The sequence below is a fragment of the Stylophora pistillata genome, chromosome 8 (genome assembly GCF_964205215.1).
Source record: "Stylophora pistillata chromosome 8, jaStyPist1.2, whole genome shotgun sequence".
Lineage (NCBI taxonomy): Eukaryota > Metazoa > Cnidaria > Anthozoa > Scleractinia > Pocilloporidae > Stylophora > Stylophora pistillata.
The window spans coordinates 1,700,986-1,843,970 of NC_142526.1; the positions used below are offsets into that span (position 1 = coordinate 1,700,986).

At 39.1% G+C, this 142,985-nt stretch overlaps 8 protein-coding genes, 1 long non-coding RNA gene and 3 pseudogenes across 15 annotated transcripts in view; 8 read left to right on the forward strand and 4 right to left on the reverse strand.

Annotated features, from left to right (window-relative positions):
- Positions 1-4,604: 4,604 nt before the first annotated feature.
- Positions 4,605-10,504, forward strand: LOC111347027 (uncharacterized). The gene is made up of 6 exons (XM_088729924.1): positions 4,605-4,884; positions 5,942-6,040; positions 6,434-6,690; positions 7,517-7,631; positions 7,733-8,055; positions 8,873-10,504. Exons 2-6 carry the CDS (start codon positions 5,947-5,949, stop codon positions 9,059-9,061), a joined length of 978 nt encoding a protein of 325 aa, XP_088586050.1. The 5' UTR covers positions 4,605-4,884; positions 5,942-5,946; the 3' UTR covers positions 9,062-10,504.
- On the reverse strand, positions 10,413-15,059 carry LOC148724401 (uncharacterized). The gene is made up of 5 exons (XM_088730318.1): positions 14,704-15,059; positions 14,157-14,481; positions 13,000-13,958; positions 10,983-12,345; positions 10,413-10,838 (listed from the first exon to the last, which is right to left on the reverse strand). The coding sequence occupies exons 1-5, from the start codon at positions 15,057-15,059 to the stop codon at positions 10,413-10,415; spliced, it is 3,429 nt and encodes a 1,142-aa protein (XP_088586444.1).
- Positions 15,060-18,459: 3,400 nt separating this feature from the next.
- Positions 18,460-19,764, reverse strand: LOC148724402 (uncharacterized). 2 transcript variants are annotated; one of them, XR_015990499.1, is made up of 2 exons: positions 19,388-19,764; positions 18,460-19,239 (listed from the first exon to the last, which is right to left on the reverse strand). It is a non-coding gene; the product is annotated as an uncharacterized LOC148724402 (long non-coding RNA). The 2 variants fall into 2 exon arrangements; XR_015990498.1 differs by having other exon boundaries at positions 18,460-19,244.
- A 1,728-nt stretch (positions 19,765-21,492) lies between these two features.
- On the forward strand, positions 21,493-27,432 carry LOC148724403 (uncharacterized). 2 transcript variants are annotated; one of them, XM_088729925.1, is made up of 6 exons: positions 21,493-23,928; positions 24,406-24,504; positions 24,903-25,159; positions 25,926-26,040; positions 26,130-26,449; positions 26,949-27,432. In XM_088729925.1, the coding sequence occupies exons 2-6, from the start codon at positions 24,411-24,413 to the stop codon at positions 27,135-27,137; spliced, it is 975 nt and encodes a 324-aa protein (XP_088586051.1). In that variant the 5' UTR covers positions 21,493-23,928; positions 24,406-24,410; the 3' UTR covers positions 27,138-27,432. The 2 variants fall into 2 exon arrangements, with proteins under 2 accessions (XP_088586051.1, XP_088586052.1); XM_088729926.1 differs by having other exon boundaries at positions 21,493-23,460.
- Positions 27,433-39,559: 12,127 nt separating this feature from the next.
- Positions 39,560-52,609, forward strand: LOC111319906 (uncharacterized). Its single transcript, XM_088730319.1, has 9 exons — positions 39,560-39,755; positions 41,116-43,135; positions 43,695-43,957; positions 44,165-44,279; positions 44,412-44,734; positions 45,229-45,396; positions 50,833-51,133; positions 51,471-51,793; positions 52,268-52,609. Exons 2-9 carry the CDS (start codon positions 43,036-43,038, stop codon positions 52,475-52,477), a joined length of 1,803 nt encoding a protein of 600 aa, XP_088586445.1. The 5' UTR covers positions 39,560-39,755; positions 41,116-43,035; the 3' UTR covers positions 52,478-52,609.
- A 22-nt stretch (positions 52,610-52,631) lies between these two features.
- LOC148724404 (histamine H2 receptor-like) lies at positions 52,632-53,652 on the reverse strand (annotated as a pseudogene).
- Positions 53,653-55,158: 1,506 nt separating this feature from the next.
- LOC111339173 (beta-4C adrenergic receptor-like) lies at positions 55,159-56,845 on the forward strand (annotated as a pseudogene).
- Positions 56,846-62,477: 5,632 nt separating this feature from the next.
- LOC111339174 (uncharacterized) lies at positions 62,478-69,543 on the forward strand. The gene is made up of 5 exons (XM_022945767.2): positions 62,478-62,808; positions 63,313-63,369; positions 68,131-68,245; positions 68,351-68,673; positions 69,049-69,543. Exons 1-5 carry the CDS (start codon positions 62,527-62,529, stop codon positions 69,235-69,237), a joined length of 966 nt encoding a protein of 321 aa, XP_022801502.2. The 5' UTR covers positions 62,478-62,526; the 3' UTR covers positions 69,238-69,543.
- An 11,218-nt stretch (positions 69,544-80,761) lies between these two features.
- Positions 80,762-86,471, forward strand: LOC111339178 (uncharacterized). Of its 4 annotated transcripts, none has more exons than XM_022945770.2 (5): positions 80,762-81,109; positions 83,291-83,556; positions 84,349-84,463; positions 84,575-84,897; positions 85,454-86,471. In XM_022945770.2, the coding sequence occupies exons 1-5, from the start codon at positions 81,001-81,003 to the stop codon at positions 85,640-85,642; spliced, it is 1,002 nt and encodes a 333-aa protein (XP_022801505.2). In that variant the 5' UTR covers positions 80,762-81,000; the 3' UTR covers positions 85,643-86,471. The 4 variants fall into 4 exon arrangements, with proteins under 4 accessions (XP_022801505.2, XP_088585375.1, XP_088585374.1 ...); XM_088729249.1 differs by having other exon boundaries at positions 80,797-80,891; XM_088729248.1 differs by lacking the exon at positions 80,762-81,109 and adding an exon at positions 82,040-82,260.
- A 772-nt stretch (positions 86,472-87,243) lies between these two features.
- Positions 87,244-90,954, forward strand: LOC111339175 (uncharacterized). The gene is made up of 4 exons (XM_088729284.1): positions 87,244-87,727; positions 89,631-89,744; positions 89,828-90,150; positions 90,518-90,954. The coding sequence occupies exons 1-4, from the start codon at positions 87,628-87,630 to the stop codon at positions 90,704-90,706; spliced, it is 726 nt and encodes a 241-aa protein (XP_088585410.1). The 5' UTR covers positions 87,244-87,627; the 3' UTR covers positions 90,707-90,954.
- Positions 90,955-120,283: 29,329 nt separating this feature from the next.
- Positions 120,284-142,985, reverse strand: part of LOC148724405 (uncharacterized) — a 45,761-nt pseudogene continuing 23,059 nt past the window's right edge.
- The window catches only part of LOC111319075 (uncharacterized), a 7,694-nt gene continuing 4,654 nt past the window's right edge, over positions 139,946-142,985 (forward strand). Inside the window, exons 1-2 of one of the 2 annotated variants that reach the window (XM_088729258.1) lie at positions 139,946-140,284; positions 140,944-141,099. In XM_088729258.1, coding sequence (XP_088585384.1) covers positions 139,978-140,284; positions 140,944-141,099 — 463 coding nt within the window. In that variant the 5' untranslated portion in view covers positions 139,946-139,977. Of the gene's footprint in view, positions 140,285-140,943; positions 141,100-141,456; positions 141,579-142,985 lie in introns of those variants that run through there. The other variant, XM_022921910.2, reaches the window with a different exon arrangement.

Below are 142,985 nucleotides of genomic sequence, written 5' to 3' on the forward strand. Positions count from 1 at the left end.
TCCAAAGATTTTTTAGGATAGTCAAGCTTGCTCTTGATTGCATTGCGATAAAACACACTCTTCGCGCTGCGTATCATATGAACTACTTTGTTTCTGGCGTCCCGGTAGGCATCCCAGTTCAAAGAGTTGTTATGAGCTAAGGCTAATTTATGCAAGCGGTTACGTTCCTATATAGCAACACCTATTTCAGCACCAAACCAATCAGGTGGCCGAGGTCGTTTGACACGACGAGACTTCACAGGTGCGTGTGTGTTCAGGACATCGTTAAACAAAAGATACCATTGTTCAATAGCTTCACTTGGATCGTTAAACACCTCAAGTGTACTCCAGGGAGCACAAGAAAGGTCGTCTATGAAAGCGTCAATAGAGAGCGATTTGCGTGAGCGAGTGTGCAGAGTTTTATGGCCGGACTGTTTAAAAATATTACTCCTGGAATTTAAAGATACAAAAATATGAAGGTAATCACTCAATGACAGCGGTAGAGTTCCAGAGTCTGTAACAAAGTCTGTCTGGGAAACAAATATGTGGTCCAAAAGAAAATTAGAAATAGGTATGGTTGCTTTTGTTATTAATTGTTCAAAGCCCAGAGTTTTAAATATGATTAAATAGTTTTTACTTGCACTTGGTCTTGGCATTTCCAGCAGGTCAAAATTAAAATCACCGAGTACGACTGTAAATTTTTGCAGTCAGAGTGAGACAGCATTTCTTCCAGAAGACCCGTAAAAGCAACATTTGCGGAGAGGAGTCTGTAAAAAAAAACACACACACACACAAAAAAAAACATGCGTGACCTCGAACGGGGGAATTGAAGTTCGAGCCAAATGGTCTCGACACCTTAAATTTCCAAATCACTCCGTCTCTTTACAAAAAGATGTGATGGAACATAGATCAATCAGCCACCACCAGCACCAGTGTGGCGATCTTCGCGAAACAAATTATAATCATCGATAGTCAAGGCAGCACTGGACCAGGAGTCATCAAGAAACGACTCACTGATGCCCAATATGAGATTTGGTTTACCATACCGATGACGCGCTACAGATGACAGTAGTAATTTGATTTCATCTAACTTGTTCGACAGATGGCATATATTTAAGTGACAGATAGTCAAACCTTTTTTCGGGTGATCAGATACAAAATCGTCAGGAATTGCAGGTATTTCAATGTGTTGCTCAGTGGCTTGTACGGCTGAGAATGATAGATCAACCAAACCAAGACGTGACTCGCCCATGGCAGCGGATGTAAGATGGCTCATATAGCTCCGATAAGTAGTTACACAAGCAGGACAGGACCAGGTTATGCGGGTGGCCTCTGAGCTCTTTTTATATCCTTCGGCTTAACTTCACTGCATTTGATATGGTAATTGCAGGAACAAATACCACATTTCAAAGTTCGATGATTACATGCAATCGTTCGGCAGCAAAGCTTGCACTTGATCGGGCCTGGATTGACTTGGACATCTCCACTGATGAAAAGATCTGCGAGTTGGAAGGATGAGATGGATGTTGGTGTATGGCTGAGCCGAGCAGAGAAGAAACGTCTACACCTAAATCTCCAACAAAGATGGCGGCTGTCGACGAGATAGGAAACCTTTGATGACGGACTTTCAGCAGCTTCAGAATTCGCAGGATCAAAAACAGCATAACGTAGGAATGCTGGCTTAATTAGATAAGTGTTTAAGTCCAGATATTCACAGCAGGTAGAAAACAGCAAGAAATAGACGAATATAGCTGGAGAGCGAGAGCAAGCATTTAAGATGGAATTGCGAGTTGAAAAAGGGGCTAAGTGATAGTGTTTCGCATCTACGTAAACAAATGACCTACCATCAAATTGTAATACTACGACCACAAAAAAGATTTTTCCACAATTTCATTTTAAAATGTTTTTGAAACGATTGTGACGTTTTGAAGAGCCAAATACAAACAAAAGCGATTTTCAAGGTAAGTTAATACTTAATTAGTAAATGAAGCACTGGATACCCCTTAGAGATGGGGTGGAAAGCGGAAGACAGTAGTATAAAATAAGAACAAAACGGTTTCCCGAAAATTTCCTTGGTTGACCAGCACAAGCAGGTTGGGAACGAAAGAAATCTATTACTCTTTCCGTGACTCGATTTCCCAAGGGAAATACCAAATATTGGATATTCTTAGGAATAAACAGCGTGCTGGGTTAGTCATGTATTTAACTCTGTTTATCTAGATGTGATCAGGTGCTGTTTCAAAGTACAGTTTATTATTTTCTTCGAACATGGTCATAGTTTTAGCCTAAAAACCACAGTAGTACGAGCAAATCTAAAATTGCTAGAGGTCTGTTAACTACTTTTCCTTGAGCTCAAACTAGGTATCTCTTATTTGTGATCTGAATTCCACCTGTTCCTAGTTAAAGAAGTTCTATATTTAGGTTTCTACATGTGCGCACCATCTGAATGCAATTGTTTTAAATAAGTCATAGCAGAAGAAAACAGTTTTTGAAACTCATTTACAATCTTTTAAAGATTTAAAAGGTTTTTTAAAGATTTAAAAATGGTTAACTATTTGCCAATCGGAGTAATTTATATACAACTTCTAGCTAGACGAGGTCTCGGCGCCAATGAAATGTTGCTCCAGGGCAGATATTATGCACGTCCCGCTGTGCTCCCAAAATGCTGGAAAGTTGCCCACCAGAATTCCCAAAAGATTGCCAAGAGTGCCAAAATCCAAAACGTTGCTATCCAAATTTTAAAAGCTTCTACCTAAGTTTCTTGATTTTTTTTGGAATGAAAGGTAATCAAAGTTTTTGTTGTTCGTTCTCCACAATAATCACCAACTTTACTCAAGAAAAATATTTTGAAATTTTCCTTTAAAGAAATACACGTAAACATGGGAAAAATTTAAGGATATTCATGACTTAAGTCGAACTGACGAGTTGCTCGTAAATGCCAGCGAAATTTAAGGATATTCATGACTTAAGTCCAACAGAAAGAAACACATGCTTCATCTAGTGTCTTGTCGAACCAAACGATGTCAAATGACAGGTTATGTGTTCAAAAGGTTGCGAAACATTCGAGAAATTTGCATTAATTGAAGTTTCATATGAAATCGTTGACATGTTTCTGCTCAATTGACATGTGCTCTAAACTTTATTTTGCGAAAAAATTTCTCAAATATACAAATGCGAAAAATTCTCGCTGTTACCAGAATCGCAAAAAGTTCCTCCAACGCCAAAATTGCTTAAAAGTTGCCGAGCACAATAGGGACGGGTATTGCATTTTTTTAATGAAGACGCTAAGAAAGGTCGTGGTCGTTAATTGATATTTATTAAGGATTTCTTGGGAAAAGAGATCTTTAACTTTTACTGTGGATGTAGAATAGCTAAAGTTAATAGTGTTTTCGATTTCCAAAGGGGCTTAATGTGGACGTTTTAGACGCCTGTTAACAGTGTGTCATTGGTGTCCTGGTATTACCCGGTCAATCTAAACTGATCACGGACGATCTGGTTACAAAGAATCATGTAACTTAAAGACAGATGGCAGGATTTGGAGAATTCTAGCCAAGGCAATGATATTGCCAAAAAGTTAAACACGAAGGCGCGCTATATAAGGAGCCTTAGGTCCCACTGGACCATTTGTCAATCAACCGTCGTGTGATGTAGAACTCTTAAAGTCAAGTCAGCTTGAGCTACAGCTACTCCAAAGCAGTGAACAGCGGGCGCATTCCTCAAAATTGTTTTATTTCTTCGTCACAATACAAGAATTTTTGAGATTTGTAATTCCTTTCTCCAATGGAAACTGTCTTTGTTTGTGGCGGTAAATTTGAGATCGAAGTAGGTGGTTCGCACGTTACCTCATTCCACCATGCTGGTAGAAGTAAACAATAGATATCTCATTACCTCCTTTTGTTCGTCTACCAGCATTTAGATTTGACCCGCACACGTCAACGGTGAGTGACAAATGAGCCCAAGTCTTCGCAGAGAAGACTTCCTTATATAGTGGGCCTTCGTGTTTAAGGACTCCCACTTTAGCTTCTACTGTTGAGCGAGCTTATGTAAATTATTCATCATCAGGTTATTAATCCATTTAGTATTGTTCCACACATTCTAGAAAAATTGTGTGAATATGCAAATGCAAGACCGATGTTTTTGTAGCCATTCCTGTCAACCTGGAGAAGAATAGAAAATGAAAAAACAAAGTTTATGCATCAAACAGATGTTTATAATTATTTAAGGAGGCCTTCATCAGGTGTTCATCATTTTCGATCCATATCTCTGAATAAAATAGAAATGGGAAGGGGCGTTCTGTTCATTAAAGTTCACCGAAAAGGAGTACGTAGTTCAAATTGTCGTGCTAAAAATTTATCACAAAAGATAAAGTTGGAATTGACAAAGCTACAGCCAAAGACGTCGGTTATTAACTGCTTTCCTTTTTCTATATTTCTAAAATCAATTTCTCTTTGTTTTGAAACGATAGATGAAGTTGTGTGCGAGGAATGCGCTAACAAAACATTTATGCGAGTGCGTCCCAAGAGTAGTAAAGAACAAAGCCTCGTGAACAAAAATAATGTTTTGTATTGTCAATAACGATTAGGCCGAGATGTCGAACACGGTCGCGGGGTTTCGGGTTCCTGTGAAATTGACATTCACCTGCTGTTACGTTTTGTAATTAAAATTGTTAATTGAGGCTATTTTATATTCATTACCGTTTACCAAATAGCAGTGGCTCAATCCGTCAAACTAATCTTCATTAAGGCAGGAGAGGGAATTCAGGCGAAGGTTCGGAGTTGTTTTAGATTTAAAATATAGCTTCACAACATCAACCAACGACTGCGAAATAGAAACTTACCGGGTGGTGGTCAGCATAAAACAACCAAACAAACAAAAAAAAGGCTAAGTGGTTTTATACTTTTAAAGGTAAGAGACCTTACTCGTCATCAGTTTTGAAGTGAAGTCGAGGAGAAATGATGGAAACCCGTTTTTATTTTAAGCCATAAAAATACTTAAATCTCACGACAATCTCTGCGCAACAATCGCTCGAATAGTTCAACATGTTAAAAATAGACAAAAATAAAAAGAGAAAAACCACATTAAAGTATATTCTCTTAATCCGTGACACCCTTATTTTGTTACTGAATATTTAACAGTTGGTTCATATGTCAGCGTGCACTCATCGAGATATGAAGCACGCGGGAAGTTTGGACAACACGAAAGATGTGTAAGAGTTGCTCGAGGCGTAGCCTCGCGTAACTCTAGCTTCTTGAGTGCTCTCTAAACTTCCCAAGTGCTTCATATCTCGATGAACTCACAGCTGACGAATGAAACAATTGTTTTATAACATTTTCAACGCTCTAGTTTATGCATAAAAGGGAGAAATTCCCTCTCCTACGCTTCAATGCGTTGTTTATTTTGTTCCGAAAAGTATTTCGCCATGCTTCAATGATCTTGCCTCAAGTTGCTCAAAAACTGACAGGTGAATTCATGCATGGAAATGAAGTTAGAAACCGTTGATTGTTTTGTTTTCCCTTTCTTTGGGTTCTTTTTCGGGAGTTAAAAAATCCATTCCCAAAGAAAAAGTAGGCAGATCTTTATCGGCTTGTTCGCTTGTTGTCATTTCTAGTTCGACTTGTTCGCGGAAGTTTTTCCCGTTTTTTAGTGAAAAATGGTGAAGTTACTCGCGAGAAAAATTTTTTTTCGCGAGGCATTTGTTTGCTGACGTCAGCAGCGCGCACCATGGAAAATGAAAGCACGCTCTCGCTATTGAATTTGATTGTACGATTTTTCAAGCTATGTTATAATGTTTGTTAGAGCTTCTGGCATAAAACATTACCAATTTTCATGTAATGCAACAGGGAGGCAAGAAGCTTTTTGCCAAAGTGCTCTCTGATCCATCTTGTGCTTTCTCTAAACTCACCGGAAGCTTGATGTCGTTATAAGATTATACTGACGGATATACCAAATATTATTCTTACAGGAGAGATGTTAAGGCCAAGCTTTTGTCTCTTCATCCTGGCTTTTATCGAGGACTCTGTATCTCCTAATGTACAGTGCAGGAAGGAGATCAACATTCAAGGCATGGGACTGTGGGGGCCTGTTTGTCGTTTTCAATAGTTCTTTTTAGTATGACATGATGACTTAAAAATGGATGGAAATTAATTTCTTCCTCTTTGACCCGTAACTTGCCTCTGGCTCTCACAACTTCATCCAGTGCACATTCAAAATCTAACGGTAAAATCACAGAGACTGCTGAGACAAGTTCTTTCTTCGGTGAAAAACTAACAAGCAGGAGCTTGAGTCTCCTAGGATACCGTGTCAGGGAAAACTCCTAGAGTTCAAAAAGGCAGCGACAAACCATTATCCAGAGTCTCTCGAGGCAAATTAATTTGTTAAGGATATTACCCTGACATTATCTTATTCTAAACCAAAACTGTGCATGAACTTGTTTTATTATTTGCAAACCAAATAGGTGAAGAATGCCGATCCATTATTTTCAAAGAACCCATACAGGACAGAGTCTTGAAAGGCCATTTAATCAGGCTTGAAGAGGTGCCCCATCAAGGCAGTTGTAATTTGCTGTGTTATAGGGAGCCCAATTGTGTGTCCATAAATGTTGGGCCTTCACAAGGAGGGAACTACACTTGTGAGTTGAACAACGCATCGGACGAAAGTCCAGGCTCGTCCAACCTTCAGAGTAAACAAGACTACACTCATCTCAGTATCGAGGTAAAGTGACTTATTTTAAAAGGTGAACAATTATTCTTAGCGATCAGTTTGTTTGATTACTTCTTAAGCTAGCCTTGCAATTGCACATGAATTGAATTGAAGTGACTCCTCAGTAATGCATTGCGCATCCTGAGGAAAGTTTTGACCTGATTTCGATGGTATGAAATTGAGAGATTTTTCCATATGTTATATAACATTGTTACTAACGCTAGAGACGCTTTTTTTTATCTGATAAACGTTTTTTTTCTCAAGTGTTAGTTTATATAGACTATCGAGAAATGTGCTGTGAAACGATGAAATAGCCTTCATGATTAGTACTAGTTCGGGACTAAATAGGGTAAGAATGGCCTATCTATCTCCTTGCTGACCATCCTTCGTATGGTAGTTCTAGAAACAGAGATTGGCGACGAATCGAACTTTCGAGGAAAATGTCGATAAAAGAATCCTTCGACAACTTTCATTATTAATTAATGAGGAATCACTTGAATAGGACAGAGCACTAAAGCTAAGGTTCACCAGTGGTGTTACCTCTACAATATTGAAACAAAGGCAACAACAAGGTACTTGTGGCTAAAATAAAGGGACCCATTCAAAATAAATCAGCCGCTACTCGATCAGCAAACAAATTATCGACTACCGCGATTGATAGATTTTCTAGTTTAACGACTGATAAAGTGTAATTAATTCTTGTCTGCACTTACGTTATCAAATGGCCTCAAGAGATTATCGTTCAAGCAAGAATGTGCTCTTTTGAGACTACATGATAACCCGGGAAAGTAAACTAAAGATGGATGTTTATGATACTTAGTCATTTTGTCTTGAATAGAATCCCTGCAGCGGCAGTCCCTGTTTCAACAATGGCACACGTCAAGCTGGGTACACTGATAAAGGATTTCGTTGTAAATGTCCTTTAGGATTCACTGGCGTATACTGCAAAAAAGGTGATTAAACACAAACTTTAATGAGTGAAATAAATACCGAATGATTATCATATAGTATTCAGGGGGATCAAACATTTATTTTTGTTGTTTTCTTAATGTAGCATGCAGCTTTGACTTTGAGGATGGAATCGGCGGGTGGGAAAAGACAGGCAGAGCTTTCATCTACCAGCCAACATTTGGTGACAATCCAGCAGCTCGGGAAAGAGAAAGCGCCCAGCAGCAAGGGGACTGGTGGATAGGGGGAGCTGAGAAACGGTCTAATGAGAGCGATCCCGCAGGAAAGCTGCATCCAGATGGAGCCGACAAACCCAAAGGAACTCTCACTTCACCTTGTTTTCGTATCGTCGGCAAGAAGATCTCGTTTCTTATCGGTGGGGGATGTACCATGGCTGAGGCTCGCGCGGAGCTTATTGTCAACAACGAGGTGAGGTTATTCACTTTGACTATTATTTGTCCTTTAATTCTTTTAAAACATCTTAGGTAGTTTCATCAAGGTATCAGGAATTTAATTTTGCGAAACCATGCTGAGCTTCGTGATATCGATAAGGTTCGCTTCGGTTTAAAATGAGATACTCATAGGGAAAAATTTATTTAAAAAGTAAAATCTAAACATTTTCGACCCTTTGTCATCATCTGGGTAACTGATGATGATCCTGATAACAACCAAGTGTCGAAAACGTTTGGTTTTACTTTTGAAATATTTTTTGACTTAGAAATGGCTTATTTTGAGCTTACTTATGGGAGAGTCCGTGAGATAACCAACTTGGCTTCTGCCACACTCTACTTCACTGTTTTAGTCTTTTGCTTACTTTTCTTGGAAAGGACAGGTTTTTTACCTCTAAGTTTAAAGCGTTGCAAGTAAGTTGATGCATGATATAGTCATGTTAGGGCCATCCCTAAATTTTGGAAGGATATTCCAGGCTCTATCAGAAATACCCAATCTTTAAGCAAGTTTAAGAAAGCCCTTAAGACATTTTTTATCTGCAAAAGCTTTCTTATTCTTTGTATGTAATTTTTTTATATGTCTACATCTTCTTAGTGAACATTTTGATTTTTTAGTTTTTACTATCTATGTAGAGTTGATTTTTTAGCATGTAATTGTAATGCGCAATTGAAAATTCCTATATTGATAACTGTGCAATCATGAAGTCAGTAAATCATTATTCTTATTATTATTGTTAGTTATGTCAGCAAGCATCGTAACAAAGCATTCAAAACTGTTTGTTTTTGGTTGCGTTCAGGTCGTCAGAAATGAGACAGGAAACTGTTCAGAGACAATGTACAGTAAGAGCTGGGACCTAGTGGAGTTTATTGGTCAATATGCGCAAGTCAGACTTGTAGATGAGAGTTCTGGTGGTTGGGGTCACATCAACTTTGATGACCTTAAAGGAGATATCATTTGTCCTCACCATTTTGACGAGAAAAACTGAACAGATAGCGCCTCTTGAAACTGACATATTATCTCAAGTTTGGTTTTTTGCAGATAGTCATCGTGAAAGTATGGTGAAACAGCTTTTGACGTAGTATAGTACGAGAATGATTTGTCTTCCGAGTGGGCCATGAATTCGTCATTTGCAGAAAGAAGTGAATACGCACGAGTACAAAGTCCCTATAAATTTACGTACTTGAGAAAACTTAACATTCCTTTGTTTTCCTCCCAGTGTCAGTGTTAGTTAGCTTAACAAACTTTCTTACGTACAGAAATATTTAATTATTTTTTTTTTCCATATTGTGACGAATCCGCGCCACAAAGGTGGGTGCCCCCTAACACAAACAAAACACAGAACATAAACGAGTCCGAGAACACACGCCACAATACAACTAAACGTAGGCCTAGAGATATTTATTATGCTAATAAAACAATAAAGCGACTAACAATAACGATAATACAATGATCTAATTAATTTACAGGAATACGCTAACTTAAACTACAGTACACTAAAACTATTTACAAGATTATTACTATTAAGATAAAAAAAAAGGTTTTTTTTTTTTTAGTTCAGTTCGGTTGGGTTTCACCTTACGCCCGCGTCCGTGTTCTTCTCTTGTCCACAAATCACCACGCTCCACCAACAAACAGTGCCCTGACAAACCAAACTCCCGTTTCTCCAACCAGGTTCCTGTCTCACCAGTTCTCAACTTTGCTCGTTTCCTTCGTTTCAACTTTGCTTCGTCTTCTGACAACTTTGCAGTTTTCAACTTTTTACTTCTCGTAACTTGACTCGCTCAGACTTGTTATTGAATTAGTTACTATCTCTTCTTCCTTTAGCTCACAGTCTGGTAGATTCTTTGCACACCCGTTCCCCCGCAAATGGTTTTCTACCGTGAAATGGAACGATTGTTCTGAATGAATTTCTCAGAAATGATACTGTGCCGAGTCTCCGTCGACTCAAATTTTTCCACGCTCTTCGCTCGTAACTCACAAACCTTCACCTCACTTCTTCAAAAAAAACCACACCGTACCAAACCACCCAAATCCTTAAATACACATGGACGCAAGGTGTCCGAAAAGAATGAAGAAAACTATTTGATATACACAATAAAGGTTAATTACACAACAGTTTACACAAGTGAAGAATAAAAATTACGTAACAGATACAAATAATCACGAACTACACTGATCCTAAGAGAATAAAAAAAATAATTTACATTAAATAAATAAATTCCTAACACTTCCATGACACCTCCCCCCTTAAATAGCTATTTTTTGGGGACATGGAAACACAAAAATAGTGCTTAATTAAAGATTACATTAATATACTGTAGAGCAATATGAGGTATTTACGCCCTACTAAGGGCATCTACGTTACAATGTTGCTTACCACTCTTATGTTCTATTTTTATGTCGTACTCCTGTAAGGTAATACTCCACCTTAATAGTTTCCTACTCTTGTCGCGAACCTGATTTAACCACACAAGGGGATTGTGATCCGTTTGCAGCTTAAAAGTGCGGCCATATAAATAATAGCGAAATAGCTCTACAGCCCAAACAATTCCTAAACATTCTTTTTCTGTGGTAGACAACTTTTCCTCTCTAGGCTGTAACTTTCTACTAGCATATGCTATGGGGTGTTCCTCCCCGTCCTGATCTTTCTGACTTAAGATGGCCCCAAGACCTCTATTTGACGCATCTACTTGCAAAATGAACTCGTCATTCCAGTGTGGTGGCCTCAAAACAGGGGGAGTCTGCATTGCAACTTTCAAATCCTGAAAAGCTGATTCATGATTAGTACTCCATTGAACCTTAGAGGGATTTTTACCCTTAGTGAGGTCGGTAAGGACAGCAGCCCGTTCCGAAAAATTTGGGATAAATTTCCTGTAATACCCGATTAAGCCAAGAAAAGATCTTACCTGCTTCTTAGTTTCTGGTCTGGGATATTCTTTAATGGCTTGAACCAAAGCTGTGCGGGGCTGAATTCTATCACCTCCAACTCTGTGACCAACAAAATCGACCGTTGACATCGCGATCTTACATTTGGACGGCCTAGCATTCAGTTTGCACTCTCGTAAACGTTGTAAAACCTGTTGGAGCTCAAAAAGGTGTTGGGGAAAAGATGTTGACGTGTCAACCTCGACATCATCAATGTAGGCATCTGCAAAATCTAACCCCTGCAAGACTTTCTCAGACATCATCCTCTGAAAGGATGCTGGAGCTGTTTTCATACCAAATGGCATAACTAAGAACTCATACAAGCCTTTGGTAGTAATAAATGCGGACTTTTCGATGGTAGAGGTCTCCAAGGGAATCTGCCAGTAACCTTTTGTGAGATCAATTGTACTAATGTACTTAGCAGAGGCAATCTTCTCAATCATACGTTCCATGGAGGGAATAGGATACGCATCCATCTTTGTGACAGAATTCATTTTTCTGTAATCAACACACAGTCGTATTGTACCATCTGGTTTGGGAACAATGACAACAGGGGCCGCCCATGGACTAGTAGAATGGCGTATTATGCCCATTTCCAGCATATTTTCAATCTCTTTGTTAACCTCCTCCTCAAGTTTTTGAGGGACCTTATAAGGGGCGCACCTAATGGGTGGGGAATCACCCGTGTCGATTTTATGCACCGCTACATTGGTTAAATTTGGTTTTCCTGAAAATACATCAGAATACTCATGTAGCAAGTTTTTTACCTGTCGTCTTTGATCTTCCGTCAAATTATCAGAGATCACTACATCTTTACAAGTCTCATCGTGACCAAATGGGAAAACGTTGCTTTCGTGCGGCAGTGGCATCTCTGGGGACTCCGCCATTACTAAAGCAGCCATTTCATCACGGCTCTGCCATTTGCTAAGCAAATTAATGTGATAAGTGCGATGCTGTTTGTACATCTTGCCTGTATCAAGCTCATAATTCAATCCGTCCTCTAGTGCTCTAGTGACTTTGAAGGGTCCTTGCCATCTCATTTCTAATTTACTCCCAGGGGTGGGAAGCAAAACTAAGGCTTTGTCTCCAACTTCTAAGTGTCGTTTTGAACTATGAATATCATACAACCGTTTCTGCTTACCTTGGGCTTGCTTCAAGTTTTCTTGAACAACTTGTTGCATCGTTGCAAGTCTTCTTCGGATCTCAAGGACATGAGTTATCAGATTGTCTTCTAAAGATGATCCTTCCGACCAAGTCTCCTTGATAACGGCGAGGGGTCCTCTCACCGTATGTCCATAAAGTAATTCAAAGGGCGAGTAACCAGTGGACTCACAAGGAATCTCTCTATAAGCAAAGAGTAAGTATGGGAGATACTTGTCCCAGGTTTGAACCCGCTCTCGAACAAACTTCCTCAGCATACTCTTTAAAGTGCCGTTGAAACGCTCCACTAACCCATTTGCCTGGGGGTGGTACACTGATGTCTTAATCTTAGTTATGCCTAATTGCTCATACAGCTGGGCCATAAACTTACTCATGAAATTGGAGCCCTGGTCAGACACTATCTTATCGGGGATACCCACCCTAGAGAAATACTGAATCAATGCATCTGCGACCGCTTTTGAGCTCGTTGACCGTAAAGGAATGGCCTCTGGGTATCGTGTAGCATAATCTACGATTGTTAAAATGTACCTGTAACCCGTTGTTGTCCTGGGTAATTCTCCTACAATGTCGATGGCAATTTTCTTAAAGGGTTCAGTAACAATATCTACAGGCCTCAAGGGTGCCCTTTTTGACTTCAGCTTCCTGGCTACCACCTGACATTGCGGGCAAGTTGCGCAATATTTGCGAACATCAAAGCTTAGACCAGGCCAGAAAAAATGTGCGGTTATGCGTTCAACTGTCTTCTTGCTACCCATATGACCTGACAAGGGGATTGTGTGACCAACACGCAGGATTTCATTCCTATAGGATTCTGGTACTACAATTCGATCAACAAACCTTGTTCCATTATGTTCTTCGGGAAGATATTTACGGTGCATCAGGAGGTCGTTAGTGAAGAAGTACCCATCCGATTCTTGTGGTGCCATTTTGGATGATTTCTTGCGTACTTTCTCGAGAGTCACGTCTGACTTCTGATCCGCTATCAGCTGGTTTCTGTCTCTATCTAGGATGTTTACTGGAGGTTTAACTTTACTAGGTTCTATTATCAAAGTATCACTCTCAGGATTCTTCTTACTTGTCTCTTCCTGTACCATGCCCTCAAATAACCTTTGCAAATCTCCTTCCTCTGGAGCTTCAGGCTTTATTTCTTTCTTCGCTAAACTCTTGACGGCGAGTGAATTTTCCCTGTCAATTAGCTCGTCTGCTTTCAATTGGGCTTCTTGTAATGCTTTCTGTCTCCTCGTCATCACGAAGGCCTCATCTCCACCAATGTCATCAGCTAGAACATTTCTCTCCCATTGGTCCAAAACATTTTGTCTCGACAGTGTTCTTCCAAAAGACGACCTGCCAAGTAAGCAATCTACGGGTAGCCTCTCCAACACTCCTACTAATTCTACGTGTTTACCTTCTTTGCTGTCAAATTCAACGTTTGCAAGTGGGACTGTAAGACGTTCTCCCGCAGCTGTTAATACTGTGATATTCTCCCCTGTGAAGGCTGTATTGTTTACATATCTTTTCTGGACTAGAGTCCTAGTACAACCAGAATCAATGACCATTTCTGCAAATTTCCCGTTTATTTTACCTCTAAGATTGCAAGGAGGGAACTGAGATTGTTCTGACGTTAGGGGTGTCATACACAGGAGGTATCCCTGTGAAGGCTTCCCACGGCCCTTTCCACAGTTGAACGACATGTGACCTGGTTTACCACATTTGTAACATTTAATTTCAGGCCTCGTGGTTCTACGGGCTGGAGGGGAGGATGGTTTGGAGGGTCTTACATGGTATTGGTCTTGTTTCTGTTCAGACAATAAGTTATCCGCCTTAACATCTGGCCTCTTTTTTTTCCCAAATTTCTCATAACTAGCGGTTGACATATACTTACCATCAACAAGTGGCCCTTTCCTAGATTGAACATGTAAATTAGCAAGGTTGCCAAGTTCTTCAGCAGTTTTGGGCTTTTGCTCCTTTAACCAAGCTCTAAGCTCAGGACTTACCGCATCAAGAAGTCGCTCCATCAATACCTGTTCAATTATCTTATCCGCATCACCAGTAGCCTCGGCAACAGCTATCCAGCGGCTGAGATACCTTCGGGTTCTGTTTCCCCACTGGACGAAGTCCTCGTCGGGCTTTTTCTCTGAGGTTCGAAACCTATATCTATAGTGATCTGCGGTTAACTGGTAGGCTTTAATAATGCTTGCCTTACTCTCGTGGTAATCCTGGCATGCAGGGTCTGGGATTTCTAAATAAATAGACTTAGCCTTTTCAGTGAGCTTGGGTACTAAATTACCAACCCATTCCCCCTCGGGTAAGGATTGCGCCCTTGCAGTCATTTCAAAAATCCGGAAAAAATCATCTATATCTTCACTCTCCCTCATTTCCCTGATTTTGATAAACTTGGGCCTTTTAACCTCATTGTCACTTACCTGTTTCCTTTCAAACTCCCTTACAGCAAATTCTTCCTTTTCAGCTCTAAGGTTTCTGAGTCTCTCCTCCTCTCGTACCAAACGCCTTTCTTCTTCTTGGGCTTTTTGAGTTTCAAACTCCCTTCTCTCCCTCTCTAATTCCCTTTCAGCCTGACGCCTTTCTCTCTCCACCTCCCTTTCTAACTCCCTCATTTCTCTGTGTTCCTGACTAATTCTCTTCCGCAGTTCTAACATCTGCAGCTCACGCTCTTGTAACTGTAATTTCTGCTCAAAACTAAGACCAGTCTCCAAAGTTTCCTCCGCAAGGTTTCCTTCTGGTGCATCGAAACTCTGACCTATGCGATCTGAAGTTCTGAGTTTGCTCGCTAAAGTCTTAACACCATCCTTAGGAGAAAAATGAATACCTCGTTTGATAGCCTCAGCTCTAAGATCTTTAAGGACCCAGGAATCATAGCCGATCGCTGCAGTAGCCATATTAAATAATCGTATACTATTACCTTGCGTGTCTCCTGTTGAGCTGTTTATGTAAACTGTTAAGGAGCGATCCCACTCCTGACACCAAAATATGTGACGAATCCGCGCCACAAAGGTGGGTGCCCCCTAACACAAACAAAACACAGAACATAAACGAGTCCGAGAACACACGCCACAATACAACTAAACGTAGGCCTAGAGATATTTATTATGCTAATAAAACAATAAAGCGACTAACAATAACGATAATACAATGATCTAATTAATTTACAGGAATACGCTAACTTAAACTACAGTACACTAAAACTATTTACAAGATTATTACTATTAAGATAAAAAAAAAGGTTTTTTTTTTTTTTAGTTCAGTTCGGTTGGGTTTCACCTTACGCCCGCGTCCGTGTTCTTCTCTTGTCCACAAATCACCACGCTCCACCAACAAACAGTGCCCTGACAAACCAAACTCCCGTTTCTCCAACCAGGTTCCTGTCTCACCAGTTCTCAACTTTGCTCGTTTCCTTCGTTTCAACTTTGCTTCGTCTTCTGACAACTTTGCAGTTTTCAACTTTTTACTTCTCGTAACTTGACTCGCTCAGACTTGTTATTGAATTAGTTACTATCTCTTCTTCCTTTAGCTCACAGTCTGGTAGATTCTTTGCACACCCGTTCCCCCGCAAATGGTTTTCTACCGTGAAATGGAACGATTGTTCTGAATGAATTTCTCAGAAATGATACTGTGCCGAGTCTCCGTCGACTCAAATTTTTCCACGCTCTTCGCTCGTAACTCACAAACCTTCACCTCACTTCTTCAAAAAAAAACCACACCGTACCAAACCACCCAAATCCTTAAATACACATGGACGCAAGGTGTCCGAAAAGAATGAAGAAAACTATTTGATATACACAATAAAGGTTAATTACACAACAGTTTACACAAGTGAAGAATAAAAATTACGTAACAGATACAAATAATCACGAACTACACTGATCCTAAGAGAATAAAAAAAATAATTTACATTAAATAAATAAATTCCTAACACTTCCATGACACATATAATTTTCCTTTCACATTCTGGACAAAATAGTTTGGCTTTAACCCTCAAAACAGCACATTAAAATTGCATTTTGCATTCTTCAGGAATGTTTACTTGGTACTCCTATGCATAGAGTGTGTTAGGAGTGAATTAGGGCTCATGAGAATAGAGAAAATCACACACGAGACCATGGATATCGTAAACTTAATTTCTTTACTGAATTTTCCCTTTCGGTATTGTTAGGAAGTTCTTTGCTTATTAATCAGATGAAGTAGGTAATCTCTGAAAGGCGTACAAAAATTGGGAAACTGTCAAAATGGTTCCTTAATGATAATAAGAGAGAATTCCGCGGAAACCAAAGAATCTATCGAGATAATAAAATGTCTCCATTGCTTCTATCACCAGGCAAACACAAACACTTGACTGAGTAGTATAAATTGCACAAATTCACTTTCGGTTTTAAAGTAAAATAAGTGATGAAGTGTGAGCTCTTCCCTATAAAATCTTACAGTAAATAGTGAATTGTATTGATGTAAGAGGCTAGCTGTGGCAGGCTGAAGATTTTTTGCGTAACCGTTGACTTTTGCGTAGAAGTGCGAGGTTTGCAAAACATTTTGGATATTTTTCTTTGCTCGAAAGGTCACTTTGAATTGAAAATTTATGTTTGCACGAATAAAGGCAGTTCACCTCCAATGAAAAATAGAATTCCAAAAAATAGATTCTGAAGCTTTGCTCAACCTCTTGGTGACCGATAGAAGAGAAAATTAATTATAACATAACCAAAGTAAAGCGCGCGCTCTGATTGGTTAATTTAGCGTCCCCCATTTGCCCATGGGTGTACGCAGCTGACGTGAGCAAATGCAAAGACTATTTTTCCGCGCGCGCTTGTTTTCTCTGGTCACGTAAGATTTGTTAAATAAAAGGGAACTCTTTAGCTACAATGTATCAATGTTATGTTATAAAACAAATGGTAAACACCACAGCGTACACTATTGAGTTATGGATGCACGCGGGAGGTTTTGCTAAGCACTCAAGAAGCTAGAGTCGCTCTCGGCTATCGCCTCAAGCGACTCTTACGCTTCTTTCGTGCTTAGCAACCTCCCGCGTGCATCCATAACTCAATAGTGTACGCTGTGGTGTTTACCATTTGTTAAATAGTGATTGTTTAAAAAATGTAATGAAGCACTCGATACGAAAAGTCATAGAGGTGAGGTGGCAAAAGGAGGACAGTTGTTATAAATAATTTCTGAATTCTAGCTTTTCGCAAAGTAGCTCTGTATTTAGATTTATAAGTGTGCCCACCACCTGAATGTAAATATTTCAAAGAAGTCAAAACAGAAGAAAACCGTTTACAAAGCTCATTTTCAATCTTTGAAAGCTTCTATCTAAATTTCTATTCTAAATTTTCAAATATAAGTTAATCAAAAGTTTAATTTTTCGTTCTTCGCAATAACAACCAACATCACTCGAGAAAAATAGCATGCAACTTAGCTTGATAGATTTTCACGCAGATTTGGGCAAAATTGTAGGATATTCATGACTTAAGTCTAACGGAACAAAGCCCGGGCTTCACCTGGCGTCTTTCCGAGCGAAACGATGTCAAATGACAGGTTATGCGTTCAAAAGGCTGATAGACATTCAAGAAATTTGCATAAATGAAATCGTTGACTTGTTTGCGCTTGATTGATATGTGCTCTAAACCTTTATTTTGCAAAAACATTTGTCAGATCTACAAATGCAAAAGTTTCTCGATGTTGCCAGACTTACAAAAAATTCCTCTAAACGCCAAAAGTTGCTTTAAACTTGTCTAGCACCATCGGGACAGGCCTCGCAGGTATTAAATTTAAATAATGAAGACGCCAATAAAGGTCGTTAATTGATATTTATTGTAGATGCAGAATAATTAAAGCTAATAGTGTTTTCGATTTCTAAAGGAGCTTACGGTAACCTTTTTATTAGCCTGTTAAAAATTATGGTGTACTAGTATTATCGTCAATCTAAACTGATCACGAGCGTTCTGGGTACAAAGAATCAGGGAACTTAAACAAAGGTGCCTAGATTCGGAGAGTTCTAGCCAAGACAATAGGGAGCTTAAGCAACCACGACGAAAGGGACGACGACGACGTCAAGTAATCGCGGAGGGTCTGCAACGAGGACGTCGTTTTTAGCGGGAAAATGAAACTTAAGCAGTGAATTTGCTCAAGGACGACGACGTCTGAAATTATTGTTTATTCTCGCTTCGTCAGTTTACGAAATGACATCGTTCAGAGACCTCCAAAACCCTCCTCTCGGTCATGGATCAAAATTTTCACCTTTATCGAAAGTTCGAGAGTACGTTATTCAATTCTTGAACATCAAAAGTCCAAGGAATTATTAAGCTTTAGCTTTATTTACAATAATTTACGCATGATAAAAGTTAAAAATATAAATTTTACGGAAGTTATTCGAGATTAAAATTCAGTTCTAAGTGTTGCTGGTATAAACAAACCTATTTTGCCCAAGGCTTGGCTGATTTTCAACGTGCTTTAGCCTGATATGTTCTACCTTTGATGCTCCTTCCTTTGGCGAGCAAACGACTCAAGTCTGTCAATTTTAATCAATGCTAGCTAGCGATCGGCACAGATCAGTCGTCGCGCTTCAAACAAGAATACTATTTTTTCCCGCGTGATTTTGTCGGAATAATTTTTATCGCTGTAAATCTAGATCTTTATCAAACATTTCGAAAATAGATTCGCAAAACCTGAGAGGTATTCACGCACGCTCATGTTGACACACCGATCTAAAGAATTCTTTGCTGTTTAAGGGCCTGATTACATGAGCCGGGCTGGCCCGGTTGGCCGGGCTGATTTCTTTTGTTTTGGTGTTCGCCAAAGCGTGAAAACAAAAGAAATCAGCCCGGCTAACCGGGCCAGCTCGGCTCATGTAATCAGGCCCTAAAGCGTCTCGACGGAAGAACAGCAACACGCAAAATGTTTTAGTAGCAATAAACCGACAGTTCCATACACACAGCTTTTGACCGAAAGCAGTGGTGTATTGCACTGCCATTTAAACCTTTTCTTTCAATAAAAATGATAAACAGCACTCTTTCATAAAATATACTCAAATAAATTTAAACCTAACGTGGTCGCTTTCACCGCTTGACTTGACATCTGTTCTGCGAAGGAAGGAAAATGAGTTAGTGGGTTTTCGAATTTTATTTGTTTAGAAAACTGAACAGGGAGGTTTAAATCAACCGAAGAAGCGAATACAAACTCCAACCGGCCATAGACTGTCAAAAAAACGACAATAAAGCCGCACCTTTTGATGAGAAAAACTGCTTTGAAGTTCGGAAGTTCACGACGACTTGAAACTGGTCCATCTCAAGTCGTCGACGATAAGACGACGACGGAATTCTTGGTTCGCGCTTGCGCAGTGACGTTCTCGCTACTTCCGGTCGTCGTCCTCCGTTCGTCGTCGTGGTTGCTTAAGCTCCCTAATGATATTTCTCTAAAACTTGAGAAATCCCATGGGAAGTGTAAAAAGGCTGGCAAGTTTAGTGTCTATTGTTGAGCGGGCGTCCGTAAATTATTGATCATCCAGTTATTAATCGGTTTAGTATTGTCCCACACATTCAAGAAAAATTGTGTGAATACGCAATTACAAAACCGTTGTTTTGTCAGCCATTTCTGCCAACTTCTAGAAGACTAAAAAAATAAAAAACAGATTTTATGCATCAAATAGGTATTCCTAATTATTTAAGGAGGCCTTAACCCAGTGCTTATCATTTTTTATCGATTTTTTGCGTAAAATAGAAATACAAATGGACGTTCTGTCCATTAAAGGTTACTGAAAAGGAGTAGTTCAAATTGTCCTGTTAAAAATATGATCACGAAAGATAACGTTGGAGTTCCCAAGCTGTAGCCAAAGACATCGGTTATTTACTGTTTCACTTTTTCCATATTTCCGTATTTATAGTGATAGAAACATTGGAGCTCACCAAGCTATGGTAAAAGAGATCAGTTATCTACCGTACTCCTTGTTTTATATTTCTAATCTCAATTTCGCTTTGTTTTTAAACGATAGATGTATTTGGTGTGTGAGCAATGCAATGACAAAACACTTTTGCGGGTGCGTCATAAGAGTAGAAAAAATAAAGCCTAATGAACAAAAAGCATAATATTTCACGTTTGCGGGGTTTCGAGCTTCTGTCATATTATTATTCACCTGGTGTTATCTTTTACAATTCCTGACAATCATAAAACTATTTATCGAGGCTATTTTGTATCATTACGGTTTACCAAAAGCAGTGGCTCTAATAGTCAGGATAGTCTTTCATTAGGGTAGGGGAGAGAATTCGGGTGTAGTTTCGGAGCTTCTTTCAGATTTAAACTATAGTTTCATAAAATTAACCAACAAATTCGAAATACAAACTTACCGGGTGGTGGTCAGCATCAAAAAACACCGCAAAAAGCTGAGTGCTTATGTACTTTTAAAGGTAAGGGACCTTTCTTGTCATTAGTTTTGATATGAAGTCGAAGAAAACTGGTGGAGACCCGGATATGATTTTATTATCAGCCATTAAAATACTTAAATCTCACGACAATCTCTGGACAACGATCGCTCGAACAGTTAAAATGTTAACAACAGACAAGCAAAGATAAAACACGTATAAAAGTAGTCTCTTAATCTGTGCCATCTTTTTTTTTTTTTTTACCGGAAATTGCTTGTTAGTTTAGAGTTGCTTGCAAAGAAAATTCCCAATTCCAAATCTAAAATTTCTAGAGGTCTGTTAACTGCTTTTCCTTGAGCTCAAATTAGGTATTTCTTATTTGTGATCTGAATTCCACCTGTTCCTAATTAAAGAAGCTCTATATCTAGGTTTCTACCTGTGCACACCATCTAAATGCAATTGTTTTAAATAAGTCATAGCAGAAGAAAACAGTTTTTGAAACTCATTTACAATCTTTTAAAAATTTAAAAGGTTTTTTAAAGATTTAAAAATGGTTAACTATTTGCCAATCGAAGTAATTTATATACAACCTCTAGACGAGGTCTTGGCGCCAACGAAATGTTGCTCCGGGGCAGATATTATGCGCGTCCCGCTGTGTTCGCAAATTTCTGTAAAGTTGCCTACCAGAATTCCCAAAAGACTGCCAAAAGAGTGCCAAAATCCAAAACGTTGCTACCCAAATTTTAAAAGCTTCTACCTAAATTTCTTGATTTTTTTGGAATAAAAGGTAATCAAAGTTTTTATTGTTCGTTCTCCGCCATAATCACCAACTTTACTCAAGAAAAATAGTTTGAAAGTTCCTTTAAAGAAATACACGTAAACATGGGAAAAATTTAAGGATATTTATGACTTCAGTCGAACTGACGAGTTGCGCGTAAATGCGGGCGAAATTTAAGGATATTCATGACTTAAGTCCAACAGAACAAAACACATGCTTCATCTAGTGTCTTGTCGAACCAAACGATGTCCAATGACAGGTTAGGTGTTCAAAAGGTTGAGAAACATTCGAAAAATTTGCATTAATTGAAGTTTCATATGAAATCTTTGACATGTTTCTGCTCAATTGACATGTGCTCTAAACTTTAATTTGCGAAAACATTTCTCGAATATACAAATGCAAAAAATTCTCGCTGTTACCAGAATCGCAAAAAGTTCCTCCAACGCCAAAAGTTGCTTAAAAGTTGCCGAGCACAATAGGGACAGGTATTACATTTTTTTTAATGAAGACGCTAAGAAAGGTCGTGGTCGTTAATTGATATTTATTAAGGATTTCTTGGGGAATGAGATCTTGAACTTTTACTGTGGATGTAGAATAGCTAAAGTTAATAGTGTTTTCGATTTCCAAAGGGGCTTAATGTGGACTTTTTATACGCCTGTTAACGGTGTGTCATTGGTGTCCTGGTATTACCCGGTCAATCTAAACTGATCACGGACGATCTGGGTACAAAGAATCATGTAACTTAAAGACAGGTGGCAGGATTTGGAGAATTCTAGCCAAGGCAATGATATTGCCAAAAAGTTAAACACGAAGGCGCGCTATATAAGGAGCCTTAGGTCCCACTGGACCATTTGTCAATCAACTGTCGTGTGATGTAGAACTCTTAAAGTCAAGTCAGCTTGAGCTACAGCTACTCCAAAGCAGTGAACAGCGGGCGCATTCCTCAAAATTGTTTTATTTCTTCGTCACAATACAAGAATTTTTGAGATTTGTATTTTTTTTCTCCAATAGAAACTGTTTTTATTTGTGGCGGTAGATTTGAGATCGAAGTAGGTGGTTCGCACGTTACCTCATTCTACCATGCTGGTAGAAGTAAACAATAAATATCTCATTACCTCCTTTTGTCCGTCTACCAGCATTTAGATTTGACCCGCACACGTCAACGGTGAGTGACAATGAGCCCAGGTCTTCCCAGGGAAGACTTCCTTATATAGTGCGCCTTGGTGTTTAAGGACTCCCACTTTAGCCTCTACAGTTGAGCGAGCTTATGTCAATTATTCATCATCAGGTTATTAATCAATTTCGTATTGTTCCACACATTCTAGAAAAATTGTGTGAATATGCAAATGCAAGACCGTTGTGTTTGTAGCCATTCCTGTCAACCTGAAGAAGAATAGAAAATGAAAAAACAAAGTTTATGCATCAAACAGATGTTTATAATTATTTAAGGAGGCCTTCATCAGGTGTTCATCAGATTCGATCCATTTTTCTGAATAAAATAGAAATGGGAAGGGGCGTTCTGTTCATTAAAGTTCACCGAAAAGGAGTACGTAGTTCAAATTGTCGTGTTAAAAATATATCACAAAAGATAAAGTTGGAATTGACAAAGCTACAGCCAAAGACGTCGGTTATTAACTGCTTTCCTTTTTCTACATTTCTAAAATCAATTTCTCTTTGTTTTGCAACGATAGATGAAGTTGTGTGTGAGGAATACGCTAAGAAAACATTTTTGCGAGTGCGTCCCAAGAGTACTAAAAAATAAAGCCTCGTGAACAAAAATAATGTTTTGTATTGTCAATAACAATTAGGTCGAGATGTCGAACACGTTCGCGGGGTTTCGGGCTCCTGTCAAATTGTCATTCACCTTCTGTTACCTTCGGTAATTAAAATTGTTAATTGAGGCTATTTTGTATTCATTAACGTTTACCAAATAGCAGTGGCTCAATCTGTCAAACTAATCTTCATCAACTAATCTTCAATCATTCATCAACTAATCTTCAGGCAGGAGAGGGAATTCAGGCGAAGGTTCGGAGTTTTTTTAGATTTAAATTATTGCTTCACAACATCAACCAACGACTTCGAAATAGAAACTTACCGGGTGGTGGTCAGCATAAAACAACCAAACAAACAAAAAAAAGGCTGAGTGGTTCTATACTTTTAAAGGTAAGAGACCTTACTTGTCATCAGTTTTGAAGTGAAGTCGTGGAGAAATGATGGAAACCCGTTTTTATTTTAAGCACAACAATCGCTCGAATAGTTAAGCATGTTAAAAACAGATAAAAAAAAAGAGAAAAACCACATAAAAGTAGATTCTCTTAATCCGTGACACCCTTATTTCGTTACCGAAAATTTAACATATGGTTCATACGTCAGCGTGCATTCATCGAGATATGAAGCACGCGGGAAGTTTGGACAGCACGAAAGATGCGTAAGAGTTGCTCGAGGCGTAGCCGAGAGCAACTTTGTTTTATAACATTTTCAACGCTGTAGTTCATGTATAAAGGGCAGAAATTCCCTCTCCTACGCTTCAATGCGTTGTTTATTTTGTTCAGAAAAGTATTTCGCCATGCTTCAATGATCTTGTCTCAAATTGGTCAAAAACTGACAGGTGAATTCATGCGTGGAAATGAGGTTAGAAACCGTTGATTGTTTTGTTTTCCCTTTCTCTGGGTTCTTTCTCGGGAGTTAAAAAATCTATTCCCAAAGAAAAAGTAGGCAGATCTTTATCGGCTTGTTCGCTTGTTGCCATGTCTAGTTTGAATTTTTTACGGAAGTTTTTCCCGTTTTTTTTAATGAAAAATGCTGAAGTCACTCGTGAGAAAAAAATTTTTTTCGCGAGAAATTTGTTTGTTGACGTCAGCAGAGTGCACCATGGAAAATTGAAGCACGCTCTCGCTATTGAATTTGATTGCACGAATTTACAAGCTATGTTATGTTTGTTAGAGTTGCTGGCATAAAACATTCCCAATTTTCATGCAATGCAACAGGGAGGCAAGAAGCTTGTGCCAAAGTGCTCTCTGATCCATCTTGTGCTTTCTCTAAACTCACCGTAAGCATGATATCTTTATAAAATTATACTGACGGATATACCAAATATTATTCTTACAGGAAAGATGTTTAGGCTAAGCTTTTGTCTCTTCATCCTGGTTTTTTTCGTGGACTGCGTATCTACTAAGGAAGAGTGCAGGAAGGAGATCAACATTCAAGGCATGGGACTGGGGGGGGGAGGGGAGCCTGTTTGTCGCTTTCAATAGTTCTTTTTAGTATGAATGACTTAAAAAGAGATGGGAATTAATTGCTTCCTCTTTGACCAGTAACTTGCCTTTGGTTCTCACAACTTCATCCAGTGCACATTCAAAATCTAACGGTAAAATCACAGAGACTGCTGAGACAAGTTCTTTCTTCGGTGAAAAACTAACAAGCAGGAGTTTGAGTCTCTTAGGATACCGTGTCAGGGAAAATTCCTAGATTTCAAAAAGGCAGCGACAAACCATTATCCAGTGTCTCTAGAGGCAAATTAATTTGTTAAGGATACTACCCTGACATTATCTTATTCTAAACCAAAACTGTGCATGAAATTGTTTTGTTATTTGCAAACCAAATAGGTGAAGAATGCCGATCCATTATTTTCAAAGAACCCATACAGGAAAGAGTCTTGAAGGGCCATTTAATCAGGCTTTTAGAGGTGCCCCATCAAGGCAGTTGTAATGTGCTGTGTTATATGGAGCCCAATTGTGTGTCCATAAATGTTGGGCCATCACAAGGAGGGAACTACATTTGTGAGTTGAACAACGCTTCGGATGAAAGTCCAGGCTCGTCCAACCTTCAGAGTAAACAGGATTACACTCATCTCAGTATCGAGGTAAAGTGACTTATTTTAGACGATGAACAATTATTCTGGGCGATCAGTTTGATAGATTACCTCTTAAACTACTCTTGCAATTCGTGTGCATGTATTGAATTGAAATGATTCCTTAGTACTGCATTGTGTACCCTGAGGAACGTTTTGACCTGATTTCGATGGTATGAGATTGAGAGATTTTTCCATATATTATATTAATATCACATTGTTACGAACATTAGAGAACTTTTACTTATCTATAAAATGATTTCTTTTTCAAGTGTTACTTTATAAAACTATCGAGAAATACTTTGTGAAGCTATGAAATAACCCACATAAATACGGCAAGATTGACTAACTATCTCTTTAGTAAGTTTTCCTTTGTATGGTAGTTCTAGAAACAGAGATTGATGGAGACCTTTCAAAGCAAACTTCACTAAAAAAATCCTTCGATAACTTTTATTTACTTATGAGGAGTCACCTGAAGGGAGAATGCCAACGCTAAGATACACCAGTGGTGTCATCTCTACTGACAATAATAAAACTGATAGAACAACAAGATACCCGTGGCTAAAATAAAGGGACCCATTGAAATCCAGTACCGCGATTGATATATTTTACTGGTTTAATGACTGATAAAGTGTAATTAATTCTTGTCTTCTCTTAACTTATAAAAAAGCTTCAAGAAGGTATCGTTCCAGCAAGAATGTGCTTATTTGAGATTACATAATATCCCGGGAAAGTAAACTAAGCGATGATTTTGTCTTCAACATTTTGTCTTGAACAGAATCCTTGCAGAAGCAGTCCCTGTTTCAACAATGGCACATGTCAAGCTGGATACACTGATGAAGGATTTCGTTGTAAATGTCCTTTAGGATTTACTGGTGTAAACTGCAAGAAGGGTAATTAAATACAAAACTGTAGAGTGGAATTAATACCAAATGAGAATCAGGGAAATAAAATATTTCGATTTTTCTTTTTATTAATGTAGCCTGCAGCTTTGACTTTGAAGATGGAATCGGCGGGTGGGAAATGACAGGCAGTGCTTTCATTTACCAGCCAACATTTGGTGACAATCCAGTCGCGCGCAATAAAAGCGCCCAGCCTCAAGGGTACTGGTGGGTGGGGGGAGCTGAGAAACGGCCCAAGGAGAGCGATCCCGCAGGATTGCAGCATCCAGATGGAGCCGACGTACCCAAGGGAACTCTCATCTCACCTTGTTTTCGTATCGTTGGCAAGAATATCTTGTTTCTCATTGGTGGGGGATGTGAAGTAAATAAAATTCGTGCGGAGCTTATTGTCAACAACCAGGTGAGATTATTCACTTTGACTATTATCTTCTGATTCTTTTAAAACAACTTGCTTGATTGATCAAGTTATCACAGATTTGGCTTTCAAAATTGCGAAACCATTTTGAGCTTCGTGATATCCATAAAGCTCGCTTCGGTCTAAAATGACATATTTACAGGGAAAAATAAATTCAAAAAGTAAAACCTAAGCATTTTCGACCCTTAGTCATCATCTGTGGAGGTGATGATGACCCTGATGATAACCAGGTGTCGAAAACGTTTGGTTTTACTTTTGTTGAGCTTACTTAAGGGAGAGTCCGCGAGATAACCAACTTCGCGTCTGGCACACTGTTTCACTTTTTTAGTCTTTAGCTTACCCTCCTTCGAAACAATAGTTTTTTTTTTTTCCCCTAAGTTTAAAGCATTGCAAGTGAATTAATGTGCGATATAGTCATGTTAGATATGTCAGCAATCGTCGATACAAAGGTTTAAAAACTGTTTATGTTTGTCTTTACGTTCAGATCGTTAGAACTGAGACAGGAAACTGTAAGGAGAAAATGTACCGTAAGAGCTGGGACGTGGAGGAGTTTAGTGGTCAATATGCGCAAGTCAGACTAATAGATGAGTCTTCTGATGGTTGGGGTCACATCAACTTTGATGACCTTAAAGGAGATATCATTTGTCCTCACGATTTTGACGGGAAAAACTGAAGAGACACTGACTTTAAAAGTTTAACTTATCAGCTCAAGCCACCTTGAAAGTATGGTGAAGCAGCCCTTGACGTAGTATAGTACTTTCATTGTGCTAGCATAGATAGGCACAATCACTGTGTTTTTGGTCAACAGTAGAATAGCATTATAAAACAACTTTATGATCGTGATTGAGAAGGCTATAAATAGTCGGACGACCGACTATAGGTTTACCACCGGATTTCTCCACAAAACTCCGTCACGTGCAATGGGCAATACCGCAGACACGTAATAATAAAGGCGATACAACAAATAATCATTGGTACAAGCTATTTCTAACATTGTTACAAAGAAACTTAAAACAGGTATTATTCACTGCGAAAAGCAATTTTTGTCTTGCACATCTAACATGGACCTTCATCAAATCAGACACATGCAAAAACACAGACGAAAATATAGTTATGGTAATTTGGAACCCACTCCAAAAATGAAAAGACTGCAACAGATATATTTTAGAAAAATAATCAAATTCAAAGTTAGACAACAGCAAAAGAGTGAGACAATCCCAACTATTGATATATCTGCATTAATTAATTCAAAGAGAAAATCAGGGAAGGTCCTTACTGGTATGCTGCGTATACAATGTTTTCACGATGAAATATACTTCCTTGCTTTCAGACCATTACGATTACAATTTCATAATATATCTTTTTCAACACACGCATCAATTGGAATGTACTAATCACCCTTGGGAAGGGGGACTCCTTAAATAAAAAGGACTGGGGTGCTTGTTATACCCTTTAGGGGTTAAAAAAAGTGAGCTTGGTATCCCCTTGGCTGTTTAGCTTCAAAAAGTCCCCAGCAGCAGCTCCTATGTAACATTTTAGGGTATTGCACCAAAAATATGTGACAGGGCGTTATTGTAGAATTGGTGTCTTTCAGGGATGAAAAAAAAAATTTTGCTACGCCCACAAACCAGGGCTCTGGTACCTCTTAGTATTTCTTTTAGAACCTCTGCGCATCACGAATGGTCAACACTCATAACAGCACGTCGACATCTACTTGTAGCCCGACTTACGATCTTGGATCATCTTGTTATACAATACAATCGTTACATCGCGTTACTACTATAACGAGGATAGTCGATTGCTTTAGATGCCAGCAATCGCATCATATTTACTTTTCTTAATATTTGCTTTACAAAATCCATATCTGTAAAAGATCTTCGCAGATTTTGCTCAAGATTAGGTATTGAAGTCATTTGTGAGTAACGGCATCCAAAACAGGTTCCAAAATAGCGGAATATTGGTGTTTTATTTGACTCTGGCAATGCTTAATCTTCGGTTATTATGCAGAAGCACCTTAAATTTATTAATACATATTACTTAGCTTAATAAACCCTCTCTCGTACTGAGAGATATCCAATAACTCTCTTTTGATATAAAAATCATTTTACATTGTGGACAAAATAGTTTGATTTTAACCCTCAAATACCACATTAAAATTTGCAATTTAAATGGTCTTCAGAAATATTTACTCTGAACCTGTGGACACAGTGTCTGTTGTAAGAGAGAAAAGGTTCATTAGAATAGAGAAAATCACACACGACACCATTCACAAATTAAACTTAATTTATTTTCATTCGTGAAGTAATGCCTCATTCATTTTCCTTCTGCCGCGTGTTAGCAAGCATTTTTTCTTGAGCTCGAAATTTGAAATTCTCATATTTGTAATCTGAATTCCAGCTGTTCGTAAAGTAGCTCTATATTTAGTTTCTACGTGTGCACACCATCTGAATGCGATTATTTCAAATTTTGAAGCTCATTTTTTTATCTTTTTAAAGAGTTAAAAAGCTTTTTTTAAAGTTTTAAAATAGCTACCTATCGCCCAATCAGAGGAATTTATAAACAACCTTTAGACGTGGTCTTGGCGCCAACAAAATGTTGCTCCGGGATACATTCAAGAACAATAGCTTGAAACTTAACTTCGAAGAGTTTTACGTAAATATGGGCTAAATTAAAAAATATTTATAACTTCAATCTAACGGAACAAAACATGCGACTTGCCGCACGAAACGATGTCAAATGACAGGTTATGTGTTAATAAGGTTGATAGACATTCAAGAGGTTTATGTAAATTGAAGTTGTCTATGAAATCTTTGGCTTGTTCCTCCATGATATGTGCTCTTAGCCTTTATATTGCGCCAAAATTTCTCAGATATACAAAACTTTCTCGATGTTTCTGAAATAGAACAAAGTACTTCTAAACGCCAAAAGTTGGTTAAAAGTTGCCGAGCACAATCGGGACGGACCTTGCAGGCATTAAATTTTACAAATGAACGTGCTAATAAAGGTCATGGGAAAAAAAAAGAAATCTATTACTCTTCTACAAATGTGACTCGATCTCCTAGAGGAAATGCCAAATATAAGAATATGTTATTTTTTGCGCACATCTCTCAGATATATAATAATTTCACGATATTGGTAGACTCACAAAAATTTCTTAAAAGTTGCCGGCACAGTCAGGAAAGGTAAAAATTTTACTAATGAAGACGCCCATAAAGGTCGTGGTCGTTCATTGATATTTTTTAAGGGTTCCTTGGAAAAACAGATCTCGAACTCCTATTGTAAATGCAGAATAGTGAAAGCTAATATTGTTTTCGGTTTACAAAGGGGCTTCAGGTGATCTTTTTATGAGCCTGTTAACAGCTTATGATGTCATAGTATTACATTATCGTCAATCTAAACTGATCACGAGCGAATCATGCAACTAACTAAGAATCATTTAGCTTAAATATTTGGAGGATTGTAGCCAAGACAGCGATATTGTCCTGAGAAGTTAAGAAATTCCAGTGGAAGTGTAACAGGGCTGGCAAGTTTAGCGTCTACTGTTGAGCGGGTTTATGTAAATTGTTCATCATCTTGTCATTAATCGAGGCAGTATTGTCCTACACATTCTAGAAAAAATTGTATGAATATGCAAAATTGCAATCATGCTGGATTAAAGCCATTTCTGCCAACTTCTAAGGGAATAAACAATGACAAAACAAAGTTTATGCATCACACTGATAATCGTAAACTATTTAAGGAGGCCTTAACCGAGTGTTCATCATTTTCGCTCCGTATTTTTGCCGAAGCACAAAAAAATATCAGAGTAAGTTCTGTAAATTAAAATACAGTCAAGGAAAAGTAATGATAATTTGTAGCGAGAAAAACGTTGGAGTTAACCAAACCTTAGTGAAGGAAATATTTATTAACTGTTCTAAATTTCTCAATGAATTTCTCTTTGAATTGAAACTATAACGCAGTACGTCTGTGAAGAATGAAGTAACAAAAAATGTTTCCAGATGCGTCCCAAGAGTAGAAAAAAATAAAGCCTCTTGAAAAGAAACATCTTTTTTTGCTGTCTAAAGTCATAAGGGATGTCAAATATCTAGTGGAAAGGCATGATATTTCAGGTTCGCGGGGTTCCGGGCTTCTGTCAAATTGTCATTCACCTAATGTTATCTTTTACAATTAATTCACAATCATATTAGTATTAATCGAAGCTATATTGTATTCATTACACTTTCCCAAAAAGCAGAGGCTCAAGCTATCAGTCTAGCCTTTTAATAAAGCAGAGGGAAATAATTCAAATATAGGTTCGTAGTTCTTTTAGATTTAAACCATAGCTGTATAACGACAGCCAACAACTTTGAGATACAAACTTACCGGATGGTAGTCAACATTGAAGAACACCTCAAAAGGCTGAGTGTTAGTATCCTCTTTAAAGGTAGGAGACCTCTCTTGTCTTCAGTTTTGATGTGAAGTCGAGGAAAAACTCTGGGAAACCCGGACATGATTTTATTATGAGCCATTCATGTGCTTCAATCTCACGACAATCTCTGCACAACAATGGATTCGAATAATTAAAAATGTTAACAACCGACAAATAAAGAGAAAAAGTAGACTCTCCTAATCTGTGACACCCATTTTTTGTTTTACCAGTAATTGTTTTGTAGTGTAGCAATTACTTGCATAGAACATTCTTAATTTTTCATACAATGCAACAGCTAGACAAGAAGCTTGAGCCAAAGGGCACTCTGATCTATCTTTCGTTTTCTCTAAACTCACAGTATGCTTGATCTCTTAATAGACGTATACTGACGCACGAAGCAATTATTATTCTTACAAGAAAGATGCTACGGCCCAATTTTTGTTTCTTCATCTTACTTTTTGTCGTGGACTGCGTATCTGCTAATGAACAGTGCAGGATAGAGATCAACATTCAAGGGAGGATACTTGAAAAGTTCCTTTTAAAAAGGATGTAAGCATCAACTCCCCATATCTGTGATATCTAATGTAAACATTAAATCATCTGCCAAAGCTACAACTACAATAGAAAAGAAGATCTGCGAACTGAACAACCGCACCAAAGAGGCGAGGCCTGAAAACTTTCGCTCTGCCCCCAGTTGGTTTTATATCAAGCGTTTGAACGGAAGAGGTATGATTTTATTTGGAAAAATGTTGAAAAGAGGGATTTACGGACATTGTATTTTTCAGAGCGTTGTATCTAGTTAATGATGTAGTGAGAAGGCCTTACTTGTGCTACATATTTTTTCGTCGAAAGCCCTCAAATGGGAATTTCTTGGAAGAAAATAGCACGCGGGACTTATATACTCGGAAGTTTATGTACTGTCATAGGGAGCAACTTTGACAGCAGCATCTTTACGTAGTCCAGAGTTTTTTTTGGAAAACTTCCATATTCAAGTTACCTCATATGTGAGAATTTTTTTAATAAACCTAAGGTTAGGGTTACGGTTAGGGTTTCTCGGTGATATTATATAGAGTATTCTTTCAATGTTTTTCATAATGATATAATTACCACTTTACCTTTAGCTATCCAAGGAAGGTAATGGAAGAATTCAAAAGGAAATAGTCCACCATATTTAAGCTGATCCTCTTAAGTTTCTCACCTTTTCCGAGTAAAGATTTTAGGAAATTAACGAAGTAGTCGTCCTCAGAATTTATTCTTTAACCCACTATCTACTGCAGCACCCTTAAATTCCATTCTGCAATTACCAGTACTTTCTTGCTAAGGAATAAAGGCAAGTGAGGGAACAGATGCTATTAGCAACAAGTACTGGCTAAATCCAACTGGTTATGGAAAGACACAGTCGATGTATTGTGATATGATTTTTGGAGCTGGAGATAAGCCTACCTCATTTGATCTCCTATTTCCATCAAATAAATAAAGGCTGAAAGTTTCTAAAGAAACTGTGGTGCTGCGTCGGTGGGGGTAACAAGGTAATTTGATTGCATCAACTAAGTTGAAATTGTAAATTGGCCACCGTAAAGAATAAAAAAGCTGACGCTTCGAGCGTTAGCCCTTCGTCAGACCGAATGTTTGAAGTGGTTACATCCTTTTTCAAACACGATCGGCCGTCGAGGAAATGAGAGATTAGGCAAAGTGAAACGAACGATTTCAAACGATACTAACCTACGAGCACCTGTGAATACAACAAAAGTAAAAATATATTCCAATGGTCATTTGTAATTACAATTATTTTGGACTTTGGCGAACTGATATATAAACGTTGGCGGACTGACATTAGACGTGAACGAATCGACCTCATACGTTGGCGACCTGACGTTTGTGAACTGACACGTTGGCGAAACGACTGTCATTCCTTTCAATAGTTCTTTCCATTGGGATCGGCTTTAAAAGGATGTAAATTAATCGCTTTGCTCTTTGACGGGTAGCTCACCACTGGTTTTCACAACTTGATTCAGTGCACATTCAAAATCTAACCGTAAAATCACAGAGATACCTGCTAAGACAAGTTCTTTCTTTGGCAAGAAAAACTGACCAGCAGAAGTTTCAATCTCCTGGGATACCTTAGCAGGGAAAACTCTCAGAGTACAGAACGGCAGCAACAAAACATTATCCAAAGTCTCTAGAGGCAAATCAATTTCTTAGGGATATTACCCTGCCATTTTCTTATTCTAAACCAAAACTGTGCATGAACTTGTTTTGTTATTCGAAAACCCAAAAGGTGAATAACGCCGAACCCATACAGGACAAAGTCATGAAAGGCCACCTGATCAGGCCTGGTGAGGTACCTCATGAAGGCACCTGTAATGTGCTGTGTTATATGGAGTCCAATTGTGTGTCCATAAATGTTGGGCTTTCACAAAAATGGAACTACATTTCTGAGTTGAACAATGCTTCGGATGAAAGTCCAGGCTCGTCCGAGCTTCAGAGTAAACAAGATTACACTGATCTCAGTATCGAAGTAAAGTGACCTATCTGAAACGATGAGCAATTATTCTTGGCGATCAGTTTGACAGATTACTTCTTAAACTAGCCTTAAAATTCTTGTACAAGTATTGAATTGAAGTGATCTCTCAGTATTGCATTGCGCATGCTAAGGAACACTTTGACCTGTTTTCCAAAATCAAGTCAAAACGTTCCTCAGGATGTTCCTCATACTGTATGAGATGTTCTGAGCACCATTTCCGTTCTAGATTTTTTACTAATCTACCAAATGTTTTTCATTTTTAAGTATTATACAATGTACCAGATAAAACTATCGAGAAGTACGCTGTGAAACGATGAAATAACCTTCATGACTAGTATTAGTATGGGCATAAATAGGGATAGATTGGCCTATCTCTTTGGTGACCTTTCCTTTGTATGATAGTTCTAGAAACAGAGATTGGTGGAAATGATTAAGATGAAGGGACCCATTCACTACTGAACAAACCTAATATTGAGTACCGCGATTGGTAGATTTTCCGGTTTAATGACAGATAAAGTGTGATTATTTCTTGTCTGCTCTTACTTTATCAAAAAGCCTCGAGGAGTTATCGTTCCAGCAAGAATGTGTGTCTTTGAGATTACACGATAACCCGGAAGAGTAAACTAACCATGGATGCTTATGATACGCAGTCATCTTGTCTTAAACAGATTTCTTACGGCAGCAGTCCCTGTTTCAACATTGGCATATGTCGAGTTGGATACACCGATAAAGGATTTCGTTGTAAATGTCCTCTAGGATTCACTGGCGTATACTGCGAGGAAGGTACTCGAAGACAAAACTGTAAAGTGGAATCCATACCGAAGGACAATCAAAGAGCATTCAGGGGGATGAAAACTTGTGTGGTTTGTTTTTTCTTTTTTTAATGTAGCCTGCAGCTTTGACTTTAAAGATGGAATCGGTAGGTGGGAAAAGACAGGAAGAGCTTTCGTTTACCAACAAACATTTGGTGACAATCCGGTCGTGCGCAAAAGAGAAAGCGCCCAGCTGCAAGGGTACTGGTGGGTGTGGGGAGCTGAAAAACGGCCCAAAGAGAGCGATCTCGCAGGATGGCAGCATCCCGATAGAGCCGACGTACCCCTAAGAACTCTCACCTCACCTTGATTTGGTATCGTCGGGAAGAATATTTCGTTTCTCATTGGTGGGGGATGTAAAGTGAATGAAGGTCGTGCAGAGCTTATTGTCAACACCAGGTGAGGTTATACGGCACTTTGACCATTATGTTTCCTTTAACTCTTGTAAAACAGCTCAAGTAGATTGATCGGAGTATCAGAGATTTGTTCTTTCAAACTTGCGAAACGATTTTGAGCTTCGTGATGTCCATAAAGTTTGCTTATTTTGAGCTTCCCGGCAATGGAGGGTTCAACTATGCTTCTGCCACACTAAATTTATTTTACTTTATTTGTGTTTGGCTTACCCTCGTTCGAAACGACAGTTTTTTTTTCCTAAGTTCAAAGCATTGCCAGTCAATTAATGTATGATATAGTCATGTTAGATACGTCGTCGAAACAAAGGTTTAAAAACTTTTTGTGTCTGTTGTTATGTTAAGGTCGTCAGAAAAGAGACAGGAAACTGTTATGAGACAATGTACCCCAAGAGCTGGGACGTAGAGGAGTTTATTGGTGAATACGCCCAAGTCAGACTCGTTCACGAGAAGAGCTGTTGTTGGGGTCACATCAACTTTGATGACCTAAAAGGAGAAATGATTTGTTCTCACGATTTGGACGAGAAAAACTGATGAAACAGCGGATTTTGAAAGTCGCTTACCACCTCAAGTCAGGTTTTTTTCAAATAGTCACCTTGAAATTAGGATTAAACAGCTTTTGACGTAGTGTAGTACTTGCTTTGTGCTGGTATAAAAAGGCACAGTTCACTCTGTTTTCGTAAACAGCAGCAAAGCATTTTTAAATTTTACGCACATGTCTGTGAAGGCTTTGGTCATATCATCCAACCGCTATATCGGTTTACTGCGATAGTAAGGAGGGTCTATTGCTTAAGATGCCCGCCATCACATATTAAAGTGCTTTTTTTCGCTGAAACGTCTGTTGAAGGCATTAAAGGACACACGATATTTACTTTTTAAAATCCATATCTTTAAAAGCTTCTACAAGATTCTGTCCAGGATCAGATCGGTTGAATTAGGTCATTTGACGGTTGACGGTAAATTTTTTGCAGTGTCGTTTATAAAGTGAACTAAACGCGCGAATTTGGCAGCAATTTTGCATAACCGGTTACAATTTTCCAATAATCTAATAGTCGGGTTAATCCTATAATTTGCGCGTTAAATACTACGCTTTTGGTCTTCAGTTATGTGTCTTATTAGCGCAATTACATCATATTTGCTACCGCTGGACGCATTAATAGCCTGCTCAATCAAGTGGTGTACTTGTGTAAGGAGTCGCATGAGAGTCTCAAACTCCATGCTTATCAGAGATCAAATCTCATCGATGCTTTTATCGGTCTCCCCGATCTTGTTATGGAACTTTTTCATTCTTGTACACCGGCTGACGGAAGAGCGCCTGCTTTGTCTTTCGTAGTCTTGCTTCGAACGGTTCTCTGCCTCCCTGGTCTGTAATTTTTTACCCATTCTTTCCGATTTCCACCTCTGTTGTAATATTCTCTACTGTCAAAGAGGTCAATAGTTTTGCGGCACTGAATGGCATACTAGAGGAACAGGGTAGTACGCCACAGGCTGTCCACTTTGTAATCCGTTTAAAGGAGTCCTATGAGATAGTTTGAAAGTCCATAGCATACTGAAGTACACTAAACATCTTATGTTTGAAAATTCTGGATTTATGGTATTGATGTTTGCTATGAGACGATTAACGTCTCTAAAAAGAAGCTGAACAGACTGTTGCGTCTTTTGTGACACTATCCCCTGAGGACCATTTGTGTTTGCCATTTCTTTAGATTGTACTTCTTTGGAAACTGTTGATTTGAAATTTCTTTTTTTTTTACTCATATTTTCCCGAATTTCTGTGCTCAGCAATGCGTTGATTGAGGTGTCGGGCTGTGTATCTGACATAATCTGCATCATAGAGATCACATTAAAGAGACAAACAACACACTGCTTATTAACAATTTACGGCTTATTAATTTCTTTGGGTTTAAGATCTTGCCCCAATTTCTTGCTCACGAAAACTGGCTGCAAAGTAGGGCCAATCTTATAGCTAAGATCGCGTAACTGCTTCCGAACCGCATTAGCGGCCGCTTGATCTTTAAATGAAAGACTAGTTTTTGATACGCTACTTTCGTCGCTGAAGTCTACATCTACATATGCTTTATTACTCCTCAACGCTACTACACATCAAGAAGAGATAACAGAATAAAAATATAAACTTAGCAAATAAAAATAATAAATAAATAAATAAATAAAATATGTATATAAGAACGATCCTTCGCAGTAAAGCACTATTTGAGCAATAGTGGAAATCAGACCTGAAAAAAATTTTAGGCCTGTACGGGATTCGAACCACTGACCTCTGCGATACTAGTGCAGCGCTCTACCAATTGAGCTAACAAGCCAACTGGGAGCAGGCCATCAAATTAATTCGATATAAACCCGTAGATGATAAATCGAACAACAACAAGCGCTGCACTAGTATCGCAGAGGTCAGTGGTTCGAATCCCGTACAGGCCTGAAATTTTTTTCAGGTCTGATTTCCACTATTGCTCAAATAGTGCTTTACTGCGAAGGATCGTTCTTATATACGTCTCATAACCTCAGTTCACTCATATGTTTCATATGTTTGTTGTTAAATAAAATATGTAATTAACAATATAGCTATACTCAGAAATAAAAACTTAAAAAAATTTTCTAGTGCAAAAAGATGAATAATTAAGTGATCTAGTTCCAGGTGATAAACAGTTCCAGTCTCTTATAGTTCTCGGAAAGAAACTATACTTGTAGTAATCATGATGTACAGGTGGTTGAATAAATGAATTTATCGCGTAATTTCTAGTTTTCCTAATAGGCAATTGATAATAAGACGGGATAGGCAAAGCAATACTATTGTTCACAGACTTATGGAAAATTTGTACACGATGGGATTTTCTTCTCTCGCTTGGTCGATCCAAAGATAGGGATTTCTTCAAATTGGACAGGCTGGTGTTACAACTATAATCATGTTTCATAAATCTCGCTGCGCGATTTTGGATAGCTTCTAGTTTCTCCAGTTGATTTTGTCTTTAAGGATCCCATACTCTCAGACGCATACTCCTAGTGTGGCCTGACAAGTGATACATAAGCTGAACGTTTAGTTTCCTCAGAGCAGGCATACAAATTCCTTTTCACAAACGCAAGTGAAGAGTTCCCCTTTTCAGCAATCTTGTCCACACGAGAGTTCCACCGCAGATCACTAGACAGCAAAACACCTAAATAAGGATGTTGTCGAACAGATACCAGGGTTTGGTGGTAAAGGGTGTAATCTTTAACTATCGGGGATTTACTACGGAAAACAGACATTCTGTAGCATTTAGAAGGATTGAACAGCATCTGCCACCTATTAGCCCATTGGCCTAGCTTGTCTAGGTCACGCTGTAAAGCCAAGGTGTCATCATGATGAGAGATTTTATGATACAATAAAGCATCACCAGAAAACAATCTTAGTGTACATCCTAGCCCATTTTGCATATCATTAATGAATAATGAAAACAATAATGGACCAAGTACTGAGCCTTGAGGTACCTATTAAGTCACATCGACATATTTTGAACACACGCCATCAATTATGACACTCTGAGATCTACTAGTGAGCCAAGGTTTAATCCAAGTAAGAGTACCTCCTTGAATGCCATACAACTGCAATTTCTGATGAGGCGTTGATGGAGAACTTTGTCAAAAGCTTTACTGAAATCCAAAATGATCATGTCCATTTGATCTCCATGATCTAAGTTCTTGGCCAGGTCTTCGACAGTCAGAATCAATTGAGATTCACATGAATGATTTTTTCGAGATCCATGTTGGTTCACAAATAAGATGTCATTGTCCTCGAGATGGTGCATAATGTGCCTACAAATAATTTGTTCATGATTTTACATAATACAGCAGTAAGGGAAAAGGTCTATAATTAAATGGGTCATGTTTTTCACCTTTCTTAAAAACTGGTACTACATGAGCATTTTTCCAGTCATTGAAGATTTGACCTGACTCATATGACTGGAAGAAAAGGAAAGAAACAACTTCAGCTATTTCTGATACAGTTATCTTAAGGAGAGTAGTAGGCGATTTATCTGGGCCATTGGCTTTCTTGCTAACTATGTTCCTAATAAGATTAATTATACCCTCTCTGTTGAAAATCATGCACTCCATAGCTGGAATGTCATTGCAGCCTATGTTCAGCGTGGACGAAGAATCCTCTTCAGTGAAAATCTGTTAAAAATGATTGATTAAAGCTTCAGCTTTACTTGTACTGTCAGTCAACACCTTACCATTAGCATATAATGGGGGAATGCCAATTTGATCTTGTTTTTTAGATTTAATATAGGACCAATATTTCTTTGGTTTCTCCTTCATGACACTATCAAAAGTATTTGCTATGTATTGATCTTGTGCTGGTCTAAATTTTGTTTTTAATGGTTTATGGAGACTCCGATACTTCAGCTTATCACTAGCTTTCCCTGATTTCTTATAGATGTTATAAAGCCTCCTCTTTTTTCTCAATAGTTTCTTGAGATCCCTAGTCATCCAAGAGAAATCATTTCATTATCCGATCTTTTTTTTTGGGACTCTACTATGAAGAATTGACAACAATCCTGACTTGAAGAACTGCCAGTTATCCTCAATGTTTATATTCTCTGGGTCTATTTGGAAGAAGTTCTAACTGAGGGTTTCTGCATCATGGTGTATATCCTCAAGATTTGCCTTAACAAACTTGTATACTGTTCTAGGTTTCTTCTTGCCAATTTTGACTGTAAGATTCAACTCAAAGGTCACAGCGATGTGATCATTAATACCACTGATGCCATCAGAAATCATGAAGTTGCCCACCAGATCTGGATGGCTGGTAACCACTAAGTCAAGCGCTGATGCCTGCCTTGTAGGAAAGGGCACAAGTTGAGTGAGACCATGATCGTCAATAATGTTGAGGAATGTCTGATTCACTAAAACACCATATTGTGGATCATGACTTACAGTACTTGTAATGAACGCTAAATTTAAGCCTTTGTTTTCAGTGATTAGCCTCTACTCTTTCTGATTCGCTAATTCGTTGCTTAGCAATACGTCACTAGCCCTTACACGTGCACGGTAGAGTTAAAGTTCATCGTGCACAGTATATGTGTCAAGTAAATTTAAGCTTAAGCTACCCTTCGCTATTTAGAGTGCAATCGGGAACCGATCTGTGAGTATAAACCGTTTTCGTTTGTCTTAGTGTTAAACTGTATAGTTATACCTCTCTAGCTTAGATTTTTGCCTAGCGATTTCCTACAAGAATATCTGGTAATGTAATGTAAGTTGTTTTCTTGCTCAATTGTTCCCTAATCGCTTGCAATTGCGCTCATACAAACACGTTTTATAACATCGTGCAATTTTATTTCCTTCAAGATCTTAGCGTTTATCGTAACTAGGAGTGTTAGCAGTATCTACACCTGTCTAGAATCATTCATGTTCTTGATCGTTAATCATTCAAAAGCTGGTTTTATAAACGTTGTCACACAGTAATAATGATTGGAATGTTTATAACTATTGACTCGTGACTTGCAGTCTTCAGCGAAATCCCTTATTACCAAGAATTAGTTTGCTGCATTGTATTTCAGTTTACGTTTGATTATTGCCAATAAATTCAACGTTAACTACAGTTGGTTTTCCGTGATCTCAGGCACAGTTCAATCAGTAAAGCATCCCCTCACACACGCTCTATTCACCGCGACACGTTGTCTCGCAAGTGACCTTCGGTCTTTCAGCAATCGCCGTGAATCTGGCGTTACAGTATTATTGGACCAATCTATGTCAAGAACATTCATGTCACCAGCAATGATAATTCTAGGAAAGGATCCATTAGCATGCAAACAATCCAATGGATGGTTGAGAGCATGAAGTTGTTGTACGTCGCTTCCTGGTGGACGATAAAAAGAAGCTATATACAAGGGCTTCTGATTAGCCATTTCAATCTTGATCCATTGAGCTTCACTTGACAATCAAGTTGGGCTTGACGTATTGCAATAATAAGATCATGCACAGCGATAAAAACCCCACCTCCAGGATTGGCATCGATTCGATATTTACGAAATACATCGTAGTCGCAGGGGAAGACCTCAGAGTTTTTGATTGACTCATCAAGTTTAGACTCAGTTCCTAAAATGATATGAGGTTTCTCGTCCTCGACCTTAGCTTTGAAGAGGCCACTTTTTGTTGACTCTTGATACTGCTGCAATTGAGATTTAAAACTTTCAGTTTTCTCAAGTTTTGTTTTCTCCCTCGTCGAGAAGAGATATAATCACATTTCGAGTTGGGAGTGAAATGATCTAACAGGTTTGAGTCAATGGATGAAAGCGAAGAGAAGGAGTTATTATTAAGGTTACTTTCCATGGACGAGTTAAATAGTAAATCAGAGAAGTTCGGTAGCCCGCAGTCGCAACATATCCACAAACAGGACGAATTTGCCAGGATATCGTACATATGATCGCCAATTAGACAGCAACGAGTGTGATACCATCGGTCGCACGAATCACAGCAAATGCCCATCTGGTTTATCTTAACAGGTTTGCTACAAATTCCACAAGGGAACTTTATCGGGCTGGCCAGGGTTTTGATGAATATCTCCGCCTAGGAGAAGGAGGAAGAAAAACACTCTTGTTGTCGTGACCTTTCTTCGCGAGCCCAAATGGCGGCCAGGCGGCGAGTTGGACTTGTACTAGAGTAAAACGCTTCCAGGCCAGATTCAGGTGGCGGCATGATGTTGTTTCCTAATAACGAGTAACGTGGAGACTTATCATCTCCCAGTTCAGGGTAGCATGAGAGCCAAGAGCAAAAAAGGGAAGCAAACAGGAGAGGAAAAACGAGAGCATAATGAAACGTGACCGCCATTACATGCACCTTAGGATGTAGTATTTCGAAAAAGAAAATATTTGATAGCAGAATCAACAAAACTCATCGGAGAGTCAAGTTGACTAAATGTAGAGCGCACCTTACCACATTCTGCATTGAGAGCTTCTGTTGTGGACGACAAGGCCTAGGCACGATGTATCATTGTCTTTAATAAAGAGTCTTTACAGCGTTTAACAGTGTGACTTTGTTAATAGGCAGTGTGTTGTTTATCTTTTTTCACGTGATCTGTGTGATACAGATTATGTCGGATAGACAGCACGAAGGCTTCATCAACGCACTGCTGAGCACAAAAAATTCGACAATCGGTAGACATTTCATAGAAACTCACGGTAACAACAACCTCTTGAAAGAAAACCAATTCAAAGTTTTAGGAAAGTGCCAGGGAAAATTCGATTCTTTTGTATTTGAAATGCTCTTCATCAAGAATGCTAATGAAGCCTAATTTAAATATCCAGACGGATTCCATACGTGCGAAACTTTTTGTTTAATATTTTGAATCATCTGTTACTCACGTTACAGCTTTTAATCAACTATTGTTTTCTAAGTATTTATAGACTGGAACTCACAAACATATTTTGACTTGATAATGACGTTTAGCTAACGTCGAAACTTCGTCTTTTAGCAATTTTTTAATCTTAAAATGATTTTAAGAAATGTTTTATCGCAATTTTTTATTGTCAGATTTCAAAAAAGACTTAGAAATGGAAAATCTCGCATAACATGTTAATAGTTAACTCGGGTAACACAACGTGCCACGGTCACACAGTTATTCGCTTTCCTTGCATTTCGCATTTTGCGTTCTAAATCTAGCCTCAACTAAAACGCCGCAAGACTCCTGCCCTCGCTAATTTTTATTTTGTCGACTCGACAAATTCGTGATCGTGAAAAGCCTTGCTGTCAACGATATGTCATCATACTAACTTAATAATGCGTCGTTAACTAGATACTTCAGTATTTCCAAGTTTGTTGTATTGTTAGCCTTTGCTAAAATTTCCCGTCAAAATAAAGAGTTCTTGTTTCACATTAGGAAATCTTCGTTATTCAATCGGAATAATAGCTTGGAAGTTCATTAAGAGATAAGCCGCTATTTAACTTTGGTACGTGACGCTATACCACAAGGTTATATGTTTTGTGAGATGATACTGCATTTAGAGAAACAGCCGCAGTTGAGCTTAAAATTCTACCTCTCATGCGATAAAATAACAGAAAATGGTGTTCACGGATCCTAAAATAGAGCTATTTTGAAGGCAATAAAACTGTTTTACTCATTGCTTTCGTCTGATTGGCTAAATAGCTACTGGATATTCCCCGCTGGCATCTTTGTGACCAGAATCGTACATAAACCATAATCTTTCAAGCAGCACCTGTCTTAGCCACGAACAACAGCACGAATATCTCCTTGAAAACATTCTGTTGAACAAGCCAACTGCAGTGAGCTCAAGTTTTCGAACATTTCGTAAACACATTGTCATATACAGCAAATTTTCACCTTAAGCAGGATGGCTGTTGTTAAAATAATGCAAACTGCTGTTTCAAGGCTTGGCTGGTAACCTCTTATCCTAGAAAACAAACGAATGGCAGAAACGTGCAGAACGAAACTCGAAGCTGCCGTTTTAATTTTAAGCTTCTTCCTTCAAAGCGTTATCATTATTCCGATTTCCTCTGAATGTTCCGGTAAGTCAATTCTGCAATTTGTAAACGATGGATTTGCTTTGTCTAGTTTTAGGAGAGTTCTGTGAAAATTGATGTCAATTATAATATTATTGTTACATCTTCTCGCTGAAAAATACCCATAAGTGTCGCTGTTGGCAAAACGCGACGCAGTGATTAAATTTCCAGTGGACTTGTGAACCGACATATAGAGTATAGCATAGTTCTATCTGCCAAGATTGACTATAGAAGGGATGTAGATTAATTACTTTCTTCTTTGACGAGTAGCTCCTCTCTGGTTTTTACAACTTAATTCAGTGTACATTCAAAATCTAATGGTGAAATCACAGATATAATACCTGCTAAGAAAAGTTCTTTCTTCAGTACAAAGCTGACATGCAGAGGTTTCAAACTCCTGGGATAACGTTTCAGGGAAACCTCTCAGAGCACAATAAGGCAGCAACAAACCGTTATCCAGTGTCTCTCGAGGCAAATCAATTTGTTAAGGATTTTACCCTGACATTATCTTATTCTAAACCAAAAACTGTGCTTGAACTTGTTTTGTCATTTGCAAACCAAATAGGTGAAGAATGCCGATCCATTGTTTTCAAAGAACCCATACAGGACAAAGTCATGAAGGGCCACCTGATCAGGCTTGAAGAGGTGCCCCATCAAGGCAGCTGTAATGTGCTGTGTTATATGGAGCCCAATTGTGTGTCCATAAATGTTGGGCCTTCACAAGCTAAAGGAGGGAACTACATTTGTGAGTTGAACAGTGCTTCGGACGAAAGTCCAGGCTCGTCCTACCTTCAGAGTAAAGAAGATTATAGCCATCTCAGTATCGAGGTAAAGTGACTTATTTAGACAATGAACAATTGTTGTTGGTCTAATGAAAGATAAAGTGTAATTATTTCTTGCCCGCTCTTACTTTGTCAAAAAGTCACGAGAAGTTATCGTTCCAGCAAGAATGTGTCCCTGTGAGATCACATGATAACCCGGGAAAGTAAACTAGCCATGGATGTTTATGATACGAGGTCATTTTGTCTTCAACAGAATCCTTGTAGTAGCAGTCCCTGTTTCAACAATGGCACATGTCGAGCTGGATACACTGATAAAGGATTTCGTTGTAAATGTCCTTTAGGATTCACTGGTGCATACTGCGAGAAAGGTAACTATGCACAAAACTGTAAAGTGGAATGAATAACGAATAATAATCATCGGGAGGATGAAAATTTCTGTTTTTTTTTGTTTTTTTTGTTTTTGTTTTTGCTGTTGTTGTCTCTTTTTTTTTTTAATGTAGCCTGCAGCCTTGACTTTGAAGATGGAATCGGTGGTTGGGAAATGACAGGCGGAGCTTTCATTTACCAGCCAACATTCGCTGACAATCCAGCAGCTCGCGGAAGAGAAAGCGCCAATCTACAAGGGGACTGGTGGATAGGGGGAGCTGAGAAACGGTCCAGTGAGAGCGATCCCGCAGGAGGGCTGCATCCAGATGGAGCCGACGTACCCCACGGAACTCTCACCTCACCTTGTTTTCGTATCGTTGGCAAGAATATCTCGTTTCTCATTGGAGGGGGATGTACCGGAAATGAAGTTTATGCGGAGCTTATTGTCAACAACCAGGTGAGATTATTCCCTTGGACTAATATTTATCTTTTGATTCTTTTGAAACAACTTACTTGATTGATCAAGGTATCATAGATTTGGCTTTCAAAATTGCGAAACCATTTTGAGCTTTGCGATATCCATAAAGTTCGCTTAGGTTTAAAATGATATATTTACAGGAAAAATATATTTAAAAAGTAAAATCTAAACATTTTCGACACTGATAACAACCAAGTGTCGAAAACGTTTGGTTTTACTTTCCAAATATTTTTTGACTTAGAAATGGCTTATTTTGAACTAACCTAAAGGAGTGTACGCGAGATAACCAATTTGGCGTCTGGCTCTCCATATTTCACTTTTTCAGTTTTTGGCTTACCCCCCTTCCAAATAGCATTTTTCTCCTAAGATTAAAGCATTGTAACTAAATTAATGTATGATATAGTCATGTTAGATATTTCAGCAATCGTCGAGACAAAGGTTTAACAACTGTTTATGTTTTTCGTTACGTTTAGGTCGTCAGAAAGGAGACAGGAAACTGTTGGGAGACAATGTACCGTAAGAGCTGGGACGTAGAGGAGTTTATTGGTCGATACGCGCAAGTCAGACTTGTAGATGAGAGTTCTGGTGGTTGGGGTCACATCAACTTTGATGACCTTAAAGGAGATATCATTTGTCCTCACTATTAAAAGGAGAGAAACTGAAGAGAAAGCGGATTTAAAAACTAACTTATCAAGTCAAGTCACCTTGAAAGTATGGTGAAACAGCTTTTGACGTAGCGTAGTATTTTCTTTGTGCTATCGGAGATGGGCACAATCACTGTGTTTTTTTTTCTTTTTTCGAAATCCGAATTTGAAACAGTTTTATACACGTGACTGAGAAGGCCTTATCATATAATATAATCGTAAGGTCGGTTTAATGCGACGATGAGGACAGTCGATTGCTTTAGATGGTAGCAATCGCATTATATATACTTTTCTTAATATTTGCTTTACAAAATCCATATCTGTAAAAACTGCTTAGTAGATTCTTTTCGGGATTAGATATTAAAGTCATTTTTGAGTAACAGCTTCCAAAACAGGTTCCAGAATAGTGGAATATTGATCTTTTATTTGACTCTTGCAGTGCTTAATCTTTAGTTATTATACAGATGGACTTTAAAATTTATTAACACATATTATTTAGCTTAACAAACGTTCTCGCGCACAGAGATATCCAATAATTTTCTTTTGATATAAATATCATTTTACGTTGCGGACAAAATAGTTTGGTTTTAACCCTAAAATACCACATTTAACTACCGCCAAACCCAAGGTCGTCTACAGAAAATAAAATGTTTCCAAGGCTTCTTCAACTAAGCAAACACAAACACTTGACTGATTATAAATTCCACAAATTCACTTTCGGTTTTAAAGCAAATGAAGTGATGAAGCCAGAGCGCTTCCCTATAAAATCTTACAGTAACTAGTGAATCGTATTGATGTAAGAAGTTAGCTGTAGCAGGCTGAAGATTTTTTGCGTAACTGTTGACGTTTTTGTAGAAGTAAGAAGTTTGGAAAGGTTTTTGATAATTCTTCTTTGCTGGAAAAGTCACTTTGAATTGAAAGTTTATATGTTTGCTCGAATAAAGGCAGTTGTTCACCTCCAATGAAAAATAAAGTGCCAAAAAAATATTTTTAAGCTTTGTTTAGTCTCTTGGTGCTTGATAAAGGGGAGATGAAATAACGTTACTTTGTTTGGAAAATTTTAATGTAGCCTCGTTAATGCTTATAATAAGTGAATGAAGCACTCGATTCGAAAAGCCATAGTGATGGGCTTACAAAATGAAGAGAGCTGCAATAAATACGAACAAAACGTTTTTGCTCAAATTTCTTTGGTAAACCAGCACAAGCAGGTTGGGAAAGAAAGATTTCTATCACCCTTTCTGTGACTCGATCTCCCTGGCGAAATGCCAATTATTAGACATCCTTAGAAGTAAACAGCGTACTCGCTTATTCATGTATTTATGTGTTTTTATCTGGGTGTAATCAGGCGCTCATTCAAAGTAAAGTTTATTATTTCCTCGAAAATAGTCATAATTGTGGGAATTGTGACCATTTAGTATAGTGGTACATGAGCAAAACGAAAAATTTTAGAGGTCTGTTGACCATTTTCCTTGAGCTCAAATTATGTATTTCTTATTTGTGATCTGAATTCCACCTTTTCTTAAAGTAGCTCTATATTTAGATTTATACGTGTGCACACCACCTGAATGAAAATACTTTAAATAAGTCAAAACAAAAGAAAACCGTTAGACTCGTTGGTGAGAAGAGCTGTTGTTGGGGTCACATCAACTTTGATGACCTTAAAGGAGATATCATTTGTCCTCACGATTTAGACAAGAAAAACAGAAGACACAGCGGCTTGGGTAAGTAGATTACCACCTCAAGTCAGGTTTTCCACAAATAGTTACTTTGAAAGTATGGTTAAACAGCTTTTGACCTAGTATAGTACTTGCTTTGTGTTAGCAAAGATACGCACAGTCACTGTGTCAGACTCGTTGATGAAATTTGTTATTGTAGTATGTTATGTACTATGTAACCGTCTCCCAGTTAGCTCAATGGATAGAGCGCTGGACTGTTGGGCGGGAGGTCGAGGGTTCGAGCCCCGGCCGGACCAACACTCAAGGTCTTAAAACAGACTCGTTGATGAATTTTGTTATTGCAATATGTTATGTAGTATGTAACCGCCTCCCAGTTAGCTCAATGGATGGAGAGCTGGACTGTTGTGCGGGAGGTCTAGGGTTCGAGCCCGGCAGGACCAACACTCAAGCTCTTAAAACAAGACTCGTTGATGAATTTTGCTATTGTAGTATGTTGTGTAGTATGTAACCGCCTTCCAGTTAGCTCAATGGATAGAGCGCTGGACTTTTGTACGGGAGGTCGAGGGTTCGAGCCCCGGCTGGAACAACACTCAAGGTCTTAAAACAAGTGAGAAGAATATGCTACCTTTCTACAACGTAAAGAAATGGTTAGATATTCTAGTCTTCTCGGATAGTGACGAATAAATGGAGGTCCCGTCTCCTGTAGGGTTAGTGGCAGGAGACGTTAATTTCCCACACACGAGATCACTGTGTGATGGGTGTCCTCCCCTGGGGTGGTTGCTGGGTGGGAGCCGGCCCTGAAAAGCCCCCATGGTGAGTGGTCAATTAATATAGGTATGTATGTATGTTATAAGAGGTTCTTTCATATTAGAATATAGATTCTCCCTCGTTGTTCTTAACCTCGGAACTTCATCAGGTAATTTCTCGAAAGATTTGTAGAACTAGTGGAGGTTCTTACAATTATAGGTTTATTGCGGTTGGAGATCTCCTCTTTGTAAGAAAAATACTTAAGCTTAAAGTTGGAAAATTCTAAAAACTACTTTTGTAAATTTTCAAAGGGATGAGTGCCTAGCACTAGCTAGTTAGATCAAACGAAAAGTGATTATGAAAATGACTGGCGTGGGTAAAACAAGCCTTTTACAAATGTGGTGGAGGAGAACGATAAAGAACAAATGTTTTTTAGTCTACAGAGGGAGAAACGAACTCATGATTTGTAGAATGAAGTAAATCTGATTAGAGCGCCTCTAAAAACTTACATAGAAAACTTTATCCCATCTCATAGACCACTTTCATGAATGGCGCCTGCCGGATTAAAATTCTTTTGTTTACATATAAATTTGCCTGGGTGGCCTCGTTCTCCAGTACAAAATTCAAAAGAATACATTATCTCAAGCGAGGCCACTAGGGTAAATTGAAATTTAAACAAAAGAATATTAATCCGGCAGCCATTTATGAAAGTGGTCTATTGTTTGCCTCCTTGTCAGTGTCACATATATATCACTGATATATTAGGAACTATTGGCCATATATTACTTGTACTTCCTAAGTTGCGCAAGCAATATACATATACTTAATTCATTTTCGTAACAGCGGCAACTCTGTAAAACTCTTATACCCTTCAATGGAGGAAATACATGATTAAATAAAAATTGAAACATTTTTAACAGAATTTCACCTGCTCCACAAGTAGCTTTATTTTGAGGGGTATATATGGCTGGTTTTGCCTGCCAACTGGATGCAAATGCTTTAAATATTCCATAAAAGAGAGCGACTAGCCAAAAGGGTAAAAAACGTTTTGGTTTTTGTTTTTAGTCATTACGGAAAGCCAAACTCCAAAATAAGGGATTCACTTTTGGCGGGCTCGTCAAGTTATCATTCACCTGGTGGGATCAATCGTTTACAATGATGATAATGACAAAAACATAAAAATTGTCTGCATTATCTTCTGATTATTTGATGATAAATACTGCTATTTCAATATTTTTTGTCTAAAATTTACCTTTGGGCCATGATTAAAGCAGTGAATTTCTGCTTGTCCAGCATTTTAGGCAGGAGAAATGAATTCAAGTGTACCTCAATGGAGAAAGAACTTTTTTTTTTCTCCAAGTACGTGATAATTTCTCAGAAAGGTGATTTAACTACAGCGGAAATTCAAACATTGATTTATTACGTCAACTAACGATTAAACAAAAAAAAAAGGGACAAAATATCTTTCTACATGCAGCTGCTCCATGCAAAACAGTACATGTGGAATGTGAATTGCCTTTCATATGGTAAGAACCTCTTTTTCTTATTATGAAATTATATTCGAGCAACAGTGTTTTTTATCATGCACCGGTGAACTTTAAATCCTTATAATTATTGTGTTTTAGCCGACAATTGAACAGTGGCTGGGCAAGAGAAGAATCAAGAAAAGGGCTTCAAATGCCAATCACTCGGGTTGTTAAAAATTTCTTCGATTCCGTTGATCTGTGCCACAAATTATTTCCCTGAGAAGTGTATAATAAGGTGGAATTGCTCGTATAATCAAGATTTCTATAAGTACTCTTGCAAACGAAATGAGAGCATGATTGCATTATTGTTACGATTTTTGCAATTCCCTGGCATTCCCCATGAAAAATGCCATCCTCCATGACAAATGCCATGTTCTCCAGCCATAAATCAACGCTTTCAGTTTGTCAAACGTACACGCTTTGGTAGTTCCTCGAGGTAACATGGAAAATTGATCGATGATTTTTTAGACAATATTTTACCAATCCAACTCCTTTCAAGTCCGTGAAATGTACCGTAGATTTAAAACGTTAGAAGCCTTGAAAATAAAATCATAAACCAACTTGAACTTCCATTGGAAAGAGGAGGGAAAGTGCTAGTCAGGAATCAGCCAACTTCGAAGCAATGTACGTGAGTAATATCGAAATCGCCAGATGGAAAGCGTCACCAGCTTTCACATGAAGACGGCCATGACAAGATGAAGGACGTCATGTTTACATAAAACTTCACATTTCCCCGACTTCTTTCAAATATGTAAATTTTTTGAGTGAAAGTAAATTCTCAATTCCTTGACGTCCTTGAGGTAACTCGTTTTTCCTTGACATATTACTGATCTGTGGAAACCATGGAGGGACTAGGAATTTTCAAAAATGCTGCAAGGGAACGCAATGCAGATTTACGGTTTTATATATCCATAGTTGAAACTGCACGAATTGTATAGAGTCAAACATTTTAGCCAATGGAGGTGTTTTTAAATTGAAATGTTAATTCTTAAGTGTATTTTAATGCACGAAAATAATCGAATGATCTAAAGTATGATATCGAGTTATGCACAAGTAGCCTTTTATCTCAGATTTGTAACACACAAACGGTAAATGGTGTCACTAAACTCAGAAACTAACCAAAATTCAAGTGCAAAAGAAGGAGCGAGTGGGGGGAACCGCATTTTCTTTTAAATCTTCTTTTCTTTTTTTAATCGATTAAAGCTGGCCGGCAATTACTACAAGACTAAACGATCTTACTTTTTTCAGAAAACAGCTCAGCTATATAATTGGCAGATACAAGTCCTTCGTTAATCCTTTAATTTCAAAGGGTGACTAGCTTCTAATTTCTTTCCGAAGGTATCGCTGCGTTGTCGCTGGACCAAACGTATAAGGAACAGCATGGAGCAGATACATACTGATGCTGAGTTGTAAAGGGTTAAAAGAAAGCATATCTCATCATTTCGTTGAGTATTCTTAAAATATTTTGATCAGGAAAAATGCAGGGAGACATGATTCGTCTCGTAATCTTCGCTTCAATTCTGGACTGCGCATCTGCCAATGGCCAGTGCAGGACAGAGATCAACATTCAAGGTATGAGACTTGAAGGATTCGTGTTTTCAAGGATGTCCGCATCAGCACCCCATATCTGTGATGTCCGATGCGAACGAGAAATCGCCTGTCAAAGCTATAACTACAACAGGAAGGAGAAGATCTGCGAATTGAACAACCGCACCAAAGAGGCGAGGTCTGGACGTTTACGCTTAGATCCTGCTTGGTTCTATATTAAGCGTTTGAACGAAAGAGGTTTGTAGTCATTTGGGAGTGGAACTTTGTGTTGAGATTTCTTTTATTCTTTTTTGCACAAGCACCCACGAAAACTGCTGTCTAATTATATCCAAAAAAAGTGAAGAAAGTTTTAACCAGCCTTAATAACTCTACTTTTATTCTTTTTGTGTTCTTGCAACTTTAACAAGATCAAAAGTTTTCATCGAAGTGTGTTCGTTGAAGTTTTAAGTTATAAAACCAGTAGTTAACAGCATGATTAAAAAATTCGATTTAGTTTGATTTTGGCGTTTTCCTTCTAATTGTTTTCGTTTATTTTCAATTACTGTGATTTTTTTTTTCTGTTTATATCACGCAGCCTGCAACTTTGACTTTGAAGATGGAATCGGCGGATGGGAAACGACAGGCACAGCTTTCATTTACCAGCCAACATTTGGTGACAATCCCATCGCACGCGGTAGAGAAAGCGCCAAGCTGCAAGGGGACTGGTGGGTAGGTGGAGCTGAGAATCGGCCCAGGAAAAGTTCTCCTCCAGGAGGGCAGCACCCAGACGGAAGCGACCCACCTCGGGGAACTCTGACTTCTCCTTGTTTCCGTATCGTTGGCAAAGATATCTCGTTTCTCATTGGTGGGGGCTGTAACGTAAGCGTTATTCGGGTGGAGCTTATTGTCAACAACCAGGTGAGTACGATTAGATTATGTAAAAGTAGTTCTTTCCACCTCTTTTGGCTTTGTTTTCTTCGTTTTGTTGTTGCTGTTTTCTTAACTATTGGCCTTCGGCATTCACTGCAAACCCTTTAAGATCAAAACTTTGTTTGCGTTCTTTATAGGTGTGGCCTATATATATAGACTAAAATTAATTTAAGAAAAAGTGATCTTTTCGTCTCGTGCAAAAACGCATGAAGATACCGTATATCCTTGAATAAACGTCCATATTCTGATAAGCGACTTTCCTTGACTAAGTGCCCATCCCATGGGCCGTAATGTCAAACAACCGCCCCTCTTTTTCCCTCACTCTCTTAAATAGCAAGCATACAAGGAAAACCTATATCTGTTACTACTTTATTTGTAAATTTTTAAGCTTCAGTCTCACAGTAGCTGAGACAAGATTAATTCCCTGCTTTCACCTTTGAAGCTGTTTGTGTTTTTTGCTAGACCGTCAGAAAAGAGACAGGCAACTGTGAGGAGACAATGTACCGCAAGAGCTGGGAAGTGGAAGAATATATTGGTCAAATAGCTCGCGTCAGACTATTGGACGAGACGGCTTGTTGTTGGGGCCACATCAACTTTGATGACCTTAAAGGAGATATTATTTGTCCGCATGATTTAGACAAAGAAAAGTATGAAGAGGTAGAAAGAGCATGAAGGATCATCGGCTCTTAAAACCTAAATTCCCTCTGGTTGTTCTCCAACGTTTCTGTAGCAAATCTTTCCCAAATAAACCATGGAAATTCGAATCTATTTAATGGCGTCACAATTGATTGCGGGGAGCTCAGGGACCGCGTACCAGTAAGATCAATTGTGACGATGTTCATTTTTCGTCGAGCTCCAGTTGAAAATTATAACAACGAACCAATCAGGGCTGCTAAAATAAAGAGAATGGCTTTAGCAGTACAGCTTTAAAATGTTTGTTTTGGAAGGTAAACAAAAACGGATTAAGCGCCGAGTTAAGATAGCCAAGCATCAGCAGCACCAGGAAAACTTCGTAAGAAATTGGATTCAAAGCACCTAAGGTGACCACCATGCTGAAATACGCGTATTGCTGCCAGCAGAAGAAAATAGCCAAGACGAACATCGAAGTAGTCTTGGCTGCTTTGATATTCTTCAAATAGATTTTGCGTCCTTCTTTAGTAGTCTGTTTGGTTGACGGTGAGCTAGCGCCTTTGTTACCCTTGGTTCCATGGTTGCGGGCAATGCGATAAATTAGGACAAAACAAACATGTGACCAGCAATGGGAGTATACAATTTAAGAGAGAACTGAGCATGAAGTAAACCTTAGTGTATGGTATCATACATGCTTCCTCGAAGATCGGCCCTTCAGTTCTATCTCGCCACCCAATGCGGATGGTAAGCAGAGACCATAAAATACAGTAAACCCACACAAGGAAGGAGATTGTTACAGCTCTTTTCATGGTCATGAAATGTGAACGTCGAAACCGAGCGAGAGGATCACGAAGGGTATTGTATAGATCCATGCTGATGACTAAAAGCGTCAAAACCGAGCTAGTTAAAGTGATGAGGTACACTGTAAGCCAAGTTAGGCAGAAGGCTTCTCCGTGTTTCCACAGTCCATGTAGAAAAAGCGATTCGATATCAAATGGCACGACAAGGGTTACGATGAGAAGGTCCGAGATTGCCAAAGACAACAGCAAGAGGTTTGTAGGATTGTCGCGGAGTTTTCTGTCCTTGACGATAGCGTAACAGACAGAGAAGTTGCCGACGATAGCCACTAGTGTGATAACAATGTAGCAAGTGGCAACTGGATACAAAAAGGTGGGTTCCGAATCAAATGGAGTCGTCTCACCGCTGGAATTGTTCATTATCCGCACTGCTCGGCTCTATCCACATGAAACTTTCCTTGATGATTTTTCGCGACCCTCTACAACTTACATGGGCTGCCCTCAAAGTGTCTAAGAAGATTGAGGGTTTGGGCAAGCACACAATAATTATACTCGAAAGTATACTAATTTATGTAACCGATCTAGTAGGAATTTTCCAAATCAGATCAATCACGAAATTAACTGGAAAATGATGGTAAAAATTCTCTATAGCGCATATTACCTGTTAAGTAAAAGGTGAAATACCCCTCTGATATTCCCACCCCTCTAATATAACCAGTATCATCACTCTAGTAAATTTTTTACGTCACAGACTCTCCTCGACAAGATAATAATAATAATAATAATAATAACTTGAATTTATACAGCGCTCATATCTTGAACTCATGGCGCTTTACAACACTGTACGGGGGACTTTACTAGACTGCTAAGCAGTTTACAATCAAATAAAGGCGAATGTGACGGATGCCCCCTCCCCCCGATTCCCAGTAACCAGGCCAGACCAATCACAGTAATCTCGTGAAGTGGGTTCCTTGACGTTCCCTGCTTAACCAAATTAACTAATTAATAGATGCAGGAGACGGGACCTTCATTTATCCGTCCCTATCCGAGAAGACTAGAATATCTAACCATTTCTTAATTGATGTTATAGAAAGGTAGCATATTCTTCTCAATTATTTTAAGACCCTAGAAATCGAATAGAAGTTTTATTCAAATTGGCAACAGCTTTTACTTCTCATAAATTCTCCGAGTTTATGGTAGAAGAACAGATTAAATGAATTTAGTGAGTTGTATATGAGTAGTATGTTGCAGTTGGCAACTTGACCTTGGCTGAGGAGCAGTATTACAATGCCAGCGACAAATAAGAATTTAACACCTTTGTATTGTATAAGGGTCAACAAAAGATAAATATTACAACAAATTTACTCATTTAAAATAACCTCCTCATTTGTTTACTTTTTTTATCATCTAATGGAACAACGTCCGTTTTGGGCTTTTCCGTGATGTAACCGAAATGCCAACATAAAAAAACTACGTCATTTGATATTGACCTGCAAAACGCGATAACAATATGACCGAGTGCGAAGTCTATTGTGAAATACTGCCTTAGCAGGTGCTTCTAGAACTCGAAAGTTGAAAATCAAAACCGCTAAAAATTCACCCTTGACGAAGAATTTGTGCCCCGAGGGAAACACCTCTAGGTTACTTAACAGTGTTCTAAATGTAGTTACATTCCGTGAGGTGATGTGGAAGGAAACATTTGATAACTAGCTTATTCATTGAAAAAGAGCCTGAAATAAGTAAGTTGTGATGAATTAGATTATACGAGTTATTTTAATTACAATTACCGCAATTAATATACTGTCATATATTAACCTGTTTTGATATTCGAATACGTATTCCTTTGTGACTACCTGAGGCTGAAACACATTCACAAACAATCAGTTTGTCCTTCAGAAAGGTTGGTAAGACCGAGAAGCATTAATAATGAACAATTCCATCCGTGGAGCGACTACAGTTGATTTGGAACCCACATTTTCGTATCCAGTTGCCACCCGCTCTATACATGGACTGTGGAAACACGGAGAAGCTTTGTGCATAACTTGGCATACATTGTATCTTATCACTGTACCTAGCTCGGTTTTCACGCTTTTAGCCATCAGTGTGGATCGATATAACACCCTTCGTGATCCTCTCGCTCGGTTTCGACGTTAACATTTCATGACCAAGAAGAGAGCTGTAACAAAATTAAGACGTGGAAAGGAATGACAAGGACACATCGAAACCAGTCACTAGACATTTTAATTTACCTAATCATTCTAAGCAACATATGGAAATCTGCGCTCTTTCCTTACACTTAGGTAGCACGGAAAGCCGTAAAAATCTTGAGAAAAAGCTCATCTTTCAAACCGGCAGTATAAATCCCACAGGGATCAACGAACGCTTTTCATTCCACTAATTTACTCTTATTTTTCTCGTTGCCATGTTCCCACCAATAACGTAACTCCATTTTCTGCCTTTAAAAGCACACACAACCCACAATTCCTCTATTCGCTCCGACGAAGGGCTAACGCTCGAAACGTCAGCTTTTGTAATCGTTACGGGGGCCAATTTACCATTTCAACTTTGTTGATATATCCACAAAATTAATCTCCCTCCTTGTGTGGGTTTGGAGGCGCGGTGGCCTCATGCTTGGTGCGCTCGACTCCGGATCGAGTGGTCTGGGTTAGAGCACCGGCCGGGACATCGTGTTGCGTTCTTAGGGAAGACACTTTACTCTCACAGTGCCTCTCTCTACCCAGGTGTCTAAATGGGTACCGGCAAATTAATGCTGGGGGTAACACTGCGATGGACTGGCATCCCAGCAAGGGGGGAGTAGAAATACTCCTAGTGGCTTTATGCTACAGAAACCGGAGTTAAGCACCGGCCTGATGGGCCACTAGGCTCGTAAACAGACTTTACTTTTACCCTGTGAGGGTTTATTGCATTTTATGGTCTCTGCTTCCCATTCTTAGGTGACGAGATTGAACTGAAGAGCCGATCTTCGAAGGAGCATGTATGATACTATGCACTAAGCTTTACTCCATGCTCAGTTCTCCTTTAAATTTCTTACTCCCATTGCTGGTCACATGTTTGTTTTATATCCTGATTTATCGCATCGCCCGTAACCATGTACCGAAGGCAACAGTGGTGGCCTGCCGTCAATCAAAAAGCCTACTATAGAAGAAAACAAGATATACTTGAAGAACATGAAAGCAGCCAAGACTACTTCCATGTTTGTCGTGGCCATTTTCTTCTGCTGGCAGCTATTCTCGTATTTCAGCATTGTCACAACTCGATCGGTTTGAGGCCATATTCTTACGAACTTTCTATGGTACTGTTAATGCTACGCTACCTTAAATCAGCGCTAAATCCGTTTTTGTTCGCCTTCCGAAACAAGCACTTTAAATCTGTATTTTCAAAGCAGTGTACATCCCCAGAACTTGTGTAGTCCGTATACTTGTCGCGGCTCGACTATCTCAGTGTTGTATCCTTGTTTTCTTGAGCGAAATGTGTTCCAGAAAGGCTTAAGAATTCTGTGTTCATTGTGAGTACTTCTGTTACAGCTGGGCAGTCTTCGAAAGCAAAGGTGAAGACAAATGTAGTATCTAATGCAATTTATTGTGAATTTCGACAATACCCCAGATCGTGCATCTATTGAAATTTCCTTTATCCCAAATTCCAGAATCAGTCTGATTTCAAGTTCGAATTGAACACCTGGGTCTGGAGCAATAGTGTTTGTTTTGGGTTTTTGAAGAACGAAATTTCTTCTAACATAAGGTTAACTGCACATCAAAATAAATAAACACATAGATATGAGAACTGTACCGCGCGAGATTGACACTGACGAGTGTTGACGCAAGTAAAGAATCACCAATCCTCCCTGAAAATTACAGCGAAAAAAAAACTACTAGATATTGAACTTTGCAGGAAATTTATACAAGTTGGTAGATATGCACTGTAAGCTTTCCGTGACACTCACACAATGTTGCATCAAACAAGCTGATATTAAGTTTAAAGGCTGCTAGTTTCTAAAGAAACTGTTAGGGGCTGCGTCGGTGGGAGTAACGAAATAATTTGGATATATCAACAAAGTTGAAATGGTAAATTGGCCACCGTAACGATTACAAAAGCTGACGTTTCGAGCGTTAGCCCTTCGTCGGAGCGAATAGAGGAATTGTGGGTTATGTGTGCTTTTAAAGGCAGAAAATGGAGCTACGTTATTGGTGGGAACATGGCAACGAGAAAAACAGGAATAAATTAGTGGAATGAAAAGCGTTCGTTGATCCCTGTGGGATTTATACTGCCGGTTTGAAAGATGAGCTTTTGCTCAAGATTTTTACGGCTTTCCGTGCTACCTAAGTGTAAGGAAAGACCGCAGATTGCCATATGTCATCATATGGCAATCTGCGGTCTTTCCGTCGTAGTGATGCAGGAAAACCAGCCTGGACAGCTGAACAGATTCACGGCATAATGGACATTCAGACTAGAAACATTATAAATAAAGAAAAGAAATTCAATGAGGAGTTCCCTTTGCTTCTTCTTCTTTCGACTTCTTGTCCAGTATATTACTTGGCATCTTCAAAGGCTTCAGTCACGTTTCCCGGCCACAAGCGGCTGCCGATGGTGTCATGCGCAGCTACGCCGTAAGGCGAAACCAAAACACGAGAGCCAGTTCGCTGGCAGTAAATAGTCTTTCTATTCGCTGGCAGTGAATAGTCTTATTGGCAGCGGTAGACCGACCGCGTTCGGATTTGAATGAAACTCCTATATTTTCATTGTCAGGTGGATCAAACCAGTGGGGTAACGTCTCGATCAGCAAAGAAGGATTAAATGTGACTTGAAGGAAATTTTTGGGCGAAATATCGAACGCAAAGCAGAATTCTCTCGATAGAAAGGTTAGCAAAAAATCAACTCTAGAACTTTTTGCTAGTTTACATAAAATAGCCAACAATAGGATAAATTCGGGCCGAAGGATTTGACCGTAGATCATTTCTGATAGTACTGCTTGCCATCATCTCTCGTATTCAAGATAATATTATCTCTTGTTGCTGGTTTAAGATCGTATTGGTAGTCAGCGAAATCGACTTTTTAATACGAACCTAGCTAGCGTACCATTCTGTTATGCATTTCCAAGAGAACAGATGACCACATGGAGTCGCCGTCTTATCTCGGAGTATCTCCAAACACAGAGCACACAAAGTAATGAAAGACAGACTGCAATTCACTCAAGAATAAGGATCTCATGCGACCAGAAGAATTCTACTTCCGACGTGCTTAACTCTTTGAACACTAAGAGTGACCAGCACCTAATTTCTCCTTACAATATCACCCCTGAATCAAACATTAAGGACACGAGATTAAAGGAAACGATCACTAACGAAAGAATCCCTTAATTTTTAAACAAAATTCTCCTTGCCAGCTCCTTAGAAAATGTCTAGACAACAGTACGGAGAATATGCAAGCTGATGTATGGGTGTAAAGGGGGGCAACGTAACCAGATACACTGTACTAATATTCACGAGGGAGCTTTTCAGTCTCCAGTTTACAGTGTGGCAATTTCGTTCGGTGCAACTGCTACCCCAATGTGGCCATTGATGTCAAGAGGCTTTTACATAATCCAGTGGCACATCCTCTGTGCAATAGGACCCCCCCACCCCCCAAAGAAGAGGAACATCCAGAGGTGGTCGCGGTAGAGTGACAAATAGCGTGCTGCCCTGCTACAGCTCTTCTTTTGCTTTTACTTCCCTTTCTTGCAACGCAATCGCTCGAAAAAGCTTGACATTGAGAATAATATCCTGACACACATCATCAGGTGTTTTCACTCTCAGCACCCCCCTAGGAGAAACAATTCAGCTAAGATTGCAGTTGTAACTACCCAGACCATTTCTGTCTCGTTTTTGGTAACTTTTTCTATGCTACATTTGGATCATTTTTTTCAGAAAGAGGATCACAATTGTGTAAGTGGAACACACAGCTGTGTCATGATCTTACCTGGTACACTGTCAGAATAAGGGTGATAATCAGTTTTACAACGGACAGATAGCCAAGCAAGCGGTAAGTTGGTCTGGAACCGTCATTTCGGAGACTGTTTCGAACAAGCAGCTGCAGGAAATGAATGGTCGAAATGACATCACAACTATTTCAACTATTACACCGATCAGTGGTCAGTGCAGAGTGGATGTTCTTTTTGACTTGCAGTCGTAATTTCAACCTTTGCATGCCAGTTTTTGCTCAAGTAGTTCAATTGTTATTGTTGTTGTTTTTTTAATCGTTTACCTCTCAGTAAATTTCCTCACAGTAAACAGTTATCCATTCATACGTCGATGTAGACAAAGGAACTGCTAGAGTAAAGTGTCTTACGCAAGAGCAGAAAAAAATGAACTTTCGCAGGCTTGGAACCCAAACTTTCCGATTTAAAGTTCAGCTCGCCGTATACAACATTTTGCTTTCGAACGAACGATAAGGAAACATTACGTGAAAAAATCTTAGTTCCCGTGATCATTTGACTTCCATGACTTTGAAGCGGGAATCGACCGATGGGAAATGACAGACACAGCTATTATCTACCAGGCAACCTTTGGTAACAGTCCAGTCGCGCGCGGTAGAGAAAGCGCCCAGCAGCAAGGGCACTGGCGGGTAGGTGGAGTCGAGAATCGACCCAGCAAAAGCTTTCCTCCAGGAGAGCAACACCAAAACTGAACGGAAGCGACTCACCCCGTGGAACTCGAGGAACTCCCCTTGTTACCATACGGCTTGGCAAAAGTATCTCGTTTCTTATTGGTGATGGCTGTAACGTAAACGATATTCGGGAGGAGCTTACTGTCAACAACCAGGAGAGTACAATCAAAGTCGTTACTTCCTTTCCTTTCTAATATTCCCTTTTTTCCTTTTTTTAACAGCCTGTCATAATTAGTTTTGATTTGATTTTTCACAAGTAATTCTTTCCGCCTTTTTTGGCTTTGTTTTCTTCCTTTTTTGTTATTGTTTTCTCCGCTGTTGTTTTTAAGATCAAAATTATTAGATACAATGAATATATGAAGTTTATATATTTTGAACTGCGGTATTAGATACGTATGATGCACGATCCTCGCAGTAGATAGCGCTATTTATGCAATAGCGAAAATCAGACCTGAAAAAAAAATCAGGCCTGTAGGGGACTCGAACCACTGACCTCTGCGATACTAGTGCAGCGCTCTACCAATTGAGCTAACACGCCAACTGGGAGCAGGCCGTTAAGTTGATTCGTAATAAACCCGTGAAAGTGATAAATCAGATACAATGAATATATTAAGTTCATATATTTTGAACTGCGGTATTAGATACGCATGATGCACGATCATGGTGGAAAATCAAATGAGATCAATTGAAGACGTTGACGCTTTTAAAAAGTCACTCAAGTGTATTTTTAAGCCACGTATATTATAATGATGTACTTTGTAGAATATTTATTGTAAATATGTAGAAATCTTGCATTAGTCTTGTAATTAGTCATGAATTTAGTTTTATTGTTTGTACACGACCACATCAGCTTTTGCTGAGTTTTTTATCGTGTTTAAATAAACTCTGTTGTTGTTGTTGTTGTTTGTTCGCAGCGCCCGTGGGCAAGATAAAGAAGAAAGAAAGTCTTAAGCACTCTATACAACAAACGTGTCTAGTTACAATGATAAGGTTGAGATCGGACGTCAGCGTTATCAGGCGCTTGCGGCAGCCGCTTCAGTCCATGTAACGATCTCACCTTCCCGCCCATCCCACACCGGGGGAGGACATCCACCACACAGTAATCTCGTGCGTGGGAAATTAACGTCCGCTACCCCTAACCCTGCAGGAGACGGGGCCTACGGTTTATTCGTCCTTATCCGAGAAGAATAGAATATCGATCCATTTCTTCGTATTATAGAAAGGTAGTACATTCTCCTCAGTTATTTTAAGACCATAAGTATTGGTCCAGCGTATCCTGTGTTCTGACTGGCTACCCGAGCGGGCAAAGATGGGCCCATCTTTCCCGCGTGAGATTGCCAGTATTGATCCCGCGCATGAAAAATAGAGTTAGAACTATGTTCGTAATTCTTGGACATTTTCGGCGATGGAAACGCAAAAAGTGGCGGAAGATAAACAAAACAAAGAAACAGAAACGACTCTCGTGAGGTTGGTGTTCCAAAAACACAGTTGGCTTTAACGTTTGTGAAAATGTAAAAGTCATATATTTGAACTGCGGTTAAAGAACGAGTATGAGAACGATGCCGGTGCAGTGCCTTTTCAGGCCTCAGCAGTCATGGGTTCGCAACCCGTACAGGCCTGAATCTTTTTCAGGCCTCATTTTCACTACTGCTTAAGTAGTGTTCGTTACTGCGAAAATCGTTCTCATACAGTTAGCTTTCTTTCCCAGCTCTCGAAGGAAACAAGTCATTACTTCATCAAGTGTTACTTTTATCGAGAAATATGCTTTGAAACGATGAAATAGCCCAGCTGATTAGTACTATCTATCTCTTTGGTGAACTATCCTTTCATGGAAAATGTCAATAAAAAAATCCTTCGGCAACTTTTATTTATTCTTGAGGAATCACCTGAATAGGAGAGAATACCAAAGCTATGGTTCACCAGGGTTGTTATCTCTACAATATTAAAAAAAGAGAACAAAACAAGATACCCGTAGCTAAAATAAAGGGACCCATTTAACCGCTACTCGACAAACAAAATATCGAAGACCGCGATTGATAGATTTTCTAGTTTAATGACTGATAAAGTGTAATTAATTCTTGTCTGCTCTTACGTTATCAAAAAGCCTCAAGAAGTTATCGTTCCAGCAAGAATGCTTGTAGTGTCTAAAAGCGAAAAGTAAGCCACATAAGGCAGCCACGAAGGCGAACAACTACAGTACACACTACACGTTTTTTTAATGATCTTCCCACGCTCAAACTCTCCCGGATGTATACTTTTACATATGCAACCGCCGTCCTAGTATACTACAATGTGCTCCTTTGAGATTACATGATAACCCAAGAAAGTAAACTAACCATGGATGTTTATAATACTCACTCATTCTGTCTTGAACAGAATCCCTGCAGCAGCAGTCCCTGTTTCAACAACGGCACGCGTCAAGCTGGATACACTGATAAAGGATTTCGTTGTAAATGTCCATCAGGATTCACTGGTGTATACTGCAAGAAAGGTAATTAAACACAAAACTGTATACGTAAGGTGAGATAAATACCGAATGATTATCATAGAGTATTCAGGGGGATATAAAAGTTTCGCTTTTTTTTTAATGTAGCCTGCAGCCTTGACTTTGAAAATGGAATCGGCGGGTGGAAAATGACAGGCAGAGCTTTTATTTACCAGCCAACATTTGGTGACAATCCAGTCGCGCGCAAAAGAGAAAGCGCCCAGCAGCAAGGGTACTGGTGGATAGGGGGAGCTGAGAAACGGTCCAATGAGAGCGATCCCGCAGGAAAGCAGCAGCCAGATGGAGCCGACCCACCCAACGGAACTCTCACCTCACCTTGTTTTCGTATCGTCGGCAAGAATATTTCGTTTCTTATTGGTGGGGGATGTACCGTATCTGAAATTCGTGCGGAGCTTATTGTCAACAACCAGGTGAGATTATCCACTTTGACTATTATTTGTTCTTTGATTCTTTTAAAACATCTTAGGTAGATTGATCAAGGTACCAGATATTTAATCTTGCGAAATCCTGTTGAACTTCGTTATGACAGTCCATAAACTTTGCCAAGGTTTAAAAAGGGATACTTATGGGGAAAATATCTTTAAAAAAAAAATTAAACATTTTCGACTCCTTGGTCATCATCTGGGTTAGTGATGATGACCCTGATAACAAACGAAAAAAATTGGCTTTACTTTTCAATTATTTTTTGAATTAGAAATGGCTTGGTTTGAGCTCAAGGGAAAGTCCGCAATATGACCAACTTGGTGTCTGGCACACTTGTTTAGTCTTTGGTTTACCCCCTTCGAAAGAACAGGTTTTTTCCCCTAAGTTTGAAGCATTGCAAGTAAATTAATATATGATATCGTCATGTTAGATACGTCAGCAATCGTCGGAACAAATGTTTAAAAACAGTTTATGTTTGTCGTTACGTTTAGGTCGTCAGAAAGGAGACAGGAAACTGTAATGAGACAATGTATCGTAAGGGCTGGGACGTATGCAACCGACATATGGAGCATAGTGGGGTTCTTTCTCACTTTTAATAGTTCTTTCTACTAGGATCGACTTTACAAGGAATGTACATTAATTGCTTTTTTCTTGGACGGGTAACTCGCCTCTAGTTAAAAGTAAAAAACTAACGGTAAAATTACAGAGATATCTCCTACGACAAGTTCTTTCTTCGGTAAAAAGTTTCAAACTCCTGGGATAACGTATCAGGTAAAACTCTCAGAGTAAAAAGAAGGCAGCAATAAGCCATTAGGGAGTGTCTCTCGAGGCAAATTAATTTCTTAAGAGTACTACCCTGCCAGCATCTTATTCTAAACCAAAACAGTGCACGAACTTGTTTTCTTATTTGCAAACCAAATAGGTCAAGAATGCCGATCCATTGTTTTCAAAGAACCCATACAGGAAAAAGTCATGAAAGGCCATCTGATTAGGCTTGAACAGGTGCCCCATCAAGGCAGCTGTAATGTGCTGTGCTATTTGAAGCCCAATTGCATGTCCATAAATGTTGGGCCTCAAGGAGGGAACTACATTTGTGAGTTAAACAATGCTTCGGACGAAAGCCCAGGCTCGTCGGACCTTCAGAGTAAACAATATTATACCCATCTCAGTATCGAGGTAAAGTAACTTATTTTAGACAATGAATAATTATTGTGGGCGATCAGTTTGTCAGATTACTTCTTAAACTAGCCTTGCAATTCATGTACATGAATTGAATTGAAGTAATTCCTCAGTATTGCATTGCGCATCCCGAGAAACGTTTTGACCTGATTTCGTTTGAAATCTTCTAAGCACCATTTCACTCCAGACTTTTACTAATCTACCAAATGTTTTTTTTTAAGTGGTACACAACGGGCTTTATAAAATTATCGAGAGATATGCTGTGAAACTATGGAATAACCCTCGTGATTAGTACTAGTACAGGCCTATCTAGGGTAGGATTGGCCTTTCTATCTCTTTGGTTACCTATCCTGTGTATGGTACTTCTAGAAACAGAGATTGGTGGAGAACTTTCAAGAAAAATGCCTATAAAGAAAAAAAATCCTTGGACTACTTTTTTTTTATTTATGAGGAGTCACCTGAAGGGAGAATACCATAGCTAAGATACGCCAGTGGTGGCATCTCTACAATGTTAAGTAAAGAAACAGCGAGATAACCGTGGCTAAAATAAAGGGACACCTTCAAAACAAATAAACCGGTACTTAACAAACCAAATATTGAGTACCGCAATTGGTAGATTTTCTGGTTTAATGATTGATGTGTAATTAGTTGTTGTCTACACTAAACTTAAAATGCCTCAAGAAGTCACCGTTCCAGCAAAAATGTGTTCCTTTGAGATTACATGATAACCCGGGAAAGTAAACTATGAATGCAGTAAATGGCTTGAATCCGGGGGTAACATGTGAAGGTGTAGTCTGATCGTGCGGGTGAGTGTAGTCCTGAGAAGGACTGTTGTCGGTGGTAGTGACTGACGTTTCGACAACCTGTGAGGAAGTCATCATCAGAGTCAAGTGAATGATTGTTTTCAGTAGAATGTTCTTATTCCAGTTCGTGTGAAATGATCGGTTGGTTTTGCCGTGATGTTATTGGCTGTAAGACTCAAGTGAGGTAAGTCGGTCGTTATTGGTCTGTTTCGATCTGTCGGTGAAGTTAGGTCGTTCTTTTACGGTCGTTTGTGATGTTTATGTCGTCAATGAGTCGTTTGTATGGAGCGGGTAGTTGTTGACATCTGTTTAGGAGAGTCTGTTCTAAGTTAGTAAACCAGCTTTCCAGAGTCAGTCGTTGAAAATAGTCAGTGCTGTAAGTTAGGCATTGCGCAGAGTCCCAGTCAATGTTGTGGTTGGTAAGTCGATGGTGTTCAGCAATGTGATTGCTGACATCACCTTTCCTCGTCGCCCGTCTGTGTTCAGTCAGTCTTGTTGTGAGGTGTCTGCCAGTCTCACCGATGTAGGAGGCTTGGCAGTCGGAACAATTGATCTTATAAATCGTTCCCTGTCTGTTCCTCGGTTCGTCTTTGTCTTTAACGTTGGTTAGTAACTGACGTAGTGTGGTGATGGGTTTGTGGGCGACGCGGATATTGAAGGGTAGTAAGATGCGCGAGATGTTTTCAGACATGCCTTTTATGTACGGTATGGTTGCTGTAGTCGTAGGGGTTGCGGTGTCATTTGTTTCGGTAGTGGTAGTGGGTCAGTGAGTGTTTCGTCGGATGAAGTCGTTGTGGTAGTTGTTCTTCGTAAAAACACGGTGAAGGTATTTGTTCTCGTCGGATAAGCTGTCTGTCGAGTCACCTACAGTTGTGCGCGTCGTGTTAGAGTTCTGATAGTTGTGGATTTGTGTGATGTAGGGTTGTAGGATGACTCGTCTAGTAATCTGTCGGTGTGTGTCGGTTCCTGTAAACTGTCGTTCGTAATGAGTTGTCGTTGTGGCTTACCAGGCAGTCTAGAAAAGGAAGTTTGCCATTTTCTTCGACTTCTCTGGTAAACTGTATGCCAGTGTTTTGTTCGTTAAGGAGGTTGTGGAATGCGTCAATTTCGTCGTGTCGAACGGCGGTGAATGTGTCGTCAACGTAACGTAACCAAAGCGGTATAGTTTGTCGGCAAGTCGAAAGGGCGCTTTCCTCGATGTTCTGCATCACAATTTCTGCTATAACAACAGAAACTGGAGACCTCATGGCAGTGCCGTGTAACTGTTTGCAGTGTTTACCGTTGTACTGAAAGTAAGTAGACGTTAGGCAAATGTTTAGCAAGTCCATGATGTCGTCTGTCGGTAGCGGTAGTGGGTCGTAGATTGTCGGATTGCAGTCTCAGTGCATTGTAATGCTAATTGAAGTGGAATACTTGTGAACAGTGATTTCACATCAAATGACACTAGTTTGTAGTCGTCAGGTATCTGAACAGTCTTGGTAGCGTTAATGAAGTCTTCAGTGGATTGTAGTTTATGTCTGGATTTGTCGGTTAGCGGTTGTAGTATTGTCGTCAGGTACTTGGATAGTTGGTATGTGGGAGAGCCGCAGAAAGAAAGAATAAGTCGCATCGGGAAACCAGGTTTGTGAAGTTTCGGCAAACCGTAGAGTTTCGGTGGTTGTGGTACCGAGCACCTAAGTCGATAGTACCGTTGGGTGTCAAAGGTGTTCGTTTTCTTGAGTGTCAGTAGTTTACTGTTGAGTTTACGTTGAAGTGCAGGAATTGGGTCACGTTTGAGTTCTTCGTAGGTTCGTTTGTCGTTAACTAGTGCGTCCATTTTGTCGTGATAGTCAGTTTTGTCCATGACAACAGTAACTCGTCCTTTGTCGGCTGGTAGGATGACTATGTTCTCGTCGTTTCTCAGTCGTTTCAATGCGCGTTGTTCGTCTTTAGTCAAGTTGCTATCATGTAGTGACGTTGATTGTATAGTGAAGGCAATTCTGCTTCTGATGTTATCCTTGGTCGGCTCAGATAGCTCTCGTTGCCGAGACAGGGCCGCCTTAACACTAGATACAATAGCCTCGGTCGGTATGCGTTAAGGTGTTACTGAGTGTTTTAGTCCGTATGATAGTACCCGAGTTTCAGTCTTGTCTAAGGAACGAGAAGAAATGTTACTTACCCAGTTGTCGTCCGGTTTGCTTCGTCTCTCTTCTTTGTCTCGCAGCAGCCGTGTCAATTTTTGTTGATGTCCAGTGCGGGCGCGTTCATTCGTCTTGTTGGCTCGTTTATCGGCAATTGTCGTAACGGTGTCAAGTAGGTCAGTTGGTATCAATTGTTTCAGTTGGTCGTGTAGTTGTCGTAGTTTGTTTCTGTGGCGTTTGGGTCTTCTGTGGCAATCATTTATCCGCGCTACGAGGCAAAGAAGAGAGACGAAGCAAACCGGAGGACAACTGGGTAAGTAACATTTCTTCTCGTTCCTTAGACAAGACTGAAACTCGGGTACTATCATACGGACTAAAACATTCAGTAAACAAGATTATACCCATCTCAGTATCGAGGTAAAGTGACTTATTTTAGACAATGAACAATTATTGTGGGCGATCAGTTTGTCAGATTACTTCTTAAACTAGCCTTGCAATTCTTGTACATGAATTGAATTGAATTGATTCCTCAGTATTGCATTGCTCATCCTGAGAAACGTTTTGACTTGATTTCGTTTGAAATCTTCTGAGCACTATTTCGCTCCAGACTTTTACTAGTCCGCCAAATGTTTTTTTTTAAGTGTTACACAATGGACTTTATAAAACTATCGAGAAATATGCTGTGAAACTACGAAATAACCCTGGTGATTAGTACTAGTACAGGCCTATCTAGGGTAGGATTGGCCTTTCTATCTCTTTGTTTACCTATCCTGTGTATTGTAGTTCTAGAAACAGAGATTGATGGAGAACTTTAAAGGAAAATGCCAATAAAGAAAAAAATCCTTGGACTACTTTTTTTTTTTATTTATGAGGAGTCACGTGAAGGGAGAATACCAAAGCTAAGATACACCAGTGGTGTCATTCCTACAATGTTAAGAAAATAAATAACGAGATAAGCGTGGCTAAAATAAAGGGACCCATTCAAAACAAATAAACCGGCACTCAACAAACCAAATATTGAGTACAGCGATTGGTAGATTTTCTGATTGAATGATTGATGTGTAATTAGTTGTTGTCTGCACTAACCTTATCAAAACGCCTCGAGTAGTCTTCGTTTCAGCAAAAATGTGTTCCTTTCAGTTTACATAATAACCCGGGAAAGTGAACTATAAATGTTTATGATACTCAGTCATGTTGTTTTGAACAGAATCCCTGCAGCAGCAGTCCCTGTTTCAACAATGGCACATGTCAAGCTGGATACACTTATAAAGGATTTCGTTGTAAATGTCCTCTAGGATTCACTGGTATATACTGCAAGAAAGGTAATCAAATACAAAACTGTAAAGTGGAATCCATACCGAATGATAATCAAAGAGTATTCAGGGGTATGAAAATATCTTTGTTTTTTGTTTTTTGTTTTAATGTAGCGTGCAGCTTTGACTTTGAAGATGGAATCGGTGGGTGGAAAATGACAGGAACAGCTTTCATTTACCAGCCAACATTTGGTGACAATCCAGTCGCACGCGGTAGAGAAAGCGCCCAGCTGCAAGGGTACTGGTGGGTGGGGGAAGCTGAGAAACGGCCCAAAGAGAACGATCCAGCAGGATGGCAGCATCCAGATGGAGCTGACGTACCCAACGGAACTCTCACCTCACCTTGCTTTCGTATCGTCGGCAAGAATATCTCGTTTCTCATTGGTGGGGGATGTGACTTAAGTAAAGTTCGTGCAGAGCTTATTGTCGACAACCAGGTGAGATTATGCGGCACTTCGACCATTATGTTTCCTGTAATTCTTGTGAAACAGCCTAAGTAGATTGATCAGAGTATAAGATATTTGTTTTTTTTTTTTTAAATTGCGACACCATTTTGAGCTTCGTGATATCCATAAATTTTGCTTATTTTGAGCTTCCTCGGTGGAAAGTTCGCGAGATAACCAACTATGCGTCTGACACAGTAAATTTCATTTTATTTGTCTTTCTCTTACCCTCACTCGAAACGACAGATTGTTATTTCCCTAAGTTCAAAGCACTGCAAGTCAATTAATGTATGATGTAGTCGTGTTAGATATGTCAGCGATCGTCGAAACAAAGGTTTAAAAGCTTTTTGTGTTTGTTGTTACGTTAAGGTCGTCAGAAAAGAGACAGGAAACTGTTCTGAGACAATGTACCCCAAGAACTGGGAAGTAGAGGAGTTTATTGGTCAATACGCCAAAGTCAGACTCGTTGACGAAACGGATTGTTGTTGGGGACACATCAACTTTGATGACCTTAAAGGAGATATCATTTGTCCTCACGATTTAGACGAGAAAAACTGAAGAGACAGCGACTTTTGAAAGTAGCTTACCACCTCAAGTCATGATTTGTGCAAATAGTCACCTTAAAAGTATGATTAAACAGCTTTTGACGTAGTACAAATCACTCTGTTTTTGTCAACAGTAGCAAAACATTTTGAAACAATTTGATGCACGTGTCTGTGAAGGCTCTTAACATATAATGCAATGGTTATATCGATTTACTGCGACAGTAAGGAGTATTGCTTTAGATACTAGCCATCGCCTATTAAAGTGCTGTTTTTTAGTTGAAACGTCTGTTGAAGGCATTAAGAGTCACACGTTATTTACTTTGCGAGATCTATATTTGCAAAAGCTTCAAGAAGATTCTGTTTAGGATCAGATCGGTTGAATTAATTTCATTTGACGGCTGACGGTTAATTTTTTGAAATATTGTTTATAAAACAAAATAAACGCGCGGATTTGGCTGCAATTTTTCATAACAAACTACAGTTTTTCCCATAAGCTAATAATCAGGTTAATCCTATAATTTGTGCGTTAAAAATTAGGTTTCTGGTCTTCAACTGTGTGTCTTATTAGCGTAATTACAGCATCTTTGTTACCGCTGGACGTATTAATAGCCTGCTTCACCAAGTGGTGTACTTGTGCGAGGAGTCGCATAAGGATCTCAAAGTCCTTGCTTATCACAGATCAAATCTTATCGATGCTTTTATCAGTCTCCGCGATCTTGCTATGGAACTCTTTCATTCTCGTACACAGTTGGCGGAAGAGCGCCTCGTTTGTCTCTCTTAGTCTTGCTTCGAACGGTTCTCTGCCTCCTTGGTCTGTAATCTTTTACCCATTCTTTCCGATTTCCACTTGTTTTGGAATATTTCCTGCTGTCAAGGAGGTCATAAATGTAGCGGCACTGAATGGCATACTAGAGGAACAGGATAGTACACCACAGGTTGTGTAAAATAACTGGCTGTCCACTTTGTAATCCGTTTAAGGGACTCCTTTGAGTTCCAAAGTCCATGGCGTACTGAAGTACACTAAATGTCTAATATATAGATTTAGCCAAGCGTAAAAGCGGAGCTCCTAATAAGTGAAAATTTTTCAATAAAATTTCTTGACATATATTAACAATTTTTAGCCGAAAATTCATTCAGTATAGATTAAACCTATTGACACTTACGTGTAACACGCGCCTGTGAAAAGTCCAAGTTTTGGAGAAACCAAGAAAGGAAACACAATGCGCAGTAAATTTTTAAGAAACATCTTTTCCAAAAAACAAGCTCGAGCGAAAGAAGACTACTTAAAGAACTTATTTCCGACGAAAAAAGCGATAGGTGCACATTACGTTTTAACTAAAAAATCAAGATGAAAGATAAAAATCACGAAATATTTTGGAGGTTACTAAAACTAGTAACGGAGAACGGGGAATGGGGAACGGGGAACGGGGAACGGGTGTACAGCGGTAACCCACCTGAGAATTCAAAATGGGGGAGTAAACGATGTTTACAAACACTGATTTTATCGCTAGGTTGCCGCTTGCAGCGAAATTAGACGACTCGCTTTTATTTAAGCATTGCCCTGGCGAATCCACGAGGCCTAGTATTCCGAGGCGAGAATTCGAAGTCAACGTTTCTGCAATGGCTGCCACCATTTGTTTTGATGTCTCTCTTTGTTTTTCCTTCCTGAAATTTGCATCTTTTGGCAGAGTTTGGGTATGTTGGTTGTTTGCATTGCCCAACAACAATTTTTGCAGATAAGTAGCAAGGAGGTAATGTCTTAGATCAACAGAAATGAGCTAGGAAACTTAATAACCAGCCTAATTATCAAAATTACTACATGCAGATATCTGCTTACCTTACATAAAATAACATCAGGAACATATCTTTGTATCCACCCATAAACTTCCATGTAAACAACAGAGAAATCAAAAATTGACAGAACTTTTAATAACATTTAATTTAATAGGAAAACATGAGTTATGTCTTCAAGAATGTAGGTGTATGAATTCACATTCGTGCTAATGCTTACAATAATATTTACACTGCATTGATCATATTCAAGAGAAAGTGATTCCCATAATGGGCGTGAAAGTCATTCAGCTGTTTGCTTTACAAAATTATTGATATTGCTATGTTGTAACAGTGAAGATATTGGAGGTAAACTTCATTACCTTGCAGTACAATTACTCTATGAATATAAGAATAAATGCCGCGGACATGTAGTTCTGATTTCATTGTTCAAATTTTATGAAGTTCATATATTTTCATTGTATCTGATTTATCACTTTCACGGGTTTATTACGAATCAACTTAACGGCCTGCTCCCAGTAGGCTTGCTAGCTCAATTGGTAGAGCGCTGCACTAGTATCGCAGAGGTCAGTGGTTCGAATCCCGTACAGGCCTGAATTTTTTTTCAGGTCTGATTTTCGCTATTGCTTAAATAGCGCTATATACTGCGAGGATCGTGCATCATGCGTAAAACTTCAATTTGACACAAAATCTTCTATTAAACAATACTGTTGAACACATTGTTACTCAAACATAATATTTACCGGGTAATCGAATCGCCAAATTGTCGCTAGGCCCTGCTTGAAGTCCGAAAGTTCGTTTTCACTTTACGTCCATAATTCGCGTCGCCTTGGAGAATCGTAGTGTCGTTGACTCGATAGCTTATTCTGTCACCTTTAAGACCTTGATATCCATTCTTTTCCAAGCAGAATATTCTATAGCATTGTTACTTTACATTCTGAGTTCCACAAGGTCTAACTCGATCGCAAATGAACGAAAAATTCGACTTGAAATTTTTGAGGATCGGCCGCGCGGACGCCATATTAGGGACCTTAAGGCCCGGTTCAGACGCCGAACTTTTCATGAGCCGAACTCAATTCGAATTTGGACCGACCCAAATTAACAAAAATACGCCTGCTGATTCAGATGCCTTTCTTTTCGGCCGTTCCAAATTCAGTTTCAGTAAAACCAGTCAGACTGCTTGCAAAATACATTACAATAATTTGTGCATTAGGATCGACACGTGAAAAGTACGGCGTCTGAATTAAAGCCGTTCCAAAGGCGTTCTATAGGCGAAACTCTCGGCTAAGCCAGGCGGGAAAAACGGGTGAGCCGTTCCAAATGAACTAGCCGTTCCAAATTGATTCAGACGCCGATCTTTTCATGTACTTAATTCAAGGAATTAGGTTCGGCTCATGAAAAGATCGGCGTCTGAACCGGGCCTAAGAATCGGACAAATCTATGACGTTGACGTAGACCAGAAGTGCAAGTCTGCATAATTAACTTTGGTTGCCCTTAGTTACCGTTCTGGCCTCTCGTCTTGTTGACCTTCCCGACGATAAACCAGGGCAAGTCCCGTTTTGTCGAAACGACAGTAATTTTCGATAGCAAGTTTTTTTTTTAAGGTAAGAAAAAAACTCGAGAGAACCCACGATCAATACCAACGAATGTTGTTTATCAACATAAATCCATTGCGAAAACAGACCCTCACTGTTGGTTTACTTTTTAGCTGTGCCGAAATATTAAGGTTTGCTTAATTTTTCCTATGTTTAGGCATCACCAAAATAGACTAGTTATCATTTAGTGCTTTAATGGCTGTCTTAGTTTACATAAGCGATATGTAGTTTTGAAAGGAGAAAGAAACCATTGTAAATTATTGTAACTAGCGCTTTTTGAATTTTCTTGCTAATCCATACGAAACTTCCGAGTTATGTAACCTGCCGGGCAAATGCGCAAAATAACCTCTCGTATATTTATTGTTTTTCGGCTGGCTTTCAGTTAATTTAAAGCGTTGTTCCTGTTTAATAATTTCTCAATTGCTTTCGTAGCTTGGGAATCGCTAGTTGTTTCTGGCAACCGCACGAATAGACAATAATTTGCACAAATTACATTTTTTACAACTGTTGGAACTACTCAGTGTACGTGAATGTAACGCATAATGTGTAAGTAAAAAGAACTGATTCCACTGGGTTAGTCTCTGTTGGTGATTGTTTTAAATAAAATTCATAACTTCTTTGGTGATCATGCTTATAACGAGAACAGAACGTCCAAATAGTGCAATCATATCACTGAGGCGGCAGAGATAAGCAAAACGTCGCAGAAGCATACACAGTCCTTCAGTACCATCAGATATACTCCTTTGCTGGCACTTAATGACCGGAGGGATACCCAAAGCATCAGCCAATCTTGAAATATCTTGTTTTTCGACACGAAAGTCAGCTACACACTCGACCGCGTCCAAGGCATCGAAGTTAAAGAGTTCGTAGTTTTCGTGTGGAAACGTACTCGCGATTTTTTGACTGATTAATGTCATAGAGGAGCATAAAATCGTCTTCGTCAATAATTGCATCAACATAACATTCCAAAACTAAGTTTCTAGTCTCTTGAAACGACACCATTTAATGAACGCATATGTGACTTACCACTTTCGCGGAAACGTCGCGTACTCATTTTAGTCACATTGTCTTAAAGGTCGGCACACACGCCGACCTGGGTGGAGGCGAAGCTTTCCCGTCTTGTTTTCTCGTTTTTCTGGTCTGGCAAGTGTGAGCTCGTCTCCCGTTCGGCCGTGGTTCAATCTCCCCTTTTTGGTGGTTTTTCTGTGGTTAATATTCAGTCCAAGGTGAGGGCCCTCCTTGGTCAATGGGTGAGGAGATTCGTCTCCTCCCCATCCAGTTGGGTCGCTCTCATGTCCTTTTGGTTTAACTCTTTGTTTGGTGTCTCTCCTCTTGTTGTGTTTTCTCGTCCTCTTAGTTTCGACCTCAGGGTCTTGCCGCCCTTCGATCAAGCTCTGGTTTTGGCCTGGCGTAAGCTCGACGGGGCTTTCGCCACGTCAAAAAACTCTTTAGTCTACGGCTCTTCATGCCCTCTTGTTTGTTCTCCCGTTCTTACTATGTCTACCAAGTCTTGCTACCTATATCTTCTCTCTGAGAACATGGTCCAGCCTTATTGTGTCCTTAAGTTTCTATTCATCTATCCCAACCTTGACTGGCCTGCCACGTGGCGTGCCCTATCCTTCTTTTATCTTGACCGTGGTGTCATCAACCTAAATTGGAAGATTGCGCACGGCGTCCTGTACACCGCCCGGCGTCTCTCCTCTTTTGGTTTATCTGTTCCTCTCTCGTGTTTTTGTGGACCCACGGTCGAGTCACTCAAGCATTTGTTCTTCTACTGTCCACTTGCTCAGAGTGTTCTCGCCTGGGTCCAGTCCTTGCTGTTTTCCTTCTCTCCTATGTGTCCTGCCATCTCTTTACGTCATGTCCTCTTTGGTTTCAACTCTAGTGAACTGGTTTCTGTCCCGCATGTCTTTGTCTATCTGCTCAATGTTTCTAAGTTTTGTATTTGGCGGAGTAGGAACGATTTCCGTTTCCGTAACGTTCGTCCTGGCGCTGTGGCGGTGATTGCTTCTATCAAGGCCCGCCTGAAGTTTTATTTACCAATTTCCTTCAGGCGGTGCAAGTCTGACAGGCGTCGTCGCGTCTTCCATCGTCAGTGGGGCGCCCGTGGCATCATAGCTTCAGTGGTAAACGACTCCCTTGTCTTTTCCATTTAGTCCTGCTCCCCGTAGTTATTTAGTTTCCTTTTTTTGCTCGAATGAGTGTGTCTCGGTGCTGCTCGTGCTGGGTCTCCTTTATTGGTGTACTGCACAGTAGCCTCGTTCTTCTTTTGCTTGAGTGACGTGTGATCTTTTGCTTGAGTGAGCGTGTCTTTGTGCTGCTTGTGCTGGGTCTCCTTCATTGGTGTACTGCACAGTAGCCTAATTGTTAGTATCTGTTTCGTAACCCATGTGCTGGGTCTCCTTCGTTGGTGCACTGCACTGGGCCAGTATCGTTCGTTCTGTCTACTTTGTAAGTGTGTCTGTCCGCTGCTTGTGCTGGGTCTCCTTTGTTGGTGCACTGCACAGTAGCCTTTCGTGAGTATTTGTTTTGTTGTCCATGTGCTGGTCTCCTTTTGTTGGTGTACTGCACTGGTCTGTTTGTCCTTGTTCGTTTTAGTTCTGTGTACCCAATTTTTGTTTCTGTGAGGTGGGGTTCGATTCCCCAGCGAGTTTGGCGTCTGGTGACCCTCGTTACTGGTGGACCCTAACCCTAAGGCATTGCACGCAAGCCATGGGTGGGATTAGTCCTGTTGGTCGGCGGGCATTGCACACGCCCTTCATCGGGGGCCCGGCCGTCCACCTTAAACATAAAAAAAAACGAGGGGACTAGTCCCTGCGACAAGTCCTTGAAGGGTTTACACGAGGGGATCGGTAGCAGGGACTCGTCCCTTAAGGCGTTTACACGAGGGCACTCAATTGCACAAGAACATAGGAAAATTGAGAGGCAAAAGATGTTTCTTAGTCTGGGGCGTTACACGAAAACAAAATTGGACTATTAAACATCAACGCAAATGAACTACACTTATTCAGTCGGATGATTCATTCTTTTACGTGTTCCGTTTTTGTTTTGTTTTGTTTTTAATTTTTAACAGACACAGAGTCAAATTGGGTAAAAATTCCATCAAAACGGCTCCAAGACATCTGTATATGTTTACAAAACTAGAAATAGCTTTTTTATTCATCAGTTGTAGAAATCTAGAATTCAGGGAATATTCATAGAAACTGCAATGGTTACAAATACCGGAACTAACGCATCATACTGACCCGTGATAGGCTAATTTACCGTTTAGTCGCAGGAACTGGTCGCACAAACAGTTCACACGAAGGGACAAACATTATTTTCATGCGACAAGTCCCTGCGACTGGTCACACGAATTCAAACCAGTTTGAATTTGTGCGACCACAGAAATGTGTAGTTCACACGAAGGGACTGGTCGCATGAAACTGGTCGTTGGGACTAGTCGCAGGGACTAGTCCCCTCGTGTGTGCCGACCTTAATCTTTACAAGTGACGTGACCGACGAGTTTCTGGTTCCCAGTTTTTCTTGGTTATGGTGTCCCGTCCGCGTCATAGATTTGTCCGATTCTTAAGGTCCCTATTTTCAAATTTGGTCATTTAGCTTATAGTACTTTCGTGATGCGATGGGCTGGCATCCCATCCAGGGGGAGTAGAAATACTCCTAGTTGCTTCATGCTGCAGAAACCGGAGTTAAGCACCGGCCTAGCTATGGACGAATAATTCAAGCACTGCTCAAGAACTTTGAATTCCTATATAATGCATTTGTAAATAGTAACAATCCACATTTTCTCAGTCTAAGGCGATGTGACTTGAGGGCTTCGTTAACCGAAGAGAGTACCTTGCTTCCACAGTTACCTACAACCAATCGTTAAAGTTCTGTGTCATCTAATACGTACACTTTAATTATTTGACCGTTCAAAGAGTATTCTTTAGACGTGTGCAGCTTTTGATGCAGCAGTATTTCCATTAGAATGTCCTCAATTTCAAGTTCATCATTGCAGTCCGATGTTGGAATTTCTTTCAATATATGTTGAGTGCTGCCGTATCTTTCCTCTTTCCTTGTACTGCCGTGATCCAAAGAGGTTGATTTCTCTCCGGAATAGGCTCGCAGGGACGCTTGCAGGCTACACAATACTTCCTCCAGATCGTGAAAAGAATTTTTACTGTCTATCATGATAAAATTTTAACCAGGTTTCGCAGTCAAGTTGAGTTGTATACGTCCTATATTGCTATTCTTTATTCTCGGCGTCAATATTATCATACTTTACAGACCATATTAAGCTTCCGTGCAAAGAAGTGTACCTTATTTGGTGACAAAAATGACGGCAACCTACATGTATTAAGCTTATCGGCTTTACGTTTGCGCATTTGAAAAGAACAATTTGTAATTTCAATGTAAGCATAAGGACGCTAGGTCAATTCAACGCTTGATCGCGTTAATCCGTAATCAATAGTTGACAAAGAAAATTTGCATCCACTTTCATATCGTTTTGAATGGGTCAAAATCACTCAAAATAGCGGGGGTGCTTTGACAAGTGCAGATTCAATTACCTGATACTCCATAATTCCAAAGGTTGTTTATAAAACTCTGTTTAGAAGCAAAAAGCCGACGCCGAAGTCTGCTAAGAAACAATGTGCAAAAGTTGCATAAGATTTGTTTGAAACGAACTACTGGCTACAAGTATAGTAGTAATGATTTCGCGAAAGGTTTCAAAGCTTTACTAATACTTAGTAAAGAACGGAATTTCTTAAAAGAGGTCTATGACGCAATTTCAAAATAAATATTGCTCGGAGTCAGTCTACGTCAGAATAAATTAACTTCGACCAAAAGGCTTCTGCTAGGAGCTCTGACTTGTGTGAAATGGACTTTTGCAAAATCGTTGCTTCTGTCCGGGTTTGATTCTGGCTCTAGTAAATTCGGAAATATGATTAAACCTTTACACCCTGACATTAGTATGCATATTCTCCACACTGTTCTCTATACATTTCCCTTGGTACTGACAACGAGAATTCGTTTAGCAATCAAAGCTTCTTGGGTTGGTGATTATTTCCTATATTCTCATGATGTTAATGAATGATTTAACAGTATTAATGTCAGGAGAAATTAGCTTCTGGTCACTCTTGGAGTTTAAAGAGGGTTCAAATGATTTTGTTTGATGCTGCTTCAGCAAGACTTAGATCGATCGTTGGCTGATTTCTCAAAAAATATTACTCCAGTTCAATTACATGATTCTATCTGTTGATAATAATTTTTTGTTTCATGGCCGATGGTAGGAAGCTTGATTGCATTTATTTATGGCGACAAAACGGGTATGTTTCGTCTATTGACGTTTAATTTATGGTTAAGTGTAACCGAACCAAACATCTAGTTCTGTTGAGAGACCAGCCATCATTTATTGACGGGGGGGGGGGATGGGTGGGGAGCAGGTGGTGGATCGTGACACAACCAAAATACTCCGACCCCTTCCCCCTGGTGATGAACTGCATGGCCGGATTCTAAGTAAGGTAACAAATAAAAAAGCCAATTGAACAGGATTTTAAATGTGCATATTTTCAATCTTGAAACATCTACCTAGTGTAGGTTTTGATTTTGGAGCACAAGAGGACTTAATCTTAGCATTCTTGTGTAGCCATTTATCATCCTCTTTTGCACAGTCGTTCTTTGAGATGTCATGCAACGCTTAGCGTGCCTACGGGAAGCCCGGGAAGTTTGGAGAGCACGAGAGATGCTCAGGCGTTGCACAAGGTTACCGATAGTAACTTAAGAATTTTTCAAGTGCATTCATGCTTCGATATACGCACGATATGAGCATGAACTGAACTCTTTAATAGCATAGCGGACACAGTGGTTTTGTATGAGCAAGCACTCTTCCTCTGGTTTATTGTGGGTCGATGAGACACATTTCTGAGGATAATTTAGGCATTTGTAGTAATCAAGGAAACTGAATTAAAGAATAAGACTTTGATATAAGTTAAAAAACACGAAGGAGGGATTTGATGATTCGAAATGATAATAACATGGCATCGTACAATACAGTTGCTGAAGAAAAACTCCAGTTTTCTCCTAAGCGACCGCCACACTTTTTTTTGAAGAGATATACCGGGAGAAGAAGACACAGGTGAGCATATTACTATTCTTCGCTAACTTCCTAAAGTGACCGGAACTTTGTCTGGTTAGATATGCACAGCCACGCTGCTCTGGTTGCTTAATAACTTAAACAGTATTACTCTGATGATCCAATTAAGAAGTTTGTAAATCACTCGCCATAGGCTCGTAATTTATCGTCTTTTCTCATGTTTTCCTAACGTCCCACGTGGTTTGATACGTTAGTGAGCTGAAACGAATGGTGGCCTATCTAAACAGTAGCCTCTATTTGGCGCGAAAATATGCTGGGATATTTATCCGCGGACATTCTCGAAGCTCACAGTTTTCCCGATCTTCGCTCTCAAAAAACTGTTTGCATCTCGGAACAAGTAATGTCCAAGGAAAAATATACGCCAAATGGAGGCTATTATGTCGATTATCCTTCTAATTTTTTCAACGCTTGGGAAAAATGTTTACCAACAGCTTGCCGTTTTCGGCGTGGGACGTTCACTTTTAATGATCTCTGAAACAATTTTATGAACAAAAAAACATCCATAACAACTACACAAAGCTTTCTCATCCTGAATTGAATTGTAACCTCAGAATTTTCCATAATGGACGTAAGGTTGGAAAAATTGGGAAATATCTCTTGAGGTATATCTTTGGATATTCTCCAGTTTTAATTTGGGGATATTTGACCAATCGCACTTGCGCAAAAATACATGTTGGATTGTAGTGCCACATACTTCATTTGGCGTGCTATTGATTTTAACGTGATGTCATGTGACCCAATATTCCTGAAGCTAAAATTGGGGAATCAATATTCCCCAATTTTGAAACCACACGTCCAACATGACTAAATTCTTTGTTTACCTGTCGCTTCAAGGTGGTAGATTGTTTAAATATTGTTATTGTTTGTCCTAGTGTGCAAAAGGTAGAACTTTGAAAAAGTCGATTTCTTTCGCAGCTGAAGAGTTTTCCACGCTGAGCCTGAGCGTTTTTTCCACTTGCAACATAAATATTCGAAGGCTATAAAACACGCGGTACGAGAGCATTTTTCTTTCTTGACTGAAATACCCTCATATTTTTATCATGGAAATTAGATGTCCCTCGATGTTTACAGTACTCTTTAAGCTCAGTCCTCGCCGGGAAATCCGTTCGCTTCGCAACACTGATGCATTTTCTCGGAACAATTGACGAGCATATTTTCAAGCAAGAGGAAGGCTACTGTAAAAGAGTAGTTTTCTTTGAATTCTATTCTATAGTGTCATCCTATTTTATTCGTCGCGATCGATTTGTTTTGCTTTTGCACGTTCTTGTGACTTTATTCGGTTACACTGACGACCTCTCAGTGCAACAATGAACGTAAAGGCATCAAACAAAAAGTTCTTCAATATGCTAGCTAGATTTCGCAACAAAGGTTAGCTAATAACATGTATACAATCTTAAGAGCAATATTGTGGCTGTTTGCAGAAGAAGATATTAACACCTGTCAGATTAATCAAATTCAAGTGACATTTTGTGTTCAAAGAGAAAAATTAAAAATAAAAGAAAGAAAATTAACATTATTCATTAGCCTGTAAATTTTGTCATAATCGTGACTGGCATTGTTAGGTCATTTTTTAAGCTTTTCCTTTTTCTTGGTAAAAATTCATATTCTGAACACATCGTTCAAGAATAAAATGAAATCTGGGTACAGTCTAAAATCTAAACATGCAGCATAAGTAGTTGATGTTTTCAATGCAATACCATCCCTTTAGCGATACAATTTCCCCGAAAAAAATATAATTATCTACTTCTATCTGTATGCACGTAGAAAAATGCTGTGGTCAAAATATCTTGTTTCTAGATGAACAGACAGTTGTCTTGAAAGCTGGTCTTCTCGACTTAAAACAATTGACGAAAGCTTGACCAAACAATTGACAATTGACCAAAGCTTGAGAAGTAGCCTATTTTGTATATTTATCTCTGAGGGAGGATGTGTATAATTGCCGCTAGAATTTTAAATAAACAAATGCAAATGAAAACATCGGCATAACGCATATTTTCTGCCTGTCAGATCACACGCCGATTGTGCACCTGTCATATGCTAATTCAGTAAAACAGCACTGGCCTCAATATGAGAAAATTCTGGTGAAAGAAGATGTTCAGCGAGGATAGTGTGTTGAAGTGCCACTGCAAGGTTTCATCTTTGAGTGTAAGCTGGACTCACTGTTTGGAAGTGTTTAAGACTGGAAAGATTTGAAACGTGGTTTCACTATAGCTTGCCCCTCCGTGATATCAAAACATCATACATTTATTATCAAATGGCGGCAAAGTTGAAACGAAAATTTTATATTGAGATCAGCATCCTTATCCAGCTATGTAGCTTTTACTTCTCTGCAGTCATTTTTCCAATTTGCTGGGGATGTTCTGGTAAGCTGGCTATGTTCTTTACTTTATCAATACTAAGTGTCTTTCCGTGTGTTCTTAACGTTTGAGAGCTTCGTCATAGGTAAGCTTTCTATTGTTTCAATTGCAAATACTCTGTTGCAACCTCTTTGTGAAGGGGATCTTTAATTTGTGACTAGATGAGATGTGGCTTTGTGACAAACTGTACAAGGCTCGGCTCCCTCTTGCTCGAATCCCAACGTGTATCGTATCCCTTTCAGTCAAACAGTATTTTTCCTCTGGCAGAAATAAAAACCACTATGACGTCAATTCGTATTTCGTCTTCCATAGTAACCAAATTAAATGTGAGAGAGTTGATTCCGATCTAAAAGCACTCCTGAAAGGCTAATGAAGCATCTGCTGCCTTTCGAAAACTAAATTCAAGGAATTTAAATAGTAAGCACTGGCGAAGCGATTTTTTTTCAGGCATTGTTTCGCGCTTGCTCCTGACGAATTTATTGATCATATTTGACAATAAATTTAAAAAGTACGTTTATGTCCCGTTTATACTTGTGGTTAACCGTTGAATATCGCAATCTAAACTTTTTCTCAACTCTTTCGATGCATTTTTGGTTCAAAATTAATGATATTAACACACTATGAATCCTAAATTCAGATTTCGGAGTAAATTCCCAAGAGAAATACGATGAAATGAAAGGGTTTATTGTACCTTACAAGTCACGCAAACTCGTGACGATAGCCATTCAAATGAAGGAAGTGTTGCATGGCTCCAAAAGAAACTTGTTATATATTTAAATGTTCTTTTTCCATCAGTTTCCTAACAGTGAAATTGCCCTTTTCCTTACGTAAATTGGTGACTTTTCGAAAAATGAGTCGTTTTTGGAACTTTCTTGGTTGACCGGCTCCTTCTCCTTTATATGGCTCATTACAACTTTTTGATCGTTTTTAGGACGCTAATGGCAACGAGGTTGTGGCAACATAAAAGAACAATGGCCAGCACGTGCGTTTTAAAACTTTTTACATTTCTTAGCCGTCCTCTACAAAACGTGAAATCACCAAGATTTGCGTCGTCCGCGAACGGAAACTGCGACGGCAAATCTTTTGAATTTCTATTTGGAACTCAACGCTGCTTATATACGTTATGCTGAAGTTGAAGTGTGGCACCGTAAGACATGGTAAACACATGCAGCCATTTTTGAAATCAAAAATAAAAATAGAAATTAATTTTTTTGATCGACGTCTTCTTTGGTGTTGCCCTCCTGACTGCTGAAATGTCCCTTTCATCTTGCACAAGTGCACAGGTTTGTTCAAAGATATCACCTCAAAAACAATGTTGCTAAAAGTTTTCTGAGCTAACAACTCGACTGTAACGTCACAAAATAACTACATAACCGATCCCTATTAGCTTGTACCGAGTGGTGCCCATACCAAAGCTGACTTAGTCGAAAGTAAACATGAAGTAGATAACATAAAGTTAAAACAGACTTCTCCTTTATCTTCATTTTTAAGAAATTTCTAATACGGTCATTCAGACAATCGGTGGCAAGATTTTTGATATTTTTCAACCCCGTATTACTACAATAAATCTCTTTTACGCTTGCCAAGTTAACCATTTCCCCTCTTTCCGCCCCAAAACAATGTTGTATCGTGTTTCCATCAATTTTAGACAACTTTGAATGAGGGAGGAGAGTCTGTTAATGATTAAGAATGTGGAAGAACAAGAATGTTATTCTTCACATAAACAGAACTCAGCTCTTCAGACATGACGTGTGAACTTATTCTGGCGCTGATTAGAGGTTATGAGCTCGGAGCTGGGTTACCAGGAGCTAGGTTAATATGGCTTTGTTCTGCCAATCAGGTGGCTAGAAACTCAATAATCGTGCATCAGTTTTCATTTAATGGCATACTCTGTTTTTCGAAGTTTCATTTCAATCAAAGGCAATTCTCTGACACAAACCAATGTGCTAAGCATCTGCTTAATTCCAGTGGCTGAGGAGGAATCGAGGAGGAAAAGGTTTCGAAATTCCTAAGCAGAAGTTTCAATTTCTTAGGATATCGTATCAGGAAAAACTTTCAGAGTACAAAAAGGCAGCAACAAACCATTATCCAGTGTCTCTAGAGGCATATAAATTTCTTGAAGATATTACTCTGCAGTTATCTTGTTCTATACCAAAACTGTACATGAACTTGTTTTGTTATTTGCAGACCAAATAGGTCAAGAATGCCGATCCATTGTTTTCAAAGAATCCTTGCAGGAAAAAGTCATGAAGGGCCACCTGATCAGGCTTGAAGAGGTGCCCCATCAAGGCAGCTGTAATGTGCTGTGTTATATGGAGCCCAATTGTGTTTCCATAAATGTTGGGCCTTCGAAAGGAGGGAACTATATTTGCGAGCTGAACAATGCTTCGGACGAAAGTCCAGGTTCGTCCGATCTTCAGAGTAAACAAGATTATATCCATCTCAGTATCGAGGTAAAGTAACTCGTTTTAGACAATGGACAATTATTGTGGGCGATCAGTTTGACGGATTAAAGTAGTCTTCCAATTGCACAAGTATTGAACAAGTGATTCTTAAGTAAAGCACCGCGGATCTTGAGGAACGTTTTGGTTTCGATGTTATGCAATTGAGAGATTTTTCTGTATATTATACTGTCCCAATCGCTCGAGACTTTTTACTTATCTATCAAACGGCTTTTTTTCAAGTGATACTTTATAAAACTGTCGAGAAATATGCTGTGAAACTACAAAATAGCCCTCGTGATTAGTACTAGTTCGGGCATAATTAGGGTATAAATTGGCCATCTATCTCTTTGGTGACCTTTTCTTTGTATGGTGGTTCTAGAAACAGAGATTGGTGGAGAACTTTCAAGGAAAATTTCAATAAAAAAATCCCTCGACAACTTTAATTTATTTATGAGGAGTCACCTGGAGGGAGAATATCAAAGCTAGGATATACCGGCGGTGTCATCGCTAGAATGTAAAAAAAAGAATCAACAAGATACCCGTGGCTAAAATTAAGGGACCAGTTCTTAATCAATCAACCAATAACCAACAAATCAAATATCCAGGACCGTGATTAATAGATTTTCTAACTTAATGACTGATAAAGCTTAACTAGCTCTTGTCCGCACTTACTTCTGTTATCAAAAAGCCTGAAGAAGTTATCCTTCCAGCACAAATGTGTCCCTTTGAGATTGCATGATAACCTGGGCAAGTAAACTAACCATGGATTTTTATGAAACGCAGTCATTTTGTCTTCGACAGAATCCCTGCAGCAGCAGTCCCTGTTTCAACAATGGCACATGTCAAGCTGGGTATACTGATAAAGGATTTCGATGTAAATGTCCTTTCGGATTTACTGGTGTACGCTGCGAGAAAGGTAATTATACACAAAAGTGCAAAGTGGAATTATTAACAAATGATAATCATAGTGTGTTCAGGGGAATAAAAACTTTCTTTTTTTTTTTTTTTTTTTTTTTTTTTAATGTAGCCTGCAGCCTTGACTTTGAAGATGGAATCGGCGGGTGGGAAATGACAGGCAGAGCTTTCATTTACCAGCCTACATTTGGTGACAATCCAGCAGCTCGCGGAAGAGAAAGCGCCAATCTGCAAGGGGACTGGTGGATAGGGGGAGCCGAGAAACGGTCCAATGAGAGCGATCCCCCAGGAAAGCAGCATCCAGATGGAGCCGACAACCCCCACGGAACTCTCACCTCACCTTGTTTTCGTATCGTTGGCAAGAATATCTCGTTTCTTATTGGTGGGGGATGTAAAATAAATGAAGTTCGTGTGGAGCTTATTGTCAACATCCAGGTGAGATTATTCACTTTGACTATTGTGTGTCCTTCGATTCGTTTAAAATCATGATAGCTTAGGTAGATTAATCAAGGTATCAGAGATTTGGTCTTTTAAAATTGCGAAGCCATGTTGATCCTCGTGATATCCATAGAGTTCGCTTAGGTTTAAATGAGATAAAGATAGGGGAAAATATATTTAAAAAGTAAAATTTAGACATTTTTTACCTTTGGTCATCATCTGGGTAAGTGATGATGACCCTAATAACAATGAAGTGTTGAAAACGTGTGGTTTTACGTTTTAAATATTTTTTTTAATTAGAAACTTCTTATTTTGAGTTTACTTAAGTGAGAGTCTGCTAGATAAACAACTTGGCGTCTGACACACTATATTTCACTTTTTTAGTCTTTGGCTTACCCTCCTTCGAAACGAAAGGTTTTTTTTTTTTTTTTTTTTTTTACCTAAGATTAAAGTATTGCAAGTCAATTAATGTATGATATATTCATGTCAGATATGTCAGCAATCGTCGAAACGAAGGTTTGAAATGTTACTTTATGTTTGTCGTAACGTTTAGGTCGTCAGAAAGGAGACTGGAAACTGTTTGGAGACAATGTTCCGTAAGAGCTGGGACGTAGAGGAGTTTATTGGTCAATACGCGCAAGTCAGACTTGTAGATGAGCGTTCTGATGGTTATGGTCACATCAACTTTGATGACCTTAAAGCAGATATCATTTGTCCTCACTATTTTGACGAGAAAAACTGAAGAGACCGCGGTTCTTGAAACTGACATATCACCTCAAGTCTGTTTTTCTTTTTTTGTTTGAAAATAGTTACGTTGAAAGTATGCTTAAATCGCTTTTGATGTAGTACTGTAACAGTACGAGAATTATTTGTCTACCGAGTGGGCAATGAATTTGTTCAAAAATAACACACAAACAGCAGTGATAAACATATTGAACTTGCACATTTTGATTATTACTTGACGTTTCGTATGTACTCAACATACCTTTTCAAAAGTAACCGCTGAAACTTAAAACAGCTATGCATATATAAAGCCGAGGTGAGGGGACTGGAACCAAGATTAAGCATAAAACTTAACAATAAACACTAGAGCAGATTAATAAAGCAACTGCTTTTCACTTCCGATGTTCACGTTGAAAGCTGGCTCAAGTTCCTGAATAAGTAAGGTATCTTTGATTTTACAATGGTAGTGTGTTTTGCCCTTCGCCAAAATATCCACGAAGTTGTGACTTGCATTTTCTGTCGCTAGCCTTTTCAATTATTTCAACTGTTCGAAGTCGTTTTTTGGTTGTCAGGAGGGACACATAAGAATACAAAGAAAAAAAAAAAGACCTCAGCCAATATCCAGCCATCTTGACCTCACGCTTAGTTAATAACCCATAAAATGTCGTGCCCCTTAAAATTACGGCCGTATCAGTAACAAAAAGAAAGGAAATTAGTAATTTAAAAAGCAAAGGAAGACTTAATAAGAGCTGAGTAAATTGTTAAGGAGATGATGTTTCATTAGTATTAAGCAAGACACCAGCGTAAAAGCGCTTTTCTATTCATCTTTGTAGATGGTTTGTCTTTAATTAATTGTTATATTTACCTCTAACAGGCGGTCACCTCTATTAAGCGCCCAAACGCATGTTATTGTCTTCCACCTGTATCGAACGGTCAGATAAAGCAAAAGACAAATCAATTTCTCAATCTTTTAATCTTCTTTTGTTTATTTTTGAGAGAGTTATTAATGGCATTGTGTATGCATCTATGCAAATTAATTTACCTGATCAGAGAGGTTTGAGAAGTAACACTTGAGTAAATACACTTATAACGCCAAGCTTACTAACATGGCTCGTTCATGCGCAGAAGTTTAGTCGCTTGACAATAGTCAACAGCTCCCGTATGAGTAACGTTTGATTTACTTCTTTCTAATTTCTAAATTTAGCTTCACGTAAAACACTGCGAGACACCTACCCCTTGCTAATTTTTATTTTGTTTACTCGGCAAGTTCATGATCATGAAAAACCTAGCTGTCAACGACCTGTCATCATATTAACTTAATGGTGCGTCATTAATGAAAACACTTCAGTATTTTAAAGAAGTTCGTCGTATCATAAGCCTCTGCTAAAATTGCCCGTCAAAATATAAAGCTGCTGTTGCACATTAAGCGATCTTCGTCATTCAGTCGGAATAATTGCTTCAACTTTCATTAATCGATAAGCCGCTATTTAACTTTTATACATGATGTTAAGCGATAAGGTTATAGCTTTTGTGAAATGATACCGTATTTAGAGAAGCAGCCGTAGATGAGCTTGACAACCAACCTCCCATGCCGTAAAATAACAGAAAATGTTTTTTACGGATTCTAAAGACTTCGGATAACGGTTTCCTCAAATAGAGCCATTTTGAGGGCAATAGAATTGTTTTACCCATTGATTTCGTCTGATTGGCTGAATAGCTAATGACTCTTCCCCGCTGGCATCTTTGTGTCCAGTAGCGTACATAATCCATAATCTTTAAAAGCAGCACCTGTCTTAGCCACGAACGACAGCAAGAATATCTCCTTGAAAACTTCTGTTGAACAAGCCAACTGGAGTCAGTTTAAGTTCTGCGAACATTTACGTAAACGCATTGAAATCCACAGCAATTTTTCACCGTCGGCTGACAGAGATGACTGTTGTTAAAATAATATAAACTGCTGTTTCAGCGCGTAGCTGGTAAATGTTTCTCCTAGAAAACAAATAAATGGCGGAAACGTGCAGAAGGAAACTCGAAGCTTCCGTTTTACTCTTAAGCTTTTTCTTTCAAAGCGGTATCATTATTCTGATTTCCTCTGAATGTTCCGGTAAGTCAACTGTGTTTTGAATTTTTTTTTTACCGATATTCCTTCAATTCATTTCCATAGTTTAAATAAAACCTTTTTTTTTTTTTTGGTAATTTACAAACGATGGATTCGCCATTACTGGTCCCACTGATGAGAGTGAAAATTAATGTCAATTAGAATAGTAATTTATTGTTATATCTTCTCACTGAAAAATATGCATTAGCGCCGCTGTTGGCGAAACTCTATTTCCAATAGAATTATGCAAGCGACATATGGAGCATAGTGGGGTTCTTTCTCACTTTTAATAGTTCTTTCTGCTAGGATCGACTTTAGAAGGGATATACATTAATTTCTTTCCTCTTTGACGGGTAACTCGCCTGTGGTTTTCACAACTTGATTAAGCGTACTTTCAAAAACTAACGGTAAAATTACAGATATATCTCCAAAGACAAGTTCCTTCTTCGGTAAAAGTTTCAAACTCCTGGGATAACGTAGCAGGAAAACTCTCAGAGTAAAAAAAGGCAGCAATAAACCATTATGGAGTGTCTCTCGAGGCCAATTAAGTTCTTAAGAATTTTACCCTGCCATTGTCTTATTTTATAATAAAGTTCAGATATAACGCGTGCTTTCATTGGCTGAAAGGGCGTGCTCTATCAGGGTACTGAACATGGAGTTGAAGCTGTCACGCCATCTGCCAATTTGTAACATGGGGGACCAAATCCCGAATTTTTTCTCTCGGGTTTTTATTCGACCCAGAAGTCCTCAAGAAGTGGGGAGAAACACTGGACGACGTCTCGTGTTTCTCCCTACACTTCTTTGGTGCTCTAGCCGCTTCCTGCGTGCTTTACTAAAGAACAGAGCACAGTCAAGGCTTCTCTATTTGTTAACTAAACCAAAACAGTGCATGAACTTGTTTTGTTGTTTGTCAACCAAATAGGTCAATAATGCCGATCCATTCTTTTCAAAGAGCCCATACGGGAAAAAGTCATGAAAGACCTCTTGATTAGGCTTGAAGAGGTGTCCATCAAGGCAGCTGTAATGTGCTGTGTTATTTGGAGCCCAATTGTGTGTCCATAAATGTTGGCCCTTCACAAGGAGGGAACTACATTTGAGTTAAACAATGCTTCGGACGAAAGCCCAGGCTCGTCCGACCTTCAGAGTAAACAAGATTATACCCATCTCAGTATCGAGGTAAAGTGAGTTATTTTAGACAATGAAAAATTATTGTGGGCGATCAGTTTGACGAATTATCTCTTAAACTAGCCTTGAAATTCTTGTACTTGTATTGAATTGAAGTGATTCCTCAGTATTGCATTAGGCATCCTGAGAAACTTTTTGACCTGATTTCGATGTTATGAAATTGAGAGATTTTTCCATCTATTATATATGACATTCTTCCAAACGCTGGGGACTTTTACTTATCCATCAAATGTTATTTTCTTTCTTTTTTTCCTTTTTTTTTAAGTATTGCTTTATGAAACTATGGAGAAATATGCTGTGAAACGAAGAAATAGCCCACGTGAGATTAGTACTAGTTCGGGCACAGAAAGAGCAAGATTGGCCTATCCGCTATCTCTTTGGTGACCTACCGTTTGTATGGTAGTTCTAGAAACAGAGATTGGTGGAGAACTTGCAAGGAAGATGTCAATTAAAATATCCTTCGACAACTTTTATTTATTTAGGAGGGATCACCTGGACAGGGGAGAATATCAAAGCTAAGATACACCTGTGGTGTCATCTCTGTAATATTAAAAAAAAACAAAAAAAAAACAAGAAAAACAAGATACCCGTTGCTAAAATTAACAGACCCAGTCAAAATAAATCAATCGCTACTGAACAAACCAAATGGTTTAGTGACTGATAAAGTGCTTCTTGTTTGTACTTATTTTATAAAAAGCCTAAAATATTATTTTGCCTTTAACAGAATCCCTGCAGCAGCAGCGCTGTCTCAACAATGGCACATGTCAAGCTGGATACACTGATAAAGGATTTAGCTGTAAATGTCCTTACGGATTCACTGGTGCATTCTGCAGCAAAGGTATTCAAATAAAAAACTGTGAAGTGGAATGAATACCGAATGATTATATGCAGGTGGATAAAAATTTCCTTTTTTTAATGTAGCCTGCAGCTTTGACTTTGAAGATGGAATCGCCGACTGGGAAATGACAGGCAGAGCTTTCATTTACCAGCCTACATTTGGGGACAATCCAACATATCGCCGCAGAGAAAGCGCCAATCTGCAAGGGGACTGGTGGATAGGGGGAGCTGAGAAACGGCCCAGTGAGAGCGATACCGCCGGGGTTCAGCATTCAAATGGACCCGATGTACCCCAAGGAACTCTCACCTCACCTTGTTTTCGTATCGTTGGCAAGAATATCTCGTTTCTCATCGGTGGAGGGTGTGACTTAGGTAATGTTCGTGCAGAGCTTATTGTTGACAACCAGGTGAGATTATGCGACACTTCGACCATTATATTTTCTTTAATTCTTGTGAAATAGTGTAAGTAGATTGATCAGAGTATCAGAGGTTTGCTTTTTCAAAATTGCGAAACCATTTTGAGCTTCGTGATATCCATAAAGGTTGCTTATTTTAAACTTCCTCAGAGGAAAGTTGACGAGATAACCAACTATGCGTCTAGCACATTATATTTTGCTTTATTTGTCTTTGGCTTACCCTCGCTCGAAACGACAGTATTTTTTCCACAAGTTCAAAGCATTGCAAGTCAATTAATGTACGATATATTCATGTTAGATATGTCAGCAATTGTCGAAACAAAGGTTTAAAAACTTTTGTGTTTGTCATTACGTTAAGGTCGTCAGAAATGAGACAGGGAATTGTTCAGAGACAATGTTCCGTAAGAGCTGGGACGTAGAGGAGTTTATTGGTCAATATGCGCAAGTCAGACTTGTAGATGAGAGTTCTGGTGGTTACGTTCATATCAACTTTGATGACCTTAAAGGAGATATCATTTGTCCTGACGATTTAGACGAGATAAACTGAAGAGACAGTGGCTTGTGAAACTGACATATCACCTCAAGTCAGGATCTTTGCAAATAGTCACCTTGAAAGTACCATTAAACAGCTTTTGACGAAGTAGAATAGTTGCTTTGTGCTGGCATAAATAGGCACAAATCACTGTTTTTTCAGCAGTAGCAAAGCATTTTGAAACAAATTTAGCACATTTATGTGAAGGCTATAGTCATATAATCCAATCGTTATATCGGATTATTGCGATAATAAGGAGATTCAATTACTTTAGATGCTAGCAATCGCCTATTAAAGTGCTTTTTTCGTTGAAACGTCTTTTGAAGGCATCAAAGTGCACACGATATTTACTTTGCAAAATCCATAGCTGTAAAAGCTATAAACCACCAAATTCATCGTCACGGATTCCTCTTAAGCACATTAAAGACCTCACAGCAGAAAGCATGAATAAACCACAGTTCATCATCCCACATATCACACCGAAAAAGATCGAGGAGTTGCTAAAACTCAAGCCATTCCACAAGGCGGCGGAATCTGAAGGTCTCGGTGCTAGGGTACTGAAAATAGCTGTCCCTGCAATCTCCTTACGTTTAAGTCGGCTTATTAACCACTGCATTGATACAGGAAATTTCCCGTCTGCATAGAAAACTGCCAAAGTTACGCCATTTTACAAGGGGTGAGAAAGTAAAGACGACAAGAGCAATTATCGTCCAATGTCAGTACTCTCTTTACTATAAATAATTTTTGAGAAAAATTTCCATCAAGCCCTGTACAAGTACACGAGAAGCAACAACTTGTTGTAGACCTTGAGGTAAGGCATTGCCAGATATTTGGGTTAAAATGCCGGACGCGCGTGCGTATTGAGGAGTTAATGGCGGCGAAATCGTGTAAGGAAATGTATGGGATTTCCACAAAAATCCAAAATACAGCAAATACGAGTCAGAGTATTCTCTAGCTTTGACTTGAAACAAGTTCAGTAGAGATTAAGCTGTACTTCTAGCATAAAAATAATTCAAAAGCTATCTGTCTACTTACTTCCAGCAATGTCTGCAATGTTCGGTATTCGAGGCTAGTCATTTCCTCTAGTCTGTTTCAAATATAGCGTAATCCATGGCAAAGGATCGTCGATTTGGAAGCAAAGCTCCAAGAAGTCAACTAGCTCCGACTCGCATTAAATAAAGGGAAGTTCGAAGTAGGCAAATCGTCCATAAAAAGAAACATTTCTTGACAATAAGATACTTCCAAAAGAGCTTGAAAATTGCTATTTTTGCTCTGTGGAGTTTGTGATCTGAGACCATCCTTGAGAACGCATCAGAAGGAAAAGCGTTAAAACAAAAGCCCTCTGCGAAACCTTTAAACTGTCGCCATATTTATTTTTCTTACTCAGCAATGTTTGACGGGAAATAAACTCAATCCAGACCCTCTCGTACTAAAGTAGAGCCTTGCACAAATTTATTTTCTTGCGCGAAAACTAGGAAGCAGATCAAAGAGATCTGTATAGTGCGTTCGTTGAACTGTATTTTCAACTGGGAGAAAAAGCCCTTTTCAAGTAAGATTTGCCTAGATCTTCCCATTATTTAATGCAAGTGGTTTAAACTACAATTTACAAAATGTCTGACATCCGTAGACGATTACAAGTAAAGCCAGTTTGAAGCTTTGTACAGATTTTCCCTTACATTACATCAGACAGGAAATTGCTACAAGTCGCTTTACCTTAAAAATACCAGGAGATATGTTCAAAGCTGTTTTTTTTTTGCTTTTTTCTCCATAAAGAAGGTCCACAGAACTTAATTCGCTCATTATTTAATATGGAACTTGTCCTAACCACTATCTGTGTTTTCATCCGACTCCAATCCGTTGACCAATGAATGCGGGAGCAAAATGTCCTCTATTTCTGGCGATGTTTCCGAAGATCCTACTCTACGGAGACAGCGCTCATTCCGCTGACGGATCAGTTGTTACCTGACATGGATATAGACCAAGTCAGTGGGCTCGTATTGGTAGATTACAAGAGGGCCTTCGACTTAATTGACCACATCATACTTCTGTCCAAGCTCGAGGCATACGGTATAACATCTAGGGAATTGATGCTGTTAAAGAACTACTTAAAGGGCAGAAGGAGCTCAGCTCCCATTGATGGAGTGCATTCAAAATACAGGCTGATCACACACGGTGTTCCGCAAGGATCGGTCTTGGACCATTACTATTAATCATCTTTGTAAATGATCTCCCAAACTCAGTCTCTAAGTCAACTGTAAACATTTACGCAGACGAAACAACTTTAAGTACTTCCGTTGTAGTCACAGATCTACCTGCAGTTCAGCAGAGGCTCCGAAAAGACATAAACAAGATGGCAGACTGGACATCTGGAAACAATATGGTACTTAATGCCTCTACTACAAAAAGTCTTCTAGTAACTGGCAAACGACTAAAAAAGAAAGCTCCAGACACCAATCTTAAATCATCATGCAACAGTAGCGAGATTGAGCAAATAACTTCACAGAAACTACTTGGAGTAATATTAGACAATCACTTGAGTTTTACTGAGCATTTGTAAAAATGTGTCACAACGTATTGCGGTGCTGAAGATGATTACGTGTAACCTGCCTTTAGCTGAGCGTATGCTATATTTAAACGCCTTGATCAAGCCAATAATGTTGTATGGTTCATGTGCATGGTACACTGGGTCAAAAGAGAACGTTAACCGCGTATCCAGGCTGCAAAAGCGAGCAGCTCGAGTAATCTTGGATGCTGATATCGGTGAAAGAAGCGAGATGCTTTTCAGACGACTGGATTGGCTGCCAGTTAAGGAAGAATTAAAGCTTAAAAGGAATAGTTTAATATTTAGGCGCCTCAAAGATGAAAATAACTGTCTGAGCTATATAACAGAACTTTTAACGAGAAACTCAGACCGACACACCAAAACCAGTCGCTATGGAAAATATAACTAAGTGTGCCCCTCCAATAATAGAGAAACGGAAGGGGGGCCAACTTTTCAGGCCAGTGGAGCAAAACTATGGAACAGCATCCCCTTACACATTCAAAAGAAAGACTCCATTGGCTCTTTTAAATCTTCTGTTCGAAAATATTTTTTATCCAAGAGCTCTTAGCTTAGTTTTCAGTTGTGCATATCCATATGTTATCCAGGTTTTTTTTTTTATTATTATTTTATAAGTAATGCAGTAAATGGTTTGAACCCGGGGGTAACATGTGAAGGTGTAGTCTGATCGTCCGGGTGAGTGTAGTCCTGAGAAGGACTGTTGTCGGTGGCAGTGACTGACGTTTCGACAACCTGTGCGGAAGTCATCATCAGAGTCAAGTGAATGATTGTTGTCAGTAGAATGTTCTTATTCCAGTTCGTGTGAAATGATCGGTTGGTTTTGCCGTGATGTTATTGGCTGTAAGACTCAAGTGACGTAAGTCGGTCGTGATTGGTCTGTTTCGGTCTGTCGGTAAAGCTAGGTTGTTCTTTTTCGGTCGTTTGTGATGTTTATGTCGTGAATGAGTCGTTTGTATGGGGCGGGTAGTTGTTGACATCTGTTTAGGAGAGTCTGTTCTAAGTTAGTAAACCAGCTTTCCAGAGTCAGTCGTTGAAAATAGTCAGTGCTGTAGGTTAGGCATTGCGCAGAGTCCCAGTCAATGTTGTGGTTGGTAAGTCGATGGTGTTCAGCAATGTGATTGCTGACATCACCTTTCCTCGTCGCCCGTCTGTGTTCAGTCAGTCTTGTTGTGAGGTTTCTGCCAGTCTCACCGATGTAGGAGGCTTGGCAGTCGGAACAATTGATCTTATAAATTGTTCCCTGTCTGTTCCTCGGTTCGTCTTTGTCTTTAGCGTTGGTAAGTAACTGACGTAGTGTGGTGATGGGTTTGTGGGCGACGCGGATATTGAAGGGTAGTAAGATGCGCGAGATGTTTTCAGACATGCCTTTTAAAAGCCTCCTACATCGGTGAGACTGGCTTTGTCTTTCGTAGTCTTTCTTCGAACGGTTCTCTGCCTCCCTGTTCTGTAATGTTTTACCCATTCTTTCCGATCTCCGCCTCTTTTGGAATATCCTCTGTTGTCAAAGGGGTCATAAGTTTAGCGGCACTGAATGGCATACTAAAGGAACAGGGAAGTACACCACAGGATGTGTAAAATAAGTGGCTGTCCACTTTGTAATCCGGTTAAAGGACTCCTTTGAGTTCCAAAGTCCATAGCGTGCCGACGTACGCTAAATGTCTAATGTTTGAAAATTCTAGATTCATAGTGTTGGTGTTTTCTCCGAGACGATTAATACCTCTGAAAAGAAGCCGAACAGACTTTTGAGTCTTTTGTGACACTATGCCCTAGGGCATATTTGTGTTTGCCGTTTGTTTCAGATTATAGTCTTCCTTGGAAACTGTTGATTTGAGATAAGTCTTATTTTTACTCACATTTTCCCCTTTTGCCTCGGTATGACGTCCTGAGCAACAGTCCCTGTGTAGGCCATTCAGAAGCTATCATACAATAGACTTAGGTGCTTCAGCAATTGCGGTTGCACCCAGCAGCTCAGTGATGAGCTTCACGTCCCCTAATGCCGTATCCGTTACGAATATTGTTTCCCCAACAATAAAAATTACGTGTGGTTGAACCACTTTAACCCCTCCCTACTTGAATCGTTACTTACCTTGTCGACTGAGTTAAATACTTTGACTTGATATGCTCCAGAATCTCTAAAGAACAAAGGATTTTTTAAGGGCGTAAATCATTTGATTTCTGAGCAAGAATTGGTCTCGTTCTTTGACACATATCAAGTGGTCCACCCTCTAGATCGATCTAGATTAAAGGAATACAAACAACCAATAGTACTTGGATACAATCACTCTTTGCTTATCATCTGCACATATTAATCCTTCGTCCCTTGCAATACAAAGGGCGGCGGGGCTGGGTAAAGGTGGCTCAATGTGAACACGATCAAGATGAGTTATCCTTTAGACGTGCGATCTGCTTAAGGTGTTGAGCAAGGCACTTAGGTAAAGTTGCCACACTTCCCTCAAGGGAAAGTTTTTAGGCTCTCAGCTTGCTTTCCAGCTCAGTGCGAGATCGATGGTAGGGTACAATCGCACTGATTATTTATGTCAATAGACCGAATTGTTATGTTGCCACGTTCTATGACCAAACCTACCCTACAAGAAAAACATACGTCTCTAACGTTTTTGTATCCCATTTCCTCTACGAATACATCTGCTCTTTAATGAAGACAGATTCGTAGTAATCTTATAGAGCACAAAGTAAAGTGATAATCAAATACAAGAATGCTACCTAGTGGTTCTGACCAAAGAGAGACGGGATGGGAACATGCACCTGGCAAGTTTGACTTTCAATATCTGTACTTTGAGAAACTTGATGACCAACAAAGGCTTGCTTGTTTAATGGTCGACGGTAAAATTAATGCTTTTTCGACGGTTGATGGTTAATATTTTGGCCATGTAACAGTTGACGGTGAACCCCATTGAGATCCTCCTATTACATTGATTAAAGTTCATCAAAATCAGATTTGGTCGTTGAAATTAGACAAAACATCTTCTGTCTCCGTAAGAGAGAAAGGTTGCAAGCTAAATCAGGTCCGCGCGGAACTTCACTAACTGCTAACAACAAGGTGAGATTATCCAAAGAAATGGATCGAAAATGATGAACACTTGGTTAAGGCCTCCTTAAATACTATGAATATCTGTTTGATGCATAAACTTTGTATTTTCATTTTCTACTCTAATTACATATTCACACGATTTTTCTAGAATGTGTGGGACACTTCTACATTGAAAAATGATAAACAGGATGACGAACAATTAATATAAGCCCCTTCAACAGAAAACGCCAAAGTTGCCACGCTTGCATTTCCACTGGGAGTTCGTTACTTTAGGGGCAATATTACACTCTAGGCTAGAAATCTCCAAATCTTGCCACCTTTGCTTAACTTACACGATTCTTTGTACCCAGATCGCCCGTGATCAGTTTAGATTATTGATAATACAAGGACACCATAAATTGTTAACAGGCTAACATAAAGTTTATTTAAGCCCCTTTGGAAATCGAAAACATTATTAGCTTTAACTATTCTGCATCCACAATAGGAGTTCTAGATCGCCTTTCCAAGGGACCCTAAATTAATATCAATTAAAGACCACGACTTTTCCTAGCGTCTTCATTAGCTAAATTTATTACCTGCAAGGCCTGTCCCCATCGTGCTCGGAAGCTTTTAAGCAACTTTTGACGTTTGGAGGAACTTTCTACGATTCTAGTAACAGCGAGAAATTTTTGAATTAGTATATCTGAGAAATGTTTTCGCAAAATAAAGCATATACCAATTAAGCATGAACCAGTCAACGATTTCATAGAGAAACTTCAATTGATGCAAATTTCTTAAATGTCTATCAACTTTTTGAACACATAATTTGAATATATTAACAAAGTTGAAATGGTGAATTGCCCACCGTTACGATTATAAAAGCTGACGTTTCGAGCGTTAGCCCTTCATGGGAGCGAATAGAGGAATTGTGGGTTATGTGTGCTTTTGAAGGCAGAAAAAGGAGCTACGTGATTGGTGGGAACATGGCAACGAGAAAAACACAAATAAACTAGTGGAATGAAAAGCGTTCGTTGATACCTGTGGGATTTAGACTGCCGGTTTGAAAGATGAGCTTTTGTTCAAGAGGTTTCTGGCTTTCCGTGCTACCTAAGTGTAAGGAAACACCGCAGATTGCCATGTGTTGCTTAGAATGGTTAGGTAAATTAAAATGTCTAGCGACTGGTTTCGATGTGTCCTTGTCATTCCTCTCCACGTCGCGAAGGTGTTCTCGGAATCGGTCATCTAGTCTTCTGCCTGTTTCGCCGATGTAAATCTTTTTGAGATAAGTGCAAGTTATACAATAGATTACACTTAGGTAGCACGGAAAGCCAAAGACAAAGAGTAACTTTGGATCTTATTAATCATTATTTTGCGCTGGCAGAGACAATGCAGGGATAATATCGTTCGAAAAAGAAAGCAATTTTGGGTTCGTGATATCGATCGACGTTGATGCTAATTAGATTGTCATGGCGGTCAGGCGTCTTTCAAATAGTTCCCGGAAAGTTATAAAGTTTCCCAATATTATCTGTGTGATACTTGTAATATCGCATTGGAGATGTCTTTTAATCACACCAAGTCATGATCTTGCACCATCTGCAACGCTAGGAACCCTGGCTGACTGGACGGATATCAACTCTTCGACAAGCATTTGCAAATTGGCCATCCGCCATCTTGGTTCATTATCGTGTAGCCGACGTTGCATTAATACCTGTACACAATTTGGTCGCAAGGGCTTTTCTAGACCTGTAGCGTATTACTCCAATTCGAATGCGATTTTTCGACCGGAGCTGTTAATCATTTGCGGTGATGTCGATGTAAATCCAGGACCTGTGAGTAAACGAAAGCAAGCAAGGTCTACTGCTCCAACGTGTCCCGTCTGTGGGAAAGCAGTTGCAAAAAGTCATAAACGCTCTATCTGTTGGATATGTCACGATATGATGCATATTAAATGTTCAAACTCCATGGCTAACTTTCGAACTTTCCCTGCTTCGTCGCCCATTTCGTGGACTTGTAATCGATGTGCTTTCGCATCATTACCATTTCTCAACGACAGCTCACAAGACTCATTTTGGCGTTCTTGAAGGAGAAGATGGGGACTCAAGTTTGCTTTCTTCTTTATCACCCACTCCAGTCGAATGGTATAAAGAAAATATTAAAGGCTATTACAAGAAAAATCTCTTAACACAAACAGTATCATCGGCAAAATAGATGAGATTTTGGATCTACTAAACGAATGCCGTTTTGACATTCTCTTTCTCTCTGAAACGAAGATTGACAAGTCTCTTTCTACAAAGTTATTATCCAACTCACATTACCGTGTCATCAGGAATGATAGAAAAAGGGGTGCCGGTGGTCTATTAGTTTATATTCACAATTCTTTAACTGCTACAAGACAGCTCAAGCTTGAACCAGTTGGTGTAGAATCTATTTGCCTCAATGTAAAGGGGAAGACAAATACATGGTTTTTCGTATCTGCCTGTTATCGTTCTCCAAGTAAGTGTAAAGTCACTGACTTTATCTCTGCCTGTTCTACTGCTGCAGAAAACATGCTAAAAATCAGGAATGAAATTGTATTTGTTGGAGATTTCAATATCGATATGATGGCCTATGTTGATGGGAATTTGCATAATACGAATAATCCTTTGGCTGATTTCTGCGATCGCTATTGTCTCTCAAATACAATAACTGAACCAACAAGGGTTACTAACACAAGTGAAACCCTAATTGATGTGATCCTAGTTAATCGACCTGAGCGATGGACAAAGAGTGGCACGTTGAAACTTGGAATAAGTGATCACGATCTTGTATACATTGTGAGAAAACCACGCCTACCGAAATCGAAAGTGCAAACGATTGAGTCCAGAAGTATGAAGAAATTTGATGAAGCCTCTTTCTGTTGTGATTTATCTACTGCTCCATGGGACAGTGCCTTTGTTTATAATGATATTAACGATGTCTGGAATCACTGGTCAAAGCTCTACAAAGACATAATAAAGAAACATGCGCCTATTGTAAAAAAAAGGGTTCACGCAAACCAACTTCCGTGGATCAATGTCCAAACAGAAAGAGCAATTCAACTGAGAAACAAACTATACCGCAAATACCGCCTTAGTCGGAATGACGAAACTTGGGAAAGTTATAGAGTACAAAGGAACTTAGTTACCAAACTTAAGCGAACATCTATTAAACGGTTCTTCTTGGACTCTTCAGCTAACGCAACAACTCCTGGAGATTTTTGGAAGCGGGTAAAGCCTCTTCTACTGTCTTCTGGACAAGATAACAGCGATGGCACATGCATAATGGTTAGAGGTGCAGTTGTTAGTGATCCATCAAATCTTTTCAATAAACACTTCTCTTCACCTGTTCCTGATCGAACTGTTTTGACTAAGTCTGTTGAAGATTTCGAACATCATTCAAGTGTGACTTCAATCTCGTCGCGCAATTTCAATCTTGGATTTTCATTTCAACCTGTCAGTACGGAATACATTGGTAAATTGCTTACTGGCCTGAAAACAAACAAGTCTTGTGGACCTGACAATATCACTCCCATGATTCTTAAGCTATCTGCGTCAACAATCAAAGGGCCTTTGACTCCTCGCTCAAGGCGACCAGGAGCAGTACCGCACCCTACGAAACCGCGTTAATCGTGAGAGGAAAGTATGCCGTGCAAAGTTCTATAACTCCAAGGTTGAACATCTGAAGGACTGTAAACCCGCAGTTTGGTGGCGTGAGGTAAAGAAGCTCAGTGGTATGTCAGACGCAGCTTCTAGAGGCGTTAATCCAGCTACCCTCTACCAACATATTGATTGTGGTCAGAGAGGTTCGCCTCCAAGCACGATAGACATTGCTAACACCATCAACCAGGCGTTCTTGGCTCCTATGCGCGTCTTCACCCCCCTTTCACCTAACACCTCAACCAACTCTGACCAGGAAAGTGCTTTCCAGGTATCAGAATTCTCTGTTTTAAAGAAGCTATCCGCCTTAAATCCAACTAAGGCAACCGGTCCGGACGGAATCCCCGGTTGGCTTCTTAAAGAGAATGCAGATTTACTAGCACTGCCTGTGACTGATATCCTTAACTGTTCGTTTAAGGAAGCACGGTTGCCTCAGTCTTGGAAGGACGCTAACATCACTCCAGTACCAAAGCAGAATCCAATACACGATGTAAACAAACATCTACGTCCAATATCCCTAACTCCCGTGCTTTCTAAGGTTGCTGAAGATTTCGTCGTGGAGAGTTTCCTCAAGCCTGTTGTGTTGGCGAAAGTGGATGTACGGCAGTTTGGGACTGTGCCAGGTTCCAGTACGACACAAGCACTAATAAGCATGGTCCACTCATGGCTTAGTGCTACGGATGGGAACGGTGCAACTGTCAGAACCATCCTCTTTGACTTCCGCAAGGCGTTTGACCTTATTGACCACCAGATCCTAGTTCAGAAGCTCATTTCATACGATCTTCCAAGCGGAATAATTGACTGGATAGTGGACTTTCTGTCCTGTCGCCGACAACGTGTTAAACTTAGTCAGGACTGTTACTCGGAGTGGGGGGCCATCCCATCAGGGGTCCCACAGGGCACAAAACTTGGCCCCTGGTTATTTACTATTATGATAAACGACCTCATCATCCCGGGTACAGACATGTGGAAATATGTCGATAACTCCACTATTTCTGAAACAGTCATGAAGTCTGAGGTCAGCAAAGTCCAACAAGCGGTTGACGAACTCGCGACGCAAGCTTCTGCTGACAAGTTCCAATTAAATGAAACCAAGTGCAAGGAACTGCGCATAACATTCAGTCACTCTAGAAAGAACTTTGATCCAATTAAGGTTAATGATCAGGACTTAGAGTGTGTAGAGCAAGCAAAGATCTTAGGTTTGCAGATATCTTGCGATCTTACGTGGAATAATCACGTATCCGAAGTTGTAAAGAAAGTAAACAAGCGCCTGTATTTTTTGCGTCAGCTTAAGCGTGCACAGGTCAAGTCGGAGGAACTTTTGCTCTTCTATTTGACTTGTATTAGGCCTGTCACTGAATATGCATGCCCTGTTTATCATCATAGCCTCCCACAATACCTTTCAGTAGATCTTGAGAGATGTCAAAGGCGAGCTTTACGTATTATCTATCCAGATTGTTCGTACAATGAGGCGCTTCTTTTGACTGGTCTAGTTCCCTTACACAACCGCCGCGAGTTCTTATGTGATAAGCTTTTTAATTCCATCCTGTCTAATCCCTCGCACAAGCTCTATAGCTTACTACCTCCCAAGAATGAGTGCGAAGTCAATTTAAGGAGTCAGCACTCTTTTACTACACGGCGCCTCCACACCATTCGTACTCGAAATAGTTTTATCCATCACTATGTCCATAAAGCAATGATGTAATATTGTTTTTCTCTTAATTATATATTTTTGTCTTTTTAAATTAGTTCTTCTTAGCCATGTATTTTTTGTAGTATATATTTTATTGTAAATCAAACGTAATTCAGCCTGTGGCTGCAAGGTTTTTGATAATAAACTATCTATCTATCTATCTATCTATCTTAACTACAGCCTTGCTAACTCAACGTGGCCACAGGAATGGAAATTAAGTAATGTTACTCCAGCCTATAAAAAGGATGATAGCTCTCTTGTGGAAAACTACAGACCAATCAGTATCTTGTCGTCCATTCCCAAGATTCTTGAGAAAGTTATGTATGATCAGCTCTATGATGCTTTCAAGACCCACTTCTCTCTCAATATGTCTGGATTCTTAAGTGGGCACTCATGTTGCACTGCTCTTCTAAAAATGGTGGACGACTGGAGACAAGCCCTGGATTCTAAGAAAGTCACTGGCACTATTGCCATTGACCTTTCCAAAGCTTTTGATTCTGTGTGTCACAGTTTACTCCTAGCCAAGCTGCGTGCTTATGGTCTGAATGATGACGCCCTCAGATTCGTCCAGTCATACTTAACCGAGCGACAGCAAAGAGTTAAATTTAATTACAAATTCTCTGATTGGCTTCCCATTCAAAGTGGTGTGCCTCAAGGTAGTCTTCTTGGTCCCTTATTTTTTAATATATATATGAATGACTTAAACTTTGCTGGCCAGATCGCTTCCTTGCGTCTGTATGCCGATGATACGACAACTTATCGATCTCATCACGATATCACTTTCTTGGAAATTTCCCTGAACCATGATATTGACATCCTCCTGTCTTGGCTTTCTCGTAATTATCTTATGGTCAACAACATAAAGTCCCAAGCTATGATGATCGGAGATATTGCTTACGACCCTCAATTTATCATTGGTGACTCTAGAGTCGAGTTATCTAACTCACTCAAAATCCTTGGGGTCACAATTGACGACAAGTTAACATTTGCTGATCACATTCAGAGTGTCATAAAAAAGGTTTATGCCAAGATTGGAGCCCTTAGGAGACTAAAAAAACTTATACCTGTAGATGTCTCCCTATCACTCTACAAGGCGTACATACTTCCTCACCTGGAGTACTGTAGTCCGCTATTGCTTGGAATAAATAAAACACTGAGCTCTAAACTTGAGTCAGTCAATAAGTACGTACTCAAAACTTTGCTTAATCTCGGCAATAATGTTGATTACAATACAATCTTAGCTAAAAGCAACATGAAAACTCTAGAACATAGGCGATTTTATATTTCCTTGGTTTTACTTTTTAAATGTATGAAATGGAACGGTCCGGAATATATTAAAAACTTTTTTAAATTGCGGGAATCTAGATATAGTTTAAGGAATAAAGGTGTAAATCTAGTGCAACCAGGGTATAATAATAGATCGTATCATAATTCCTTTACATATAAAGCTAGTCACCTTTGGAACAGTTTACCTAGAGAAATTAAAACAGCATCTACGCTTAGCGATTTTTGTAGTAAACTTAAGAATTTCGATTTTAGTACTCTAGGACCAATCTGTAAATGTAATACATGTAGTTGACTTTTATTGTACGTACACATACATTGTCATTCTTATTCATATTCATCTACTGCAATATCTTTCACCGAACATAATGTTTAGACTCTTTTAACTATCAATATTAATCATCTACAATTTTACAATTATCACTCGTTCTCTAAACTTATATATTTTTACCTATAAAGTTTTAAGTACTTCTAATAATATACCTTTAATTATAGTTAATTTATAGTCTACCGTTTTATACATGAGCCTCTGGCTCGGGCAATTGGGCAACCATGCCTCACGTTAGACAATAAACTTTGATTGATTGATTGATTGATTGAAAGCCGGAAAACTCTTGAACAGAAGCTCATCTTTCAAACCGGCAGTCTAAATCCCACAGGGATCAACGAACGCTTCTCATTCCACTAATTTATTCGTGTTTTTCTCGTTGCCATGTTCCCACCAATCACGTAGCTTCTTTTTCTGCCTTCTAAAGCACACACAACCCACAATTCCTCTATTCCCTCCGACGAAGGGCTAACCGGCTCGAAACGTCAGCTTTTATATTCGTAACGGTGGCCAATTTACCATTCCAACTTAGTTGATATATTCAAATTTTTTTGTTACACCCACCGACGCAGCCTAAACAGTTTCTTTAGAAACTATCTGCCTTTATTCTTTTGAACACATAACTTGTTATTTGACATCGTCTGGCTCAACAAAAAGCCGAATGAAGCATGTGTTTTCTTCCATTAGACTTTTGTTATGAATATCCTTCAATTTCGCCTATATTTACACGCATATATTTAAAGCTAAGTTCCAATTTATTATTCTCGAGTGATTTTAGTGACTACTGCGAAATTCGAAAAATTAAACTTTTCATTAACTTTTATCCCAAAAAAATCAAGACATTTAGGTAAAAGCTCTTTAAATTTGGCCAGCAACTTTTGGGATTTTGGCAGTTTTTTCAGCAACCATTTGGAAATTCCAGTCAGCAAGTTCCTAGCATTTTACGAGCACATACGGGACATGCTTAAATCTGCCCCGGAGCAACATTTCATTGGTGGTTAGAGCTCGTCTAAAAGATGTATATTAGGCATAAATAGATCAGGCTAGTAGATCCAGCGAAAGCTGCTTGACAATACACCCAAAAGTTGCTCTAAAGTTGCTCAAAAATTTAAAAGTTGTCACCCAAATTTAAAAAACTTGCTTACTTTTGAGAGTCATTTTGTTCTAGATTACTACTCAAAACATGACGTATGCGTAATTTAGCATCATTTGTTGTGATCAATACAATGTCAACGTAACTGGTAATAGAAAGTATTTTCTAAAGACCTTTTGAATAATCTTTCAAGCGATCCCAAGCGCATGTTGTGCTTCCTTTCCCTGAGGACGAGGTCGAGTACCACTTCTAGTTGTTCGTATTTGCCTTCGTTGACGTGAATTTTGCGCTTTCTAGAGATTCAAGCCTTTGCAGGACTATTAAGAGTTGCCCCAGCGGCTATGGTAACCTCAATAGGGTCAATACCTTATTATTTTCATTTTCCTCGTCAGACATTTCAGCTTCTAATTGTGGTACCTCGCACGCATGGGTAGCTCCATTGTTGGAGTGAATAACCGCTGGATGCAAGCGCCCGTTAGATAGATAGCTGCTATCCAGTTTGTGGGCACACGTCAGGTTATTTTATAAATAATTTGTAAGAATGGACGATATCGTTAGTTTTGACCAGATTTAAAAAAAACCTTTTGATAAACACCTTTCTGATGGTTTGGTCAGTTTTTAACAATTTGTTGACTCAAAAGTTGCCTAGGAAAGCAAAAGTTGCCTTAGAAAGCAAAGTTGCTCCAGGTTGCTGACCGGTGCTCGCAAGATGAAAACTTGCTGAAAACCCTACAAGTTGCTCAAAAGTTACCGAGCACAATCTATTAATGCCTAGTAGCTGAAGGATCGCCGAATGGTTCATGCCTACATGCTATAGTTGTATATGACATTGCATATCAGTGTTGCCCAATAAAAAGAAGACTGGGAGGGAAATATTACAACGTACAATGCCACATAAAGAACAGTGCGGGAAGGCGACCAGCATTCAAGGCATGAGGCTTGTGGGGTTTTGTCGCTTTCAATAGTTCTTTCAACTAGGATTGATTTTAAAAAGGATGAAAATTAATTGCTTTCCTCTTTGACCGGTAACTCGCCTCTGGCTCTCACAACTTAATTCAGTGCACTTTCAAAATCCAGCCGGGTAAAATCAAACAGATGACTTCTAAGACAAGCTCTTTTTCCGGGAAAAAAATAACAAGCAGATCCCGTGCCAGGGAAAAATCTCAGTGTAAAGAAAGGCAACAACAAACCGTTATCCAGTGTCTATCGAGGCAAATTAGATTTTCAAGGATATCACTCTGCCATTATCTACGGTATCAGTAAAACAATACTGTGCATGATATGAACCTGCTTTGTTATTTGGCAAATAGGTGAAGAATGCCGATCCATTCTTTTCAAAGAGCCCATGCAGGACAAAGTCATGAAAGATCACCTGATCAGGATTTTAGAGGTTCCCCGCCAAGGCAGCTGTAATGTGCTCTGTTATATGGAGCCCAATTGTGTGTCCATAAATGTTGGACCTTCACAAGGAGGGAGCTACAATTGTGCGTTGAACAATGCTTCGGACGAAAGTCTAGGCTCGTCCGATCTTCAGAGTAAACAAAACTATAGCCATCTCAGTATCGAGGTAAAGTGACCTTTTTTAGACGATGAACAATTAGTCTGGGCGATCAGTTTGTACGATTAATTCTTGAACTAGCTTTGCAGTTGTACATGAAGAAAGAACTCTAACGGAACAAAACACATGCTTCATCTGGCGTCTTGCCAAACCAAACAGTGTCAAATGGCAGGTTATTTGTTCAAAAAGTTCAAGGATATTGAAGAAATTTGCATAAATTGAAGTTTCTCATGAAATTGTTGACTTGTTCGTGCTTAATTGATATGTTCTCTGAACATTTATTCTGCGAAAACATTTCTCCAGATATACAATTGCAAATATTTCTCGATTCTGCTAGACTCACAAAAAGTTCCTCTAAACGCCAAAAGTTGGTTAAAAGTTGCCTTGCTCAATCGGGACAGTCCTTGCAGGTATGAAATTTAACTAATGAAGACGCTAATATAAGGTTGTGGTCGTTATTTGATATTTATTAAGGGTTCTCTAGGATTAGAGATCTTGAACTCCTGTTGTGAATGCAGAATAATTAAAGTTAATGGTGTTTTCGATTTTCAAAGGGGCTTAAAGTAAACTTTTTTATGGTTTCCTGGTATTATCGCCAATACAAACTGATCGCGAGCTATCTGGGTAGAAAGAATCATGGGACTTAAACAAAGGTGGCAAGATTTGGAGAATTCTAACCAAGCCAATGATATTGCTCTTAAAGTTAACGACCCTCAGTGGAAGTATAAAGGGCTGGCAAGTTTAGAGTCTACTGTTGAGCGGACCTATGTAAATTATTCAACATCCTGTCTCTAACCAATATAGTATTGTACCACACATTCTAGAAAAATTATGTGAATACGTAATTGCAAGACCATTGTTTTCCTTGGCATTTCCGCCAACTTTTAGAAGAATAAAAAAAGACGAGACAAAGTTCATGCATGAAACAGGTATTCATAATTATTTAAGGAGGTCTTAAACAAGTGTTCATCGCTTTCGATCGGTGTTTTGCGTAAAACATAAATAAGAAGGGACGTTTTGTCCATTAAAGTTCACCAAGAAGCAGTAGTTCAAATTGTCGAGCTAAAGAATATGATCGCCAAAGATAAAGTAAAATTTGTAGAGAGAGAGACGTTGGAGTTGACCAAGCTATATTCAAAAAAGTCATTTATCTACCGTACTACTTGTTCTGTATTTCTAATCTGGATTGCTCTTTGTTTTTCAATGATAGATGACGTGTGTGAGGAATGCAATAACAAAGCGTTTTTGCGAGTGCGTCCCAAGAGAAGAAAAAATAAAGCCTCATGAACAAAATAACGTTTTGTTTCGTCGATAATGACTAGGATGTCGAACACATAGTAGAAAGGCATAATATTTCATGTTCATGGGGTCTCGGGCTTCTGTCAAATTATCGTTCACCGGCTGCCATCATTTACAATTCACAATCATAAAATTATCAATGACAGTTGAGGCTTATTTGTATTCACTACAGTTTACCAAAAAGCAGTGGCTCAAGCTGTCAGGTTAGCCTCCTTTCATTAATGCAGGGGAGAGAATTCGGGTGGAGGTTCGGAGTCTTTTTAGCTTTAAACTATAGCTTCATAACATCAACCAAAGACTTCGAAATAGAAACTTACCGGGTGGTGGTCAGCATTGAATAACACCCCAAAAGGCTGAGTTTTTATTTACTTTTAAAGGTAAGACACCTTACTTGTCATCAGATTTTGACGTGAATTCGAGGAGAAATAGTGGAAACCCGTTTTCATTGTGAGCCATAAAAATACATAAATCTCCCGACAATCTCTCTACAACAATCGCTCGAACAGTTAAAATGTTAACAACAAACAAACACTTTATAAAAGTGGAGTCTCCTAATCTGCGACATCTTTTTTCTTTTACCGGAAATTGTTTGTTAGTTTAGAATTGCTTGCATAGAAAATTCCCAATTTTTCATACAATGCAACAGCAAGGCAAGAAGCTTGTGCCACAGGGCACTCTGATGCATCTTGCGTTTTTTATAAATTCACGATATTCTTGATGTCTTTGTAAATGTATACTGACACATGAACCAATTATTATTCTTACAGAAAAAATGCTGTGGCCAAGTTTTTGTCTTTTCATCCTCGTTTTCTTTATGGACCCCGTATCTCCTAATAAACAGTGTAGGGTAGAGATCAACATTGAAGACATGAGACTAGAAAAGTTCGTCTTTAAAAAGATGTCAGCATCAGCTCCCCATATCTGTGATATCCGATGTGGACAAGAAATTAGCTGCCAAAGCTACAATTACAATAGAAAGAAGGAGATCTGCGAACTAAGCAACCGCACCAAAGAGGCGAGGACTGTAAACTTTCGCTCGGCCCCTGGTTGGTTTTATATCAGGCGTTTGAACGGAAGAGGTATGTATTTAACTGATGTAGTGAGATGTCCTTACTTATTCGCATGTCAAATAGTTTTTCATTTCCGTCAGTAAGTGAATAAGTAAAATCCTTTATTTAAACACGATCAATAGTTAAAGCAAAATACATGCTTGTGGGGTCGTGTATTACTTATTAAGTAAGTTTAAAATTATGATATACTTTAAATAATAAACACTAGAACTCGAGCACTACATAAAATTCAGAGGTCTAAAATATAAAATCGCGCATCATCTTCTTAGGTATCGTCTGAACAGATAGGCTGTTAAAATTAAGTTCTCTAAATGATGGGTCCAATTTCACTTTTCTGATAAATTGTTTGAGATTATAAGAATCGTTTAACTAATCGGAAACGAAGTTCCACAGTACGGCGCCTCGAGAACGTATCGAGTAGTTTCATGAATTGTGTTGAAAATCTTGGAACGATAGCTTTCTTATGTCCTCTTAGGTTTTATCGACTGTCTCTCCACGTAACTAAATTAGAATTCAAAGGGGGCGTTTTGTCGTTAACTAAAAAACTCTTTTCACGTTTTGTCGTTAACTATAAAACACTTTCACAAGATTTGTTTTGTACATATCGTATATCGAGTACCAGTTGCTAACTTCCATAACTGTTTTCGATGGCGTATCCCATGGCAAGTTATAAATTAGCCTTGCAGCTCTACAATGTAGTGCTTGTAGAGATTTTATATGGTCTACGTTATTGCAATTTCCCCAGATGGTGATCCCGTATGACACAGAAGGAAGGATCACTTTAAAATATAAATCCAGGGGTGATTTTCTAGTTAGAAAAGAGCACTTTTTTTAGCAGATTTAGTTTGGTGACAAAGCTGTTCTTTAGATCTATGAGATGCTTCGCCCACGTGAGTTTATGATCTGTTGTTATCCCTAACAGTCTTGCGTGACCTACCCACGAAATTTCTGCTTTGCCTATGGTGATCAGGGGATAAGGTCCAATGAATGATCCCTTATACAATAGCATTGGTTCGCATTTTTCTGGGTGTGGTGTTAGCTAGTTGGCTACACACCATTTATTAATTTCGTCTAGCGCATTGTTCCGAAGGCTGCATACTTCATCCACAGTTGTTCCGATACAGTAAATTCAGTGGTGTCATCAGCTTACAGGTATAGTGTTCCCGATGTAACGCTGTCTAGCATGTCATTTGTATACAAACTAAATAAACACGGGCCCAGCACTGATCCTTGTGGAATTCCGCAACTCACGTACAGTTCGTCTGATCGACTACCTGTAACCCGAGTCCGGTGATTCAGGTAATCCGTAAGCCAAGATACAAGATTACAGCGAGTATTTTTGCCTATAACAGCCCTCAAGCGGGAATTTTTTGGAAGAAAATAGCAGGCGGGACCAATTTTTGTCCTTAAAAAACTTATTTTCACGTTTTACTGTGAGATTATAAACGGTTTCTATTATCTTGATTATACTTGAACGCCTATATATTATCATGGTGAGCAACTATGACAGCTGCTTCTTTCTCAAAGACACTGTTTTTTAAAAACTCCCATATTTAAGTCAACTGCTGAGTGATATTTTTCCAGTAAAGTAATCTAACTGCTTCTGCGTTGTTTGAGAAAAATGAAAGTGTGAGAAAAATGTGAGAAAACTTAGAGTTATTTCTAAAGACTATTATAACATAACCAAAGTAAAGCGCGCGCTCTGATTGGTCAATTCAGCGTCCCCGATTTGCCCATGGGTGTACGCTGCTGACGTGAGCAAATGCAAAGACAGTTTTTCCGCGCGCGCTTGTATTTTCTGGTCACGTAAGATTTGTTAAATAAAAGGGAACTCTTTAGCTACAATGTATCAATGTTATGTTATAAAACAAATGGTAAACACCACAGCGTACACTATTGAGTTATGGATGCACTTGGAGGTTTGCTAAGCACTTAAGAGGCTAAAGTCGCTCTCGTCTTTCGCCTCGAGCGACTCTTACGCTTCTTTCGTGCTTAGGAACCTCCCGCGTGCATCCATAACTCAACAGTGTACGCTGTGGTGTTTACCATTTGTTAATTTCCCGGTAATATTTGCATATTCTAGAGTATTTTTCATTGTTCTTGAAACTGTCATAATTATTATCATTAGTTATTCGAAGAATGTGAAATAATATTTCAAAGGAAATAGTCCACCACATCTATGCTCACACTCTTAACTTTATCACTTTTCCAAGAAGAAAAACTTTTGAGAAATTAGCAAGGTAGATGTCTACGGAATTTATTCTTTAATTCTTTATGTGTTGCAGCACCTTTGGGTTCCATTCTCGAATTACCAGCACTATCTTGCCAAGAAATAAAAGCAAGTGAGGGAAAAGATACCATTAGCAATAAGTACTGGCTGAATCCAACTGGTAATGGAAAGACACAATTAATGTACTGTAATATGAACTTGGCAACTGGAGGTAAGCCTATTTCGTCTGCTCTTAGCCTATTTTCGTCAAATATTTTCTTTCATATGTTTTGATGAGTTCTGTTTATTTCTAGTTTACTCTTACATTATTTTTACCATTTATCTTCCAGAAACGGATGAATGCAAGAGTGATATCTTGCATTGTGACGTCAATGCAAAGTGTTCAAACACTTATGGCTCGTATAAATGCACGTGCAAGGAGGGATATAATGGAACTGGACATGAATGTATAGGTATCATTAACTTACTTCGCTTTGTGAAAATTTTTTCATTTGTTCTTCTATTCTCTTAAATTAAAGGAAAGATATAAGTAATGAACATGGCGTGATGCTTAGATGTTTCTATGTTTTCAAACATTCACCCAGATATCGATGAATGCAGAAATGGCAGCCATCTTTGTGACGCAAATGCCTATTGTAACAACATCCATGGCTCTTATAACTGTACATGCAAGAAAGGCTTTTTGGGAAATGGTCAGATATGTGCAGGTATCTTTCGTCTGTACACCGAAAAAAAAAAAAGATAAAACAAATGTTCTGTGAAGTTGGCTGGAAGATATCTATCATCAAGCTTTGAAATAGTCTTTCCATGGCTTACTTATTGGCTTTTGTCCTGTAGATGTTGACGAATGTGTAAATTATAGCTTCATTTGTGGTGTGAATGCGACCTGTGTAAACACTAATGGCTCTTATGGTTGTATTTGCAAGGAGGAAGGATCAGTTGGAGATGGAAGTGTTTGTTCAGGTGCGTTACGTGTGCTCAGTAAAAGGTATTACATTTGGTTACTGTCCAAGTATTATACTCGAAGAGAAAGAAGAACAATCTTAATAGAGGAGAGCTTTCCCAGCAACCAGATGATTGCTCCCTACCTTCAGGGCAACAATAATACTGTGTTGATGTCCAAACCGGAACAAAAGCTTCCCATTGGTATCTGCCCCATGATATAATGTGATATTTCTCATAACGAGGTGAAAACTGTGTTTGGCGAGATGCCCACCTTACTACCTAGATGTCTTTCCTCGTCGTAACCAAATTTGTTAAGGAAGCAATTTGAACCTTTGGAATTTTGTAGTTGATTTCATACCACCAGCTTTACTGTCCAAAAACAGCTAAGTCGTTCTTCATGTCAGTGACTTCTATTCAGACGAATTCGACTCAATGGTAGGCTATTGTTTCTAAAAATCGTGCGCAGTCTGGGTGACGGTGAAGTGCTAGATGGAGTAACATATGCATGAAAAGTTGCCAGTCCCTTAGGCCAAAATATTCAAATTGTTTTAACTAACAGTTGCATCAATTGGAAACAAAGAAAGAACACCAAGGTTTCCGAACATAGCATTTTCAGCTCAACAAATGCGTCCATTGGAATGGACTTAAAGTGGGATGTAAATTGTCTCCTTTCCTCTTTGACGGGTAACTCGCCGCTGGTTCTCACGCCTTGATTCAGTGCACGTTAAAAATCGCACGGTAAAATCACAGAGATACCTAATGAGCTTGTTTTGTTCTTTGCAAACCAAATAGGTGAAGAATGTCGATCCATTATCTTCAAAGAACCCATACAAGACAGAGTCATGAAATATCATTCAATCAGGCTTGTAGAGGTGCCCCATCAAGGCAGTTGTAATGTGCTGTGTTATATGGAGCCCAATTAAATCTCCATAAATGTTGGGTTTTCACAAAGAGGGAACTACATTTGTGAATTGAACAACGCTTCGGACGAAAGTCCAGGCTCGTCCGACCTTCAGAGTAAACAAGATTACACCCATCTCAGTATCGAGGTAAAGTGACTTTTTTTTAGAGGATGATCAATTATTGTGGGCGATCAGTTTGAGAGATTACCTCTTAAACTACTCTTGCAATTCTTGTGCATCTATTGAATTGAAATGAAATGATTCCTTAGTACTGCATTGTGTATCCTTAGGAACGTTTTGACCTGCTTTCGATTGTACGAAATTGAGAGATTTTTCCATATATAATATTAATATTACATTGTTATAAACATTAGAGACTGTTTACTTATCTATAAAATGATATTTGTTTAAGTGTTACTTTATAAAACTATCAAGAAATACTTTGTGAAGCTATGAAATAACCCACGTGATTAGTACTAGTTTGGGTATAAATAGGTCAAGATTGGCCTATCTATCTCTTTGGTGAGCTTTCCTTCGTATGGTAGTTCTAGAAACAGAGATTGGTGGAGACCTTTCAAAGAAAATCTCAATAAAGAAATCCTTCGACAACTTTTATTTACTTATGAAAAGTCACCTGGAGGGAGAATACCAAAGCTAAGATACACCAGTGGTGTCATAGTTTAGTTTATAGTTTAGTTTATTAGCTTCGCCGGCACGTAGGGACACCGCAACAGCTTGTCCCAATTACTGTGGGCCCAGTACACCCACCCATCCCAGCCTAGGGGAGGACATCCATCACATAGTAATCTCGTGCGTGGGAAATTAACGTCTCCTACCCCTAACCCTAAAGGAGACGGGACCTCCATTTCTTCGTCCCTATCCGAGAAGACTTGAATATCTAACCGTTTCTTGATTTTATAGAAAAAATGTTAAAAAAATGAAACAACAAGATACCCTTGGCTAAAATAAAGGGACCCATTCAAAATCGAGTACCGCGATTGATATATTTTACTGGTTTATTACATCCATTTTGAAATCACTGGTGGTCCCTGTAATCTGATTGGCTCGAATTGATGCGATTTATTCACAAATCCCACCATTTTTTGCTCTAAATCGCATCATTTTACGCTTGACTGAGTTTTTGAAACAGGACGTCAAAGTCTTTCTGTTTTGCATACAAAATAAGATGTAAAAACGTCCCCGGTTTCGCTTTTTATTTAAAAACCGTCTCAGTACTGCATCAGTAAAATATTTGAATTGACCAAGTCCTGTATTTGGGCGATTTCAAAATGGATGTAATAAAGTGGTAATTGAACCTTGTGTCGTGGAATTTTGGTCTGAAATCATACTTGTGATTTCAAATCGAACTCGCGCTGCGCGCTCGTTTGATTTTGAAATCACGCGTATGATTTCAGCCCAAATTGCTCTCCACTCAGTTCAATTACCATTATTTAAGAACTGATAAAGTGTAATTAACTCTTGTCTTCTTTTATTTTTTAAAAAAAAACTCAAGAAAGTATCGTTCCAGCAAGAACGTGTTCATTTGAAATTACATGATAACCCGGGAAAGTAAGCTAAACTATGATTTCGTCTTCAACATTTTTTCTTGAACAGAATCCCTGCAGCAGCAGTCCCTGTTTCAACAATGGCACATGTCAAGCTGGATACACTGATAAAGGATTTCGTTGTAAATGTCCGTTAGGATTTACTGGTGTATACTGCAAGAGGGGTAATTAAATAAAAAACCTTAGAGTGGAAATAACACCGAATGATAGTCAGGGGAATAAAAGATTGCGGTTTTTTTTTTGTTTTTGTTTTTTGTTTTTTTTTTAATGTAGCCTGCAGCTTTGACTTTGAAGACGGAATCGGCGGGTGGAAAATGACCGGCAGAGCTTTCATTTACCAGCCAACATTTGGTGACAATCCATTCGCACGCAATAAAAGCGCCCAGCCTCAAGGGGACTGGTGGGTAGGAGGAGCTGAGAAACGGCCGAATGAAAGCGTTCCCGCCGGAGAGCAGCATCCAGATGGAGCCGACCGACCCCATGGAACTCTCACTTCGCCTTGTTTTCGTATCATCGGCAAGAATATCTCGTTTCTCATTGGTGGAGGATGTAAAGTAAATGAAGTTCGTGTGTAGCTTATTGTCAACAACCAGGTGGGATGATTCACTTTGATCATTATGTGTCCTTTGATTCCTTTAAAACAGCTTAGGTGCATTGATCAAGGTATCAGAGATTTGGTCTTTCAAAATTGCTAAACCGTTTTGAGCTTCGTGATATCCATAAAGTTCGCTTCGGTTTGAAATGAGATATTTAGAGGGAAAATATATCTAAAAAGTAAAATCTAAACATTTACGACCCTTGGTCATCATCTGCGTAAGTGATGATAACCCTTAAGAAACAGGTGTTGAAAATGTTTGGTTTTACTTTTGAAATATTTTTTGACTTAGAAATGGCTTAGTTGAACTTACTTAGGGGAGAGTCCGCGAGATAACCAACTTCACGTCTGACACTCTGTATCACTTTTTTAGTCTTTAGCTCACCCTCCTTCGAAGATATAGTTTTTCCTCAAGTTCAAAGCATTGCAAGTGCACTAATCAGCAATCGTCAAAACAAAGGTTTAAAAACTGTTTATGTTTGTCGTTACGTTTAGGTCGTCAGAAATGAGACAGGAAACTGCCGGGAGAATATGTACCGTAAGAGCTGGGACGTAGAGGAGTTTATTGGTCAATACGCGCAAGTCAGACTTGTAGATGAGAGTTCTGGTAGTTGAGCTCACATCAACTTTGATGACCTTAAAGGAGATATCATTTGTCCTCACGATTTAGACGAGAAAAACTGAAGAGACAGTGGCTTTAAAAAGTTATCAACTCAAGTCACCTTGAAAGTAGGGTGAAGCAGCCTTTGACGTAGTATAGTACTTGCTTTGTGCTGGCATAGATAGGCACAATCACTGTGTTTTTGGTCAACAGTAGAAAAGCATTATGAAACAATTTTGTGTACGTGACTGAGAAGGCTATAATTATACAATACAATCGTTATGTCTCACTGGTCTGCCTCCTGCCTGTGGGAATTTATAAGCTCATAGCACTGAAAAAGGATAGGTGCTATATAAACATTTTAATTTATTATTGTTATTATTATTATTGTTATTATTATTATAATAATAATAATTATTATTATTATTATTATTATTATTATTATTATTATTATTATAAGCTCTTACTTTGTGTACATTGTGGCTGAAAAGCTGCGAAGGAGGAACTTCAATTAACGTATATTATTATTATGACGCAGTTTATTGAACCTCTGCATGCCAGGAAAAGAAAGTTTCATGGGGCGCACAGCGTAACCTATGAAGCTACACACCGCTGCACTTATAAAAAATATAAAAACCTATTTGGTAGCATGGAAAATCAATTAAGATACACCTAATACTAGTATGACATCGCTAATTTACAATCTATCATCAATATACACAACAACAAATAAGGCACGTTCTGTGAATAAGATTGCTGTAAAACTTATAAACTTAATTCTCTAAATGAATCAATTAATCTTCTAATATACAGAACTCAATATTCAAATTTCCTTCAACATTTAAAAATATCCTTTAAATTAATATTCATATGTGGGAATAAACTTAAAAGTCCTTGCAATGTTCAAAGTAATTGACACTAGAGACTTAAAACTAATATTCGATAAAATACTTGCTGCGAGACACTAGCTTGCCTTTTTGATCCAGCGACAAATGCAGGTTAACGTTAATTAACTTTTAAACTGCGTTTAGTGCTCAAGCTCGGCTTGCTCTCAGTACAAACACTTAATCTAGCGGGCGTCGAAATATAACGTTCGACCTACCTGTCGCCATATTATTATTATTATTATTATTATTATTATTATTATTATTATTATTACTGAGATACAATGGAATATATGAAGTTCATATATTTTGTACTGCGGTATTAGATACATATGATGCACGATCCTCGCAGTAGATAGCGCTATTTAAGCAATAGCGAAAATCAGACCTGAAAAAAATCAGGCCTGTAGGGGATTCGAACCACTGACCTCTGCGATACTAGTAGAGCGCTCTACTAGTATCGCAGAGGTCAGTGGTTCGAGTCCCCTACAGGCCTGATTTTTTTCAAGTCTCATTTTCACTATTGCTTAAATAGCGCTATCTACTGCGAGGATCGTGCATCATATGTATCTAATACCGCAGTACAAAATATATGAACTTCATATATTTTATTGTATCTCATTTATCACTTTCACGGGTTTATTACGAATCAACTTAACGGCCTGCTCCCAGTTGGCTTGTTAGCTCAATTGGTAGAGCGCTGCACTAGTATCGCAGAGGTCAGTGGTTCGAATCCCGTACAGGCCTGATTTTTTTTCAGGTCTGATTTTCGATATTGCTTAAATAGCGCTATCTACTGCGAGGATCGTGCATCATATGTATTATTATTATTATTATTATTATTATGCAGTTTAAAACTTTTGTATGCTATATATAGTAAGAATAGTATGACGGGGCCCAATAGCGTAGCCCGTTAACTATATTATTATTATTATTATTATTATTATTATTATTATTATTATCATTATTAGTTTAGTTTAGTTTTGTTTAATTTGTTCGCCACAGGAATGGCAGGAGAAAGGAACAGAACTTTCGTTCCAATTGACACCTAACCCCTTTTTTTACCCACCCATCCCACCCCGGGGAGGACATCCATCACACAGTAATCTCGTGTGTGGGAAATTACCAAACCCTGCAGGAGACGGGACCTCTATTTATCGTCCCTATCCGGGAAGACTAGAAAGTCTAGCAACTTGCAGATATTATTACAAAGGCAGCACTTTCTTCTCAGTTAATTAAAGACCCTGAGTGTTGATCCAGCCGGATTTGAACTCACGACCTCCCGCACATTATTATTACTATGTCGCTGAGAAATCAACTGAATGCTACATTCTAATCAAGCAGCACAGGGCGAAAACCGTAACCTGTGAGCCATGGAGTAAAAAAATAAATGTACATTAACTAAACCCAAAAAGCTTTTCCGTTGTGTCTACGGTCCTCCTTTTAACAGGAATTCAAACTGCCACCTTGAAAGTCCGGGCAATACTCAGCGTGCCCGAGAGCACTGCCCTCTGCATCTTTCGCAGTACGTCTGTGCTTCTGCCTCCCACCAGCTCGCGCATCATGACATCCAGCTCCCGTGACCACCCCCGAGGGTATCCATAATGATGTTATATTGCTTCACCTCGTAGCCTGGGAACTGCTGCCTTAGTTCCCAGCGAAGGGGTCCGTACTTCAGTGTCTTCTCTTCATCCTCTCTTGTACGATTGTTAACCCACGGGCAGCCCATTTCCAGCGTAACAACTCTCTTGCACATATGATTTACAATGCGTGCATCCACCCTATTGCATCTGACCTCTTGTTGATCAGTATATATAGGGACATCCCAATAAGCTTTAACATTCTCTGACTCATTCACGGGCTTCGGTTTGCTGCTATGACGAGGATAGTCGATTGCCTTAGATGCTAGAACCCCGAAAAAAACTGTAGACACATTTCAATGCAATTTTCAATTTCCCGCCATGCAACAATCGTTTCCAAAAGGAACAAACTTGCCTCCCTCCCCACCCCTGGTACAATATTGTTGGGGCTTAACAACTCGAGCATGCATTTCTTGTGTTACTGCAAACAACATTGCAATAGGGGAGGGGGGAAATAATCTTTGAATTTGCGACGGTAAGCATTTTTGTCAGGGTGAGTGCAAAAAAATAGGTATTTTTGTAATGTGTCTCAACAGGTTTGGTCCGAGGTTGTTGCAATCGCGTCATGTTTACTTTTCTTAATATTTGCTTTGCAAAAGCCACATCTGTAAAATTTCTCAGTAGATTTTGTTCAGGATTAGATGTTGAAGTCATTTTTGAGTAACTGCATCCAAACCAGGTTTGAAAATAGTGGAATATGGATGTTTTATTTGATTCTTGCAATGCTTAATCTTTGGTTATTATACAGAAGCACTTTAAAATTCATTATGCTCATCTTATAACTACCCGCTTGAAAATAAGTGCTGGTCATGCTGCTTTGCCCGAGCTCTGTTTGCTGGGCCATGGGTCAATAAGTAGGCCAAAGTTGAACGTAAAGGACTATGGGTAAGAACCCAAAGCCAGTTTAATAAGTAAAATAAGTTCAATCCAGTAACAACATTAAAAAATGAACTTGCATCTGGAAAAGGAGATGCAGCCCCACCCCCCCCCCCCGCCTCCAGGTAGAATGAAACCGTCCTTATAAGTTATGAGACATAGGCATATAATTCACTTCTGCCCTTGCAAGAAAGTGAAGTTAAGATATACAATATAAAGTTGTAAAATGTAATTAACACATAACTCTCTTCTGCCCTTGTTAGAAAGTGAAGTTAAAATATACAATATAAAGTTGTAAAATGTAATTAACACATAACTCTCTTCTGCTCTTGCTAGAAAGTGAAGTTGAAATATACAATATAAAGTTGTAAAATGCAATGAACACATAACTCACAAAGTTGTCAACTGAAATAAACAAATAACTCGTTTCTGCCCCTGCAAGAAGGTGAAGTGAAAATATATATAAAGTTGTCAAATGTAAGTAACACATAACTCACTTCTGCCCTGGCTAGAAAGTGAATATAAAATATACAATATAAAGTTGCCAAAGGTAAGTAACGCATAACCCACTTCTGCCCTGACTAGAAAGTGAAGTAAACATATGTATGTATAAACATGGACGTCTTCCTTCATGAGAAAGTGCCCTTATGGAGCTACAGGTAGGAAACATAATGACTAACTTCTGCCTTTGCTAAAGAGTGATTTAAAATTATCTCAAAAATACAAACATAGCACACTTCTGGGGGGGATACTATGATGTCGAATGCTCCTGCAAAGTACAACTGCTGCCCTTGCTAGACAGTTGCACAGTGAGAAGGCCGTCTTATTAGTACTAGATAGGCTAATGTTTCGAGGCTGAGAAACTATTCACTCGTATGTATTTGTGGAAAGCATATGATTTCCAGCGACCAAGCATTCTTATCTGTGCATCGGAAAAACCTAACGCGGCTGCGTGGGAAGCAGCACCGATACGGAAACTATGCCCTTTATAGCATCCTGGATCTAACCCACATTCTTTTATAGCCAATGACAAATAGTACGAAAAGGTGCTTCTAGGCACAGGTGCACCACTCTGGAGTTTGAACAGTGGTCCATGGGCATGGCTACAGTGATTGAGGTATTCGAAAAGGCAGGTTACAGGACAATAGCCTTCAGTTTGGCGATTTATAATGACTGAGAAGGGGTGCTCCTTGTAGTGGTGCTTGTAATCGGCAAAAAGAAATCTTAATTGGCCTAACTACATGGGATCTATTGCAAAGCCTGATAACTTGTTGGAATTGCAAGGGGGGATTAGAAACTTTTTTACCATTGACTGTCATCTCGCCTAACCTCAAAAAGGCTTAGAAGGCAACCACACGCATTGCTTGAAACAGATATGCATGGTAATGGGAAGAAGTCACTCTGTGGGCTATTGATAAGATGCCTTCAAGAATAGGCAGGGTAACTGGGAGTCTGCTGTCTAATTGAAACCCTTTCTAGCCATATCCTTTAAGCATTTGTCAATAAAGAAAACTTTTGTAGGGTCGTCCACACCCACTAGCTTATAGGAGTAACTTAAAACTGAGACATAGGTATTGACCATTGAATACGCATATTGTTTTTCATATAGATAAGCAATGAACAAGGCTAAAACAGAGGGTGATATTGGGAAAAACTGTAGAGTGCTGTAAGGAAAGACCAGACCATAGAACTGGAAAAAAAGAGACCATGCGCTCCTTTATGTGGGCAACGAAGATGGTTGTAGGCTAGAATGCACAAGATCTTTAACTATCCTTGCCAATGTTGTGGCTGAAGGTGTGGGGGGATTGCTGTTGGCATTGAGTCCTTGTGGGTTGGAGCAAGGTTCTTGAATTGCTACACCTGCAAGCGAGACAAACTGTCGGCTAAGATATTGTTGATCTCAGGAATGTGCTTGGCTCTAAAAAGAATGTTGCAAGTAAGGCAAATAGCAACTAATTTGCGGACAAAGGACATAAGAGGCTTGTCCTGGCAAGATTGCTTGTTTATAACATGGACGAGAGCCCCATTGTCTGTGAAGAAGAGAATACAACGGTTCTGCATCTCTCTGTCCCAAAGGTACAAGCTCAGGACAATGGGGTAAAATTCGAGAAAGGCCGTGTTTCTTCCTAGCCACTCATATGGCCACTGACCATAGCACCAATGATTGCCAAATATAGCACCAAGACCTAGGGAGCCAGCTGAGTCAGTGTAAAGCTGCAGCTTGTGTGAGTTTGACCAGATATCGTCAATAAACATTGATTTTCCATTAAATTCCTCCAAAAAATTGAGCCACACACAGAAGTCTCCCTTAACTTGCGAAGTAATTCTCACTCTATAATGAGGCGCCCTTATTCCGAGTGTAAGATCAATGAATAGCCGGAGGAAAGCCCTTCAAGCATTTTAAAATTTATTAATACATATTACTTAGTAACAAACTCTTTCTCGTAAAGAAATATCTAATAACTCTCTTTTGAGATAAATATCATTTTACGTTTCGGACAAAATAGTTTGGTTTTAACCTTCAAATGCCACATTAAAATTTGCAATTTAAATGTTCTTCAGAAATGCTTACTCTGAACTTGTGAACACAGCGTCTGTCGTTAAAGAGAAAAAGTTAATGAGAATAGAGAAAATCACACACTAAACCATCTACAAATGAAACTTAATTTCTTTTCATTCTTAAAGTAATCCCTCTGTAATTTTCCTTCTGCTTCGTGTTAGCAACCATTTTTTCTTGAATTCGATTTATGAAATTCTCATATTTGTAATCTGAATTCCACCTGTTCGTAAAGTAGCTCTATATTTAGGTTTCTACTTGTGCACACCATCTGAATGTGATTATTTCAAATTTCGAAGCTCATTTTCGATCTATTTAAAGATTTAAAAAGCTTTATTAAAGTTTTAAAATAGCTATCTATTGCCCAATCAGAGGAATTCAGAAACGAGCTCTGGAAGAGGTCTTAGCGCCATCGAAATGTTGCTCCGAGATACCTGGGGGGGGAGGGGGGGCAGATAATGCGCATGTACCGATTGTGCTCGTAAAATGCTGGAAAGTTGCTCAATGGAATTCTTTTAAAAAGGTTGCAAAAAAATGTCTAAAATCCAAAAGCTTCTAAATTTCTTGATATTTTTTAATGAAATATTAAGTAATAATCACTCATATCACTCAAGAAAAAACAGCTTGAAACTTAGCTTCAAAGAGTTTCACGTAAATATGGGCTAGATTTAAGAATATTCAGAGCTTAAATCTAACGGGACAAAACACATGCTTCATTTGGCGACTTGTCGCACGAAACGATCTCAAATGACAGGTTATGAGTTGATAGACATTTAAGGAGTTTATATAAACTGAAATTTTATATGAAATCGTCGGCTTGTTCGGGCTTGATATATGCTCTTTGGCTTTATCTTGCGCCAAAATTTCTCAGATATACAAGAATTTCTCGATGTTTCTAGAATCGAAGAAAGTACCTGTAAACGCCAAAAGTTGCTTAAAATTTGCCGAGCACAGTCGGGATAGACCTTGCAGGTATTAAATTTTACTAATGAACGCGCTAATAAAGGTCGTGGGAAGAAAGAAATCTATTACTCTCCTAAAAATGTGACTTGATCTCCCGGAAGAAATGACAAATATAAGAGGATATTATTTTGCGCGCAGATTTCTCAGATATATGAAGATTTCACAATGTTGCTAGACTCCCAAAAGTTGCTTAAAAGTTCCCGGGCACAGTCTAGAAGGGTGTTAGTTTTACTAATTAAGACGCTAAGAAAGGTCGTGGTCGTTATTTGATTTTTTTTAAGGGTTTCTTGAAAAAAAAGATCTGAAACTCCTATTGTGAATGCAGAATAGTTAAAGCTAATAGTGTTTTTAGTTTCCAAAGGGGCTTCAGGTGACCTTTTTATGAGCCTGTTAACAATTTATGATGTCGTGGTATTACATTATGGTCAATCTAAAATGATCTCGAACGATCTAAGTACGAAGAATCATGCGACTAACTCAGAATCACTTGGCTTAAATATTTGGAGAAATTCTAGCCAAGATAATGACGTTGCCCTTAGAAGTTAAGAACTCTCAATTGAAGTGTAATTGGCCTGATAAGTTTAGCGTCTACTGTTGAGCGGGCCTATAGAAATGATTCATCACCTTGTTATTAATCGAAGCAGCATTGTCCCACACAATCTAGAAAAAGTATATGAATATGCAAGATTGCAATCATGTTTTGTAGCCATTTCTGCCAACTTCTGAAAGGATAAACAACGACAAAACAAAGTTTAGGCATCAAACAGAAAATCATAAATTATATAAGGAGGCCTTAACCGAGTGTTCATCATTTTCGATGCGTATTTTTGCTCAAGTATAAAAAATATATAAGAATTTATTCTGTGATTAAAATATGATCAGGGAAAAGTAATGATAATTTCTAGTTAAAAAACGTCAGAGTTAACCAAGCCCCGGTCAAAGAAATATTTATTAACTGTTCTAAATTTCTAAACAAATTTTTCTTTGTATTGAAATTCAGTACGTCTGTGAAGAATGAAATAACAAAAAATGTCTTTGAATGCGTCCCAAGAGAAGAAAAATCAAAGCCTCTTGAAAAGAAACATTTTTTTTTGTGCTGTCAAAAATGATAGGGGATATTGAACACCTAGTGGAAAGGCATGATATTTTAAGTCCGCGGGGGTTCCGGGCTTCTGTAAAATTTTCATGACCTGGTGTTACCTTTCACGATTCACAACCATATTAGTATTAATCGAAGCTATATTGTATTCATTACAGTTTCCCAAAAACCAGAGGTTGAAGCTGCCAGGCTAGTCTCTTAGTAAGGCAGAGGGAAATTATTCAAGTATAGGTTCATAGTTTTTTTAGATTTAAACCATAGTTGTATAACGACAACCAACAACTTTGAGATATAAACCTACCGGATAGCGCTCAACATTAAAGAACTCCTCAAAAGGTTGAGAGTTAGTATCCTCTTTAAATGTAAGAGACCTCTCTTGTCTTCAGTTTTGATATGAAGTCGGGGAAAAATGGTGGGAAACCCGGACATGATTTTATTATGAGTCATTCATATGCTTCAATCTCACGATAATCTCTGCACCACAATCGCCCGATTAGTTATAAATGTTAACAACCGACAAATAAAGAGAAAAAGTAGGTTCTCTGTGACACCCTTTTTTTGTTTTATCGGTAATTGTTTGGTAGTGTAGCAATTGCTTGCATAGAAAATTCTCAATTTTTCATACTGTGCAACAGGGAAACAAGAAGCTTGAGCCAAAGGGCACTCTGATCCACCTTTCGTTTTCTGTAAACTCACAGTATGCTTGATCTCTTTATAGACGTATACTGACGCACGAACCACAGAATTATTATTCTTACAGGAAAGATGCTATGGCCCAATTTTTGTTTCTTCATCTTAGTTTTTGTCGTGAACTGTGTATTTGCTAATGAACGGTGCAAGATGTAGATCAACTTTCAAGGGATGAGACTTGGAAAGTTCGTCCTAAAAACGATGTCAGCATCAGCTCCTTATATCTGTGATATCCGATGTAAACAAGAAATCACTTCCCAAAGCTACAGCTACAATAGAAAGGAGGAGATCTGCAAACTGAGCAACCGCACCAAAGAGGCGAGGCCTGAAAACTTTCGCTCGGCTCCCAGTTGGTTTTATATCATGCGTTTGAACGGAAGAGGTATGATTTTATTCGAAAAAAAAATATATTGAAAAGAGGGATTTACGTAGATTGTATTTTTCAGCGCGTAGTATCATTACTGATATGGTGAGAAGGCCTCACTTGTACTACATATTTTTTCGTCTCAGTCAGCAGGCATTTTATCCCATGAAAGCCCTCAAGCGGGTATTTTTTGAAAGAAAATGGCGCACGGGAATTTTTTTATATTCAATTTTTTTTTCATCTTATCGTGTTTTACCAAGAGAATATAAACTTTTCATATTCTGTTGTTTTACTCGTAAGCTCTTGTATTGTCATTGTGGGCAACTTTGACAGCAGCTTCTTTTTGCAATCCGGTTTTTGTTTTAAAAAATTCCATATTCAAGTTACCTATTGTGTGAGATTTTTTTAACAACCTATCTAACTGCTCCTGTTATCTTCAGAATTTTCATTCCACTCATTTATTTGTGTTTTTCTCGTTGCCATGTTCCCACCAATAACGTAGCTCCATTTTCTGCCTTTAAAAGCACACACAACCCACAATTCCTCTATTCGCTCCGACGAAGGGCTAACGCTCGAAAAGTCAGCTTTTGTAATCGTTAAGGTGGCCAATTTACTGTTTCAACTTTCTTGATATATCCAAATTATCTCGTTACCCCCACCGACGCAGCCCCAAACAGTTTATTTAGAAACTATCAGCCCTTAAGTGATCCTGTGTTGCCTGAGAAAAACGAAAGTGTGAGAAAAAATGAGTTGAATACGAGGAACCTGAAAAGTTTTCATAAATACTAGTTCTCGGTGATGTTATATAGAGTATTCTTCCAATCTTTTTCAAAATGATATCATCGCTACTTTACCTTTACCTATCCGAGGAAGGTAATGAAAGATTTCAAAGGAAATAGTACACCACATTTAAGTTGATCCTCTTAAATTTCTCACCTTTTCCAAGAAGAGATTTTAGGAAACGAACGAAGTAGTTATCTTTAGAATTTATTCTTTAACTTATTATCTGTTGCAGCACCCTTGGGTTCCATATTGCAATTACCAGCACTTTCTTGCCAAGAAATAAAGGCAAGTGAGGGAAAAGATGCTATTACCAACAAGTACTGGTTGAATCTAACTGGTAGTGGAAAGACACAGTTGATGTATTGTGATCTGAACTTTAGAGCTGTAGGTAAGCTTACTTCATTTGATCTCTGCCTATTTCCATCAGAGATTATTTATTAAATATTTTAATTGACTCTGTTTATTTTTATTTTATCTATTCTTACACCATTTACCGTTTATTTTCCAAACAGTGATGAATGCAAGAGTGATATCTTGCCTTGTGACGTGAATTCAAACTGTTCAAACAGTTATGGTTCGTATAAATGCACATTGAAGAAGGGATGCTATGGAACTGGACATTCATGTACAGGTATGATGAGCTTAATTCGCCCATGTAAGAGTTTCAACTTTGTTTCACCCTCACCTCAGTTCTTCCATTGTAGTCTTTCAGCAGTCGTTTCCATGAGTGTTGAGCTATAGGCTTTTGCTCCCATCTATACACCAGAGTAGTCCTCTTCTATACATACATAGATACATACATACATACATAGGTTAATTGACTATTCTTCATAGGGGCTTTTCAGGGCCATCACGCACCTATCCCACCCAAGGGAAGACATCCACCACACAGTAATCTCGTGCGTGGGAAATTCATTGCCAGAATTTTGGGTCAAAATGCCGGACGCGAGTGCGTATTGAGAAGTTAATGGCGGTGAAATCGTGTAAGGAAATGCATGGGATTTCCACAAAAATCCAAAATACCACAAATACGAGTAAGACTATTCCTTAGCTCCGACTCGAAACACATTCAGTAGAGATTAAGCTGTACTTCTAACATAAAAATAATTCCAAAGCTGTTTGTCTACTTACTTCCAGCAAAGTCAGCAATGTTCGATATTCGAGGCTAGCCATTACCTCTAGTCTCTTTCAAATATAGCGTAATCCATGGCAAAGGATCGCCGATTTGAGGAGCAACCCTCTAGGAAGTCAACCAGCTCCGACTCGAAATAAGCAAATCGTCCATAAAAAGAGACATTTCTTGACAATTAGATATTTCCAAAAGAGCTTGAAAATTGCTATTTTTGCTCTGTGGAGTCTGTGATCTGAGACCATCCTTGAGGACGCTCCAGAAGTGAAAGCGTTAAAAGAAAAACCCTCCCCGAAACCTTCAAACTGTCGCCATATTTGTTTTTCTAATACTCCCTTTGCTCGTTTCACGAAATGCCGCTGTACATGCACTGCAGGCGCAAATGTAAACCTGAAATCGAGGCTATCCCTATAAAACACTTGAAAAAAACACAGCGCGAAAGTTTCGTTTTAGATTTGTTGTTGACTCTATAAGCACTATGAACGAACCAAAGCTCCAAAGAAAACATAGAAGTGGAGGGAAGCAGAGTTCAGTGGTAGCTTGTAATAATTTTGAATATCTAAGCGACGGAACACCATCGAAAATTCACTTCTTTAAGTTTCCAACCAAGCCATCGCTTCGAAATCGATGGTGCAATTTAATCAAGCGGCAGCACGGCAGAGACGGCTTTTACGTGAAACCTTCAACGGTCTTATGCGGCCATCATTTTAAGGAAAATGACCTATGCATACCTCCGGGAGGAACGCGGTACAGGCTACGACTAGGTATGTTTTTGTATGCCCATAAGACTGCCCGTAAAATGTGAGCTTTTAGTGAGCTCTTGAGTTTTATGTAAGCTATATAAGTTAAAGTTGAGCAAATTGCAAAGATTATTTTCGTACGATTCACTTAGCTTTGAAGATTTTGAATATTTCTTTATTAATATAAGGCTATCGAAGTATCAAGTTAAACTCAAGATTACTTTAAACTTTGGTGTTTATATTTTTCAGGAGCAGAGCCATCCATATCCATAGTGGTAGAGTTGTACGAGGTTGAACGACGGTATATTTCGCAAATCCTTGCTCCACTCACATCCCCGAGAAGCTTAATCTCTAGACAAAACTTCGTACGTTATTTCGTGGTCACTTTTGGTGTTCGAAATCAACGATATCAACGGCTGTTCTTGTTTTGAAACGTTGTCAGGCTCGACGCAGACCACTTTTCTTTGATAAATAGCTCGACATCTTAGGACAAGATCAGCCTTCTTGCCGCCACATGGTTGGTTTTCTACTTTCAATATTTCTCTTAAATATTTCACTGTAAGCTTTTGAAAGTCCTCTATCTTCTGAATTGTATCCACCAGGCAGCCTTCGCCACATTTTTCGACTTAAATATTTACTACAAAGAGCTCTTATAAGTTAAAAAAAATCAACATTTTTACACGCTCGCACTTGGTTTGTTTGTATACTACCATGATGATATGATACAGGGTTAGCCTCGTTTTCACGCCTGACAGTATCTGCAAAACGAACAGTAGTTATCAGCACAGAACGCGAAACTGGAGTATTCAGCAATGTTTGACGGAAAATAAACTCAATCCAGACCCCCTCATACTAAAGTAGAGCCTTGAAAAAAAATTTTCTCGCGCGAAAATTAAGAGGGAGATCAGAGAGAACTGTATTAGTACGTTCGTTGAACTGTGTTTTCAACTGGGAGAAATAGCCTTCTTCAAGTACGATTTGCCTAGATCTTCCCATTATTTAATGCAAGTGGTTTAAGCTACAATTTCGAAAATGTCTGACATCTTAGACGATTACAAAAAAAGCCAGTTTGAGTGGACATTGAAGCTTAGTACAGCGTGTCCCTTGCATTACATCAGACAGCAAATTGCTATAGGCTGCTCTACCTTAAAAATACCAAGAGATCAGTTCAAAGTTGTTTTTATTTTGCTTTTTTCTCCATAAAGAAGGTCCACAGAACTTAAATCGTTCAATATTTTATATGGAATTTGTCTTAACCGCCATCTTTGTTTTCATCCGACTGCAATCCGCTGACCAATAAATGCGGGAGCAAAATGTCCTCGATCTCTGGCGATGTAACGTCTCCCACCCATAACCCTGCAGGAGACGGGGCCTACGGTTTATTCGTCCTTATCCGAGAAGACTAGAATATCTATCCATTTCTTGATTATAGAGAGGTAGCAAATTCTCCTCACTTATTTTAAGACCATGAGTATAGCCTGAATCACTCCCTGCAAAAAGATTGGCAGTTTTCTTAATACCTCAGAATTGTCAGGTCCGAAGAAGTTCTACTCGCTGCGAGAGAGGATGTAATTAATGAACAATATCTGATGCTCTGATACTACTGTAGTTTCAAATATTTACTGAGATATCGATGGATTTAGGAATTCCACCTTTGTGACACAAATGCCAACTGCATCAATACCAATGGCTTTCAGAATAATACACGCCGTAAGTGAAGTTGGCTAGCAAATATCCATCATGAAGTTTTTGAATAGTTCTCTTAGGGCTTACTTATTTGCTCTTTTCCCGTAGATGTTGACGAATGTGTAAATGACCGCTTCATTTGTGGTGTAAATGCGACCTGTGTAAACACGAATGGCTCCTATGGTTGTTCTTTCAAGGAAGGATCAGTTGGAGTTGAAGGAATAAACGAAATTATACAATGCTCATTAAAAGATATTACATTTCCCTGCCCTTGAAGTTCTAAAATCCATGTGTAAGAAGAACAGTCTTGATAAATAAGATTTTTTCTCAGAAATCAGATGATTGCTATCTGCGCTAAGGGCTGCAATAATACTGTGTTAATGTCCAAACAAGAGCTGTAGTTTCTCATAGGTATCTGCCCCGTGATATTTAACAACTATTCATCGAAGTAGAGGCGGTTAGTGGTGGATATTTACCGAGCCGCGAAACGGCGAGGTAAATATCCACCGCTAACCACCGACACTGAGGTCAATAATTGTTTCAGTATACACTACTTATTTATTTATATAATAGCTTCGCCGACTGGCAGGCACACCGCAACAGCTTGCGCCAATTGGCGCGGGCCCAGTAAACCCATCCATCCCAGCCCAGGGGAGGACATCCATCACACAGTAATCTCGTGCGTGGGAAATTAACGTCTCTCGCCCCTAACCCTACAAGAGACGGGACCTCCATTTATTCGTCCCTATTCGAGAAGACTAGAATATCTAACCATTTCTTGATGTTATAGAAAGGTAGCAAATTCTTCTCAATTATTTTAAGACCCTGAGTGTTGGTCCGGACGGGGCTCGAACCCTCGACCTCCCGCACAACAGTCCAGTGCTCTATCCATTGAGCTAAACAGTGAGATAATATGCACCACGAAAAAGTGATTTAAATTCACACATTCCAACATTTTCCCGCGCGGAAAGGCCTGAAACAACAAGCCGCTCGGATCGCGGTAAGCAATTTTTTGTTGTAAAAACTGCCGTCTCGTTTTCTTACTGATAGATAAAATTTCTGGAGATATTTGTTCAGTTTTGGTGGCGACATTTGTTGAAATGGTGTTGCAAACTCTTTCTGTATTTGAAACCATCCTGTAAAAAATGTCATTCAACTTTGATTTTCAGGTGAACAGATGAGGGTACGCAAGATTAATTTGCACTTGTAAACAAAACCTTCCTCGTTGTTTTTTATCGATAAACTCCGGGCTAAAGACTTAAACCATTACCTTTAAACACGGCCAAACCAAATTTAGTCGCTTTCTTTGTGTCATCAGGGACTGCTTCGTCGTTAATTTGAGGGATTTCTTCGCTTGTCACGGATGCAAACCGGGACGTCATTTTTTCCCCGAGTTACTCGAGGTAAATAGCAAAGGATATTCGGAGTTTGACTAGCCAATCAGAGCGCGCCTTCAACGTTATCCACTGTTTTAGTAGACACTAATATCTAATATTTCTTACGACGAGGTTGAAATGTCTTTCGTAAGATACCCCCCTCTCCCCTCTCCTCTGTTCCTTCCCTACAAAAGCGGGGACCGCTGTTCCACATGACTTCGTAAAAACTGATTAAATAAAGCATGGCAAGGAAAATATGCAAATTAAGAAGAATGAATCATATGAAAATGCAAGGAATGTGTAAATACCAGGGGTAGTTTGCCCGATGTGCCTAAGTAAAGTCAAACAAAGTCCGTTGGATGGCTTTTAAGGTCTTTTTCAAACACGATCGGCCGTCGTGGAAAAGAGAGACTAGGAAGAGTGAAACAAACGATTTCAAACGATACTAACCTACAAAAACACGTGAATACATAAAAGTGAAATTTTATTCCCATGGTCATCTGTAATTACAATTATCATGGACATTGGCGAACTGACATATATAAGCGTTGTTTGACTGACATTAGACGTGGACGAATCGACCTCATACGTTGGCGAACTGATCTTTGTGAACTGACACGTTGGCGAAACGACAGTCATTCCTTCAATACTTCTTTTCATTCACCGAATCCAAATATGGCGTCCAATTTCAATTACCATTGTTTGGACTTACTAGCCTCGTCTTGACGTGGAAACACAAAAGGATTTTCACACGTGTGAGAGGCTAGTCAGTCCAGAACAATGGCAATTCAAACTGGACGCCATATTTCGATTCGGTGTATTGGGATCGCTTTAAAAGGGATGTAAATTAATTGCTTTCCCCTTTGACGGGTAACTCACCTCTACTTCCCACAACTAGATATAGTGCACATTCAAAATTTAACGGTAAAATCTCAGAGATACCTGCTAAGACAAGTTCATTCCTCGGTAAAATTTCAAACTCCTGGGATAGCAGGGAAAACTTTCAGAGTACAAGAAGGGAGCAACAAACCATTATGGAGTGTCTCTCGAGACAAATTGAGTTCTTAAAGTGCACCTACACCCAAAATTTTTTTTGCGCTTAACGAAATAAGCTTATTTTTTGGAGTATTTCTGTGCAAAAATTTTTTAATTTGCTCAAATCTTTAATTTTCTATGCCCAGTCAAAATACGGAAAATCGGCCGCCATCTTGCCCCACGACCGAGTTTAAAGAAGAATGGTTCTAGCGGGTAATGTGACGTCAAATCGAGAACACGAAAGTCTGCATCTCACACATTTTCACTTGTTTGGGAAGATTGTCGTCGATATTGTCCGAAATATGCCGACTAGGTGTGTTGTATGAAGAATGTATGAAGCGCGATACCCTCTTGCAAATTTCGCACGTTGCTACATCCTTCCACAACACACTTAGTCGGCATATTTTCGGACAATTATCGACTACAACCTTCCCAAACAAGTGAACATGTGTGAAATGCAGACTTTCATGTTCTCGATTTGACGTCACATTACCCACTAGAGCCATTCCTCTTTAAACTCGGTCGTGGCGCAAGATGGCGGCCGATTTTCCGTATTTTGACTGGGCATAGAAAATTGAAGATTTGAGCAAATAAAAAAATTTTTGCGCAGAAATACTCAAAAAAATAAGCTTACTTCGTTAAGCGAAAAAAATTTTTTAGGTGTAGGTGCACTTTAAGGATATTACCTAGCCATTATCTTATTCAAAGACATGAAAGGCCACCTGATCAGGCTTGTAAAGGTACCACATCAAGGCAGCTGTAATATGCTGTTTTATATGGAGCCTAATTGTGTTTCCATAAATGTTGGGCTTTCACAAGGAGTGAACTACATTTTGTGAGCTAAACAATGCTTCGGACGAAAGCCCAGACTCATCCGACCTTCAGAGTAAACAAGATTATACCCATCTCAGTATCGACGTAAAGTGACTTAACTTATTTTAGACAATGAACAATTATTGTGGGAGATCAGTTTGACGGATTACTTCTTAAACTAGCCTTGCAATTCTTGTACATGTATTGAACTAAAGTGATTCCTCAGTATTGCATTAGGCATCCTGAGAAAGCTTTTGATCTGATTTCGTTCGAAGTCTTCTGAGCAACATTTCGCTCGAGACTTTTAGTAATCTACCAATTGTTTATTTTAAGTGTTACACAATGTACTTAATAAAACTATCGAGAAATATGCTGTGAAACTATGAAATAACCCTCATGATTAGTGCTAGTACAGCCCTATATAGGGTAAGATTGGCCTTTCCACCGCTTTAGTTACCTATCCTGTAAATGGTAGTTCTAGAAACAGAGATTGGTGGAGAACTTTTAAGGAAAGTGTCAAGAAAAAACATTCCTCGACTACTTTAACTCATTTATGAGGAGTCACCTGAGGGGAGAATACCAAAGCTAAGATACATCAGTGGTGTCGCCCTACAATGTTAAGAAAAGAAACAAAAAAAATAAAGGTTTAAATGAAGGGACCCATTCGAAACAAATAAACGGTACTCAACAAACCAAATATCGAGTACCACGATTGGTAGATTTTCTGGTTTAATGACTGATGTGTAATTGGTTGTTGTCTGCACTTAAAAATGTGTTCCTCTGTGATCACATGATAACCCAGGAAAGTAAACAAGCCATGGATGTTTATGATACCAAGTCATGTTGTTTTGAACAGGAGTCTCTGCAGCAACAGTCCATGTTTCAACAACGGCACATGTCAAGCTGGATACACTGATAAAAGATTTCGATGTAAATGTCCTTTAGGATTCACTGCTGTATACTACAAGAAAGGTAATCAAATACAAAACTGTAAAGCGGAATCCATACCGAATGATAATCAAAAAGTATTCAGGAGGATGTATTAAGATTTCTGCGCTTTTTTTTTAATGTAGCCCGCAGCTTTGACTTTGAAGATGGAAACGGTGAGTGGGAAAAGACAGGAAGAGCTTTCATTCACCAACCAACATTTGGTGACAATCCAGTCGCGCGCCATAGAGAAACCGCCCAGCTGCAAGGAGACTGGTGACTCGGGGGAGCTGACAAATGGCCCAAAGAGAGCGATCTCGTAGGATGGCAGCATCCAGATGGAGCCGACGTACCCGACGGAACTCTCACCTCACCTTGTTTTCGTATCTTCGGCAAGAATACCTCGTTTCTCATCGGTGGGGGATGTGACTTAAGCAATGTTCGTGCAGAGCTTATTATCGACAACCAGGTGAGATTATACAGCACTTCGACCCTCATGTTTCCTTTAATTCTTGTGAAACAGCCTGAGTAGATTGATCAGAGTATCAGAGATTTGTTTTTTCAAAACTGAGAAACCATTTTGAGCTTCGTGATATCCATAAGGTTTGCTTATTTTTAACTTGCCTAGAGGAAAATTCACAAGATAACCAACTATGCGTCTGGAACACTATATCTTAGTTTATTTGTCTTTGGCTTACCCTGTTCGAAACGACAGCTTTTTTTTCCTAAGTTCAAAACATTGCAAGTCAATTAATGTATGATATTGTCCTGTCAGATATGTCAGAAATCGTTGAAACAAAGGTGTAAAAACTTTTTGTGTCTGTTGTTACGTTTAGGTAGTCAGAAAAGAGACAGGAAACTGTTCTGGGATAAAGTACTCTAAGAGCTGGGACGTAGAGGAGTCTATTGGTCATTATATACGCCACAGTCGGACTCGTTGAAGAAACGGATTGTTGTTGGGGACACGTCAACTTTTGATGACCTGAAAGGAGATATCATTTGTCCTCACGATTTAGATGAGAAAAACTAAAGAGACAGTGGCTTTTGAAACTGACATATCACCTCAAGTCTGTTTTTTGCAAATAGTCACCTTGAAAGTATGATGAGACAGCTTTTGACGTAGTCTAGTAGTTGCCTTGTGCTGGCATAGATCACTCTGTTTTTGTCAACAGTAGCAAAGCATTTTGAAAAAATTTTATGCACATGTCTGTGAAGATTAGAATAATATAATCCAATCGTTATATCGGTTTATTGCGATAATAACGAGAGTCAATTGCTTTAGATGCTAGCCATCGCATTTAAGTGCTTTTTTTCGTTGAAATTTCTTTTGATGGCATTAAAGGACACATAATTTTTACTTTGCAAAACTCCACATTTGTAAAAGCTCCTAGTAGATTCTCTTCAGGATCAGATCGGTTGAATTAGGTCATTTGACAGTTGACGGTTAATATTTGGAATGTCGTTTATAAAACGAAATAAACGCGCCAACTTGGCTGTAGTTTTTCGAAACAGGCTATACTTTTTCCCATAATCTAATAATCAGGTTAGTCCTATAATTTGTGCGTTAGATACTATGTTTTCGTCTTTAACTATGTGTCTTATTAGCGTAATTACATCCTCTTTGCCACCGCTGGACGTTTTAATAGCCTGCTCAACCAAGTGATGTACTTGTGTAAGGAGTTACATAAGGATCTCAAAGTCCTTGCTTATCAGATATCAAGTCTAATCGATGCTTTTATTGGTCGCCCCGATCTTGTTATGGAACTCTTTCATTCTCGTACACAGTTGGCGGAAGAGCGCCTGCTTTGTCTTTCGTACTCTTGCTTCGAACGGTTCTCTGCTTCACTGGTCTGTAATGCTTTACCCATTCTTTCCGATTCCCGCTTCTTTTGGAATATTCTCTGCTGTCAAAGAGGTCATAAATTTAGCGGCAATGAAAAGCATATTAGTGGAACAGGGTAGTACGCCACAGGATGTGTAAAATAACTGGCAGTCCACTTTGGAATCTGTTTAAAGGAGTCCTTTGAGTTCCAAAGTCCATAGCGTACTGAAGTACACTAAATGTCTGTTTGAAACTTCTGGATTTATGGTTTTGGTGAGACGATTAATACCTCTAAAAAGAAGCTGAACATGCTGTTGTGTCTTTTGTGGCGCTATGCCCTAATAATAATAATAATAATAATAATAAACAGTTTAATGTGGAGAAACACTTAGCTAGAAGCTAGTTTACAGGTTTTCCACGAAACAACTTAAACAAATAATTCAAATTGAAAATAATGTTGTTAAGAATCCCAACTGGCCAAAGGCAAATCAGTTGGCTATATTACAAGAATGGCCGAGGAATTGAAACTAGGGGCTACCATGAAACAAATCCAAGTAGTGGCCAGGGCGGGACTTGAACCCGGGAGCGACGGATTGCAAGCCCGACACGCTGTCCACTCGACCATGCTGCCTTCTTCTGAGGACCATTTGTATTTGCCGTTTCCTTCTTTTTACACACATTTTCCCCTTTTTCCTTGGTGTGACATCTTCGGCAACAGTCCCGTTATAGGCTATTCCGAAGCTATCATATAATAGACTAAGGTGCTTCAGTATTGCGGTTGCACCCAACAGCTCAGTGATTAGCTTCACGTTCCCTGCTACCGCATCCGTTATATATATTGTTTCCCCAACAAAACAAATTCCGTGTGGTTGAACAAAAGTGCAACTTTTTGCCGTCCAATATTCAATTCGTCTTTGACCACTCCCCACTTGAATCGTTACTCACCTTGTCGACTGGGTTAAGTACTTTGACCTGATAAGCTCCAGGTGTAAAGGGTGAGAATCGTTTGATTTCTGAGCAAGAATTGTTCTCGTTCTTTAACACATATCAACTGGTCAACCCCCTAGAACGATCTAGATGAAAGCCAAACCACCAATAGTACTTGGATACTTTGCAGAAACGAAATAAACTAACCGGCCACAAACAGCCGGGATAGTCAACCATCAACTCCATCATTTTCCAAGATGACTTGAAAATCGCTTTTGCTCATCATTTGTACAAATTAATACCTCGTCCCTTGCAATACAAAGGGCGGTGGGACTGGGTAAAGGTGGCTCAATGTGAACACGATCAAGATGAGTTATCCTTCGGACGTGCGATCTGCTCAAAGCGATGAATTGAGCAAGGCACTAACGTAAAGTTGCCACAGTTCGCTCAAGGGAAAGTTTGTAGGCTCTCAGCTAGCTTTCCAGCTCGGTGCGAGGTCGAGGGTAGGGTACAATCGCACTGATTCGTTATGTCAATAAACCGAATTGTCTTGTTGCCACGTTCTATGACAAAACCCACCCTGCAAGAAAAAACATACTTCTCTAGCGTCTTTTTTTTTTGATGAAGACGGATTCGTAGTAATCTTGTAGAGCAGAAAGCAAATTCGTAAAAATACAAGTAAAAGAATGCTACCTAGTGGTCCTGAACAAACAGCGTCAGCATGGGAACAAGCACCAGGCAAATTGGACTTACAATATCTGTACTTTGAGACGTTTAACGTCTAACATAGGCCTGCTTGTTTAACTGTCGACGGTAAAAATGTTGCTTTTTTCACGGTTGATGGTTAATATTTTTGCCGTAAAACGGTTGACGGTTAATCCCATCGAGATCCTCTTATTAGGCTGATTAAAGTTCATCAAAATTCTAAGGTTGCCGTAAGTTCTCAAATTTCAATTTGCCCGTTGAAATTAGAGAAAACATCTCCTGTCTCCGTAAGAGAGTAAGGTTGCAAGCTAAATGAGATCCGCGCGTAACTTCACTGACTGTTAACAACAAGGTGAGACTGTCTGGTTGCATTATCTGCTGTAACATTTCCTTCCCTGTCTTCTTTTTATTAGGCAACACTGATATGCATTGTCATATACAACTATAGCATGTAGGCATAAACCATTCGGCGGTCCTTCAGCTACTAGGCATTAATAGATTGTGCTCGGCAACTTTTGAGCAACTTTTAGCGTTTTCACCAACTTTTTGTATTGCGAGCTCCTGTTAGCAACCTGGAGCAACTTTTGCCCTCCTTGGCAACTTTTGAGTCAAAAAGTAGTTAAAAATTGATTAAACCATCAAAAAAGTCTTGATCCAAAGGCTTTTTTATTAAAACTGGTCGAAACTAAGGATGTCGCACGTTCTTACAAATAATCCATAAAATAACACGTGCGCCCACAAACTGAACAGCAGCTATCTATCTAACGGGCGCTTACATCCAGCGGATATTCGCTCTAACAATAGAGCTTCCCCGCGCGTGCAAGGTATCACAATTAGAAGCTAAAATGTCTGACGAGGAAAATGAAAATAGTACAGATATTGACTCTACCGAGGTTACCATAGCCGCTGGAGAAACTCTCAATAGTCCTGCAGGAGCTTCAATTTCTAGAAAGCGTAAAATTCACGTCAACGAAGGCAAATACAAACAACGAGGAGCGGTTGCTTGACCTCGTCCTCAGGGAAAGGAAACGCAACATGCGCTTGGGATCTTGTGAAAGACTATCCAAAACGTTATTAGAGAATACATTCTATTAGTAGTTGCGTTGAGATTATATTTATCAAACCAAATGGTGTTAAATTACACATACAACTTCATGTTTTGAGTAGTAATCTAGAACAAATGACTCCCAAAAGTAAGCAGCTTCTTCTAAATTTGGGTGGCAACTTTTAAATTTTTGAGCAACTTTAAAGTAACTTTTGGGTGTATCGTCATGCAAATTTTGCTGGATTTCCTTGCACAGACTATTTATGCCTAATATAAAACCTCTAGAAGAGGTGTTAGCGCCGTTGTTCCGAGTGCAGATTTAGGCATTTCCCGTTTGTGCTCGTCAAATCCTGGGAAGTAGCTGACTGGAATTCCTAAATGGTTGCTGAAAAAACTGCCAAAATCCCAAAAGTTGCTGCGCAAATTTTAAAAGCTTTTACCTAAATTTCTTGATTTTTTTGCAATAAAAGTTAATTAAAACTTTAATGCAGTAAGAAACCTTGAACCCGGGGGTAACATGTGAAGGTGAAGTCTGATCGTCCGGGTGAGTGTAGTCCTAAGAAGGTGGACAGAAGACATATGATTTGGCACGTTTATCGATTATCCTATCATTTCCAGAACATTCTTGATTACTCCTTTAGGAAAGTTCTAGTGGTCTCGACATGAGTACGTGACGTCTATTTATAGAAACTCGAGTTGTTTACCGTAAATTCTGGAAAACTCTATGATGTAATGTTACTAAAAATAGTCGTGTTATAAATCTGTAGAATCTTCTGGAAAGATTGTAAGGAACTATATAAGAAGGTGCAGTAGGTTGTTGCGTTTAGACGAAAAAGAGGAAAAAGAAGAAAAAGAAGAGAAAAATATAAAGGAAATAAAGGAGTTAGTGAAAACAATTCATTTTAAGGTTTATCACAAAACCAGAAGGACAGTTGTCGGTGGTAGTGACTGACGTTTCGACGACCTGTGCGGAAGTCATCATCAGAGTCAAGTGAATGATTGTTGTCAGTAGAATGTTCTTATTCCAGTTCGTGTGAAATGATCGGTTGGTTTTGCCGTCTGACATCACGGCAAAACCAACCGATCATTTCACACGAACTGGAATAAGAACATTCTACGGACAACAATCATTCACTTGACTCTGATGATGACTTCCGCACAGGTTGTCGAAACGTCAGTCACTACCACCGGCAACAGTCCTCCTCAGGACTACACTCACCCGGACGATCAGATAACACCCTCACATAAAACTTTAATGTTTCGATCTTCGCAATAGTCACTAAAATCACTCGAGAAAAATGGTTTGAAACTTAGCTTTAAAGAGTTGCACGTAAATAGAGGCGAAATTGAAGGATATTCTTTACTAAAGTTGAATGGAACAAAAAACATTCTTCATTTCGCTTCTTGTCGAACGAAACGATGTCAAATAACAGGTTATTTGTTCTAAAGGTTGATAGACATACAAGAAATTTACATAAGTTGAAGTTTCCGATGAAATCGTTGACTGTTTCGTGCTTAATTGATATGAGCTTTATGTTGAGAAAACATTTCCCAGATATACGAATGAAAAAAAATTTCACTGTTACTAGAATCGCCAAAAGTTCCTCCAAACGCCAAAAGTTGCTTAAACGTTTCCGAGCACAATGGGGACAGGCCTTGCAGGTAATAAACAACTTTAAGAAGAATAGAAAACGAAGTAAACAAGTTTACGCATGAAACAGATATTTACAAATATTTATGGAGGCCTTAACCAGGTGTTTATCCTTTTCGATCCATTTCTTCAAATAAAATAGAAATAGAAAGGGGCGTTCTTTTCATTACAGTTCACCGAAAAGCAGTTGTTCAAATTGTCGTGCTAAAAATATGATCACTGAAAAAAAAGTTGGAGTTCACCAAGCTACAGCCTGGCATCGGTTATTAACTGTTTTCCTTTTTCTATGTTTTTAAACTCAATTTCTCTTTGTTTTAAAACGATAAATGAAGTAGTGTGAGAGGAATGCACTAAGAAAACATTTTTACGAGTGCGTCCCAAGAGTAGAAAAAAATAAAGGCTAATGAACAAATTTTTTTTTTTGTCAATAATAATCAGGCCGAGAATTCGAACGCGTTCGCGGCGTTTTGGGCTTCTGTCAAATTGTCATTCACCTGGCGTTATCTTTTATAATTCAGAATCCCAAAACTATTAATTGAGGCTATCTTGTATTCATTACATTTTGCCAAAAAGCAGTGGCTCAAGCCGTCAGGCTAACATTTCATTAAGGTTAGGGAGAGAATTCAGGTGTAGGTTCAGAGGTTCGGAGTTTTTTAGATTTAAACTATAGCTTCAAAACATCGACCAACGACCTCGAGAAAGAAACTTTCCTGCAGGTGGTGGCTAGCATAAAAACACACTGCAAAAGGCTGAGTGGTTATAAGCCTTTAAAGGTAAGGGACTTTACTTGTTGCAAAGTGAGGGTAAAGGGTAGAAACCCGTTTTCATTATGAGCCATAATAATACTTAAATCTTATTACGATCTCTGCACAACAATCGCTCGAACAAGAGAGAAATGAAGAGAAAAACCACATAAAAGTAGATTCTCTTAACCTATGACACACTTATTTCGTTATCGGAAATTGTTTGTTGGTTTAGAGTCACTTGCATACAATGTTACCAATTTTTCATACAATATAACAGGGATACAAGAAGTCTGTGCCAAAGGGCGCTCTGATCCATCTTGCATTTTCTCTAAACCCTCTGTATACTTGATGTCCTTATAAAAGTATACTGACGCAAGAACCAATTATTGTTCTCACAAGAAAGATGCTGTGGCCAAATTTTTATCTCTTTATCCCGGTTCTTTTCGTGGAATGCGTATCTGCTAATGAACAGTGCAAGGTGGAGATCAACATCCAAGGCATGAGACTTGAAAAGTTCGTCTTCAAAAGGATGTCAGCATCAGCTCCCTATATCTGTGATATCCGATGTGGAGAAGAAATCATCTGCCAAAGCTACAACTACAATAGAAAGAAGGAGATCTGCGAACTAAACAACCGCAGTAAAGAGGCGAGGCCTGAAAACTTTCGCTCGGTCCCTGATTGGTTTTATATCAGGCGTTTGAATGGAAGAGGTAAGTATTAATCTGATTTAGTGAGATGGCCTTACTTATTTGCATGTTAAATAGTTTCTCGTCTCAGTCAGCAAGCAATTTTACCAATAACAGCCCTCAAGAGGGAATTTTTTTGAAGAAAATAGCAAGCGGGACTAATTTCTATCCTCAAAACCCTTTTTTTCGCGTTTTACTGAGAGAATATAAGTTGAACTATTTATATTATCTTGGTTATACGCGAACGGCTATGTATTGTCGTGGTGGGCAACTTTGACAGCTGCTTCTTTCTGAAATCCACAGTTTTTAACAACTCCCATATTTCAGTCAACTGTTGAGTTAGATTTTTCCAGCAAAGTAATCTAACCGCTTCTGCGTTGTTTGATAAAAATGAGAGTGTGAGAAACTACTTGAATACGAGAAAACTAAAAGTTATTCATAAATATTATTTCCCCGTAATATTTGCATATTCTAGAGTTTTTTCTATTTTTCTTGAAAATGTTATAGTTACTAATTCACCTTTAGTTATTCGAGGAAGGTAAAATGATATTTTAAAGTGTTTAGTCCATCACATCTATGGTCATCTTCTTAAGTTTCTCACCTTTTCCTAGAAAAAAAATCTTTAAGAAATTAACCAGGTAGTTACCGACGGAATTTATTCTTCAATCTTTTATCTATTGCAGTACCGTTGGGTTCCATTGTCGAATTACCAGCACTATCTTGCCAAGAAATAAAAGCAAGTGAGGGAAAAGATGCTATTAGCAATAAGTACTGGCTGAATCCAACTGGTAATGGAAAGACACGACTGATGTATTGTGATATGAACTTAGGAACTGGAGGTAAGCCTATTTCGTTTGATCTCAGCCTATTTTCGTCAAATATTATCATGCAAGGGAGGTCATTGGTAATGGACAAGGTCAGATGCTTAGGCGTTTTTATATTTTCACATACTCACCCATATATCGATGAATGCAGAAATGGCAGCCACCTTTGTGACGCAAATGCCAATTTCATCAACATCAATGGCTCCTATAACTGTACATGTAAGAAAGGTTTTTTTGGAGACGGTCAGATATGTGTAGGTATGTTTCTTCTGAGAAAAAAGAGAAACAAAAAAAAAACAAAACAAAGCAAAGGTGGCTAGAAATAATCTTTCCACGGCACGGCTGACTTATTTGCATTTGTCCTCTAGATATTGACGAATGTGTAAGTGACAGCTTCATTTGTGGTGTGAATGCGACCTGTGTAAACACCAATGGCTCTTATGGTTGTACCTGCATGGAGGAAGGATCAGTTGGAGATGGAGGTGTTTGTTCAGGTGCGTTAAGCATGCTCAGTAAAAGATATTACATTTGGTTACTGTCCAAATATTATATTCGAAGTGAAAGAAGAACATTCTTTATAAAGAAGAGCTTTCCTAGCGACCAGGTGATTCCTATCAGCCTTCAGGGCAACAATAATACTGTGTTGATGTCCAACCGGAACGGAAGCCTGCCATTGGTATCTGTCCCATGAAATACTCTGATATTTCTCACAACGTGGTGAAAATTGTTTTTAGCAAGATGCCTGCCCTCTTACTCCCTTCCTTCTCTACTATAGCGGAGACTATAGCGAACACAGAAAAAAAAACTAGCGTTCACCGTACGGAAAACGCAGGTTGAATTCACGAAGTGGCAATTTATGTTTACATGTATTTTGCCTACGGAAAATGCGACGTTCTCTGTGCGTTTTCGCATCGGTGAATTCCAGTTTCGCTCCATTGTTCGGTATTGTTCCCATCGTGGTACATGCAGGTAAACAATTAATTTTCCGGCATTACCCGCTCGGTTAACGCACTACAAACAGCGTGTTTTCCGTTTGTTCATTGGCATTTTTCGAGAGAAAAACAACGCATTCACCAGAGTTAACAGCTGAAAACACGCATTTTCCGGGAAGGTTAATGTGTGTATATACGGGAAAACATGATGTTCTTCAGAGTTTGCAGTTCGTATAACGCATAGAAAATGCCGTGTTCTCTTCTGGTCCCAACCATTTTTCACCCGGTGAACGAGATGTTCACAAAAATTATCTAGTCGAAAGCATGCATTTTCCAACGTTTTCCGTGATGGTGAATTCAATAAAATTCGTTAAAACGCATTTCCCGGCGTTTTACCTTTTATTGTTGTTCGGTTAATCTATGGAAACAACATGCATTTTGCTAATTACAGCCGTTTTGCGCATTCCAAAGTTATGCTTACTAAAATTAACCAGTCGAAAGCATGTATTTTCCGGTACTTTTCTGCAACGGTCAATTCCTGAAAGGGATGCATTTTCCCGCGTTTACCGCCGTTCGGTTAATTGCTGTTAGGCAGGAATAGATTGTACTAGTAAATCCAGCAAAACTTGCTTGACAATACAACCAAAAGTTGCTCTAAAGTTGCTCAAAAATTTAAAAGCTGCCACCCAAATTTGAAAAAGTTGCTTTTGAGAGTCATTCTGTTCCAGATTACTACTCGAAACGTGACGTTGTATGTGTGATTTAACATCATTTGTTGTGATCAATATAATCACAACGTAACCCGTAATAAAAACTGAAGTATTTTCTAAAGACGTCCAGGGTAGTCTTTCACGTGATCCCAAGCGCACGTTGTGTTTCCATTCCATGAGGACGAGGTCGAGCTACCGCTTCTCGTTGTTTGTATTTTAAATAGTCGCTAGAAATTGGGGGTGCGGCTTATTTGCGGAA

What these genes read in the sequence shown, in the direction of transcription:
- LOC111339178 (XM_022945770.2), top strand. Translation starts at nt 81,001, where the DNA reads ATGGCGGCAAAGTTGAAACGAAAATTTTATATTGAGATCAGCATCCTT. An exon ending in AATTTGCTGGGGATGTTCTG is followed by an intron (nt 81,110 to 83,290) that starts GTAAGCTGGCTA and finishes TGTTATTTGCAG; the next exon opens with ACCAAATAGGTCAAGAATGC. An exon ending in AGCTTATTGTCAACATCCAG is followed by an intron (nt 84,898 to 85,453) that starts GTGAGATTATTC and finishes CGTAACGTTTAG; the next exon opens with GTCGTCAGAAAGGAGACTGG.
- LOC111339174 (XM_022945767.2), top strand. Translation starts at nt 62,527, where the DNA reads ATGACAGGCAGAGCTTTTATTTACCAGCCAACATTTGGTGACAATCCA. An exon ending in TGTATCGTAAGGGCTGGGAC is followed by an intron (nt 63,370 to 68,130) that starts GTATGCAACCGA and finishes TGTTTTGAACAG; the next exon opens with AATCCCTGCAGCAGCAGTCC. An exon ending in TGGTATATACTGCAAGAAAG is followed by an intron (nt 68,246 to 68,350) that starts GTAATCAAATAC and finishes GTTTTAATGTAG; the next exon opens with CGTGCAGCTTTGACTTTGAA.
- LOC148724401 (XM_088730318.1), bottom strand. Translation starts at nt 15,059, where the DNA reads ATGGCTACTGCAGCGATCGGCTATGATTCCTGGGTCCTTAAAGATCTT. An exon ending in TTAGAGAGGGAGAGAAGGGA is followed by an intron (nt 14,482 to 14,703) that starts GTTTGAAACTCA and finishes AATGACTGCAAG; the next exon opens with GGCGCAATCCTTACCCGAGG. An exon ending in GACCAGAAACTAAGAAGCAG is followed by an intron (nt 10,839 to 10,982) that starts GTAAGATCTTTT and finishes TCAGCTTTTCAG; the next exon opens with GATTTGAAAGTTGCAATGCA.
- LOC148724403 (XM_088729925.1), top strand. Translation starts at nt 24,411, where the DNA reads ATGTTTAGGCTAAGCTTTTGTCTCTTCATCCTGGTTTTTTTCGTGGAC. An exon ending in GAAGGAGATCAACATTCAAG is followed by an intron (nt 24,505 to 24,902) that starts GCATGGGACTGG and finishes CAAACCAAATAG; the next exon opens with GTGAAGAATGCCGATCCATT. An exon ending in ACACTCATCTCAGTATCGAG is followed by an intron (nt 25,160 to 25,925) that starts GTAAAGTGACTT and finishes TGTCTTGAACAG; the next exon opens with AATCCTTGCAGAAGCAGTCC.
- LOC111347027 (XM_088729924.1), top strand. Translation starts at nt 5,947, where the DNA reads ATGTTAAGGCCAAGCTTTTGTCTCTTCATCCTGGCTTTTATCGAGGAC. An exon ending in ACACTCATCTCAGTATCGAG is followed by an intron (nt 6,691 to 7,516) that starts GTAAAGTGACTT and finishes TGTCTTGAATAG; the next exon opens with AATCCCTGCAGCGGCAGTCC. An exon ending in AGCTTATTGTCAACAACGAG is followed by an intron (nt 8,056 to 8,872) that starts GTGAGGTTATTC and finishes GGTTGCGTTCAG; the next exon opens with GTCGTCAGAAATGAGACAGG.
- LOC111339175 (XM_088729284.1), top strand. Translation starts at nt 87,628, where the DNA reads ATGGCGGAAACGTGCAGAAGGAAACTCGAAGCTTCCGTTTTACTCTTA. An exon ending in GATTTCCTCTGAATGTTCCG is followed by an intron (nt 87,728 to 89,630) that starts GTAAGTCAACTG and finishes TGCCTTTAACAG; the next exon opens with AATCCCTGCAGCAGCAGCGC. An exon ending in TGGTGCATTCTGCAGCAAAG is followed by an intron (nt 89,745 to 89,827) that starts GTATTCAAATAA and finishes TTTTTAATGTAG; the next exon opens with CCTGCAGCTTTGACTTTGAA.
- LOC111319906 (XM_088730319.1), top strand. Translation starts at nt 43,036, where the DNA reads ATGGCAGAAACGTGCAGAACGAAACTCGAAGCTGCCGTTTTAATTTTA. An exon ending in ATAGCCATCTCAGTATCGAG is followed by an intron (nt 43,958 to 44,164) that starts GTAAAGTGACTT and finishes TGTCTTCAACAG; the next exon opens with AATCCTTGTAGTAGCAGTCC. An exon ending in GAGATATCATTTGTCCTCAC is followed by an intron (nt 45,397 to 50,832) that starts TATTAAAAGGAG and finishes GGAAAAATGCAG; the next exon opens with GGAGACATGATTCGTCTCGT.